The sequence below is a fragment of the Anopheles nili genome, chromosome 2 (genome assembly GCF_943737925.1).
Source record: "Anopheles nili chromosome 2, idAnoNiliSN_F5_01, whole genome shotgun sequence".
NCBI lineage: Eukaryota > Metazoa > Arthropoda > Insecta > Diptera > Culicidae > Anopheles > Anopheles nili.
Genome location: NC_071291.1, coordinates 56,178,990 through 56,319,161, shown reverse-complemented (window position 1 = coordinate 56,319,161; position 140,172 = coordinate 56,178,990). Strand labels below are relative to the sequence as shown.

The 140,172-nt window shown below is 43.8% G+C and overlaps 14 protein-coding genes across 14 annotated transcripts; 4 read left to right on the top strand and 10 right to left on the bottom strand.

Annotated features, from left to right (window-relative positions):
* Nucleotides 1-1,941: 1,941 nt before the first annotated feature.
* Nucleotides 1,942-4,222, bottom strand: LOC128726590 (membrane-associated transporter protein-like). The gene is made up of 5 exons (XM_053820407.1): nt 4,201-4,222; nt 3,880-4,126; nt 3,246-3,808; nt 2,247-3,166; nt 1,942-2,172 (listed from the first exon to the last, which is right to left on the bottom strand). The coding sequence occupies exons 1-5, from the start codon at nt 4,220-4,222 to the stop codon at nt 1,942-1,944; spliced, it is 1,983 nt and encodes a 660-aa protein (XP_053676382.1).
* An 18,178-nt stretch (nt 4,223-22,400) lies between these two features.
* LOC128726578 (proton-associated sugar transporter A-like) lies at nt 22,401-24,255 on the bottom strand. The gene is made up of 5 exons (XM_053820396.1): nt 24,146-24,255; nt 23,157-24,066; nt 22,773-23,078; nt 22,602-22,697; nt 22,401-22,532 (listed from the first exon to the last, which is right to left on the bottom strand). The coding sequence occupies exons 1-5, from the start codon at nt 24,253-24,255 to the stop codon at nt 22,401-22,403; spliced, it is 1,554 nt and encodes a 517-aa protein (XP_053676371.1).
* Nucleotides 24,256-26,868: 2,613 nt separating this feature from the next.
* LOC128730833 (substance-K receptor-like) lies at nt 26,869-29,735 on the top strand. Its single transcript, XM_053823914.1, has 7 exons — nt 26,869-26,953; nt 27,034-27,385; nt 27,457-27,578; nt 27,649-27,881; nt 28,063-28,163; nt 28,543-28,633; nt 28,800-29,735. Exons 1-7 carry the CDS (start codon nt 26,869-26,871, stop codon nt 29,571-29,573), a joined length of 1,758 nt encoding a protein of 585 aa, XP_053679889.1. The 3' UTR covers nt 29,574-29,735.
* Nucleotides 29,736-31,030: 1,295 nt separating this feature from the next.
* On the bottom strand, nt 31,031-34,787 carry LOC128726567 (fatty acyl-CoA reductase wat-like). The gene is made up of 7 exons (XM_053820385.1): nt 34,563-34,787; nt 34,092-34,454; nt 33,873-34,029; nt 33,437-33,797; nt 31,599-31,718; nt 31,232-31,501; nt 31,031-31,142 (listed from the first exon to the last, which is right to left on the bottom strand). Exons 1-7 carry the CDS (start codon nt 34,785-34,787, stop codon nt 31,031-31,033), a joined length of 1,608 nt encoding a protein of 535 aa, XP_053676360.1.
* Nucleotides 34,788-36,874: 2,087 nt separating this feature from the next.
* On the bottom strand, nt 36,875-40,274 carry LOC128730615 (prisilkin-39-like). Its single transcript, XM_053823689.1, has 4 exons — nt 40,026-40,274; nt 37,768-37,978; nt 37,555-37,685; nt 36,875-37,458 (listed from the first exon to the last, which is right to left on the bottom strand). The coding sequence occupies exons 1-4, from the start codon at nt 40,050-40,052 to the stop codon at nt 37,195-37,197; spliced, it is 633 nt and encodes a 210-aa protein (XP_053679664.1). The 5' UTR covers nt 40,053-40,274; the 3' UTR covers nt 36,875-37,194.
* Nucleotides 40,275-46,359: 6,085 nt separating this feature from the next.
* LOC128721098 (mucin-7-like) lies at nt 46,360-51,111 on the bottom strand. The gene is made up of 4 exons (XM_053814816.1): nt 51,091-51,111; nt 48,627-48,958; nt 46,733-47,331; nt 46,360-46,643 (listed from the first exon to the last, which is right to left on the bottom strand). The coding sequence occupies exons 1-4, from the start codon at nt 51,109-51,111 to the stop codon at nt 46,360-46,362; spliced, it is 1,236 nt and encodes a 411-aa protein (XP_053670791.1).
* An 8,104-nt stretch (nt 51,112-59,215) lies between these two features.
* On the bottom strand, nt 59,216-61,193 carry LOC128720813 (uncharacterized). The gene is made up of 3 exons (XM_053814509.1): nt 61,173-61,193; nt 59,845-60,179; nt 59,216-59,753 (listed from the first exon to the last, which is right to left on the bottom strand). The coding sequence occupies exons 1-3, from the start codon at nt 61,191-61,193 to the stop codon at nt 59,216-59,218; spliced, it is 894 nt and encodes a 297-aa protein (XP_053670484.1).
* A 10,741-nt stretch (nt 61,194-71,934) lies between these two features.
* On the bottom strand, nt 71,935-77,905 carry LOC128726556 (transcriptional regulator ATRX-like). Its single transcript, XM_053820374.1, has 4 exons — nt 77,885-77,905; nt 76,693-76,753; nt 76,410-76,620; nt 71,935-76,333 (listed from the first exon to the last, which is right to left on the bottom strand). Exons 1-4 carry the CDS (start codon nt 77,903-77,905, stop codon nt 71,935-71,937), a joined length of 4,692 nt encoding a protein of 1,563 aa, XP_053676349.1.
* Nucleotides 77,906-82,187: 4,282 nt separating this feature from the next.
* LOC128726545 (hornerin-like) lies at nt 82,188-110,113 on the bottom strand. The gene is made up of 10 exons (XM_053820363.1): nt 110,069-110,113; nt 87,199-87,301; nt 86,916-87,129; nt 86,696-86,841; nt 86,521-86,562; nt 84,960-86,452; nt 84,505-84,898; nt 84,120-84,191; nt 83,520-83,999; nt 82,188-83,314 (listed from the first exon to the last, which is right to left on the bottom strand). The coding sequence occupies exons 1-10, from the start codon at nt 110,111-110,113 to the stop codon at nt 82,749-82,751; spliced, it is 3,555 nt and encodes a 1,184-aa protein (XP_053676338.1). The 3' UTR covers nt 82,188-82,748.
* A 108-nt stretch (nt 110,114-110,221) lies between these two features.
* LOC128726534 (carbonic anhydrase-like) lies at nt 110,222-111,241 on the top strand. The gene has a single exon (XM_053820352.1). It carries the CDS (start codon nt 110,222-110,224, stop codon nt 111,239-111,241), a length of 1,020 nt encoding a protein of 339 aa, XP_053676327.1.
* Nucleotides 111,242-119,795: 8,554 nt separating this feature from the next.
* LOC128730851 (CDK5 and ABL1 enzyme substrate 2) lies at nt 119,796-125,856 on the top strand. Its single transcript, XM_053823933.1, has 5 exons — nt 119,796-120,271; nt 121,368-122,208; nt 122,299-122,489; nt 124,521-124,725; nt 124,810-125,856. The coding sequence occupies exons 1-5, from the start codon at nt 119,796-119,798 to the stop codon at nt 124,948-124,950; spliced, it is 1,854 nt and encodes a 617-aa protein (XP_053679908.1). The 3' UTR covers nt 124,951-125,856.
* A 37-nt stretch (nt 125,857-125,893) lies between these two features.
* On the bottom strand, nt 125,894-126,931 carry LOC128726523 (arginine-hydroxylase NDUFAF5, mitochondrial). Its single transcript, XM_053820341.1, has 2 exons — nt 126,804-126,931; nt 125,894-126,737 (listed from the first exon to the last, which is right to left on the bottom strand). Exons 1-2 carry the CDS (start codon nt 126,929-126,931, stop codon nt 125,894-125,896), a joined length of 972 nt encoding a protein of 323 aa, XP_053676316.1.
* A 551-nt stretch (nt 126,932-127,482) lies between these two features.
* On the top strand, nt 127,483-128,154 carry LOC128731872 (succinate dehydrogenase assembly factor 2, mitochondrial). Its single transcript, XM_053825023.1, has 3 exons — nt 127,483-127,503; nt 127,570-127,757; nt 127,822-128,154. Exons 1-3 carry the CDS (start codon nt 127,483-127,485, stop codon nt 128,105-128,107), a joined length of 495 nt encoding a protein of 164 aa, XP_053680998.1. The 3' UTR covers nt 128,108-128,154.
* Nucleotides 128,155-128,199: 45 nt separating this feature from the next.
* Nucleotides 128,200-130,278, bottom strand: LOC128732191 (DNA mismatch repair protein Mlh1). Its single transcript, XM_053825361.1, has 2 exons — nt 128,987-130,278; nt 128,200-128,926 (listed from the first exon to the last, which is right to left on the bottom strand). Exons 1-2 carry the CDS (start codon nt 130,270-130,272, stop codon nt 128,200-128,202), a joined length of 2,013 nt encoding a protein of 670 aa, XP_053681336.1. The 5' UTR covers nt 130,273-130,278.
* Between the last annotated feature and the right edge of the window lie 9,894 nt (nt 130,279-140,172).

The following is a 140,172-nucleotide window of genomic DNA, read 5'->3' as shown; positions in this document are numbered from 1 at the left end:
GGCGCTACCCGAACGAAACGTGCAGTGTGCACGATTCGCCTGTTGGCGTGAAGGGAGCCGGTGTTAGTTGCGGTGGCGGTCACTCGGGTTGGTGAGAACATCTAAATCACGGCCGGGCGAAATCTGTGCCCGCGTGCGAGCTGATCGATCGGGCGTCAATGCGTGGACTGAAGCTCTGGCCAGGTGGTGCACCGAACGTCGATTGTACATTGAATCATACGCCGCCATGTGTCTGGGAACGGTGACGTTGTGTGCCGAAAAATGACACTAATCCACGGGTGGCTTGGGTGGTTCGTGTTTACCACACTCTGTGGAGGTGGTACTGGTCTATAATCGCAGTTTTTGATTTGCGCTTATCGGCAAGGATCAGTGTAACCACGCGAGCAGATGGAAGCTAGTTGCGAGAGAAGAGCAAACAGGCCAACTATTTCATGTGACGTGGAGCATGGACAGCGCTCGTTGGACCAATTGTGGCAGCGAATCTAGCTCTCTTCCCCGTACAGAGTGACTGGATTAATAATAAGACATGAACATCATCCGCGTTAGTACTATTGACATTATCAATTTAATTATCCTCTTTTGATTTTGCCGCGCATTGAGTTCTTAGAGTGTGACTCATGTGTGATATTAACACTACTACCCTGCTTCGTTTAATCGCAGGGTAGCCGAAATCTCAATTGATGTTTTGATAATAGGTCATATGCCCTTATGGTAAGCATGTTGATGTAGAAGTATTAAAGGATACCTACCATTAATATTATTGTTTCAATGATTAAAGTTTTAGTAAAAAAGAAGCTGGAGATTTAAAACGTAAATTCGCTTGAAGTATGCAGAATAATTCTCATAAATTTAATTATTAGAGAAAAAGAGATGATGGATGATTTATTTGCAAGTATTCGTCTGGAAGCTTCTAACATCAAAGTGAAGGTCAGGATCGTTTTCTATTTGGAACATCCGGGATATTAAGATAAGCAAGATCACGTACGGCATTATTTGCTTTATGATTTTGTAATACTACTTTTGTGATAAGATGCTATCGTTGTTGATGCTTACTTTCTTCCTGTTTGAGACAGCGCGGCTATCTCGGATTTTTGTAGGGATAATTACACTATAGCTCAAAAGCCGACACACGTCTCGTGGTATCCATTATAAATTGTGTCGAAACTATGTATTTTTACTCTGAACGCGATTTACCAGAGCGTATCGTTACAATTTTAATGATTTTCATTAATGATGCTTTGCACGATGCCTACATTTTGGCGTTTCTCTTTCAATCCATAGCGTCAAGCAACGAGATCAATGACCTACAAAAAGACTACGCACTGTGATGAATTCAAATCAAAATATTCCGAATTGAGAAAAGCTTGTTCGATGTTTTCAGAGAAATTCAATATCTAGGATTCATGAGTTTTAATATCAATAAATAAAATATCTTTAATAAATCAATATCTTTAGTAGTATTTTCCTAACCAATAAAAATCTTTCAGTGAAGCAATTAATTTTTAAATTTCTTTGAACATATTAACCATGCTCAATGAAAGCTAAAAAATCTTGTTTTCCTTCAATTTTTTTTACAACAAAAGATTGCAGTTAACTTTACTTTTATTTTCCGTAACAACGATTGCTCAATTGGCGTACATGTCTAATTTAACGTAGTTTATTACTAAACTCAAGGCGTGTTAATAAATACCGAACTATAAATAGCTCATCTCGATCAGGAACAAGGAGCGAATGAATTAAGAATGTTTATTATGTAGAGTTAGGCACTAAAACAAACAGGTAACGCGTACACCCAACAGGAATACGATTTTAAATATGTGCTGGTCGTTCATCTTCGGTAAAAGCACTGCAAGCTGGCTCGCTGAATGCTATCACAATCGGTTTCGTCGAATGCGGTTAAGCCTCGTACCGATCTGGCTGAGAATCCTTAACTATTGCAGCTCAAAGATCCATGTAAACGACCTGAGAAGCGCTTACCGAGGCAAGTAGGCTGCAAATGCTGGCACTGTACACGACGACAGCGGTTGTGCCAAAATACGTGATAAGTGAGCCCATTCCAACAGCAACGATAATTTGGGCGATAAAAATCATCCCCCCAACGACGGCAATATCCGTGGCCAGGCCGCGTTTCCGTTCTTGCTTAGCTTCAGCTCCAGGTTTGGTAACTTTAAACTGCGACAAAAACGAAAGAATATATTCGTATGAGTTGGCTTCAATTGATCAAAAGGTGCCAAAGTGTGTCTTACCGTTCCCTTTGCGTGATACTGTCCGATCAGCAAGAATGGCATCGTGAAGAGAAGCGCATATACGATTCCTCCCGTGGCACTGAGCACGTATACGGTCACCTTGTTCGGGAAAAACGCCATACAGGCCATGCCGATCGCGTCAATTATGAGACCGCCGCAGTATACAGTGCGAGCACGCAGTACCTTGATGAGCTTCTCGATCGTGAAGGAGCAGGTGGAGCAAGAAATAGAATAGATCGCCATGCCAAAGCACGCGTACCTTACGCCCTCCAGGAACAGCTTGTACTCATCCGAGTATGTCGGTGCCGCCGGATCACCTCGGAACACCTCCTCACCGACGAAATCCGTAAAGTACAGCGAGTAGCTCAGGTGACTCATCCAACAGAGCAGATTCGTAAGGCACAGAATAGCGATGGACTTTGGCATCATGACAATGCTTTTGATGAAGTCCTTCGGTCCCATTTCGAAGTGTTCCTCCTCTTCTTCTTCCTCTTCAGTGCCATCCTTCGGACGTGGAGCTCTCTCGACGTCGACCAGCGCGTTGTTGATCTTTTGTGTCGCACCATCCTCGGGCGTTTGGATTGACTGGAGCTGCGCGGTCAACGCCTTACTGACACCCTTCACGACAAAAATCTGATTTTGACGGCGAGCTTTTTCCTTCTTGATAATCGTTTCTGTCAATGGCCGCAACAGGTCGTCCTGTTCGAGCAACGGGAGAGGTATTTCCCGGAAGCTTGTCAAACTGATAGTGAGACAGATGGCAAATATGACCGACACCATTGTGAAGACGGTCCTTATGCTTCCACCAAGCAGCTCACCGAACGATGTTTCGTCCCAGTTGATTCCACCCATTGCGTATCCTATCGAACCACCCATGCCAGCTAAAATAGAGAACGTGCTGCATGCACGGCCATGATCCTCTGCACAAAAAAAAAACAAAATTAAACATACATTAGCAACTCAATCTTTCTCCCATATCATCCATCTAGTTTTTCCTACCTGGCAAGGAAATGTCCAACAGAAAAGCTCTCGACGGTGTCATGCAGTTGTCGGCATTGAAGTCGGTCATAATGGTACCGATGATCGTGATCACGATTGCCCACCGATAGTCCGGCCTATGCTCGGCTATTTCACTTTCGATTTTGTAGAAATTATACGCGTGGAAAGCGTCGCTTGAGATCGTACCATTGAGATCAATCAGCAGTGCGGTTGCCGGTTCTATCACCGTGCCAGGAATGGTTTCTCCCAGATCACCGAACCATGAACCGATTTCTTTCCCATTCGGCACCAGCAAACAACCAGTTATGAGACCCAAACCAAGCACCAGCAGTACCGGCCGACGACGGCCAAACCGCGATCGACACCGATCACTAATAGATCCAATAACGGGTGACATGAAGAAGCCGATCAGAGGCGAAATGCCCCAAACCATCGTCATCAGATGATGCTCGATGCCGATCCCAAGCAGGATCGGTGATACGAATGCCGTCTCGGCGGAGTAGACGAACTCCATGCCCATTATGACCGCTGAGATTCGAATGAAATCAAATCGTGATTTATTCCTACACAAAAATATCAGAAATAATGCAATTTAATGAAGCCATACTTTGGGGCGAAGTGTTACGGATCTTACCTGAACACATGCGAATAATCGTGCTTCTGACGGCGAGCATTTTCCTCGCGCAGTTGCCGCATTTCCTTTACCACCGGATCGTTGCGGAACTCCGAGTGGAAGTTGGTAACTCCACCTGCGACCATCGTGAGGCTGTTCTGTCCCTGGGTCTTGAGGTAAGATCCCTTTGATGAACTATTGCTTGTCCCCGGCTGCGGATGTCTTGCCGGTCCTCCACTCTTGGCTTGAGTCGCGTTTTGGTCTGTCTCTGTAATACCGGCAAAAGAAAACCATTAAGCAGGTTGATTAGACCAAAGATATGCAATATAGTAGCCTGCCCACCAAACGACCCATAGCTGCTCATGCTTGCGAAACCCAATTATTACTAGATTCCACTTTAAGATCTTCACTATAGTAATACACGGTTGAATTCTAGTTGAAGTATATTTCGCTTCGGCCTATGATTGCTAACTAAACGTGACATTCGGATGCGATGACCCGATCATCATGAACAAACCACGACGGAGGAAAGAACTGTCTAATCGGAATCAACCCACTCTCTTTTTTGTTTACCAACGGAACATTCCACGCGGTGTGGCTTTGCTCAAAAAAAGAGCATCTTGTTTGATACGTTATCATGCGAGTTTTGAAGTGACTTTGGAGGCGTTGTTTCCATCGAGCCACTTCATTAAAGCCGCAGTGAGCCGTGATATACGAGAGAACGCTCCCTTCATGTCAACCAGAACGGTCGATTTTCGGGCACGGTGACAAACACTGGAATTGATTTCATAGTTCTGTGTCCAAACTGTGACACATACCAGCTACTCACTTTTCATTACAATTCATTGATTGTCGCGCAATTTAATCTAGCGTGTGAGGCACATTTCGAAAATAAAACAATACTTCAACGTTGCTCCACCACACGTCACGGGCACATGGACAATAAAGCCTACTTTGTAATGAAGCTCTACCGAGATGGTAATGATATGTCAACAAACAAAACCCGCTGGGTATGAGAAGAAAATTACTTTGTGTCGTTATTACAATTCCTTTCTGTGCTAAGCCATTGAAAGTGCTCGAGGAGAAGCATGTTGAAATCATATTGATCCATAGTACATTATTCTCAAACTCTTCAAAGCTTTCCTACATAATCTATTACGACAAAGTTGTCATTTCCCATATGCACTAAAGCAAGCGTCAGGCGACTTTTCCTCAAATGTACAAGCTGCTTGTTTCCATGGATACGATCAAAGTTGATTCGCTTGTGGACTGCTCACGGAAATTCTCTATCAATGTCATCATTTTTCATCATCCTGGTGGGTTTTTATGGTCGATTATTCCCCGGACGTCTATTTTGCTGATATTTGAGCTTCCGCTGATATTTGAGCTTGTGGAGGCGATAACGGGCTTTGGAAGCAATGAACAGCATATTTCACCACACAAATATAAGCCATAAGGAGGTTTTTTTTACGTTCTTCGGAATATTAATATGTTTTGCGATTTTGTTGAATAATTTCGTCATATGTCATTGCATCACATGTTGTTGGATATTGATCGTCTCTCTAATGAAAATTCCTATTAAACAGTCGTTTCAACTTCCTCTATGATAGGGTGCATCAATTAATATATCCTATTCCGAATAACCGAAACAGTTTATTAAATGTTATTTCCAAAGAATTTAAATATGAGTAAAGCGTTATTCAACAAAATTCCTTGAATATGCAATTTCATCTAAGCTCGAAAACTGCAACCGAAGTCAACGTTAAGGAGTATAGCTTTTGGAATGCTGTTACAACGTGCACGGAAACTCACAACAAACTTTTTAACACGGCAGGCCTTGAGCATAAAGTGAAAAAAATAACATAATTCTCGTAATAATCGTCATGTTATCCGTGAAACACGTGCTAGATTGCAACATTTGCTATGCGCAGCAGCTGAGAAACGATACATTGTCTGTTCCAGTGTGATCCATGAAACCCCGAACAAGAAAATCAATTTTGTAGCTACAATTTCAGCTATGCGTCCTATTCTTTTGGCCTTTCCGCTGGTTGGAAATACTCAGACGCATGAAAGCATAGCTCATAGCTAGCGCATTTTCACGAGTATGAATACGTGGAGAAAAATCTCCCCAGCAAACGCAAGCGAGCTGATTCGGAATGCCAAGGACTCTCGTTTATCAATGATGTTACGTTAGGTCAGGGCACCCGTACTCTTAATGCTGTATCATTTTCGCTCTAATTGATTAGTGGAAACGAAACGCGAAAAAGTACTCATGTTAAGCGTATTATGTCATCGTTAACATGCTGGATTATCTGCTTGCAGTCGAAATCGGGGAAATAAACAACTACGTACAACTTTTCTAATTAAGCGAAGCATTAGCGAAAAGTACGAACACCCTTCCAAAATGTGCCAATTATTTCGAAACGATCCAGCAGTTCGGGAAGATCAAATTTATGACGATTGCGTTTTGTGGTCTAATTCACTGTAAAAAAAATAATCCGGCAATGGAAAAAAGTTCCTTAATCAACAGTGTCGCTGCCCCGGCACTGATAAGGGCTCTTATGCTCAGAACTAACAAAAAGCTAGCTCCTTTCGGCGAGCAATCAAACAAAACAAACGAACAATCGCTTCTTTCTGCAAGCGATCCAATCTAATTGGTACTAGACTGCAACTGAGCTAAATCCGAAGTTCTACAAACAACGCTGAAGAGGTGCTATCGTTGTTGAGCGGAAAAATGGTGTTCGATTGTAAGGGAAAGTCTCGCCGTTTGCCAGTCAGTTTCAAGTGGTCTCTTGATGTTCTAAATAATGCAAGCCCTGTTTGCTCAGCACATTTAAAAGGGAAACACCAACGGTTACCATTGACATCCGTACTCGTTTGTGCCTGATGCTTGAGAAAATCATACGGAGATCGATGGCGTTAATAGCGAGTGAAACGTTATCAACGCGCGATTCCGAGGATGAGCATGATTCCCGAGAATCACGCAACAAACGTGGCTTTCGCACAATTCAAGTTCATTGAAATGCACTTCGCACGTTTACGCGCCAGAAGCATAAGCTCCAGACCATTAATTAGCAGATCAACCGAGCAGCATTCAGGGGAAAATTGTGTCAATGTCAATGCACTCCCCCTACGTCACGCGCTCGCGTATTGTTCCAGCCATATTGAATAATTTCCAGCTTGGGCTGGGTTGAAACAAGAGAATTATTCCATAAGCTATAATGAATGCAGCTTATCAGTTGCTCTTTTCGGTCAGTTTGACTTGTGAACTTCATGAAATGGTTTAAAATTGAATTGTTTATATTTCCGCGTTTATTCGCGGGACAAATTGCTCTTCGGTTACCTAGCATTATGGACGCAATTGCGTTTATCGTTTGGGAGCAACTCAACTGTGACAATTTGAAATCATTTGGTTGCGTTCCATGCATTAATCGCTCGTATATGTTAATTCAATATATGTACATTATAGCGAAATAGATTTTTTAATATTAATTTTGAATAAGTTGGGGAAAAAAAACTAAAATAGATAATAAAGAAGCTGTTATAGCAAACCAATTTTCTATTCAAGCGATGCTTTTGTATTTTTATTGCAATGATTTATCTACTTTTATGTATTTTTCAGTTGAAAGTTAAATACTGCGTGAATCTTATGTCACAGTATAACGCTAAGGACTATGAGTCCTAACTTGCATTTCTGTTTAACAAGACAAATTCACTGATTGGTCTAAAGAGGGAATGCATTTGCAACCTTCAAGACAATGGAAAGATTGTGGTATTGTACCAAAAATTATGCCATTGCTAGAAACCAGATTGTTTCTATGCAGTGTTCAATGTCTATTTACACTTCTACTCGGTTATTTTAGAGTTACAAATTCCAACCGACGTCAACACGGCTGCCACCACATACTAACATTCCTAAAGTACTCACCCTTTCAAGGGCCACTTCACAATCGGTTTACCGACGATTCGTGTTCACGGTTCACTAAAACAATGTTTTTCGAGTGTTCTGTTCAGGTGGCGACCTAAAGTCTTTAAGCGACGTGTCTTGTAGCCGACAAACGTGGCCGGTTTGCACATAACTTTCACTCACTACTCCTCGGCACGTGTATGAGGAGACGACGTTGCCCGGAGGCGACCGCTATGTCACGAGTCCTTTCAATGTCCTTTCAATCGCAGTCCCATTTGTGTTGAGAGATTTCGATCACAAGGGGCTTCTACTCCGTTGATCAGCAAGTGAGTTTGTTTTAAACCTTCTCTTTTCCTGTGATTTGAGCTTAAAACGAACGTTCTTCACTAAGACGACCTAGAAGGGTCGATCGCACCGAACAAATTCTAGAGTCCGATCCACACTACCCGGTTATCTGGCGCACACTGAACCGCTGCCTGGTGGCTCAAGATTTATTTATACAAAGCCACTCACTATCTCCAGCAGCTGAAGCGGGAATACGCGCCAATGCCCATCCGCGTTCGGGCTAGCACCTTCACGAAGAGCAATGTAACGAGGCCCCGGGAGATGCAACAGAGTGGTTGGAGGGGTTTCTTAAGTAAAAAAATAGTAGAAATTTGACGGCGATTTCTTTTCCCTATCGATGATAATGCGTATCACTGACGCTGCATCTCGATTGTGTCCAGGGACATGATGCTATTCTGCTTTTGATGTATATTTAGCAATTCCTGGTATCATTGGCGATATTTCCCACAAACGCTGTTACTTTGCTTATCCGCAGTCGCTCGATACCCAGCAGCATTGGTAACAATAGTCAGCTCTGATAGACAGCTGTTGCCTGGCCAGCTTCTTTATCTTGTGAATTTGGGACAAGAGTCAGAGCTAACGATACGAAAATAGCAGATCTCTCTCCAACTGGATCAATCGCGCTAATTTTGTATAAAAGGGCTAGGATTCGGGCGTTTTCAAATAACAAAAGGGGTTACTATCTTTTTTAAATATCGAGAACGTGTTTTAAACAAGATCATAAACTATCTATCACAACGATTTTGCAGATAAATCCACCGAACTGGGATCAAAATCATGCAAAACGATCTAGAAGGTGCAACCATCAAACCATCTGGAACAATCTTTCTCACATGCAGTCGCCTGGTGGCGACGTGAGATAGAGCGCGAGCTGCACAGTGTAAATAGAGGAATTCTACCAACGAACTCACAATCGATCGGTAAATAGCGCCCAAAGCCAACAGAAGTATCGTTCGAAGACCTGCTGTTAACGAGGGTTGTTCATACTCAACGAACGTTGAACTCTCGTTAAATTTCATCTCTCATTTTTACCCATCGTTGGGCTACTTTATGCAGTTTTACAGTGGTAAAAATTCCACCTGTAGCTCAGGTGGATTAGAGTTAGAAGATGCAGACAAAGCCGCTTAGAAACACATCTAACCCACGGAAACAAAATCTGCATCCCAGCGTTTGACAACCGACACGAAACGGGTTTTGGACGGGTGTTATCAGTGTTTCGGAGCATCCGATAATGCAATGATGGAGCATTCATTACGCCGCATTGAGCGAAAAGATCAGACACGCTGCAACGGCTTGGGTTTTGTTAGGCATATTGTCAGCTTTGTGATGGGGAAGTTTTGCCAATCGTAGCTCAAGAGCAGCGTCGATGACAGCAGTCGGTGACGAGCAAGCTTTCTTTGGATTGTCCAACGTGAAGCCAACCGTGTCGGTGTGTGGCGCGTTATCTGTATTGGCGGCTCGTGCCCAATCCCTTTCGCATTGAGATAGGAATTTTCTTTTAGCACACATTCGCCGTCACTGGGAAGACGCTGCGTTTATCAGTACCATCGCTCAGCCGATGTCTTACGGTGTCAACCGGTCGTACCGGTGTTCTGGAAATTGATCAACAGCTTGTGCTACTTGTAGGTGGCAGGTAAATCGTGGTCATACAACTGCCGGGTACTGATAGGCACGTAAACAAGCGTGCTGTGTGTGCATGTAATGCGCTACCAGAGAGGAAGGAAGCGCTCGAGTTTTATTGCATCTTACATCATGTGAGTTGATGATTTCATGTCGAACAACTTTTTTTTTACATCCCTGCATGGTACATGCCGTTGTCGCTGTGTATTTTGTGAACTACATTCGATAACGTTCTTAAAGTATTTGAAGAATGTTGATTCTTTCCGGTAGTAATTGATCTGATTGATCTGAATTAAGTGTAATCACGTGCTTTCATCAAATGGTTTGGTTGGATGTGTTTTCAAAATTCTATTCTTTGAAACACTGATTCAGCTATTCGGCACAGAGCAATGAAATAGTTTCTTTGTACTACGAAATTTCTAGGTAATAAATCAAATAAGTACATGTAGAGTAAAATATGCAAAAAAAGGTGATACAGACAGCTTACTAAATAGTTAACATAATAAACTAAATATTACTTGACTAAATTACAACTGTACTGTGGATTATACATCCTCAGCTATTTATAATCAGGGATCTGTTAAAGAGAAAATGAAATAAAATATTGAGTACGAGAGAAAGAGCGTCATAGATTGCATCCATACAAGAAGTGAAACCTTTACCTGAAACCGTGAAACCTTAGTTAAATAGTCAGATAAATAATCTGTAGACCCTGTCGCAATAAGAAAAAAGAATCAAGAGTATGAACGATATATTCTATGATATACTTGATAAACTTGAGATTTCTCTCCCGGGGCAAAAATCATAATAATAGGAAGAAGTATAAAATGTATACAAAAATTTATTATAACCGTAAACAAGCGGGCCATCTTTGCCGAGTTTATTTTGTGCCTTGTTTACTCTCAGTATGTACAGCATACTTCCTCTTCCTGGAACATTACTAACAACCGATGATTGCTAGTCATCAATTTCGTGATTATTGATTAATTTTGATGCGAAAAGTGAATGTTGATGATACTCGTGAGCATCATGTCTCTAGTTAAATTTATTGTAAACAAAGCTTTGAGTCGAACTCTTCTCTCTACCTCGCATGTTTGGAAAGCAGATTCAGTGGCGAGAGCTATTCTCCAGGACTGGGTGGTTTTCTGGGGAGGGTGGTTTGCACACATTTACTGTCATGTTAATTACTACAGATAACGCACCAACCAGCACGATGAACAATGGGCCTAATAATAATACGACACTGGTTCAGGCAGATAGTGGAAATTTTAGGCATAGCCTCTGGTATACTAAATAATTCTACGCCTGCCAGTATGCAACGTTCATTGGTTTAGTGCTGTGTGCGATAATTTACTTAACAGCCGGTTCATCATACCAGATTCTGCGATTTGTCGAATAATGACTACAAAAGATCATACGTGATACGGTCCAAGGACATTTGATGATTTATCTATTGCTTGCACCGAAATTGAAGAAGAAAGTATTCTAAATTAACCTGTGATTTATTACACTTTTTTGTTCGAAAAGTTTAACCTAACAAGTGCTTGTTCTTTTTAATGTTTAACATTGCTTAAGATCATTAATAATCATGATTATTTAGTAATACAGCTAAAAAGTTAAAAATATCTTTTGTATACTCATTTTATTGCACATCAATTAGTAAGCATCAATGTAGTATTTACAAAAATTTCGGTTAATTTAACTAAAAAAGATGAGATTTTTATGGCTTAACATTATGTTTTGAGTATTTAATCTTGTCAATATTTGAATGAATAGGATTCATCATATTTCATCAATTTCCGTTTGGTCACTAAATACACTGTTTGAGAAGCGAAATCTATCCTCCTCGGGCTGAAATAACGTCCCCCACCCAATGAAAACAATGCCTAATGATGTTTTCTATATTTATGAAGCGTCGCCAACGAACGGGTCCATTTCCTGCACCGACGATGGTGAGTCGTGTCCATCCACACCGTTCCTGGGTTTTCACGGGTTTGAAGCAACGACTCGATTCCAACGAGGGCTGACAGGTTCGTCAATCGATCGAAACGGAACTGGTCGGAGATTTACAGAGCTGCCACCTCATCGTTCCACAGCTAATTGATGGACATTCGAAATACAACGGCCTACGCATCAGCACCGGGTGATCCAGTAAGCTCGGAGGATTATAAATGATATTGAACAAGATAATTCAGTTGCTAATTTAAACAAAAGATAAATTCATTTTAAATTCAGAGATTTTTGTCTCAAATATTGCACCATCGCTTTTACCAGCAAAACATGCACAACCTTTTTACCAGATTGCAGCTAGATCACGTGCCTGTAGTCATGTGTAACATACACACCCTGTGAAATGCTCTCAAAAATTAGTACCAAATAGTACGCACGAGGTGGTCAAGGCAATTTGAAACAAGTGTCCGAATATTTACTTAAACTCGCGTCTTGCTTTCTTCCATGCTTCATCCTTATCTGCGTCACGCGTTTTCCACCCATTGCTTTAAAGAGGCTTTTTTCTTTTGGTTGACTTCGTTGGCCCTCGTAACGAAACACCAAAACTCAATCGAACGGAAAAAAGGGACGACATTTTGTCTATTGGCATGTTCACACGCACCACCTCGAGCACAGGCCGGAAAATGGGTGGTAATGATGTGTGATTTGTGATTTTATTTTTAAGCTCACCCGAACACCGTCACCAGCGAAGCTGCATTGAACTTGACCGACCGTGGTGGCACTGGTGAAGCAGAAATGGGTCATGGAAGTGTGGTTTGAGTTTTTTTCCCAACCCAACGATGCCGTTTTACCATCGATTTTCCCGCACGCTTAAGCTAAACGCACCCGATTAGCTCGACACTGCTGGGTGGTTTATCCGCCTCTTCAATTGACCACATGTTCCCAGTAGGTGGTACTATTTATAACCCTCGGTGCGGTGTTCAAGTGCTGGCTTGTTGCATCTTACCATAGTGCTGCGTTTGGTAAGGCCATAATTCATTCGTTTATCTGCTATCCATTTAGCGTTACTGACGCTACCTGCAAAGAAAAACCACATGTAGGGTAGCTAGTTTTGACGAGCATATTATATTTTTCATTAAACGATGATTATAACTATCATGCACAGAGACGAGGTTGTGCAATAGAAAAAAAAAACATATTATTCTTTTAACATAGTATAAATCATGTCACAGAATGAATGCATAAAATCATGAATAATTCTGACCTACGTTTCGTCAAAAGGTAGCACGTCTGATCGTGTCCAGGCTTTATATATGCAAAAGTGCAGTTTTTCACTACAAAACAAGTATTTCACATGGGAAGAAAATTGTTATCAATTGCCGGTTTTTGCATATGTTAGGTGCCCGTCCATTGCTATCGAATGCCTATCAACAGGAGTATGTAAAATTCCCCCTTCTTGAGGCTTGCATAAACATATGCTAGTCCTGTAGGTCTTTTCAAAAGATATTCTGAATTAAATCAAAATCAAATCTTCTGTCACCCGTAATGTGCCATAACAAAATTTACATCTTTTCATCATGTTTACGGTGATCGATCACAATGAACTCTTCTTACCTAGCAATTTTATGTTATGTTTTTATTTCAGCTGTATTTTAGAAACTGAAGGCAATCTTATGCTGATTTTATAATATATATGAACAATTCCTTCAAAAAAGCAAACCATATAACACACAAGCGTAATTGGAATGTTCGTAAAATCTTGGAATCAACAAATCGTGTAAACTATCACACTTTCCCCGCAGAGCTTACCTACCAGAAGAACTTTCTCAATAAAACCTGTTACACGTTATAAATCGCTACGGCAAAGTACAGCACCAAAAAAATAAAACAACATCCCCTAAAGATGATCATCGTAACAGATTGTAAGCGATGTAATTTGTGACCATCCAGCTTCGTGCTTTTTATCACGTTTTTTTCGGTCCCGTTTTCCGCTTGTTTTATCGCGTCCGGCAGGAGAAGATATCACAACCGTGATATCGTTGTACAGGCGTCGGAGCATCGGTTAGGTCGCACTCTCACGCTCACCAGCCGCTGTACTCATGAATGAACCGCTGGCGAACGCTCCCGATCCAGCCCGTCGGGACATTTGCGAGAGTGTCTTCGGGACGTGCCAAGATAGGTGCTAGGGCGAGAAAATTGCGCGCCAACCGACAGTCGCGTTTCAACCGCCGCCGAGACGTACGATCGGAAAATTCGGTTTGCCCAACCTCGATACAGATTGGGCCGGAAAACCCGTTTGGCCAAGCACGGACGCTGGCGTCTCGGATCGTTTTTGAAAAGTGCTTCAATAGCTCGGTGTGTGGGTTGGCCGCTGCGACCGGTGATACAGGCGAGCTCGCTCGAGGGTGAAATTTGATCGATAGAAATTTATTGGAATTCGCAATCCGGGCACGATCTTTCACGCTAGAGTTGTGGTAGTGCTGGGAAGGAAATCGGTGGAAAGCGTCCGTCGAAATGGCATTTTAATGTGATGCCGTAGGTGAATATTCTTCACGTGGCAGGATCGCAAACACATTCTTAGTAACGGAAATTTATTGCTCCCCCCTCCGAAACCGTGCAGGGCACGAAAGGTTAGAAATTAGCACAAAAGCAAGGAAGTGAAAACAATCGAATGGTGCTTTGTGTTTACCGCTACCAATAAAGCAGTGATCCGTGTACGAATGTTGATGAAGTAAGTGGTGTGCATTGGGAGGGAGGAATTTAATAAAAAGTTTCGCTCAACCTGCAAGAATCACTCCGCTATAACTTTGGCATTACATCCGGTGTGACAGCAAAAAAAAACGGAAAAAACGCTACCCTTGAAAGAAAGTAACCTACAACAGCAAAAATAGATGCCCATCCGCATCCCAATCTGACCTTTTTCCGCGCTGTAACGGCTCCTCAGTCATCGATGTCTGCTGAACCGCGGTGGGATAAATCAACGTGGAACCCTTATTAATCAACGAGCCAGCGAAAATGGTGCGATTGGATAACTAATTATTTCGGCAGTAAGCTGCTACAAAACCGACCATTTCACCCGACGACGACGGCGTCCGAAAGGATCAGGAGGTAGGTTGGCTTAAGTTGCAAGTTGGTACTTTTTCGCTGCCAACCAGCCCATAGATTCCGCTGAAAGAGATCAATCACCGACGGCTCACGGGCGTGAAGTGGATCCATAAGGATCAAGGGACAAAAAACTTCTGCAGGTCAATTACATTATCCGCAACGGATCAATTAGTGTAATCGAAAGTGAGCGGATTGAAGAAATATGTGAAATTAATGGTACGCTAAGCTGGTAGGGAGTATGTGATAAGATTTACCAAATGAAGATGGAAAGTGTACAATCGGCATAGCTGTTTGCGTTAGGCAACTTTCAGGTGAAGATCAAATAATGGTGAATTCTTTGATTCTTGCTTGAATGTTTTAAATGAGTGCTTAAGCCTTTTTTTCACTTTACTTATATATTATAGAAAGGAAAAAGCAAATATTTCGTTTTTAGTATATGAGTGCGATTATTAAAAGCCATCAACCATTATATGATTTTTACTGTTTTTTCATATCTTGCAAAAATAAAAACAAATTCGTTCCAATCCACTTTCAAACATAAATAACACCTCCGATTTGAATTTGTTCAATTAAAAACAAAGGAATCAGTTAAGAATCTGTCAGGTTCAATGTAATACCCATTCTTTCTGCTATTAGAAACATGTGGTTTGATGCAAATTCTTCTTTGCAAATTGCGCTCGTATCTGGTTGTAATTACAATTTCATGAAACCGAAATCATGTTTTCTGACTAAACCAACCACATATTGAAATTATGTAATTCCATGAATTTTCTTAACAGCTTCCTATTTTTGGTCACCCAAAGAAGCACGTATCAACTAATTTTGATTGAAATTAGAAGGCCACTTTCAAGCCACTTAACACGTTTGAGCCAGATTAATATATAAGCGGAGTAAATCACAGCACAGTACGGTTATTAAAATACATGTCTGCAATCCCGTCGCGGTTTATCAGTTTTTGAGCTACGTAAATGTATTATGTTACGTTGTTTTATAGCTTTTTACAAAATAGAACCTAATGAATTGTCGTTGATATACTAAAGCTACGACCAAAATGCTAAAAAATATGGCAATTTTAATTGCATTTTAGCGATACGAAGGCTATGATATGAAGGAAAAATAGTTTGCCCTTTACTTTTATAACTAATTTTCCAACAATCTCGATTAAATTTAATTATCAAGTAACGTCTTGAAACATGTTTAATATAGCGCTCGTAATTAAATTGCTTTCAAATATGTAGGAAAAGTTTTCATTTCAATTACTTTGCAAAGTTTTTCCCGCCCATACAAGTCATTGTTAATTATGATCCTGGCAAATTCAATGGCTTCTTCAACTTCTAACATGACGTAGCGTATTCTTCAAAAAGGTTAATATCACCCTTAAAGAGGAAAAATATCATGCAAAATTCATGGAAAGGAACGTATTATCCATCCGGAACCCTTTCCTTATTATGAATGATGCCCGTTCGTGCTTGTTTTTGGCAACGATGCATGGCCGCAATTTCTTTCCATCTTGCTTGCGACCCATCACGGAATGGTATCGTGCTCTTGTGTATTACTCACGACTGAAAACAATAAGTAATCCTTTTCCCAGCGAATTCTTTCCCGGAAAACAATTATTAATGCTGCGTGTTTCAATTTTTCATGACAAAAGTGAAAGCCGAAGTAGCAAAGCGGAGAGAAAGTACGAAATGGACACCCTCGCATATCTTACTTAACATATTCACCCGGGAGTGAAATGGAATTTATTTTCCAACCTGCTGCCTCGCAGATGTACATTCTGCCACGACAATCATCCTCGAACTCGAATCACAAAAGTTGAAATATTCGTGCATTTATTACCCACTTTTCGTGTTGTGTTTCCGTCTACAGCACGTACGGAAACACACACGAAGGCACGATGCTCGAACAAAAGCGAATATGAGTTTCGATTCCCAGAGGCACACAAAAGGTAGTTTCTCCGAAGATGATCCATTTTGTCGCACTTCCGTAATGTATCGTGCCAGGATGAGTACGTATAAAAATACGGATGAAAACGTTTGTCAACGGCACCATCCGCAAGATGTGTCTTCTCTTCCGAAAAACTCCGATATTGATGGATAGAAAAAGCACGCACAAGCGCACAAACACACACCCACTTCATCTGCTTTTGTTCGGCTCATCTCAGCCTTGGGGCGTTCGTTTGTGTTCCGAAAACTAATTTGCCATTTCCGTTGATTGTATAGTGGTGATAAAAATATGGCTCCTAATTGATTTTTCCCTTCCAAGGGATGACATTCGATAAATCTCAGCCCACCGGGCAGAAGAATCATAATGCATTAGGCGGCCGCTCAGGTTCCTCGCTGGAAAACGCTCGGTCCGGTGACAAAAGTTGGCTGGTAAAAAGTTCGCTGTTAGCCACGACCAGCCGCAGCCTGGCTAGGGAAGCGTTAAAAGACGGCAGAAAAACATCATCGCTATGGCGACGGTATTAGCACAGCCGGAGATTTAATTATGTTCCTCGCATCTTTTCACCGCAGGAAACGGGGCATCCTTTTTTGAACGAATTCACCCCACCTCGTTCGAGGTCGATAAACGACCGACAAACTTGGCCGTTCAAACTCCACCCGGCCTGAGTCGCTGGTCTTCCGGCGGAAAAGCCGTTCACTTGGGATTGATCGGTTTTACGGCCACACGAGCGCTGGTTTGGTTGGCGAAATGAAGTGCAGATTATAACTCACTTGACTCTCGCTTGCCGTTTCTCATAAAACATGCCGATGGGGCCAACGGTAATGGGGCCCACCGAATCGGTACTTACGACAGATGAGCTCGTTAACCGCGCGATCATAAACCACTCCACATTCGCTCCGGTTCAACACGGACACGGGAACGATTTACAAGGCGTTTGCGTATGAAACGCTGGGCTTCCAAGCAACAAGTTGCTGATATTTTTATTGGAAAACCTCTCCCCACGGCTGGCATTCGGGAGCTGTCTAAACAAATCGTAAAATCGCACCAGCCCGACTTCACACCTTTTTCCGGTGCGAGGGCCAGCACGTGCCATTTTTTTTTCTTTAATTCTGTATACCCCCGGATGGGTCGGTGTTTCCTGTCTAGTGAAAATAAATCACCCCCTCGTAATCGCTACGAGCGCTACGAAGCCGGTTAGCCATAAACACCACAACCTGTGCGGCCAAAGGGGGAAGGGAATTTAAAAGATTTCCCTCGCACCAACGCCCGAACACGGAAACATAAACCTTCCCGAGCCGCGTGACGCGAACAGGGCGGAAGAAAGCGAACGAGCGAGTGTGGTGTAAAATGCGCTCAAAATTCACCGCTAAACCGATCGCCCAACATTTGCGGAGCCGAATTAATCCTCAGCACGGTCGCCGTCGCAAGAGCAAACCAGCGGTAAAATGAAAAAAAAAAAACGTTCGCAGCGAAATGTAATATTAATTCCATCCGCGGGGTTTTGTGTACCGACGGCCTCCGTCGACTTTTCCGCGCCCAAGCGATTAACCGCCTCCCTCAGCAAGACTAACTAAACAGTTCGTTTTCTTTTCTTCGCTTCCTTTTCACTCCCTTTGTTGGAACATGAATAAAGGCATTAACGCGAGGGCCATGGAGGCGCGCGATCAAAAAGTGCGCCAGTTGGCGACTCCGATCGGTGACTTTGCGCGTCCGCGTGCTAGCGTCGGTTAACGCGTGTGTCCACGGAACGCGATGGCGCTCCCGCTCTCGCCTGCCACGATTCCGGTCTATTTGCTCGTCCCATTTGCGCTGGCAATTTAATTAGACCAATTAGGCGAAACGGCAGCTGATAAACATTACCATCCCAGCTACGATCGGGCCACCCGGCGATGGCAGTGCGAATAATAATAATGGGCGTTGGGTTGACGCAAACGTGCGCTCGGAAAATATGCGCCCTTGTTGGCATAACCTTTGGCATGGGTCGGGTTGCTTTCGAACGGGAAGATTTCGTTATTTGTTTTGAACGATAAAAATGTCTAATAATAGTAGCTCTTAAAGCTTGTTGGTTTTTAACTGATAATCTCTCATAGCAGGCTATGGTGGCAGCGAAGGGATTATTTGATCAAACCCAAAGCCTAAAGCTTCTACCTTCTACGGTGAGGCACAAAAACCAACGAAAAAAGAGCACGCACTTTTGCGACGACACAAAATTGTTTGAGTCCGCCGATAGACATCGTCTGCTGCGTTTCGAAGGCAACACTGTTCAATTAGCACGTGGAGAGGAATCGCTATCTATGGAAGTGTACAATGCATCCGCTAGAACCGGATAACTCAGTGAATGTGATACGTCTGTACCAACAACAATACAGCACTCGGTAGTCATGGTTGCACTAGTATGGACTTCCAGCAAATGCCTACTCCTTTTTCAATCGCTATTTATTAATAGCTGACCCCAGCGCTGTTACAACGTAGTGCACTACTGCCACCAAAGCTATGTAAAACGTTTCTAATTGGTACTATGCTGTATGAAACCCATTTCAGGTGAAGAGTACTGCTCTTTTGCGTTGAAATCAAATTTGTCGTAAGGATATATCGACCAGATTAAAATTGTCAGAATAAATGTGTGTCAATTCGTGTTAAAAAACCAATTAAGTTGTATTTGCTGAATATTTACATTGCATATTTTGTTTGTGCATTATACAATGCGTAGTTTTTTTTTATAAACATTGAACACGCTGGTTCAATGGAGGCGCCTAATACGTTTCAGCACTAACACGTGCGCATTTCAACTGCTTTACGCAAGAAACCGTAAAATGAATTATGCTTCAAAAATGTCAAAGTATTAAAAAATAAAATCAGGAAGAAGTTATAAAAACCATGTAAGTAGTATCTGTCGTAAAACAGGTAGTAAAAATGATAATATGATAAATTATATTGCCAGCATTGTTTCATTTTATTGCAAAAATGATATTAAACATGCAAATTTCAACAGTTTTGTCTTAAAAACCTAATGCATGGTTGGTATTGTATTTTATTTGTACTGTTACGAATGTTTGACTTGTTAAGGTATGTTGCATGTAACGATAACCATGATAAACGCTTTTTTTTTTCAACTATTGTCACTGGCTAATTCAGTAAACCTAGTAATTTGCCATAATTTTTTTCTTCTTTCAAATTTCTAACCAATAATCACTAAAAACGATATAAATGAGCATTGCAATCATTTCAGAGCGAGCATCACGACATCTACCATTATACGGCCTATAAATAAAATGATTGCTTTACGCATATGATTGTGTACACTGCTTTTAGCTACCTTGAAAAACAATTTATAAGCATTCACTTTGTTTCAATACATATACTTATAGTATCATCAATAATTTAAAAACAAAAAATATTTAACAGTTGATTAAAACTGTGTTCATAATCATAAATTCAAAATGCTTGCGTACAAAGATTTAATCTGTTAAAGATTTAATTAGTAGTAAGTTTCGTCAAAACTTGACTAAACTATACAGATTTCTTTGACAATAATAAAAATAGTGTGTGTATTTGTCTACTCAAACTCTTGAACATGCTGGAATACTGTGTACATGAAACACCAATCGAGTTTTGCTTCAAAGCAAATCAAAATAGCGTGCAATTTCATCTAATGTAGTCAACTTCATGGCAATAAAATTTATTCAACATGATGCAAACAAAAAGAGAAAGCTTTAAATGGAAAACAAAGTATACCGCAAAATAGCATGATTCGAAATATGTGCGTGCCGTTGGTCCCTTCAAGAGGATCACGAAGAACTTAGTTAACTTCTAACCACATGCTCACCGAACAATTCGCCTAGGGTAGCCTTGCTCGAAAATTCAATTCCAAAAGCTGTTTTATGAGCTGCCGACACGAAATGTGGTTCTTTTTTTTTCTCTCTACAAATAAACGAAAAATGTACGAGTACATGAAGTTTCGTTTGTACACAAAAAAAAATATCAAGCATTGAAAATCAATTTCACCATGACATCTGAATGTCAGTGGGGGCTTAACACGGGATGGCGGCAGAAAAGTTCATTTTCATCAAAACAATTTTTTCATCAAGTTTCCGCTAATGCTCACAGACAAAGTTTAGACAGCATTTAAAGTGAGACGTACAGAGAAATGCCAATCACGGAATTCATTCCAATGGCGTACCTTTCCCATTCCATTCGAGTTGGTGTATGATTGTGTTTCATTACATATTCATCACGGCGCTTCTGGAGGAATGTTTATCAGTACTTCAACAAGCGAACAGCTTGATTCCCTCTCATATGGTGGGTTTATGAGTCTGCTAAAAAAACGATGCCACCTCAGTTAACGAATTGGAATAATCCGATCTGAGCTCAATATTTTTATTATTCAGAATCAAGAATATTATTTGAATATTCTCTGTGGCAACCTAAATGATGCACATAATTTGATTACAAAAACATTCATTATGCGTTTCTACATGCTACAGCTCATCGTTTATCTAACTTTTTATTGCCTTTCACTCTTTTGTTAGTTCACAATATCGTTCAAATATAGAGTTTATGGCCGTTCACTATTATTCTGCTAATATACTTCAACTGATATTCATTAGCGGAGCATAATCTGAGTGGCATTGGTGACTTTTGAATAGTTCTTGCAACACATCGTAAGAAACTCACATCAACATTTGCTACATTAAAATAGCGAAACTTAGCTATATCAATCAAAAGTAAATATAATCTCATTTAAGGCAATGTTATTTACTTTTATTCAAATTTATAGCAGTTTTTAATACTTCATTCTACCTCGATTGATCATAACATATTTGATATTCATATATTTATCAAAGCACAAATGATTATATATTTTTTGTACAATGCAACTTGCCAATACGGTCGATCGATATGGTATTGGTAGTCATGGAATTCACTCGGAAGCACTTTCCCACCGATTCAAAATGCATCTCTAGCACACCAGAGCTATTAAGGCAATTAATTCACAGCACGATCTTTCGCGCAGTACGCTGCTGTGCGGAAACTTAGCATTCGTTTACGAAGAGATCAGAATAAATTTTCATCCTTTCAACAGCTAAGTTTCGCACGCTATACCGGCACCTCTTCAGTGCCTCTCGCGCGTACCAGCTGCTAGTAAGCTACCGTAAACCGCTTACTCACTTAATCGCTCGGTAAATGGGAATAAATTCTATATCACAAAATGCGGCCCATCCTACCCGTGGACCCGCGCCGGTCACTCACTTTTATCGGGAAAACTGACCGGGGTGCGCGGTGGGGCAGTTTATCATTTAATTACACCGACCCATCAACTATCAATCTTAAACGGGCCAAAAAGCAGAGGGTGGGAGCCACGCGCCTTGGCTTGATCCCCTAATTGATGTCGCATGTTTCGAACAATGGGGAAATGATGCGCTCGTGTCGTCTGGCGTGGCTTCACTGGGCGAGGATTTATTGCTCGACCGTGCCGACGGCACCCGACCCGTTGCCGTCTAATAAAATCGCCTGCGACGTAAATTGGAATATTCATCGACAATGGAGTGAACGTGGCTTCTTTCGCTCGCGGATCGACTCGCGTTCAATTGTCTCAGCGGCTGAAACGGCAGTCTCTGACTCTCGGCATATGATGGTTCACGCTACTTTGTACTACAGCTTATGTGGCTCACAGATCCATGTAGAGGACAGCCAGCGCAGATACGGCTGCTAGGAGCGTACAGGCGCTGGCAGTGAACGTGATTACGGCCGTAGTCCCGGCCGCGTCGATCAGGGCGCCCATCGCAAGCGATACTATTAGCTGCAAATTGTGTTGAAATTCGTAATGAGAAACTGAGGTGCTGCTAGTATCGACGAGGTTGAAGCATACCTGAGCGAGACATAGGACGCTACTCATCATCGATACATCGGCACCGAATCCGCGTGGTTCTTCCGCTTCCACGCATTTGCCAGCTTCCATGTGGAACTGGAAAAGGGTGGAAATTAAGTCGATAAATACACCCTCAACGATGAACGCCTTTAACACCATGTTACTACTTACGGAGTTTTTCGAGTGATAGTGCGAAATTAACAAGAACGGGATGGAGTAGATGGTGCTGTACATGACGCCGGCGAGCGAACAGGACACGAGCACCATGGTACGCGTTCGCAGCATCCCCATCATTAGCATACCAATACAGTGAGCCATCAACCCGAACACGTAAACGGGTCGTGCCCCAAACCGACCGATCATCCTTTCAATTACGAGTGAGTAAAGTGAGGCACAACCGGCAAATAATGCCATCCCCCAGCACGCAAAACGTAGTCCTTGCTCGTACAGCACGAATTCAACCGTATTTTCTGGAGCCTAATGAAGGGAGAGAGAGAGAGAGAAAGAGTAAGACAGCCAATGTTGTGTAGAAGTACTCTACCTATATCCTCGTACCTGAACGTCACCATAGAACACCTCCGAGCCTACAAAGTCCGTGAAATACAGGCAGTATGGGAGGTAGCCCATGTGCGACAGGAACTGTGTGAGACAGAGAATCTTCATCGATCTTGGCATTCGAACGGTGTTGCGGATGAACTGCCGAAAACCGATCGCCTCAGCAAGATCCGTCTGTGCTGGTCCCGCCTGTTCACCATTCTGCTGGCGTTTCACTTCATTCTGCAGCATCCGGTGCGTTACCGGACGAAGCAACTCGTCCTTTTCCTGCACCGGTAGCGGGATCTCCGAGAAGCTCGTAAGAGTGCTGATCAACCCAATGAGCAGAACGATCCAGTTCGCCGCGAAAACCGCTGCCTCGTTGCTTGAGAAGTACTGCCCAATCGGAAGCTCACTCCAGTCGATGGCTCCAAACGTGTACCCAAGCATTCCACCCATTCCACCGATCAGCATCATTGTGCTGAGAACGCGCGCCTGATCCTGGATCGTGCACACCTCCATAGCGTACGTCCGGCAGAGTCCGTTCGAGGCTTCCGCCGAAAAATCGGTGGTTGTCAACCCGATGGTGGTGATGGTGGCGATCCACGCTACGCTACGCAAACCGATCGCATGTCCAATCTGAGTACCGTGTGGAAGCAACAGCATCCCGAGTAACATTCCGATGCCAAGCGTAAGCAACACCGGTCTGCGACGACCCCAACTGGAACGGAGTCTATCACTCACCGAGGCCACCACTGGAACGAACAGGACACCGACGATCGGTGGCATCGCCCACATCATCGTCATGATCGTGTGAGGAAGTCCGATGGCCAGCAGGATGGGTGCAACAAACGCCGTCTCCGTCGCGTACGTACACTCGATGCCAACGATCAGCAACGACAGTCGCATCAGCTCCCACCGGCTTTTTGTTCTAAAATTACACCAACACGCACGCACGCGGCACGTGGACGTTAGACTCCCGCACGCATCTCACTATTCGCGAGGCCTACCTGAACGTGTGACGATAGGTGCTGTCACGCTGCACCCGGGCGTAGTGAAATCGCCGACTCAGCATGCCCTGCAACACTTCGTCGTTAGTTGGTTCCTTTTCAGTTGCCATGACGCGGCGCGTGGTTTTTGTTTGGAATGCGTTTAGGAAGTCACTGCTATCGGCTAACCGGAGCACCCGGTAATCGGTGCGTTCGATACCGGACGTTTGCGGTCTTATCTAACCTGTGCGACACTTGACTGTGTACTGCTGCTACCGCTTGGTCGCGATGTACGATTGTGTCTGATCGCGCAGTCGCACTCCGCACGAAGCAAACGCAACCCAACTTGAGCCGGCGAGACATGCGCAATGAAGCCTGGAACCGAGCACGCCGCGGTTCGGTATCGTGTTTGAGATGATGACATGACGCCAGCAACGATGAGTGCGAGCGAGAAACGACACCACAGCATAACCCGCGTCCGTGTACGTCAATGATAAAACCATAATCGAGTGTGGCTGGCTGAAAGGGATGGGAAAATGGGTTTGAACAAAAAGCCCCCCAACTGGCACTGAAATGCCACCACCAAATGGATGGATATCAACTGTCGTGAGTGCGAAAAGGGGCCTGAGAGTGACCGAGGGACTTCCGACCGTATTTACAAGTGGATGTTTTTTTGCAATGGACGCCATTGTCAACCGTTTTCCCGCGCGGTTCTAGCTGACGCGCCGTGTCCATGGCTACGGAAGCGCTTCCTTCGATTAGATTTGCAAAGTGCCTCAGGCGTAATCTTGGGTAGAACAAAATCGATGAGCTGCCAAATTACTGTGGCTCGATTATTTCTATTCAATAGACGCACTAGTCATGCGCTTTAGCCACGACCAACTCAGTATGTCCTTGAAATTATCAGATAGCATGATAGCAGGCATTTCACGGTTTCCGTTACATGCAATTTGGTGGGTTTTTTTCATAGGCTCGTCGCATTGTCCTAAACGTTGCTTGTTTTTCCTTTGTGATAAATAAAAAGTCTAAATTTTACGTATTTAAACGAAACATACATTAAAAAATGGAGTTAAAAACAACATATGAATTATAGCTTATTTTCTTGCTGATTGAAGCATTGAATAATTTAACTAAATTTTGTTTATATTTCTTGAGGGACAATTTCTTTTCTTACTATTGTTTGGAGCCGTGTCACGGCATAAAACACAAATAAAAACCGTCGTTGTTAAATAGATCAATTTGCACTCGAAAGCAAACAAGCGCTAGTAGAATTGAGAGAATGGGGTGTTTGATGACAAACTTCCATATTGTTTACCATTCATAGATAGTCACACGTTTTGCGCAGAAACATCCATAAAATATTTGTTGTAAAGATCGGAATTTAACAAACCAAGTTTAAACTTTGACCCTGCGTTCGATCTCTTCTGATTCAAACGGTCTTGTGACAAAAGTCCAATCAATTGGAATTGTTTCTAGTAAATCGATCTTAACAAGAAATTAACATACATCAATTTGCGGAATCCTCGTCAGTCGTATTCCCGTCTGCTGCTCTGAAATTAACTCATATGTTTTCAACAAGATTGAGGCTAACTTTCATCGAGAGGTCGAAGAGCATGATGATGTGATGGCTTCCAATTTCCGATACTGCTCTATTGTTGGTGTATTTCTTCTTAAGCAAATTAAGCTATATGTTCAAAATTACATTTGGTTGTACAATTGCATTTATTTCCATTCAGTCGGTGAATTTCCATAAAAATTAGTTGAGTTTAATTTTAAATATAATTTGTATCCAAGTATCTAAGATTTCAAACGTGAAATATCTATTTTAGTAACTTTAAGATATGCAAAAATGTTAGAGACTTGTTGTACTCAATAAAGATTTTTTTTTCTTGTCAAAATCTATACCTTCTTCCCATTTCTGATGTTGCTAGAAAACCGGCACGAGTTTTTCCACCCCAAGCCAACTAAATCAATTTAACGGTATAAATTTATCAGATTTTATGAGATCAAAGCCCGAAAATCGATCCATTTCTTGACACGCAAAGCACAAATGTAATCGATTATTGAACGTTGTTAACGTCAAATAACTCAGCTGCGTGTCATAGTACACCTATAACTCGGGGCTAGCTGAGGGTAATTTTCAATTTCACTGCTTCCGAACCGACGCCACGGTAATATATACAGATTCCACATAAATGGTTATGTTCCCCACGGGCATATGCATCTCCGTCCGACCTTGCTCGATAATGGCCATGATTTTGTCACCAGTGTCTACTACGGGCAGTATAAATTGGGTGGGAAATATGGGTCGATTTTCGCATAGCTGTATAATTTTTGCCGAAAAAGACTTTGTTCCCCATGACATTGGCCCCCAAAAAAGTGAAAGGAAGCAGCAGATCATTGGCCATGAGTTGGTACTAATTTAAGCTGGGCCGCTACGTTTGTTTAAAATTCTTTTCCGGCTGTTATCATGTCATGGAAAAAGTTGCAAATTTAATTACCGTTCTATACCTGCAGCTTGTGATAAACCTCTTCGTGAAACCCGATAAGAAATTAATGAACGTCATATTAATTTCTATTAGAACTTTCCCCTCAATATAGTGAGAAAAAATTTTTTCGATCTTAAATACAACTGTAATAGAACCTACAACGATACGTTCAATACAGAAGTACTTCAAAGACTTTTTACGACAATACCTTCGTTATTTAAATTGTTTTGTATTTTTTTCATTACCCCAGCAAACATGCAAGCAACGGACATAGTGGCATATCACAACGCCAACAACTACACACTCAACCAGACAGATGTTAAAATAGTACTGGAAGATGGTAGGCTGCACCCGGGCTGCACTATGCATTTTTCTTTCCCATACTCGTACAGTATTATTCTCGTTTTCCTCTCCAAATAGAAAACCTATACAAGGTCCCGATCGGGTTGCTGGTGTTGCTATCGATTTTCTACGGCACCATCAGTATCTTGGCCGTGATCGGAAACTCTCTCGTAATCTGGATCGTCATCACGACCAAGCAGATGCAGACGATCACGAACATGTTCATCGCGAACCTGGCGCTTGCCGATGTCACGATCGGTGTGTTTGCCATCCCGTTCCAGTTCCAGGCGGCTCTGCTTCAGCGCTGGAACCTGCCAGAATTCATGTGTCCGTTCTGCCCGTTCGTCCAGCTCATCAGTGTCAATGTGTCCGTTTTTACGCTCACCGCCATTGCCGTTGATCGACATCGGGCTATTATCAACCCACTGAGGTTCGTGAGGCGTTTTCAAAATCCTTTACAATGGGCTTGATCCTGAAGGGCTCTTCTTTTCTTGTTTCTAGAGCACGCACGTCCAAAAACATCTCCAAGTTCGTCATCAGCGCCATCTGGATGATGTCGTTCGCGTTAGCAGCCCCGATCCTTTTTGCGCTGCGTGTACAACCCGTGTCGTACTTTACGCTCGGTGAGTAGCTAGAAATCTCTTCGGAGTAGCACTCATCTTGGAAGCTCGACTCAACTGAATCCTTTTACAGGCGGCATGAACGACACGTACACCAACGTCACGGTACCATTCTGCAAAGTTGTCAACTTCGAGCAGGGAGAAATACTGCTGTACCGCTACGTGCTTGTGCTGGTGCAGTATTTTGTGCCGCTGTTCGTAATCAGCTTCGTTTACATACAGATGGCCTTCCGGTTGTGGGGATCGAAGACACCGGGCAATGCACAGGACTCGCGGGACATCACCATGCTAAGGAACAAGAAGAAGGTAGGTCGTTGGACGCATAAGTACTTTTCATCCGCCTGCACTGCTCATTAATAATGCAACAGTAGCAATAAATATATACGCAAAGTGCTTGTCAACCAACGACACTTTTACACAGAGTGTTTTAAAGTAAATAACGAAGCATTTAACGCCTAATGCTCGTTTTTGCCTCTCGTTGACACAGGTTATTAAAATGCTGATCATTGTCGTAGCGTTGTTCGCCGTTTGTTGGTTTCCTTTGCAGCTATACAATATCCTGCACGTGACGTGGCCAGAAATCAATGAGTAAGTAATGGGTATACTTACTATTACCTTTATACGAAGTTATTTACGGTTTTATACAATTTTCTCAATGTTCAATTTTCCATGCCGTTACAATTGCATACTTTTGGGCGTTTATGGCCTAGCACACGGATAATCGAGAAAAAATTCTGTGCTGAATTTCTGATCACTACTTTTCTATTTGGCATGATTTGATTTGATTAAAATGGTCATCAAAAAATCTTCATTGAATTAATACCAATATTCAAGTATCAGCGAGAGCTCGGCTTTCCGCTGGGAGCAATAACGTATCATCAACATGCATTTCGTAGATAGGTCAACTCGATGTATGAAAAACCCCCGTCTCGGTCATGTCTCTGTATGTTCCGATTATCTTTCACAGATATCGCTTTATCAACATCATTTGGTTCGTGTGCGATTGGCTGGCAATGAGCAACAGCTGTTACAATCCGTTTATCTATGGCATTTATAACGTAAGCAAACCCTATCCATATGAAATCACAGAAGAGAGAGAAAGAGTGGTTGCATCGTTTGATGTTCCGACTGGCTAATTAAATATTCCACTTCCTTTACTTTCCCTCATCGATCTCTTTTTGTTTTACGACGCATAAACACTGTCACCCCACAACCCATATGCAGGAGAAGTTCAAGCGCGAGTTTCGCAAGCGTTATCCGTTTAAGCGCGACCAAACGTACCATCACCACCACGAGTCGGACAAAACGTCATCCATTTTCACACGTGTCAGCTCAATCCGGTCCACCTACGCCACCTCGTCGATCCGGAACAAGCTAAGCACCAACCGTTACTCAACCAACAACAAGCAGCTGCAGCAACAGTTCAAGTTTCCGACGCCTAACCACCATTTTATGCAGCATAACCAGCACCATCAGCTGCATCATCAACCCGGCCATTTGCAAGAGCTAGCGATTGGAACACGAAAGGGTGCTGCTCCTTCGAACGTACCTGGAACCGCTACAACTACCTTTGGGCAGCAACAGGTGCTTGGCTGGGAACAGAAGCTCGAGCCCCGATTTGAGGATCACGATACGCTAAGGTTGTCTTCTGTCTGCTCGAATCATCGCCAGCAGGAGCTCGCCAGTTCCACCACTGAGGACGACGAGGACCAACAACTGCGTGGAAGCGAGCAAGTTCCTTTGCGTTCAGATCTGCCGGAACGGGACACTGACACCGTCATCAATCGTGTTGCAAACCAACGGATCAATTCGGGATGCGAATTGCTCACGACTACCGAACAAATTGAGCGTATGGCCCTGAAACATCCACATCCGGATAGTGGTGGTGAAAGTGGTGACGGTGACGCCAAACCGAGTGACCAATCTTCAGAAGATGGACACGCCGGACGACATTTATATTGCAACAGTTTAGACGATCTCGGACCGTACTTCAACTAAACTCGCTTTGAATCCTGAAAGGAATTTGGTAAACGTTTAAATAGGAGGTGCACATCTAAGCAGGCGCTGGAATGTAACGTCAGCTTTTTTTTATTTTATCGAGTACAAAATGAGCAATGTGTATTTACTGTGGCTCTTTGCATTTATCGTGTTTGAAATAAAGCTTTGCTCTTTAATATGGTTAACAAAACAGTTTTATTTCTTTCTTTCCGGGAATAAAATTAAATATGATCATAAAACTACGTCGTGATATCACAGTTGATATTTTGAAATAGGACGTTCGTATCATGAGCTTTTACAGGATTCATTTATTTTTTTACAATTAATCATGGTATCAGCTTTAGATTTGAAAACTCAAACCACATTAACTAGAAATATAGCATTACTACAAATAGTATAGTTACTAGAAATATAGTATTTAGAAAAAATCATTACTGTCTAGTGAAAGTTCGATCTTTGATATTAAATATTTTATATTATTATTATTTCATAAAGAGTTCAAAACAGTTTAAATAACGTTTCTTTTTTAGATCATTTGTTACTCGATTATCCACATTAAATTCATCAACATAAAAAACCATTATAAGCTTAAACCAGAACATTCAGTTCTAAAATATATTGCCTATTATATCAGGTACCTTTTCAGTGTAATGCAGACTCAACAAGGACTATATAACAGTGGCGAAAAGTTGACTTCAGCCTTTTGCACTGTATTGAATGAATGTCGAAATTCATAAATTAGAAATGAAACATTTTCTATCTCATTTCAACCATGAATTGAAATAAATTTATTCATTCTTGTCGTGCCAAATTTATCACACTATGTCAATTCTCCACAGAACAGCAACATTACGAGAGTAGAGAAAAACAGATCATATTTGAAATTCATGACCACGCTGATTTATGGCAGAACATCATCCAAGTTGTCTTGAGTTCATTTTTTAAAAATTGGGGTCAATCTAACGTTGGCCACCCCAAACCAACCTTTTTTTTATCGATAAGCTCTATCATTAGCTTCGATGTTCTGGCATCGATATTCGGTCACGGTACATGAACTAAATCACATTTTCAACCAATCAATCGCAAGCAGAAATCATCGGTCATTTTGATTACACTTCTCGTGGTGCAGCTTGATAGAATTGTATTAAATTTTAGTTCAATATCACTCAAACCGTTCACGTTTAGTATATTCTTAAATATACTAAAAAAAGAACATCTTTATTTATTTGTGCAGGTACATACGTTTTGTTTAATTTGGTACGAAATAAATATAAAAATCATTACAATGGCAATGGTAAAAATGACAAACTTTATACAACATTCTTTCTATTGCATGACTTTTTGTGATATTTCTGATTACGATATATCTGAGACGTTGTTACGATGGTCCTTTGCATGGTGTATCAATATCACTGGCTCTTTTTCATCCCTGGCTTCTCCGAATTTGTCCGGTATCTTCACGAAATTAGGATTCGAAACAAGTTCCGTGCCACGTACAACCGGTGACCGAGCTTCAGACAGATAAACACCCACATAAACTTGTGAAGCAGTTGGCACATGAAAAGTAACCTATCCAAAAAACCCGTAAACATGTGTCATTATATTATGTGAAAGACCAATGATAGCGAACCCGTGAAGGTCCATTTCTTGCGTTTCACCTTCGATGCCACGCCGCACATTTCGGTCGTGCAGACCGAGAACGAGTGTGCGTTTCGGTGAGGAAATAGCGCTTGATTCCCGGGATGTATTCCTCAAAATACTCGTCCCAATCGACGGTGGACAAATCGAACTCTAGCATCGTTGCTTCGGCGGCAGTCAGCAGCGTCCGCAGACGGACCACGTTTCGATTGGCAATATGCCACTCGCGCAGTCCAAAGAAGGACATAGTTTCCAGGAAACGGTTCGTCTTCGCTGCCATCCGCCTATACCTAAAGAAATGTGAATTGGAAAATATGGTCAGAATCAAAAAGCTCTGAACCGACTACTTTTTTATGGGAAATAAAGAGCTCGTTAAGACTTACTTACAGTGGGGGTTTTCCACGAATTCGGCGGACGACGTCCAACAGGCAGGCAGGAAACGTGTGGCAAATCAGGGATAGAGCTCGAAAAAGTGCTCTGTTTGATACAATTGTGTATGAATTATACCTGTACAGAAAACCAGAATGTACACGAAAAATAGAGAAACATCGTGAATGTACGGGAACAGAGAACGATTGGAAAAGTTCGACAACAAATGGCTCGAAGCAATACGAAAACTAATATTATTTGATTTTCCTATTTCCAAAAACGGCCTATCAACGGTAAGAAAATTAAATTACGCACTGCGTCTTTAGTTATTGTACGTACGCATTAAATTTTATACGTATTCTATGTTTCAAGTCCATCATGAAATTGATATCATTATTTTAATACAAAACGAAACGCGTTCAAGTTATTGAAAAGAATTCAAAACTCTACATTTTACAAAACTCCATAAAAGACAATGAAGCATCACAATTACACTGTGATTGTGATGCTTTAAATACTTCTCAAGAAAACATCTGTATCTAAACAAAATGTATTTGAAAAAAAAATGGAAAAAAAGCGTGAAAAAATTTGCGAATAAACAAAAGTTTGAAGAACGGTTCACAAGAATTATTGGAATATTCCACTCTTTCTAAAGCTTTAACACTTTGAATATAATCCGCTTTTTAAACAACAGAAATTCTATACTAGAAAATATTTCGATCGGTATAACACGGTAACAGGTAAATAGTGTAATGGATGCTTGCTCAAAACAAACTAAATCCATCATAAAATTGTTATTATTATTTTAAATTAAACCAAACGCATCCTAGCCATTGAAAAAAATTGAAAACATCAAAATTTTAAACTTCAAAAGGTTGAAAGTGTCGCAGAAATCTAAAAAAGGCAATATTCATACTGTATTTGCTATATTTCAAAGCTTTATCGAGGTAGCATTTGTATGCAGAAAAATCTCTTTGAATGAAGAAGTCACTTGAAAAAGTGTCTAATAAATAAAAGCGTGAGCAACGGTTAACAAGAGTTAATGGAATGTTTCCACTCATCCCGAAGCTTTAACACTTCGGATATAATCCACTTATCAAATAGCTGGAATTATTGACAGGTAATAATTGCGATTGTTATTACCCGCTACCAGCTAAAGAGTGTAATGGACGTTTGCTTTCAACATAGCTAATTGCATGGGTGTATGTTTTTTTTTTAAATAGGTATATTCATGGGTGCTTTTAATTTTTGAATGAAAACCGTACTTATAATCACACATTTTTGAACGTAACAGTACATCATAAAATCACACAATCCGTCACTCATTCTCATAAAAATAAGTACTTGAAATATTATAAGATAGGTAGATTGTCGAGCCGTATTTGAGCTTATTACCAAAATAAATTAAAAGCTTGAAAAAAGTATAATTTAAATAAGTACTCTGAATGTACTTAATACATTCACGTTGTACTTAATATCATACACTGAATGTTACTCGTCAAAATAAATATACGTTTAATTAGCGTACTGTAAAACGAAATTGGTTTTTGAAAAGTATGCTGTTTGTAGTAAAAAATACACTCCACATTTATGGTATCAAGCCATGGGCAAGTTCATCACATGCATTATTATGTCATGGTTTTTTTTTCACCCGCATGAGTTTAAAACAAATATAATTTTGACAAAACCAATATAACATAACCCCATATTATCCTCAACACCAAGCCGAAATTGACCCCGAGGCCAATCATCCACTTTGGATGGGAGTATACGCCTTTCCCTCCCGGGTTTCGTACAGCAACCCGATGCGTGTGGTGTATCGATTCCTTTGCACCATTCAGCCTTCGTTAACTCACCAGCAAAATCGTCGCCACCAACCATCGAGCCCCAACGCCACCGAGCTCATATAACGACCCCAGGTAAGGCTCGGTTGGGCAGATGTATAGTTGTACACCGGCACCGATTGCCCCAGTTCCCAGGCGTCAGCCATGCCACATCCCACGTGTGTCTGCCGGTGATGAATCGATCGCTCAGCCACGTCGAATCCCGCCACAAGCAGCGCGTTCACGCAGTAATCCACCGGCACCAGGTTAGCCCTCTTACGTCCGTCGCCGAATATCACGCGTACGTATCCTTTCACCGTCCACAAGCACAACCCAGACGGACCGTTAAGATTGTCCGTCCAGCCCGCGCACGGTTCCCGGTACGTCGAAAGCACTGCAAAATCGAACCTCGTATGAAACAAAAACCGCCCGCAGTCACCAGTCATTCGCATTCGAGCGGAAAACTCACCTATCGGTGGGCGGAAAATTCCAACCGGGAGGTCAGCGAAGTCCTGCTGGATGAGCGACTCGGCGCACTTCTTGCTGAACGTGTACGTGTTGGGTAGCGCCCCGAGCAGACACGCCTGGAAGCCACCCATTTGTTCCGTTGAAAGCAACTTTGAAAGCTAATCACATGAAAGAATTCCTTGTAGTGCTGGGTTCCCGACGACCAGGCGTCAAACCGTACCTGTAGCACCGTGTTGGGGTTGACCGGCAGGTCCTGATAGATGCGTTCTTCAATGTCCGTTCGGTCGCAGTTCGAGTACAACGTGGACACGTGCACGACGGCCCGGAGTCGAGGCATACGGCGAGCTAGCAGAAGCACTCGACGCGTTCCACCCACGTTGGTGGCCGTGGCATTCTTGACGCTTTCGTTGAACTTTACCGACGCGAGCACGTTGAACACGAGCTCGGTATCCTGCAGCAGTCGAGCCTCGGTGGTGTCGTCCACAACCAATCCAACCCCGTCGGCTTCGAGGGAAATCTCCACCGGTTCGATCCGCTCGAGCAGCTGCTCGATCGAGCACTTCTCGCGCACTTTCTCGAACAGCTTGTCAAACGGAAGGGATTTTTGTTTTCCGCAAATTAGCTGCACCGTACCACATCAAAGCGGAGATGCTTCAAATGATTGTTCCCCGAATCCACATCCCGTACGTACCGCGTCCTGCAGCAACAGGCGTAGGCGTTCCTCAGGTTTGTGGCCATCCTTTGTGCGCACGGCAAGATACACCTTTCGAACGGCGAGACAGCGAAGAATCTTCTCCAGCAGCACCTTACCGAGAAAGCCAGTCCCTCCCGTTAGCAGAATGGTGGCGTTGCGGTAAAATCCCAACACTCGATCTGGCGGTTTTGATGAATCACCGTCCGTTCCTTTGGCGGCCATTTTCACGGTTTCACACTCACGGAACCACCGTCCACTAGGAGCTTCCGTTCGTTACTGACGCCGCGGGAACGTAATTTACTCACCGGATTATTAAGACACGCCGCACGGCGATGTGCGTAAAATACACATTGTGGCTGAGGACGGCGAGGAACATCGAAAGGAACTCATGCAATATTGATAATGACGGATGGGAACGTACAACAGCTGTTCGCGCCGTCCCAGGATCCACTTGGAATGAGCAGGACTCGTGGGGTCAAAGGACCGAAATGGGCCAACCGACGATGCTGTACACGTGTAGCGAAAAGGCCGCCCTCATTTTCACGCGGAAAATCGGTAAATCGTTCAATGGAAATTTTGCGCTCTCCTGTTGAATCGGCACCACAAAGCGCGTGTTGGAAACGCCATCATCCCGTTGCGGTGAACGGAAAATTGTGCGTGAAGGCAGTGGAAAAAGCGTGCATCAATACGCGTCCGACTGATTGCGGTCATTACCAGTGCCCGCACGATAATCGAATGATAATAATGTGCAAATAATGTACTGTCGCAAGGTTGCACTATTAAAAACTGCAAACACTTTACCGAGCAGCGCATGGAAAATGCGTTATTTGAAGAAAATTTAAATGGCCTGATGAGGGCAGCTGATTGTCATGTAATGATAGCATGCCATTCCGTTCGTTTGTTTCTGTGGCGAATAAACTCGGGAACGGAACAAAAGGGCGTAGTAAATGATGGTTGTTGAATTCAGTTCGTGATAACGACAGTAATGAGTCAGTTTTCTGAATCCAGAGTGATGTATGCGGATGGCGAATCCTTTGATTACAATTAGCAAAATTATGTTTAAGCCCCGCTGTTAAATACCAATCCAGGCTATAACTGATGCATTTGTACGCTTGCGTTTCGTTTGTGATTTAAAACCGTTGTAATTAAATTCCCAGAATATTTGTTGTTTAATGCATAATGTTTATTCAGCAAGATCTAACTTGTCGTAACTGTATTAAAAAATAACTTCAGCACAGCACGATGAACAATGAAAACCGGAGATGAATCAAAATGGCCGCCTGTTGGGAAAAAAAACTGCTAGCTATCTATGCTATGTATTTAAAAGACTGGTGCTGCAGTACGAAGAAAAGAGCAATATACCGGGGAAGAAAAGAAAAAAGAACAACGTTAATGTGCATGTAAGAAACTTTTAAATTTTGGCATAAATTCGATGAGCGTAGCGGTAGAACGAACACAATTTTCACGAGCAAACACATTTCCAGCAAACATATGCCATTGCCCTACCACCAATGACGAACCACGACGATGCAGCAGCTATGCAAGACAAAACAGGACAACAAGCCGACGAATTCGTCGTGTGCGAACCGAGCCCACCTAACGATATAATTTGCCATTTAAATTCAGCGATGCAAGTACAATAAAGCAGCAGAAAAAAAAAACTATCATCGCGTCTTCACAAGAACGGAACGAGCGCCGCCAAAGCAACGCAACAATGGCTTTAAAATCGGCTCCACCATGGAAAAAATGCCGTGGAAAAAGACGGAAGTAACGCTTGATGTGTTTTGTCTCGGAGAAGATCGGTTCCAAGCGAAAGCACCCAGATGCAGAAGTGCATTCTGCAGGCGACGGTGCGTCCAGTTAGCGCTTGTCCGCGTGAAGTAAAACGATTACGGCCACCCTGGGCGGTGTTGGGTGCGTCAACAATGGCTGGGAAATTCGCGGCACTAATTGCACGCTCGTGCACGCTTCTGCTAAAGGGCAGCGTAGTTTTCCGAACCATAAACAGCCGGTTCAAACAGCTCCATCCCGTCGGCGGCGCATCTTCGGGCGCGTTCACGAAGGAAAGCACGTCATCCTTTCGTCCACTGGCTTACGTAAGTTGCTGGGCTTATGGACAAAGTTTAGCATCATCGGAGGCGCAAAATGAGCGCGATGCATCATCCGGGAGTAAGCTGAAAGCGTAACATCGAACATAAAGCGAACAGGCGAAATTAGAACGAAGCGATAAACGACACAGTTAGCGATGGCGAAAGCGGACCAGCATTTTCTCGTGCGACTCGACGTCTCTTCACAGTGGGTGGTAAGATCTTCGATCGACATCTTTATTTACTCGAGCAAGTAAACCCTCCCGTAAAGGAGGGTACCGTTCTTGCGTATGGCTAGAGCTGGTGCTATGGTAACACACATTGCATCAGCGAGCGAAGATGTAAGATGCTGACGAATGTCTGGAGTTAACAACTAGAAAGTAATCAGAAAAGTTTTGGACATTTTTTGGTCTACACTTTTGGGCCCTCGGTACATTCCCACTTTACAGGGCGGGGGCCCTCCACAAATAAGCACAATAATTGCGAGACACAAACACGCAACAGGAAGCGAGCACATGCACAAGCGCAGCCGATGACAGCTGTCAGTTGTAACCACGGAAACCGCTGACGAGCGTCGAGCCTACATAGCCGGATGGCGAAGTGCCACCGTAGTAGCCGTAGCCCAGGTTACGGTTGCCGTAGTAATTGTCGTTGTTGTAGCCGAAGTACGACTGTAGTCCTCCATTACCTCCGAAGCCGCCATATCCGCCATATCCGCCGTAGACACCGCCACCGTACGAGGAACCTCCGAAACCGAGTGTGTTCGTGCCAGGGTAGTAGCCCGAACTCGGATATCCGCCAGACTGCTGGAGGTTGGGAAGAAGTTCAAAGACGTACGTCCATTATATTCTGGAAGAACTGCGCATCGAAGCGATTCATGGGCGAAAATGACATTTACTTACCGGATAGTAACCGCCCTGTGGGTAGTAGCCACCCTGTGGGTAGTAGCCACCCTGAGGGTAGTAGCCACCAGACGGGTAGTATCCACGATTGCCCGTATAGTACGGTTTGCTCAGCAGCCCTAGATCGAACACTGTTTGCGTGGGATGGAAGACATGATAAGTACATGAGCGATAACAAACTCTCGTGGCGCTTAAACTTGGCTAAAAACATACATCGTTCACTCGAACCACCTCCATAGTAGCTGCGTTGTGTCCTCTCCGAAGCCGCCGTACGCAACACCTCACCGGCCGGTTTGGTCTCCTCCGATGCCTCGATGCCGGCTGCTGCCGGATCCGTCAACAATGGTTTCGAAGCTTCGCGGCGCACCCGTGCCGACCTCTGACAGTAGACCGCTTGCGACAAAAACGAGGTCAGCAGCAGCATCTGAATGGAGCAATGAATGGTACCGAATCAAGGGTGAGAGAATTGCGTGGCAGAGGCCCACCATTTCGACCAACCGTCCATAATGCGCTGGGACGCTGTGCTGACAGGACGCAGCTTTTCCGATTAATTTACATCGGTTTGCACTTACGGAACGCGCGCGCTCGCGATTGTACGCTTTAGAGCCGTTTAGTGAACACGACATTGCACGCAATTACGGGCGAGTCCGCACGTCTTTCTCGGCGCAGTGTCATCGTGGATGACGTGCAATCAGTTTCACGGTTCATTAACATCGAATCACGTGCTCCGAGGACAGCTGGAAGCCTTTGGAGCTTCCACCACTTGTTGAATGTTAATTGGTATAATTGGGTACATAAAATCCACCCAAAAAGAGCCTTTTTCATTCTCATTAGCATAATGGAAAATTACTTGAAAGGATAATTTATTGATTTCCACAAATTCTACGCATTTTAGGGTCTATGATAATTCTAGAAGCTTCAGAAGAAATGTGGCCAATATGTCTAATACAATTCACATATCTGTTGCATTGCATTTTGTGCTAAACAGATCCTGAATATAAAAAATGAATTCCTGATCAAAAATATCACACATATCTCAATTAGCGATTATTTCGCAAATTGCCTTATCTCCATTATCATGGTAGCTAAGAGAAAAATATGCAAGCAAAAATAACAAATTAAGATACGTGCAATGAAATGAAATAAATATTGCTGCACCTTATTTAGCTTTAAACACAAAATATCATTAGTAGGTTCATATACTAGAATGTGAAATAAAATTTCCATCAAAAACAGTGGATTGAGCCCCTTTTTTGCAACTGATTACAGGTTTGTGATCAGAACATCTATATTTTTGAAATAAGAAAAAAACTTTTTTCGTGAACATTTCAGACGCAATCTAGCCAATTTTAAAATACGGTTATAAAAGTAGTCAGCTAGTCGTTATTCTCTGTAAAATAGCTGGCGAATTCATAGAACGATGTGGGCGGGCGTGGATGTCAATTTTCAGTGAAATACACTCATTTTATGACATGAAAAAGCCTCTAAAACCTAAATCGCTTTATCATATACATTATAATCAATTTTCCGATCTATCGGAGAAAAAAGGGGCTTCACAGATTACGTCAAGCACAAAGCTACCGTTGGATATGGCTTTTATTGTAAAGCTTTTGTGTTGTCATGATATTGTGATGTTGAAGGTATTAGAAAATCAACATGAGTATATCGAACGAAGGATTTTTATCTCGCATCCTCCTTTCTCTAGGGCTCTCTACAGTCAACGCATAGAAAAAAATGCTTTCAATCTACATTCATAGCAGTGTTTTTTACAAGTTTCAATTTGATTGGCTTTAATGGAAAAAATCCGAATCCATTATTTTAGAAAAAAACGCTTCAACTTATGTGTTAGCTTTGCCGGATACGATTGTTGTATGGAACATGCAGCGTGTGGCTTTCATGATCAAATTGATATGAATTGAATTTTCAACCATATACAATTCGTGACATATTAAATATTTTTATCTGACAATGGTTTTAGTTTATTAGATGTTAACACAACTTTATTCAAATTAACCTTGCATTACTCTACTATTGACCGCTCAACACAAATAAAACAATGAATAAGGAGCTAGCTTTAATCCGATCCTTTTAACATGTTTACATTTACAGTTTCTAACATCCTGTGCACAAGCGAATTAATCAAACTGGAATCGTTTGATTGAGAAACATCCTTTTCCTAATTTACCGCATTTTTTTTATTGTACCCAACAATCAAATATCTCAGTAACTCAGACAAATCTGCAAATTTATCTCGTGTTTCAGCGAATGCAACACAAATGCACCCTGACTAGCTCCACATTTTAATTTGATTTATTTTCCCTATGACGGAAAGGGGTTATAACCCTCATCGTCTTAAGCATGCCAGAACTTCTCCATGAACATCGCAAAATCCTCCAGCTCTCTGGTGAACTTTCACAAATTAACCCCGAAAAAGGCGTACGCCCACGCTCACACCCACACAGTTTACCTACCTTAAACAGCACGCTTATGGTAAGCATTTTGTAGCACCGCTCGGGGTCTTATCTCCGCCGGATGAAACTTCTTTCGCAAAGCAAAACGCTAAACTCACAACCGAACCGCTCGCTCGTTTCCGCGCCGCTTGCGGTGCGTATGATTAATTGCCGGAAAATGTCGACCCCGAAAAACTTTTCACTTTACAGCCGCCGCTGGTCGAAGCTTCGCTCGGGATGTTTGGGACTGCGTTTGGGACTGCTTCGGTCGGCTTTGGGTTGCCGAACGTTTTTTTTTTTTGGGTGAATGCAGCCACGTTCACCGGAAAAGAAAGACGAGGAACAAACGGGATGCAAGGAGGAAGGAAAGCGGGAAGAGAAAAACCAAAACAATACAATCGATGCTATCCTATCTGACTAGCTGTAGTTGGAATGTAACGGGAGGCGCTAGGGGCATTTCCTTTCACTATTTCCCACTTGCGTCGGGTAGCTTTCGTTTGAACCACGGTATTTGGCACGAGCCGACCCCGAAAAAGCGTTCCGTGCTGTTTATCAGCCAGAAACGTGCGTTTGCTTGCCCCGCATTTGCATACGATCACTGGCTCGGAGGCTGTTGCCTCCCACAAGATGGTGCAATCTTTGTTTTTGGTTCTTTTTTTTAATCCAAAGAAAAACCACCTCCCCCGAAACGCACATCAAAATCGCACCCCCACAATCATTCTGTTTTCCGTCGAGTTTTTGCTTACTTTTCCGACGGTATCACACGCACCTTTAAAATAAACTGGCTGGAACAGAACCGGCACCACACTGAAGCTGTTGTTGCTCGCTGTAGCGATCGGTTGGAAGTAATGGGTTTTCCCACCGGCGGCTTGGTTTTATAGGCCCACCGTGGGGGTGGTTTTCGGTGCGTCACCAAAACGCCACGATCCACCGGAACGCACCCAAAGAAGCATTGCAGTCTCAACCATGCGATCTGTACTCGCGTTGCTTAGAAGAGGACGGCATGAGGGCGAAAAATAAAAAGCCCCCAATCGCGCTCAAGCATGGCTCCGCGGGTGTGTACGATTAGGTTCACCATTTTCCACGCGGCTCCAACGAGCTGGGCATGGAACGGAGCACCATCACCGCCCGGCCTCGAAAGAAGCTTCGTCGAGGTTCGCCCGATCGCAACGTGGATCGCTTGCGACAGCCCTATTTGCGTACACGCGCCCGATAAAGGGGACGAAGATCGCACCCTATCGGGTTTTTCTCTGCGTAGCTGCGCAAGGAGTGGTCTACGGGGTTGAACTTGAACGGGGTTTTAGTGTGTATGTGTTCGTACCCACACCCGCGTGGTTGAACTCTTTCCGGATGACCTCTGAAATGTTTCTGCACGATCGCTTAGAGTTGCAAAAGCGCCCGTTTCGGCCGGTGAGAACTGTTACACGGGACAGTCCTTTATTTACCATCCGCAGCAAACACTACTGCTGCGTGAGGTACCAGTGTTAAGGTCACAGGAGTAGAAAGACGGTCACTAATTGCAAACGCCTTCAGGCTTTTGGACGCCACGAGAGGCATAGAGTTGACGTTGGGATTGCATAACGGTGTTGTAAGTGCTTGTTTTCAAAAAGTGACAAAATACAGAAAAAAAGCCATGTTAGCTGTATGAAGGGAATCATTCTGACACTAATTTTTATCGTAAATAACATTTCCCAAAAAGAGTACCTTCAAGTGGGTCTGCTAACAGCATCAAGTGGGTCAGCAGGTCTAGTAGCCATTGGAGTGAAGGTGTGGCCGGATAATGAAAACTGACAAACTCAATATACATCTTGAAAAACGTCTTATTTTTGTTTTTCCTTGAGTCATTGTCCAGCGGATCTTTACTTGGTAAAGCCAAAGCCCGGTTAACCGCGGTTAGACAAGGCTATAATTAATCCCAGCGGCAAGCTGTAATTCATCTTAATTTCTCTCGAACAGATTGCTTTACCGTGGCATCCTTTTACTTGCTACCGCGGGCTTCAGAACCATGAGATAGAAGCGTAACGCTGCGGGAAAGAAACATCTACAGCATACCGAACAGGACCCTCTGGCGGGGTGAATTGCAATTTTCTTGTTTTCGAAAACAACTTCGAAGCCCCTAGTTTGCAACCCGTGAAACCTTACCTGTAGAGTTTCCACCGTCAAGATCGACCTGGAGCGGATAAACCCGCCACGACGGCTGGGACAAGTCATTACGCGACCGCGGTACGTGGGTTCATTGTGCGAGCAATGGTGTTTGATTCTGAAATTACCCTCCTAAATGGACGCAGCGAAACATTTCCGAGCGGGTTGTGTAATTAGTGGGTGGTGACGGATAATTTCGGGTGTATATTTAGTTGAGCAAATAACCGCAACCAATAGCCTTCTGACGACGGGCTGCGAAGACGTGCAAAACCCGGAAAGACGACCCAGAACAGTGAATCACGCTCGCCTAGCCTCTATTTTCGGTGTTTACCATGCGTTATCGCTCCATCGCTGGTGTGGACGGCTGAAAGGTGCACCCTGTGCCTTCGGACCGTGTTCTATTACGCTTAACAGCGATTTGAGCAACACTTTAGGCTCCGTCAAGGCCGATGGCGGGTATTTTGAGCTAAAAAGCGATACCGCAACTATTGATTTGAAGCCCTTTTTCGTGGGAGTGCAGGATGATGGGACAGCTAGCGAAGTGGAAATTTTTGTATGATAGTAGTTTGAAACATGGCTTAATTATAAGTAACATGAACTGAGCTGAATGGTATCGTGTGCAAATCATGCCAAGCCCTTCTTGTTACACGCTGCTCAGCCAAGCAAATAATTTCAATCAAATTTTACACAAATCCAACGTTTCTTCTTTCATTGGAATTAGTTTCATTTTGTGCTTAACATCCTTGCTGCTACCGCCTGACGATAAACTACGCTGGCAAGGAAGAAAACTATTCCCACCTATGTGGCGGGTTCCATCATTCTCTCGAACCACACCAAAGAGATTGTAATTGAATCGTGATTAATTTTTCACATGACGTACTTTGAACGATGTCAGTGATTATTTCATTACTTTAATCGTGGCTCTGCAGCTGCTATCGATTTTAAAGGCGCATTAAAGTTGCAGCAAAATCGGTGCGCCATAATACAATACATTATTAATCGTGTAAAGCAGTGCACTTGCTGGCTGAAGTGTATTGATTGCTATTACTAAGCCGTATTTGACTTCATGGGAGCAAACAAATTTATTCAATTCAACAAACAAATATTCAAAATCGTTTAATCGAATGTTGTATCAGAAAATGTGTGCGAAATTTTACTTACTTTACATTTCCTTTATTTCGTTGGCTTTGTAGTAACAGACACTCTCTTTTGATCATACTATGGGTTGCGATTGTCATTTCTGCTTAACAACGCTCTCAAGTACGCCACCGCCATTCCTTGAACTCAAAACACCTCAACAAGATGGCGATTGTTGAAAGTCTTTCGTACACCCATCAAGTGCCCTGCGGTGATGTTTATCGCTCATCTTTTTCTTCCGCGGGCTTGGTCTTTCTAATGCACTCTTGCATTCGCTCGGTTCACACCCTTGGACGAGTCCATGCACCTGCAAGCCGACGGGCGCGCTCGTGAAAGAAACTCTAACGCCATTATGCTCTCCGCCCCCGGGTGGGAACTAACCTCGTTTGCTTTGTGTGCAAAAGGGCCAGCGTTCTGGTGGTCACATATTAGCATGGTTAGAGCTGTACCAGAGCTCTGTCATAAGTAGCCGAGCGGTGCAAAATTAACCACACGACAGCCATTGTGCAGCGAGCGAGCTCTTTCGGCGGCGAGAAGGAAGTCGTTATGTCATGCAAGCGTTTGAAACTTTTAGTAAACCCTCACCCGAGAGGGGATTGTGGTTAAACCCCGATACGAAAACATCAAAAAGCCCTTTTTTAACGGTGCTCTTCTACTGCCATCGATGGTGTATTCAGTCAAGATTTTTATTTTTTTAAATACTTCTCCCTTCGAAAAGTTTTCCTTCTGGAAAAGCTAATGTTGCAAAGTAACTTTAGAATAAAGAGAACAATTTTAACGCTGTTACATTCGAATGAAGAAAAGCTAAAAAGGGGAATTCTTTCTACGCTTCCACCCACACATCAGTGCTCTTAAGAGGCAAATTTGCAATGCAAAGCCTCACGGATTTCCCGCAAAAGCAGCTCTTTTGTCAGCATCACTCCGTAAATGAACTCACAAAGCAACATCGTGACATTGTTCCGCAAATGAGCTCACGTGCGACGAGCGCGAAGGACGAGCTTTCTCGATGGAATGCTGCCCGGCGCATGACACATGTCCGGTCCATCGTGCGCTATCATCTCGATACACAAAGCGTCAAAAGTTATGTAATAACACTAATCCCCACGTACCCACAAATTCCCGCATGCGCCCGTTGGTGACGTTAACGATCACGGCGACGGCTGATAGACACTGATAGGCGGACGACGACGAAATATGGCCGATGCTGTGTTTTGCCCCGGCACCGCAAATGGGAACGCTGGTGGGTGGATGAAGTACTGCCCTATTGCCACCCGCTATGATCAAACGGTTGAGCTGAATCGCCCAATGTCAGGGTTTTCCTCGATTGGTGCCATTGTGTGTTCGTTTTTATGGCACTGCCGCTGAGGTCACTCCAAGACGCGGCAAATGTATGACCGTTCCCTTGGCCGGGCTGGAGGGTTTCAAAAATAGGGCCGATATGGCTTTAAAACCGGCAACAATGACACAGTTTTGAGGTTGCGGGAAGCACTACACAACTCGTTCTGGTTGTCCACCCGTGGTGTAATAGTGGAGCACCTCGACGAGCGACCGCAAACATTGACCGGTATTAAAGCGGCCATTTGCAAGGAATATGCGTAACAGCGGCTTTAATTTGCCCGCAGCTGTTGGATCTCTGTTACATGATGCTGTACCATGATGATAGAATCGAATCGGGATGATATAGCTCATGTTGTGCATTATTGACATTCACATTAGCAATTATTTAAATCAATATTTAGGCAGCTTTCCGACGCGTAATATCATGATATTGTTTACATACGTAAGTGGTTGTTAAATGCATACCTAATTCGGTTCAAGTTACTCCAGCACACACTCTGTAATGATACTCACGAATCACTCGGAGCAGATTACCCGTGTTTCGATGTTATTTACTCTGGCTAATTTTGTGTGCAAACGGAGATATCTCCATCTTGTTGGCCATCTCCATTTCACCGATTCACTAGAACTTTGCAGACGACCTACCGGAACCGGAACCGCTTGGAATGGTTTACTTCGCAACGTAGCAAACTACTCGAGGTAGACTGCGTGTTATTCTTGTAATGCGTATGGCAAACAGTATTTTCATGCACCTAGATAAACTCGTCATGCATGTCGGCGGAAGATTCTTGAAGAGTTAATTTTCTTCACGCATTAAATCAAATTGAACTGTAACTAAAGAAATGATAACGTTTTTGTGCGAAATAGCAACCCTTTTTGTCTCCTTTAGATTAGGCAATAAATAAATAGATGCAATTAGATAAATATAATGAGATGTATGTAACTTATAATAAGAGTTTTAAAATATTATGCAAATCCTCATAAAGATTAACAAAGGTCGTTATTGTATATTGTAAAGAAAATTCTTTTTCTCTTAAATCATTGTACGGTTAAGAGCTGCCTTCTTAAGCCTTTCAAAATGATTTGTTTGTTCTATAACATTTATAGCAAAAATTTTAGGGTATTAGTTAAATGATCTCAAAAAAATAGCTTAATTAGAAATCATTCCTTACCATGCAGTAAGTAAGCATTCAGTGTTTTAACATTTATTGATTAGGTATTTATTAGAGAGCACTTACAGCAAATTAATAGGTTCATTGTGCATCACTTAAGATATCATGCTGCTAATACTTTAGCAACGACAACATACAAAAGCTTATCAACAGCTTCAACTATCCTCCACGAAAATAATGCATTCCAAATATTAGAATCGAATAAACTCAACTGCATGAAATACCAATAGGTGAAAGGAGATGCAAATCCCAGTACGATTTTGCAAGTCAACAGATCTCATAATTCACATACTAACCAGTTTCGCAGTGCAAACGAATAAGCTAACATTACCCAACGAGACCTTTCCTCTGGGCACTGGCTTCTTGTCCAAACCTCGGATTAGCCTGATCCAGCCAATCCGCCTCGCTAGCTAGCGGGATTCCTTCTACAAACACGCTACATTCCCTCAACCACGCCAAAGAAGAACAACTCTCGTGCACTTGTGTAAATTTATTCACCTCAGCACTATGAGCACTTAAAACTAGCATCGACAGCTCTCGGTATTCGCCTCTCCAGCCGGGTGGCTCTAACCGCAGGTGTTACACCGCGACGCACCATAACCCACCGACGGAATAGCAAACTGGCTGCCAGGAGGCACTCCGGCAGCACCACTCGAACCTCCCTTAGCACCGGGCAACGCGTCCACGATGACCAACGGCAGGAACACCTGCTTGGCGTTGGGATTGACCGCTCCGAGACCGCCATCATCGCAATCCGGACCCGCCTTCGGGGAGTTGTTGAGCGACTTCAGCAACATCTGCAACAGCTGCTTCAGCTCCGAGATGTCCTGCCCGACCGCTTGCAGATCCTCTGTCAAAAAAGGCGAGAGAGAAAAAGAATCGAATTTGTGAAACGTTCACGTAAGGCCACTCGATTTTCGCCACAAAGAAACTACTAACGGGGTGGCTTTAGAGTTTCGGCCGCATTCGTTGCCGGCGCTCCAACGAAGTTATCCCGATTCGGTCCAAATTTGTTGCCGCTCGGTTTTGAGACCGGCGTTTGTGGCTTGAACGTGTCCTTCGGCACGGTCCTTGTTGGTGCGGCAGGACGTGTGGCTGCCGGTGTGGGTCGTGGAGGGTTCGTTGCTCGCGGAGTAGCTGGTGTCTGGCGTGGAGTAGCCTTAGGTGTTGGTGCAGGACGAGTAGCTTGAGGTGTCGGAGGAGCAGTCCTTGCGGCCGTTGGTCGTTGGGTGACCGGTTGTGGAGTCACACGTCGCGTGGGAGCTGCTGTACGGGCTGGTGTAGGTCGTGGAGCTGCTGTCACAGGTGGCGTGGGACGTTGGGTGACGGGTGGGAGTGGAGGGGCCGTTGGTGGTGGTGCGGTGGGCTTCGGTTTCTGTGTCGTTTGCGTCACGGAACCGTCATCATTCACCTGGTAGCCCTTCGGGATGGATAGCTCGTTGCGTTCTTCCTTGCTTTTCTGCAGCACGCGGCACACGTCCGGGAAGTAGAGCTTTTCCCAGTCGTACGTTTCACCGACGGAATCGTAGATGTTGGCGCTGTGGAAATCGCGAGAGGGATCGCATTATCTACAAAGTTGTCAGTCCTTCTTGTCCTTCGCTACCCAACCCATCGGTAGAGCCCCCAAGGGACTACTCCGGCTTCGCATTCCAAAGCAAGAAGCTACCGCCTCGTCAAAACAATTTGTGAAAGTTGTTTGTGACGCGCTGGAGCATTTATGGAAAAGTAAATCCTTTTGAAGAAAATGCGCTAAGTTGCTTTTAGTTTCGCGGAATGTGCCTTTGCGGGTCTCATTTGGGGGGGGGGGGTTATCATCTGCATTGGCACATTTCCAACCTTCCAAGGAAGAAGAAGCTGAGCTCAATGAACAGAGGAAACGCTTCGTTAAAAATTTCCTCACTTTTATACAAATATAATCTCGCCCTGTTAACAATCCAGCGCCTGGGGTTTCAAGGAAGTGGTAAAATGTAACCAAACATTGACTTACAACCTCGCTAAGGCTAATCTGATAGGCCAAAGAATATTTACAAAAATGCGACATTTATCGGACCCGAGATACGCAGAATTATGTGGCTTCCAAAATACTTTTTACGCAAAAAAAAAAAAATATCGCCTCGATCGAAATCGAGCTAAAGCGTTTCATCCTTGAATTCTGCGGATTCCACGCAAACCTTATCATGGCTGCCATGCTTTGAGTGTGTGATGGTAACCATGTCTACGAGAACTTCTACACTAAAAGAAGTCGACAATGAATAAAAAAGAAAAAGGTAGTGGAATTTGATGGACCTCATTCGGGTTCCAGATGCGACGAGCTATATGACTTGCCAAATACTTTATTAAACATGTCGGAGAGGAAATCGAGTTGGGACGTTTTATCCTTAAATTCTGCGGATTCCGCTCAATCTTCATCGCGTCTGTCACGCACTTAGTGTGTCATGGTAACCATGACAACAAGAAGTTATGCCCAAAAGTTGATTATGTTGAAATATTGGTATCATCATACGTTTTGAACAGCTTCGCCATAGAAAGATTGAAACTTTGAGAAGATTCTAAAACTTGTTAGGGATTTAGGAAAACTGAGCGTAGACCGTGTGCAGCCTTTCCACAACTAAAATCATATTTGACGTAAACGATTCTGCGAATGATGAAGCAACATTCGCTACCCATCTCGGCCCTTGGATGCTCTTATTCGTCACATATCGCAAAATCGTATAACGGCCAATTTTTAACGATCCATCGTCCCTTCGAGCGACCGTTCGGAAAATACAAAATCAACCCCCCGAATCTGATTCGATATTCCTCGCACGGAAATTGGATCGGGTTCGCTACTTACACGCTGTTGGCCACCCGCTCGGTGAACACCTTCGTCGGATGATTGGGAGGCACCACCCGGTATCCCTTCAGGTCCGAAACATAGTGATAGAGATGCGTCCCGTTCGTCGGATCGACGAACCCGTAACATCCGTACGTCACACCATCCGGGCCCTTCACCTTGTGCTGGTACTGGTTGTAGTTCCGCCGGGGCACATTGTAGCCGTAGTTGAACGAGCCCTCGACCGTCTTACCCTGATGATACAGCTTCGAATCCGAATCGACCTTGATGTCAATGTCGATGTTGTCGTTCAGTGCAGCTCCCAACGCGCTGCACACCACGCAAAGGGCGACCTACCATTTGTTGCGCACGAGCATCCCGAAAAGGACGTCCAACCCAAGAACGGAGCGGCAAAAGCGTAAAAGAAACGGAGAAGAAAAAAAATAAATTAGAAATAAATCGAAACGAGATAATGTTTCGCCCGCCCGCGGATGAGCTAAGCGCGGAAGCACGCCCGGCTAGTTGATTTCAATTTATTGATAACCCACGAGTAAGGGAGGAGTCATTCCGTGCGAACGGGCAGGCTACAAATTGGCGTGATTTCGTTACAAAAACCGTCTGTCCAGGCGGTCCGGCTGGCCCCAAGCCTAATCCCACGCACTCGGGTCGCTTCCTACGCGACCGAGACACCGTTTAAATATGCGTTGTATACGGAAAATGCCATGGTTATGATCCAATATTGGCCGGGTGCGAAGAACCACCGCTCGGTGGCTATGCATATTCGATGGCGGTGGAATTTTTAATACCCGCGATGACACCTGGTGACATCAGTTCGTGGCCACGACCGGTTCCGTGCGCTCCCCGGGACGGAGCGAGAGCAAAACGCAATCCGTCACCAAGGCCGCAATGTAAGGCAATGCGAACGGATTTCGGAACCAGCTCGATAACCAGCTGCACGCCTGGCCCCAATGCCCATTAAAGTAAAGGCCCCGTTGAGGTATCGGAGGTATCGGTCGAGAAAACATGCTAATTCTGAGCTGGTGGGCCCATCGTAAACCTACGGCATCTTCCGAATAACACATGTCCGAATAACGCACCACGCCGCTAGATCGCCGTTGCTATCAAATGCGGAAGCGAGCCGACCGTGGAATGGAATCCTTGCGTTACGATCGAAACATCGAACATCTTCACACATGGTTGCATAAATTTAGCTCAGTTACAGGCCCCGTGCGTCGCTGTAAACGAGGTGGCGATGAGGCACTTTAATCCGATCGTTCTTGAATGCCATCCCTCGGAGGTGGAGCATTTTTTGTTTTTTTTTTACTTTGCTATCAAAGGTAGAGATTTTCTTCGCGTTTGTAGCACCTGCCGTTTTGTAGCACGATAATTCGGCAACAAAGGGTTCGAGCCCTTGGCTTGATTAGGTTCGATCGATCCACGGAAGGATGCTTCCGGGTGGAGCTGATTTGGGACGGTATGTATCGATGGAAATATTCAAGGGCAAGTTCGGCTACATTTGCATGCGATTAAGGTAACTCGAATTTTCCAGCAGAATTCGCATTTTCCTCATATTTAGCATTTCCACCACGCTTACAATCGTATTTCCCTGTTTTTTGTACCAGTACGTGGAAAATATAAACCACTACCATCCGAAAACCCATTTTATTGTCCATTAACTGAGAAAATATTTGCACACCGTTGCTAACGGCAACGTCATGCAAATTAATTTCAAAAGGGGTTTCCAAACAAATGCATCAAAAAATCCTTTTTTCTCACATTGCTCGTTAAAACAAATGTAATGTTCGAGCATTCGAACAGTGCGTTTTATAGCTCTCCTGATCCTGGCAGCAAACACATTTTACCGGCATGGGTAATAGCAGGTGTTCTGGAACCGCGAAACCAATTCGATAAAAGCAATTCACTCGAAATAAAAAATCACTTGCTTCCGTGCTAGCTGCAGCATGCATAGCATAAAAAGGATTTTTAACGAGAATTTTAACGTGCATAAAACGTCTTCTATAAAAAAAGCACTCCGTTTCCATCCGAAAGTGAATATTTCATGCATGTTCATGCCTGAAAAACCTCACAAGTAATTCGAATCGTACTAAAATACTTGGAAATGCTCACATTTCCCGCATATAGCTTCTCCCAGCGCATGGAACGGTAGAGTTAAACTGAATGCGTTTTTTCGAGCGTCAGAAGGTGTGAGCTACCTCATGGTGCTTTTAAAATTTTGTGAAAAAAATATTTCACTGAAATAGCGCGCGAGTTTATCGAAAAATACTCCACATATGTGTTAATTTGGGGATAATTTCATTCGCCTTGCTCCCAGCCAGATACGCCGTTCCCTTTCCAACACGTTCCACGCACGCAAACACTCACACACGCACACACGCAGGCACGCACCGCAGCCAGGGATTATTTACGGCCTCGCGATCATTAGCTGTGTTAGCAGTCCAGAATATATTAGCGCTTCATCACTTACCACCGCACGCAGGCTCCACATAGTCACTGGCTTATGGCAGATAAATTGGCTGCTTCACTTCAAATCGCCCGATCCCGTCGACAATGGCGTGAAAAGGGGGCAAGAAATATGGCCCAACCCTGCCCCGAGCCGAGTATCTTCGCACGCCAAACGGCACCGAATTTTCCGCAACCGCGTTATTAATGCCGAACGATTTGCGTTTGGCAGCACAACAAACGAAAACGATCGCTAATGTCGCACAACGGCAGGTCTCGTAACGATTTGCCACCTTTCGGGCTCCCCCAAAAGCAAAAAAAAACAACCTCCGGCCACAGTGATGGAGAGTATTATTTATCGCGACCACACGGTGCCTGCCCAGCCAGTTAGTTGGGAAGGATCTGCTCTGGAAACGTGGTTTTTAGCTCCACTCAAGGCGTTCTCGATGCCACACCAGCCGGCGTCCGACTAAAGCTCGGACCAAAGTTTGGAGCACTTTTAAGCAGGTGACAAAAAAGAACAACCACGGCCGCCCTCCCCGAATTAAGAAACCCCCTGCGAAAAGCGAAAAGAACAACAACAGTAAAAAGCAGCATCAAACTGTCGCGCGGAGATCCTTAGACGCTACCGACCGAGAGCGGTTTCGGAAGAAAACTCCACCATGGCTCCAGCGAATTCAAAAAAAAAAAAAGAGCACACGGTGTGATAAAGGAGAGAAATAAATAAAATACCTCCACACAACTGCACACACACGGTCTCGCGCTCACCACGTCGTCGTCGTGACCGTTTTATATCGTCGTTTTTGCATTTTTGATGAGCCCAGGGCGCCCCGAAAACCCGCGACTTATGGTCGATCCCGCAGCTTACGATCGCGTTCGAGCAGAATAAAAACCAGATCTCAAGCATGCGTGGAACCAGTGGGCGGCTGGGCACGTGGTGGTGCGGTTTTGGGGTGATACGAGAGGGTAGGTGCCCAAGCTGGCACTGATGGGGTTGGGGATGAACGATGATTTCCAATTATTTTCGAAGCTCATCTGCTAATAGAACTGTCTTCCGTCATCTTCTGTCAGCTGGGAAGTCAGCCGCCGTCGATCAACAGCGGAACATGGCGCTCGTCGTTTTGCTCGGCATTTACTAATTTACAACAGACAAATTGCGGCCTTCCTGAGCGGAAAGAACGGCCCACGTGTGCTGGTGCGGCTGCCGAGAAGTATACCCGAGAAGCGCACAACCGGCCTCTGCCAGCCATCGAAGGAGCTTTTAATTCGCCGACCCACCCCGAGCGCCGAGTTGCGAGTGCTGGTGCGTGCAAATTGGAAATGAAGAATATTTTACGATTCTAATCCGGACGCATATTGTAAACAGTTTTGCAGCGGGCGAGAAAAACGGCCAGATACAAACGATTTGCATAAACTGATGCAAAACAATGCTGCCGCTGTCGCGATGGGTCGCTCTTTTTCGAGAGCCGTTTTTATTTTTTTCCCTGAATTGGAAATGGGGACGTATATGCTTGTGGTTATGATAAAGAATTTTAGCCCCTAACCGCGAGGTTCCTTCAGTTGCCTTTGAGAACGCAAATGGTTAGACGAGCTTCCAAAGTCATTAAAAATGATTTTCTTTGCTGAACACCATGCGCCATGCTTTCCGAGACTTTATCGCTGTAAATCAGTCCTTTACGATCTATAAACTGTCTAATTGATTGTAAAACCACGGTTACATCGATTATGCTGGGTGGCCGGTATTATTTACAGCGCGAGCTGCTTCATACAAATACGTTAGAACGCAAGTTTGTCATGTTACAAATTATTACCAAAATGACTCTGCGAGGAGACAGACCCTCAGCGTTACGAAACATTCCTCCATAAATTAAACGTATGCTAAACAATACAAACATTGGAACAAAATAATTTAAAATAGCAAAAAAAAGGAGCAGCAGCATATTAACTTGTCTCCTGTTTGATCACCTCATGAACCGAACATGCATTATTTATCAGTCATATGTTAAATTTTAACCCCTCCACCGAAAGCGCTCGATCGCAAATTAGTCCTTGAATTTCAAAGATGCATCGCGATCGATCTTCCCGCGGCAAGCACGGAACAGTTATATCACGTCCACTGTTATACTGTGCAGCTGGCGCAGATTCACCTCATAAAGTTTTATTAGTATTACCCCTCGCGAGATAATACACTCACGCACACTTCACTCGACCGATCGATCGAGATTGTGAATCGATCGTTTGGCTAATATCGACTTGTTAAAGGCTACCCTCGCTCGCATACCCTATCACTGATAAACGACCCAGCATGGTTTTAACCTCCTCGAAATTAAAGTCCATTGTTCTACTTCTTGATACGCGGTGGAATTTATGTGCCTCCCTCGCCATGCCAATATGCTAATATGCTAATAGTTGGCTGCTGCGAAACATCCTCAGCCAACCGGCTCGATCATCGTTCCATCATTCCACCCGATCAGGTCAGATCGGGCCACAGACTGATGCTGTTTTTTGTTGTGCTTCCTGATGTCTCATTTTTTTTTTGTTGTTTTGTTTTGTAGTTCTTTTTCCAACCATACCCTCACCGACCGAGAACGTCATCTATCGCGAGCCGAACTGATGACATTTAGCCATCAGCGGTTCAGGTAGAGATCGCACCGGGCAACCTACGATCTTTTCGACCTCCCTGGCAAGCGCTTGCAAGCGTTTTGATAATGATTAAAAGAAGATGAGCTGGCTTCAGCACACGCCCGCTCGCGCGCATAACGAACAGGCTGAGTCAGCCGCGTGCGTTATTAACCGCCAAACACTCCATAAATTTAAAGCGTAGTCATTTGCGGCCGTGGGAAAATCATTCTTTTTGAATATAAAATATTGCGACATTCGTGAAGATGGGTTGTTCCGCATCGTGCCACGGTGTGGCTGAGGAATATTTCATCTAGATTTATAGGATAGTGATATATAGCGATTCTTAAAAATAGACCACACACACAGAAACGCACTATGGTTGTCAACAGTGCAATTTATCTTATTTCAATTCTGGGTACATTTTGTTTTAGCTGAAATTGGAATTATTTTTTTCCGTTGATTTCGTTTCTAATCAGATCATTTTATTAGATTAATTCGATTGCAAATTTAATGTTACAATTTCCAATAAATGGTTGAAATATGTAGCTGATGAAACACCTTTTTAGCTGCTTGATCAATGGTCTTATTTCATGTGATACGATGGAAAATCAAGTTCAATGACAAATGAAATTTTTCATGGACCAGATATTTTTCACAAAGACACATATTATGATGCCCTGTTTGCATTTAACAGTCTGAGTAAAATATGTATGGATTAATAGACGTTTTCAATCAGAACTTTATGTAAAACAAAGATTGATTTAATGCAATTATTTACCCGATTTTATAGAAATCAACTCGTATTATTCACGGATATTCAATACCGTATACTTTTCACAATGACAGCGGACAATTAAATCATTCCAAAAAGTCCCTCCACAAACCGCTGCAATTCCTGAATACGATTTCTAAGCGCACACCTGGCCTTGGTTGCTGGGGCCACGTTTGCTCCAATAAAATAAAACCCATATACATCGCGTCTTAATTCGTAACGTAAATCTCACCGGCCTTCCCGCGCGTTATCGGGCGCGCTTGGTGATTTCTTACCCTGCGAAAAACAAAGATCTCCCATTAGCACCACCAAACCGGGCTACCAGCCTTTACGCACGGTCGCGTCACAGCGCTAGAAACTAGCACTATCACTAAATTAGTGCCATCGATTTAGACCACAAAGACAGCGCATCGCAAAACCCAGCGCGGCGAGCTGGCAAGGGACATGTCCTCCTCAGCTCAGAGAAGGCTCTCCGGTTTGCTTGCGTGGGATGAAGCTGTTGCCGCGACCGATTGACTCATCGAACCGCTTTCGGTGGAACAGGACCGCGAGCGGGCAGAACATTGAACCGGATCTACTTATGCAGGCCCCGGAGGCGCGGGTTTCCAGTTCTGATCCGATTCGCGAAATAACTCTTCGTCGCCCGAGCGGAACCCTGCATCTTTGTGCGCTTTATTGGCCCCAGCATAAGCGGGTTGACGCGCGCGAAAGGGACGTGGTACGGGTGTGCGGCACCAGGGACCGAAATCTCATCCAACACGACGCTAAAGAGCGAGAGAAAATTAAAAAGATACATAAATAAAGCTTCCTCTTGAGGAAAAAAAGGGAGGCTGCTTGGTTTGTTTTGAAGCTGTCTAAATTTTTTTTTTCTTCTGCTGCCTTAGCTGCCTCACATTTTCTCTCTCTCTCTCTGTCTTTCATCCTCCTATATTGAACGCAGGCACGCAAGGAAAACTCATTTGCGAAAAGAATGCGAAACTCTACCCATTCGACCCCGAGGCTGTACATTGGGTTCTTTTTGGGCGTGCAGTGTGTTCATCTCCACTGTCGGGATCTCTCGACGAGCCCGGAAGCCTGCCGTCTAATCGCGATGGAACACGGCCCCAGAGTGGATTGATTTTTGAATGCTCAAATAAAAGTCCGCCAGCCCCAAGCCGGTCGGTGGCTGATAAGATACGCAGGCACGCAGGGTGAAAATCACTCCTAACCCTAACGACGGTCGCTGTAGCAGGAAGGCGCACATTAATTACCGTTCGACCCGCACCGGTATGGGGTCAGATTGGGATCGACGATTTGCAACGTTCGATATCGCGCATCCCTTACGCCGTGGATTGGCGCGCACGAAAAACCGGTTGAACAGCCGAACCATCGGAAAAGCATGCCTTTCGGTCACCCAGCCCAGCGACAAATGGTCGCGTCCATAAAAGTTGCAGTTAAGATGGAATTATCTCAGATATCGCACCGTGGGGAGAGACGTTACAATTAATTTTAGTCATTTTAGCGCGCTCGCTCACGCGGTGACATTTGCTTGTGCTCTTTCGATAACGACGCCGGGCTGGGGGCGCCATAACAATATTTGGCCGTCCCTTTACGGTCCCGGAAATCAATTGCTCCGCCGAACAAGTTTTGATGTTTTACGATGTGTTTAAGGTCACATTGTGAATATTCTAAATTATCTGCTGGTTGGTGCGCGCTCGTCAGAAAAAATGCTAAACAGGATTCCCTGCTCTTGGGTAGCGTTTTCCGATGGGATTCATGTCTCCGTGGCGTACATGTCCTCGCTACCGGTGGAATAGTTTCTTAAAACTAATCAAAATATGCAGATTATCGGATGAAAATATCAAGCATACGAATCGCGCAAAATAAAACACAGCCTCTCGGTTTCACCGGCCTAGCGCTAGCCCAGTATCATTAAGAGAAAATGTATTTTATTGTTATATCATACCCGCGACGCGATTACGATGCCAGTAAATCTTGTTTGTCCCTCAAGGATACCGGCTAATCGGTTGTCAAACATTTACCCCAAACGTCACCGGGGACCACTGGCGATGGTGGATGAAATTAGAATGCGACCGACTTCGTCCAAAGCGGGAGCGTTCGGACGTCAGCATTTCGACAGGGACTAACAATCCGACAAAAACCTACCCCGTGGTTGGTGGAGCTTCCGCTCGCAAGGATCACAAGAACTGCCCCACGACAGCACGGTAGTTCGCGACGGCCCATGTTACACCGAGTTAACCGCAAGCGCAAACTCAACGCCACGCCGTTAGAAATGAATATTAATAAAGCTGCCGTCTTCGCGTTCGCTTTTCGTTTTTCTTCCCTTTTTTCGGTTTAATTTCGAGGAAGCGCTTGCTTCATCGCCTCGTTTTCAACGCTCCGAACACGCTGAAACCTAACACCCGCTTTTTCTGCAATCGAACTAGTTTAAATTGATAACGTATCGTAAAGCGAGTTTCGTTGTTGGAAACACGTTCTCGGTGTCGGGATGAAATGGACGGCAAAAGAACGCCAGGGCTGGGACTCGAAATTCGTGAGCCTGTTTTTATGGGCTCAACGCAAACGAAAATAGCAGCTCGCGGGCGCCCGAGCAGGATAACCCTGTTCTTACGCCAACCAGAATAAAACACCCAAAACCCAAAACATCTCGTCCCGGAACACAAAAAAATAACCCCAGAGAACGCTTTCGGAATTCGCGAAAACTGGTTCAGGATGCGCACCATGTTCGGAGGCGGAAGAACCACAACGACATCTAGAACCGCATAACGAGCACGATTGCACGGGAAAGAGGCATTTTTACTGGCAAGGTTATAAAATCGAACCTGATCACCGGCGTCCGGTGAGCTGATTTTCGATTCTGAAAATGCAAACGAATTCATCATGCTGCTAGTTGTGGTTTATAACCAATCCTTATCTCGGTATAAGCCTGATGGGTTACGCGAGAATTTTTGTTTGGGATGCAGCAGTTCGAGGAAAAAAAATGGAATTATGTAAACAAGCACTCAGCGTACGCTTTCTGTGAAATGTCTTCTGAATCAAATTAATCAAAACACCTTGACCACGATTACCTTTACAATCAAATTTATTCAATCATTGTGGTTTTTTTTTGGTCATTTGTATTTGAAAATATAAAAGTACTCCTCTACTTCAACTGGCATATAAATCTGATGGTTTTATTCTCAATGAAGGTGCAACACTAATTACTCTTTTTATTTTATTTATTTCATACCTTGTATTTTAATCGGTGATCTGTGGATATTTATGATTATCAATGTTGACGATGATTAATGTTTGATATATAGGATAAAATGCCTCGCAGATTCAACTAAAAATCCTTGCTGTAGAGCGATACATTCAACAAAGGTGTACCGTTTCAGAGTTTTGTAAAATTGTATGCGCCTAACAGTATGCAATTTGTTCTTTATGTTTTGTTTCGGAATAAAGCTATATTCTTCGGATTCTTTGAGCCAATTTAAATGTTGAGAGACGTCTTTGGGTATATTATGAATTTTTCTCATCCTCTATTTATGCTTCTTTATGGCGATGTATTTTCATTTTGCGATGTTTTGAATCGTACGATCTTAAACTTGTAAAATTCATGCAACGTTCTCATTATACTTAACAAAGCGTATGCTAGTGAAAAGCACTGATGAAAGGTTGTTATCAACAGATGCATATATTATGTATAGTTATTCTACCATACTTGCTATCTATTATTTTTAAGTTATGTCTCTGGCACCTTGAACACATGCTACATGAAAATTACTTCACACTACGCCATTTTAAGAATCCATCACACATCCAAACCCCATCAGCGGAAACATAAGAATAATGAAAGAGCGATGTTATGCTCAGTTGTTCCCTCACCTTCTTAACGATAACAAGTTTACCCAAAAAAAATGAAATGACACAAAATTGATTTAGCTGTGATAAAACAATGCAATTCAATAAATAAAATACTGTTTCACAATAAGTGAAAATCAATGTACTCCACGAATTTGTGATGGACGTATGTACGTAATGATTGACTTTTAAATACCCTTAGTATTTAGGAGGAGTAGGAATTAGGAGTTAAGGAATTAGGAATTAGGTTAAAAATGAAACCATTAGTAGTAAGATTTAAGAACCATACACAGAATATTACCTGAAAAGGTAATAATGGGCACAAAGGCGAAAAATGTATTATATATTTATTAGAATTCACTTATCAGTTGAAAACCATTACATTTGTATGAATTGTAACTTTTAAAGCTTGTTAGTCTAAGATTAAGATATAAATATGCTCAAAAAAATCCTTAGTATGGAAAAACACAAGATTATAGGTATATTTCTTAAATGTATATTAAAGGTATATTTCTTAAAAGCCATCTATAGAATATTCAAAAGAGCAAAAGCGATATCAACCTTATTAAAGGATCTAGTTATTTAAATTTGTAATATATCAATTTTATCAATTGCTTTGTTCAACATTTATTTCCTTTCTTTCTTGCGATTCTTTCATATTCCAAGCTTCTAAATTATTGCTCGTTTGACAAATAAATACGGTTGTTGTTTATTGGAAAATAAAACGATCATTTATTTCACTTCACTTACGACTACAGTATCTTACAGAGTTTAGAGTTCGACGCGCGTGTCCCTCCCCCTTACAGCTAAGCTCTCTAACATAAAGGATTGACTCGATTGACACACAAACACACGATAACATCGGATAACTTACACCCTCCGGGTGCCCTACAGGGACACATTTCCCACAGCCCTACTGGCGGCCGCACTGCTGCGGGACAGCCGGAAAAGCGAACTTGGCCGAACTCGCATCAACGCCCTGCGGCAGGCCGTCACTCAACATCACCGGGAAGTAGGCGAACGTGGCGCCCTTTGGTCCAGCCGCACCCTTCGGTTTCTCCGCCAGCGTGTCCAGCAGCTGCTTCAGCTTCGCCTTAATGTCCTTCAGCTCGTCCTTCAGCTCATCGCACACCTTCGAGCAGCCGGGTTGCGGGACGAGATCAGCCGGCGGGGCTTGCACCACCGACGGGCACAGGTTGCTGGATGCGGTGAACTCCGGTTCCGGGGCAGCCGGTGGTGGTGGTGGTGGAGGTGGAGCTGGTACCACGCGGCGAGGCGTAGGTGTGGGTGCCGGACGACGTGGAGTCGGGCTAGGTCGGGGTGGTGTCGGTCGTGGAGTGGCCGGTGGAGCAGCCCGCTTTGTCTCCGTGTACAGCTGCTTGCAGGCAGGTGGGAAGAACAGATCCTTCCACTGGACGTCCTTTTCCTGTGAGGCCTGGTACACGTTGTTTCTGCGCCATCAGAAAGGAGTTGAAAATCGAAAAAAAAAATCAATTAATACACAGGTGTTGAACTGAGTCAGCATTCAAGCAGAACACTTACATGCTACGTTCGAGCCGTGAAATGTAAATCTTGGTGGCGGAGTCTGGCGGCACGATGCGATATCCTTTGAGATCCGATACGTAATGCACGAGATGGGGCTTGCCGTCTGGGTCAACGAACCCGTAGCACCCGTACGTGACGTCATCCGGTCCCTTCACCTTGTGCTGGAAATGGTTGTCCTTCTGCTTCACGACGTCCAGCCCGTACTCGAACGAGCCCTGTGGCAGACGACCGGACAGGTACGAGTTCGAGTTTTTCTCCACATTGATCTTCACGTCGATGCCCTCGTCACCGTAGTGAAGCGCCTGCCCACCGAGGCTTGCCACGGCTGCGACCTGCGAAACGAGGCGATAACAAACGAGAAGCCATGAAATCGAGCGTCTTTGATGGAAAACGTCCTGGATTTTCCTCCTGGGCAGAAGCTCGGTTCCCTGCGGTGGCCTTGATCTTATTCTAACGACGTCTACGGGGCCATGCACCACACGACCGGCCGAAATCCTTGACACGCGACGATCGAGCGATAGCTTATCTTGTTCACCGGACCGGTTCGAACCGACCCACACGAGTTTATAGCCAGCTCGAGCGCCCAACCATCTGGTGGTTGTGCTGGAGAAAATGCCATTCGAGGCACGCGAACGAAACGACGACTCATCGCACCCGGTTCGTGGGAAGTGCGAAAGAGAGAGAGAGCCACATCTCGTTCTCCATCTTAGACGACCTACACGCTGTCGATTCATTGAATTGTGGGGGGAATTGATTTTACGGTGGTCGCTCTGCTCGTTGGAAAATTATTCTGGGCGTAATGCATTGTACGATTTGCATTTAAATGGGAATCATTGACCGAATTCGCTCATTGCGTACTTGCGCAAGCACGTGTTGCGACATAGTAGGCGATGGAGGTGCCTGGTGCCTGGTAGCTAGGCAACGTTTTAATTCAAATTCAATTCCACACGCATTTATTCAATATAAATTAGAGTAAATCTAATGGATAAATTAGGGGCCATTTCTGGTGTAATATTATTAAGCTTCTTTTATCCAGTGTTATTACACTTTTCCTATCAGTAATCTAATCAATTTTTTAATAATAAACCTTATCAATTTTTTATCTATCTTTTCTAGTAAATCGTGTTTATACAAGAAAAACTACCAAGAAAGCGTTCAAAAGAAATTGCTATTTGATTTGATTGCTAGCGTTCAAGCTGTTATATTTGATGTAAAAGAACTAACACATCGTTGAACATAAATATATTTTTTTTAATTTTTTGTCATATTACAATACCCAAGAAAACATGCACTACCACGAACAGAGACACTTATTGCTTACTTACCAATAAAAAATATTTCATCATTTTCGTCAGGTTCTCTCTCAACAGCTAATGTTCGTTCACCAGCTTACACCGCTTTTAAGCACAAAAAAACCGAATCACCAAAATAGACCTCACTATCGCGCCCAATATCTGTGCCTTTCGTTTCGTTCGTTCACTTCGTTCTAGGGAATTTGGAACTCGATCTTCGAGTCACACGCGCTATGCGATTCGATATTGCGCTTCAGACGCTTGCAAACTGGACCACTCGTTCGCTGTGTTCAATCAAAACGACGCCCGGTACGGATTTTCGTATGAACTGCGCGTTTTGACTTTAACTGCGTTTCTTGGCTTCTGCCGCTCGACTGACACTGATCGAGACCGGGCGCGATGGTCTTATTTAAACGGCTCCACTTCCCAGCCGCATCCGGTATGCGTCGGGGTGAATTTTCGGACCCCCAAAATCACATGCAACATCCCACCCATCTCCACGCGGCTCATCCTTTTCCACCTCGGCGTGGCGTTATCAACCGCGGGGCGAAATGTGCGCGACAAACAAGAGAAAAAAAGCAAACAACCCACCGCCCGTTTCGTTGCGTGCGAGAGGAAGAAAGAAAATCGAAGCAAAACGATCACCGAAAATGCCCGAAACCGGAGCGATCGAATCCGAAAGCGAAAACCAGTTCTCCGAAAACCGTCAAAACCCATATGCCGGGCGTTTCGGTGCCAGGAGAGGCAGCCCGAGGAGAGCTTTCTGCGGAAAGCGTTTGCTTTCGTGGTTTGTTTTTGTTTACATCTTTCCCTTCGCATAGGCCTTTTTTTTTGTTGTTGTTGTGTGCCTGTTGCTCTGTTTTCGCCGTTTCGTTTCCACGATCTTTTGCTTATTTTATTCCCGCTCATCTGGCGTTGCCGGCCGTTTTGGTGGGTTCTGCGGATTCTTCTGATTTGAGTCGCGATTTGCATTCGCTACGTCACCGGCGTCGATCTGTCGCGCGATCCCATGCCATGAGGCGGCGTTTTCCTTTTTTGGCTATTTTCATCCTCAACGGCGGTACCAAAACAATCTGTACAGGGATGCTGTATCCCGGGCCAGTTTAGTGCAAAGCTGCGGGAAGACACCTCAAGACATAGCACCCGACAAACAAATGGCGAAAGAAAACTCTGGAAAGTCCGGGCGACCGGTTGGTGCCGCACCGGATGTTTCCAATTTCGCACCGATAAACGGTGGACCTTGTACCTCCGCTCCGTGTCCTACCCGAACGGAGGGGCTGATTTGGGGTGGTTAAATAAAACCGGTGGGAGATTTGGTGTTTGTGCTTTTTTGTTTCGCTTCTGCCATTATCGGCCCGGATCGGATCGTTCTTCCGCAGGCGGTTGATTTTGTTTGGCAAACGCAAATCCTAGTAAACAAAATTCCTAAAGCTTACGTAGCAAATTCTTCGAAACACCGGGTGGTAAAAGGGATGATTGTATTTTCATACAAAATGAATTGTTGAGGGGGGACACGGTAAAATAAATGTCAGAAGCGGATTAACCATAGATGAACTCCGTCGCTAAAAATAAAACATGTTTTTGCTATGTGACAAAACCAAAAATTCAAGTGAAGTCTATCCTTGTGATAACATAGGAGTCATCTTTAATATGGTTATACGAACAATATTGTTTTTAATTATTTCTGCAATTTGTTGTATTCAATAACAGTAAACTACACCTTGGAATCTCATCCATTTATCAATGTGCTGCCAGGTTTTGTGCAAATTTTACCAAATTTATATGAATTTAAATAGAATTTTGGAAATGGAAAACAAAACGTTAGAACTTTCCACAGGGTCTTTGACGACATTGAACTCCTAGAACGACATTTAAAGACAAATTAATTCAAAACACAGGCATACAATTATCTGGCAAAAGTCATCCAACACACTGTTTATGACTATGAATATTATATTATATCAATAATCACGTCTAATGGCCGCCTGGATGGAACATAGGCATAGCGTTAACCATGCACCCATGTGGCCGAAAAAGGCGCCTTAATGTGAACCAATAAAATACATTATCATTATGAACCCGACTAGCTTGCCGAAGGTCGAGTTTGCGAGCCGATGTTGTCGGCCCAGTTTGTGTAGCGTTTCGCTCAAGTACCTCGACGCCTTGACACTTGGCGCAAGGACGAAGTTGTGTTTTATGGTGAAAATTACGGCCAAATTCCTGGCCAAATTCTCGCGCTCCGCTCTGACATTTGCCAATCTGACCTAGCTCGTCTTGTTCCAAGGCGCAAAGTCTTCCTAGTGGCTCAGAGCACTCCTGAATTGGCAGTTGGTGGCCTTAGAAGATGCGACCGAATGGAATCCGCGCGAAAAAGATCGGAAGACAGCTAATGCGTGCGTTGACAACGCCATGTCCGAATCGCAAACGACGGAGCGATAAACGCTTCAAACCGGGCTTCATTTTTGGAGGTTCAGCAAATTATTTTCTGCCTCAAATCGGTCGATAGCCAAAACTCCGACACCCTCGGTTGTCGCGGATGTTTGTTCGCTTCCAATTACTGCTCCGGCTGGACAACATCGCTGCTTCCCGGCCAAAGATGGCACTCGGATGGCAAAGTTGTCGTCGAGCAAGAGCACATTCACAATCGCTCCGGTGACTCAATCGGCGCGCCATAAATTGGCGAGATTTTGTTCCTTCTATTTTTTTTTCTTTTTTCCTCAAACAGCGTCCGTGCACACCTGCGTTCATTCTGGATTACTCACCAGCGGGGATGCGCGCGGTTCTAAAAGGATTACGGCCAATTTGGCATTTAAGATAACTCCCGGGACCCGTTTATGCTTCGCTTTTGCAACTCTATCAAACGGCACGGCCACAAATGTCAATCTCGCAGCCCGATCGCCATCCTAAAACGGCTCTGCCAGCTTTGGATGGAACGCCGATTTTACGACCATAATATTTTACAACCTCGTGTCGAAAGTGCACCGATGGACGAACGGTTAAATCATGCGTGGCGTTTTCTCGTTTGAACGCGACCGAAGAATATTTTATCGCGCTGCAGCTCGACGGAGCTCGTTGAAATCGTATCCCGCAGGGTTTTTTGAAAATGTCGGCACATTAATCTCACGTCTTCATTGGCAATCCGTCTTGCAGGCCCCAGGAAGTCATTGCAACTAATGTCCATCTTGATTGCAAATAATAAAACGCTCGAGTCGTCTGCCTGCTCGCTCTGTTCGCCACGAAATGATCATCGGGGCTATTCTTGAAGATCGATGGTGATGGGAAATGTTTGGACACCATCGAAATTGGCATTTTTCTTTTTCCTGCTGATCGCTTTCGATTATTTTTTGGCGCCACGCTACAATCGATCGTTTAGCTACCTTCCTTTCGGGCGAACGATTTTGGCGTCACGGGAGCCATAAACCGGCGTCAGGCCCGAATTCCGCTCAACGGCGAGAGTTTTAATTGGCAGGAGGTGAACAGCGATCGTTTATGGGCACTTTAGAAACCGCTCAAGACGGAACTAACTGATTCGTGGCGCCCGAGGCGACACGAATGATACCAGGATGATAACCGCGCGCGGGAACAGCCGCTTTTAGCATACTGATGATCATGCTCATGCCCCGCGGAGCCACCATTAAGGAAGCATTATAGAAATATAACGTTCTTCCTTGATGATGCGCTGGTCGGGAGTGTTTTTTAGAATAACCATCCCGTTGTTACGTCATGGCGTGATCCGTTTGAACCGGATTAAGCGCTGATGATCGCGCTTAAGTGCAAGGTTTCCTGTCTGTTCAATCGTTGAAGTCACCCAAACGCACCTGGACGTTGAGCAACGGAGCCCTACACCTATCGATCGTCTTCCGTTGCACCACTTGACGAAAATCTGTGAAGAAAATAACAAACCCTCTCACGACGTCGTAGGCCAGCTGAAGGGTCACTGGATGCAGTTGCATAATCCTGGTGACATCCAGCGCGCCAAGGGCAACCGCATTAGCATAAGCTCTTCCTACGGATCGTTCGTGTGCGTTGCCTGCTGCGCCTTCAACACCTCGCAGGTTCCACCATGACGTGGCTGGTTCGCATCTCATTAGTTGGTGCCGACGATCGGCCGACGCGATCGTAAGAAAGTGGAAGCACCGATGATGCTCCCGATCGAGGAGATGCTGACCTTGGGGCGTCATTTCTCGGTCAATATTCGCTCATCCGGGCAAAGCTAGCGTGAGCTCAGCTGACGAAAGCTGCTTTCATCGTGGGATAAGTCTACACTCGTAGCGCTAGGTGATTAGGAAGACTTTTTTTTTGTTTATTAATCGTAGATTTTTCATCATTTAAAATAAAGCAATCATTTTTGCTACAACGACAGGAAAAATCAGTAATACTTCGAAAAACAAAAACTGTTGCACAATTTAGTGCAAATCGTTTTGACAAAATAAGAACAAATTGCACACAAACATTCGAATTTTAACTTCTTAAAATTCCTAAATTCTTAAGTGAAAACTGTAAATCTTGAAAAAAAAACAAACATTCAACAAAAAAATCTCATTCATGTTCATGAGGTTTCGAGGCGTTCCAAGGCACCGTAGCAATTCTAGTGTATTCAAATTACAAAACATTTTTTTTTATATTTTAATAACTATTGTCTCTGAATATGATTAGTCCTTCAAGCGTTTTGTAAGGCAAGTAACATTTAAAATTTGCCGTACAGCCACAAACTGCTAGAAGCATCTCAAAAATTTAGTTTTTAATGGCACACACCATAAATGGTACCCTTGAAGGTAAGTTCTCTCGCGCGTAGAACTGGTTTCACGATATTAGATTAAAATTTTATTGTCCGTTGATTAGCTCAAGTGTTGAGGTGTATTTCATTGCGGGTTGCCCTAAAACCTTTAAATTATTGATGCCACGCGAGGTGTGAATCTACGGAAAACAAAACCGACGCCACCGAGGGTCTCGTTTGGGAGCCATGAACGCTGAATCGTCGCGTCGACGCCACCGACGCCATACCATAAGCCCGCGCCATATTGACCGCCGTTTGTCAGCGATGCCCGAGAGCATGGCCCAAAAAAATAAACCTCCCCCAAAGCTCCACAAACGAAACGTGCCAGTAGCAAATGTGCAATAACAAATTCCAATGCAAATTCGATAGCCGACAACATTATCTTAGCCGCGCGCAACATCGCGCCCGGGCTCAAACGCATTGATTGACCTCAGCGTGTATATTCGATCGGAGATGCCCGGGATGCTTTAAAGCGCTTGCACCCACATCCATCCGGCGTGTTCAAGCGGTCGCCAGCTGGGAGGAAATATTAGACAACACGCTCGTGGTATCTTGTCGCTTTCCCACACACACACACATACAGATAGATGGGGCACAAAAAAAAACATCCCAAAACAAGCACTTTCCCACCGCGACAAGTTCGAGGACCGCATTGACCGCGAAAGTGCACGGTCGCGCAAGGACGCGCGACCATCGATTCCAATCCAATGGCGAACCAGCTCCGGCGAGGTCGATAGCAGAATAATTTAACCGATCATCGCTCGACCGGAAGATTCCTTAGGGGAAGCAGCACTCAACGCAGCATCGCCACCCGCGCATAAGTTTGCCGATTTTGTGGCGTGACGCCGCCGCGCGTTTAGCGCCATGGCGTTTATGGCAACGGCCGAGAAAACAATGGCAATGCCAAATGCATTAAAATCGTTAATTTATCAGTGGAGCGCTTTTTCGGCAAACTGGCGAGCCGGTAGCCGCAATGGCGAGGCTAAATACCGATGGGCGAATTTATGAGATTGTGGCTCTGTTAAACGTTGTATTTGGGGGGATGTTTTGCTAGATAAGTGGCCGACGGTGGCGGGCCTAGTATCTTGGAGCTCAACGAAAACGATCACTATTTGCGATACGGAGCGTGCTTTGCAAAATCGGTGCACTAGCCTTCATGATTAGGTTGTGGATTTTGCATCTGTGTTGCGCAAGAAGTTGGTAGAAGCTTAAAACCGATGATGCTTTTTCGCGAACCGAGAAACGGGAGCTTTATTTGGCAAAAACTTTTAACTTAATCTAGACACCTCATGGTGCAATGTTAGACAGCCATCAAACTTACTACCATATGCTCAAAATTGGTCCGAGAGAGTCACAAACAAACACGGAAAGAAAACTCACAAATGTGAATTATGCAAAATATTATTTTACTAGTATATTCGAACACTTCATATAATTTTTCAGACTACGTTTTCAAAATTCTGAGCCCAATTGCTGATAGAACAGCCTAGCTTTAGTTTTTTATCGTACATTAATTTTGATGCATTATGTCATTTTTATTATTATATATTCATAAATTATGAAGAGCAGTTTGTTAACAAACAGTAAAATTTTTATCGCTAAAGTACATACTACACAAAACTTTAGTACATACATAGTACTGCTCTTGTTGCTGAACAACGAGTAATAATTCTACGAAATGTTTTTTTGTGATATTCGAAGCATAATGTTCGTCCGTTCCCAATCCGCCTGTTCGCAAGTGAAAGGTGTTTTCAACGGCTTTTTGCGTTTCAGTCAAGAAAACCATTCGAAAGCCCGTACATGTGCGCAGTTATTTTTGGCCAGACGGTTCTCGAATTTCTCGCCTCGGCGAAAAAGAAACTCCCATTTTTGCTGCCAAGAAGCAAGCAGAACGTTAGTAAGGCATTGACCAGCCGAGAGCGCTTCAACTGCCGTTGGGGATCTCTTAATGGCATCTGACGTTATTTTTAGCGCGACAAACCAATGCAAAACCGGAACAGCAATTCTACTTTCTTTGCCAAAATGGAAAACCCATGCTTGCATCGTTATTTATTTCGCAGTTCTAGGGCTTGCCATCCGGAGCTTGACGCTAATAAAAATTCCTTTTCGCCACGTTTGCTCGTCGCCTGTTGAGCTTATCATTTTCGAAAGTATTCCTTCAAATGCAACACTGAAATACGGGTAAAAAAGAACGTTGAAAATGAATCATTTCAAGAGCAAAAAAGCTCAGCATATTTGCAATACCTGAATCGGAATTAAATTGCCCATTGTTTCAAATTCTCATGTAATTCAAACGCTTGTCACTAAAATGGTATGTAATTGCTGCGTTCTTTGGGATGCTTTGTTTGTCCCTCAGCTGCAATGGCTCTGACTATCTATTGTAATTTCATAACGGGAATTATTCGTTTCATGTACTATAACAATTTATATACATTTCGAAATAGTAATTGAATATGTATTTCGGTTTATTTATCTTCATCAATTGTTTACTTTGCTCTACATGTATAATAAGAGTTAGTTAATTAAATTAGACAAATATGTAGTTATTCTTATCTTCTTTCTTTTCTTATCTTTTCATTCTAATTACAGTTTCCTGTACATAGTTGAAGTATTAACTATGAGATGTATATGTTTTATCTAATTTTCTCCTAAAAACCGTAAGCTTCACACAAAATTTTTCTATTCATTTTATACTGATAACACATTTCACATAAAAGGCAAAACGTTTTAAAAATAGCTATTAATTAAACGTTTAACTCCTGTGTTCAATGATGACAGATTTGTCTAGCTTAGATGACATTTCCTAATTGCTTGGTTTGCTAAGCATCTTAAATCTTTATTAAGCTCATCAAACTAATTAATTATTCACCAACGCTATGAAAAGCACACTTCACGCTGTAATCCTGCCATAAAACCACCCTAAGACGCTGCAAACTTCGCACCGGGAACTTCTCTTGTGAATTTAATAACGCTGCTCTGCCCAACACCGCAGTGTCTTCGTTTTACCGAATGTTCAGATCAGATAACAAGCTGCAACCTAAGCAGACCGACCTAAACGCTCATCAACTGATAGCTCAATTTTTCCATCAGCCTTAAACGTAGCCACACGAAGCAAATCACAAGCCATTAATCATTTAAAACGATCGCCAGCGTGCTTTGGGTTAGTGTCACTTTTCTTCATCAATCAGAAGTCATTAGGTTGCCGGCGAGCCGCCAGGATTGGTCGCGAATCAAATCCCGCCCAAAGCTTTACGTCGAATCATATGCAAATGGCAGATAAACGCCGACTACTCGTGTTTCAGCTCGATATATCAAACCCACGTAATGGCGGAAGGCGTTAATCTACCGAGCTGATCGTGCCGTTTTGAGTGTCGATTTGCGTGAAAAGGCACACCAACAAAAGGGTCCCTGCGAGGAAATAGTTTACTGTTTGCATCCATCGAAATCCTGTACCAATTGAATACTGCAACTCCCAAGAAAAGGATACTCGTGTGCATCTGAATGGTCCAAGTTGAACGTACTGAACGCAAAGCGCGTTCGATATCCGATAGCCTTTCGATCGGATACGTACGTGGGAGGACATCGAAGAATGCACCAAACATCACGCGATCAGCGCATGCTGGCGCCGGGAAGCTCTGATCGGGATCCGGGATCCACGCGAACGCTGATGTCACCTCGATTTCAAGCGCGCCGTTCTTAATGTGAGCATATCCACAAAGCCGACTACAAATCGAGCAAGCTGGCGCCGGATCAGGCACCAGAAGCTCACGCAATAAAAGCGTTGCCTCGATTCTCGCGACTTGCGCAATTCGCACGCGGAGGGATCCTTTTTGCATACGTCGGGTCGAGGGTGCCCGTTTGAAGCACCGATCGGTTCGTTCATGGCCTGATTAAGGCCCAAAACCACCAACAGACCCAACCAAACGTCGGTGTCGCAACGCCTTGCCGGTGGGGGACATCACGTCATAAAAATATTCATAGGACCGCTGCGATCGCGCGTTACGGCTTTTTCTGACCTCCCGCGTGACTTTGGGTAATTAAAAGTTAATTTGAAAATTTAAACCATCTCCCCTCACATGAGCATTTGGCGACCCGAAGCGGCGGCAGATGCGCCATCACACGGTTGTGTCCCTGGTGCGAAGGCAAAAAGGACGCCCGTTCCTTCAGCCGGGACCTGAAAAGAGGAACTGCGATGGAGCGCAAAATGTCGAGGTCACTTTTGCGGTCACCCGCGGTGTGCCATTGCGGTGGCCACGAAACTGGTTCACTTTGCGCACCACCGTGCCCAGCGCCGGGTATCGCATCTTCGGACGTGGGTGCCCAAAAACGGAACCCGCTCGCATGGTTTGGCGTTTTTCGGCAAAACCGGAGTGACCACGGTCGCGGTGCCGGAGCAAAAGTTAAATAAATAAAGCAACATTTACATAGAATGGAAAAACGGAACCCCAGCAACGGCTGCCCCGGGGAGGGCGAGCAGGATAGGTGTTCGTTACGATTAATCTATCGCGCTCCAGCCTCGGCGGAACCAGTCGGCAAGGTGATGATTTAGTGGCGCTTATTGTATGCAAAACCGCCGGTGCCTAATGATGTGTGTTTATCGTTTCCATCGCGGGGTCCCTTCGGTCGGTTCGCGAGTTATCGGTGCATTTTTTGGGGCTTTTGTTTCGCTGCCTCGAAGCCGCAGATTAGGACTACACTGTAAGCCACTTCCATGCTGATTAATGTAGTGCCCGGGATTAGCGGAACCAGTTGATTCGATAGCGTCAAATCGAACACCACGATCATTTATGGTTGATATACGTGTTTATAAATCGGTTTTTAAAAGACGAAACTATCCGATCTTATCACCTATTCATTAGAAGGTCCATCCAAAACGTTGAGTCGTCTTTATGTTGTAATGCTTTATAAACCAAATTGCTGAGTTAGTATCCACAATTTTACACAGAAAACATAACATATACAACGGAATTAAAATAGTTGACGGAATTATCTCACATACTAGTATCTGATCAAACTACAAAATAAATAATGTTAGTGTTCAAAGCAGTCTATTTTGAATATGTTTTTCCAAAGGTCCAAGTGCTGCGAATACTTATTTCCTAAATTTTTTTTTACGTAACATACTTTGAAAGTAACAAAAAATGGCCTACTTAATGCTTCTAAGCTTATTTTTTTATAAGTTCGAGTCAAATGCATTTGTACTGAAACATTGCTACCAATGCCATCCATGTATTCACTACTGTAAATATAAAAATTTCAAATTATGCGTGCCAGAAATAACAAAGATAATAAATAACAAAGATTTTGATTTCTCATCAGATTTCCCAGACCATTGATACTTTCAACATTTTTGTGTTATGTCGCAGATCAACTTTCTAGATAATTTAATTCAATAATAGTTGCGTGTTCTTTCAAATCGATAATATAACGGGCTTTCGTTCTATGCCCAAATGTAAGCTACTTCAATTTATACCCCTAAAAGTATACTTCTAGGATGCAACAGCACTGAAACTGATCGTACGACACAAATGCAGGGTTAGTGTCGAGCAAAACTCTCGTATTCCCTTTTTTCGCGGATATTGGTTGCCGAAGTTGTTGAAATAAGACATAAAATCGGTGTGATCCTAAAAATTTTACATCAATTTCATGACCAATTCGCTTATCGATATGACCAAACTACTATATTACTATGACCAAACTAAATATTTCAAAATGCGGCAATACTTCAATGCATCTGATTATCATAAATCGTAGGAAGTGTTTTATATATTTTTTTAAAATATAAATAGTTAACGTTTTTTGAATTCAAAACCTATATCCAGTTGTTATGAATATCTCCAGTTGAAGTTATACAAGAAGTATCAAGTAAGAATAAAATTTAGACCCCAACGATATATGTAAATGAATACTTCGAAATGAAGCATTAGATCAGATTTTATTTTACTTTATCATGAGAGCACAAATTGTTGCACAATTTTGTAGGATACATCAGTCATACAAATTCCACAGTCTTTTGTTTTATCCTCGTCGTCCCATAGCTAAGAACCGATCCGGAATACGCCTCTGGTTCGATGACGCAGCTTTATTCTGTGCTGTTTGTTCTACTGGGTCATCGATTTTAGGTAGATACGCATTGACACTGTCTTCAGGGACACGTTTTTTAAACATGGAATCTTTCAATTTCGGCATCAATTCATCATAGTTGAACGATTTACCAAGATTATTTGGAGCTTCAGTTTGCGGCTCCGAGGTGGGTTTGTCGTATTTTTCAAACACTACCTTGTCAAATTTAACCAATTGTACGTCATACACGCCTGGTGCTATCTTGTTAACCAAGTCGTTCAATGAGGTGCCATCCTGGGATTTGAACTTCGGATTTTCAGTTCGCACAATTACGTGCCTAGCATCTGCAGGCACCTTCAGGATGATTTCAATACAACTTCCAGATTCCGGTGACTGTGGAGATTCTGGATTCGATGTTTCGGATTCATTTGGCTGCTGTTTATCAGATATAGCTGCATCAACCGCATCGGTGTCCTCTTCGTCATCCACTTCATCATACACATCACCATTGGCAGATGTGACAGAAGCTTTAGAAGGGCTCATTGGTTTGTTCGAACTACCGAGAGGTTGCGTATCTGCTGAATCACGAATTACTGGAAGTACTCTACTGATTGTCCCCAGAACGTCATTTGAGTCGCTAGGCTTCGCCTGATTCGAGGACAATGGAGATTCATCTTCAAAAGGTGGTGCAGGATATACATCAGGAACCGACGACGTCTTGGGTTTCGTTTGAGGAGTAGCACCTGATGGATCCAACATTGAGTTTTTATCGGACATTTTCTTAACAGGACTAAATCGCTGTGTAGCCGGTTTTGAAAAATCCTTTCTTGGATGCAGATCAGTGTTTTCAGCATCGGTTCGCGACCCAAGCTTGATTAAACTGAGTACATCTTGAGATTCAAGATCATCTTGATCTGACTTATTTGAGATTTTGGGAGATTTGTTTGAATCCTTAGGATCCTCATTCAATCCACTTTCATCCTGCTCTGATTCCTGGTTGTCTGGATGATCTTCGGTTTTATCGTCGTCTTCAGACGGTTTATCCGATGATTTTGGATCCTTCTTGGATTGACCAGACGGCTTATCATTCTTGCTCGAACCTTTCTTGGGTTGCGCTTTTGATGATCCACGATCATCTTGACCTGTTTTGTCCGATGATTTGGGAGATTGCTTCGAATCCTTGGGATCCTGATTCAATTCATCCTCACTCTGCTCAGGTTTTTGGTCGTCTTGTTGATCATCGGTTTCATCGTCGACTTCAGACGGTTTTCTCGATGATTTTGGATCATTCTTGGATTGGCCAAACGGTTTACTGTCTGTATCAGAATCTTTCTTGGGTTGTGCTTTTGGCGATCCACGACCATTTTGTTCTGGTTTCTTCGATGATTTGGGAGATTCCTTCGAATCCTTGGGATCCTCGTTCAATCCAGCTTCCTCCTGATCTGGTTCGTGGTCATCTTGCTGATCATCGTTTGCATCTTCGTCTTCAGATGGTTTATCCGATGATTCCGGATCCTTCTTGGATTGACCAGATGGCTTATCATTCTTGTCGGAAGCTTTCTTGGGTTGTGCTTTAGGCGATCCACGATCACCTTGCGATGGTTTCTTCGATGATTTGGGAGATTGCTTCGAATCCTTGAGATCCTCATTCAATTTATCTTCGTCCTGCTCTGGTTCCTGGTCGTCTTGCTGATCATCGGTTTCATCGTCATCTTCAGATGGTTTTCCCGATGATTTTGGATCATTCTTGGATTGGCCAAACGGTTTATTGTCTGTATCAGAACCTTTCTTGGGTTGTGCTTTTGGTGATCCACGACCATTTTGTTCTTGTTTCTTCGATGATTTGGGAGATTCCTTCAAATCCTTGGGATCCACGTTCAATCCAGCTTCCTCCTGATCTGGTTCGTGGTCATCTTGCTGATCATCGTTTACATCTTCGTCTTCAGATGGTTTATCCGATGACTTCGGATCCTTCCTTGATTGACCAGATGGCTTATCATTCTTGTCCGAAGCTTTCTTGGGTTGTGTTTTAGGCGATCCACGATCACCTTGCGATGGTTTCTTCGATGATTTAGGAGATTGCTTCGAATCCTTGGTACCCCCATTCAATTTATCTTCGTCCTGCTCTGGTTCCTGGTCGTCTTGCTGATCCCCGGTTTCATCTTCGTCTTCAGACGATTTGTCTGATGTCTTCGGATCTTTCTTAAATTGACCAGACGGCCTATCATTCTTGTCGGAACCTTTCTTGGGTTGTGTTTTTGATGATCCACGATCATCTTGCCCAGATTTGTTCAACAGTTTGGGAGATTGCTTCGAATCCTTGGGATCCTCATTCAAACCATCTTTATCCTGCTCTGATTCCTGGTCGTCTTGCTGATCATCGGTTTCATCGTCGTCTTCAGACGGTTTATCCGATGATTTTTTATCTTTCTTGGATTGACCAGACGGCTTATCATCTTGCCCAGGTTTGTTCGACGATTTGCGGGATTGCATCGAATCCTTGGGATCCTCATTCAATTCATCCTTACCCTGCTCAGGTTTCTGGTCGCCTTGCTGATCATCGGTTTCATCGTCGTCTTCAGACGGTTTATCCGATGATTTTGGATCTTTCTTGGATTGACCAGATGGTTTACTACCTTTATCAGAACCTTTCTTGGATTGTGACTTTGGTGATCCACGATCACCTTGCGATGATTTCTTCGATGATTTGGGAGATTGCTTCGAATTGATGGTATCCTCATCCAATTCATCCTCATCCTGCTTTTGTTCCTGGTCGTCTTGCTGCTCATCGGTTTCATCGTCATCTTCAGACGGTTTGTCTGATGATTTTGGATCTTTCTTCGATTGACCAGACGGCTTATCATTTTTGTCGGAAGCTTTCTTGGGTTGTGCTTCTGGCGTTCCACGATGATCTTGTTCTGGGTTCTTCGATGATTTGGGAGATTCCTTCGAATCCTTGGGATCCTCATTCAAACCATCTTTATTCTGCTCCGAATCCTGGTCGTCTTGCTGATCGTCGTTTGCATCTTCGTCTTCAGATGGTTTATCCGATGACTTCGGATCCTTCTTGGATTGATCATACGGCTTATCATTCTTGTCGGAACCTCTCTTGGGTTGTGCTTTTGGTGATTCGCGACCATATTGAACTGGTTTCTTCGATGACTTGGGGGATTGCTTCGAACCTTTGGGATCCTCATTCAATCCATCCCCGGATTGCTGATCGTTTTGCTGATCATCGGTTTCTTCTGCATCTTTAGACGGTTTATCCGATGCCTTCGGATCCTTCTTAGATTGAACAGACGACTTATCACTGTTCTCAGAACCTTTCTTGGGTAGTGCATTTGGTCCATTCTTGGACTGTGCGTTAAGAGGTTCGTTATTTCCACGACTTGGCTCAGGATCTTCACTCAAACTTTGCGTCTCTTGTTCTGGGATCTGATCGCTTAGCTCATCTCCAGGTACGTCCTCAACTATTATCGGTCGTTCAGACAATTTTGGATCCTTCTTTGAGAGATCCGATGGGCTAAGGCTTTCATTTGTTTCGCTCTTAGGTGGTGTTTTCGGAGAACTTTTTTGATCTGAATTGGTAGTCATCGATTCTTTAGGTTCCTTGAAATCTTCACTCAAGTCTTGCTTGACATCCTGATAAGCTTTTTTAGTGTTTGGTGAATTTTCGTCTTCAGACGGTTTTTTAGATTCCTTCGGTCTATTCTTGAACTGAGTTGGTTTTTCCGAATCATTGCTAGGTTGTGTGCTAAGAGAATCCGGTTCAACCTTATTCGATAACCTCGATGGTTTGAATTCATTTACTTTAACACTTGATTTCATATCAACTGGAGAGTTTTTGTTTGATTCGGAGTTGAATGGAGATTGTTTCCCATTTTCTGGATTAGATTCATGTCCTGACTTTGATGATGTTGGTGCTTCCGAAACCTTTTTGGGCTCGGATGATACATCCTTTGACCCTTTAGGTGACAATTTTTTATCAGAAGACGGTTTTTTCACATCTCCTGATCCTCTTAAAGGCTTTCTAAATGAATCAGGGTCCCGAATATTTATCAATCGTACATTCTGTTTCTTGTTTTGAGCCACAGCCGCGTCTGGGCTCGAAGATCCGGTTTTCAAAGCAGAATCCTGATCCGCAGGATTATTACTAGGTTTGTTTTTCAAAGGTTTGCTTTCTCCCTCCTTATTATCGTAAGAGGGTGAATTTCTAGCAGGTGTCGCGGTATCATCGTTGTTACTTTCAAAATCTTTTTTTATTTTCTCAGCCATTCGTTGCAGTTTGCCTACGTCGCCCTCTTCTGTACAATCGACGGGAAACAGATCCGCAACAGGTCCTTCCTCACCATTCCTATAAAAGCACTTATGTTAGTAAAGCGCACGTACTAAAAGTTGTTTAATTTGTCAACAATTTTAGCTCGATTTACCTCAACAATTTTGCACGATCTTGTGTAAGTTTATCCGGAGCGGATAAACTAACACTCCGATAGCCAGATTGATCTGCCATGTAATGCGTAACGAACATTTTTCCTTGACCATCCACATATCCAAAGCATCCCAGCACAGCCCCATCGATTGTCTTCTGATGTTGAAACTGTGTTTCTCCCTTTCGATCAGCTTTCCGATATTCTGCCTTGCCTAGTGGTAAAGCAAAATTGACAATTCAGTACTACCCCCAAAACAAAATGGGTTATCATCTCGTTTGCTTACCTCCTCGATATGCTCGTTCATCTCTCGCATCTACGATGAGAGCCAGCATCGCCAGAATTACCTATGAAACACAAAGCATAACAAAACTTTACTAGAAATCTATAGAGTAGCTGTGTGATAAAATAAAATAAACAAAATATTTTAAAATAGTTGCATTTTCAGCTAACGTTAATAAATACATGATTCTGAAAATGTCCGAAATACGACAAAACGATTACCCAATTCACATCACTTTTGCTAAGAATGAATGAATTATACAGAATTAAAACTATATTTTGTCAGTCCAAATTCAATATGCTTTTTAAGATAAAGTACTACAAAAAGGTGCCTTTGAAAGTTTGAAAAATAGTACCTCTTCATCAGCTTGCTTTATTTATTTCAGCTAGCTATTTTATAATGCGCAAATAACTCCCCACTCTCATAATAGCGACAAGAACGTGTTTTACATGCGTTTTATAATATCTCATTGATATGAAAATCTTTAAACTCTAGTCAAAATTATTTCATACCATTGAACAATATATTCCATACCATTTCAACCATCATTAAGTGAAAATCCCGTCAATTCAACACTTCTAAGACACAAAAAAAATGTTGAAATGTTGTCGTCATGCTATTACATTAGAACATGGTAGATCTGATCCGGACATCCTTTTCTAACAAAGATCACGATGATTAATATTGCGCTTAACGTCACGCACCACAAAATTTATTGAAGCTATTAGTTTGAACGCCAGTAATTTGTTTCTAACGTTATTAAATTGCTTCCTATACACAGCTTCTAAGGAAGCACTCATGCTTTTATGTGTTTTGACACAACCTTTTGACTTTCAAAAACAACACACAAATATCTTTTAATCAATCACTTAAAGCATCTGATATACTATTTCAATATGTATAATTCTACCAACAACACTTTTTTGTTCATGTACCAAATATTACACCAACACGGGTGTCCTACAAACATACATTTGTTCGTACAAAAAGGCCATCCGAAGCTAAAGTTCACCCGCGTTGGCGTTCCAGCATCGATATTCGCCACTCCAACAAAACTCCATGTGAATCCACCCATATATCACTACCACGTTGCACAATCCACACACTCTCGATCACGGGTTTATCCTAGATTTCACAGCGTCATCTCCAAAATTATCGCACCGCCTAAGTCAGCGCCCGGCGTTGTCCAACTTACCCATCTCAGATCCAGTCGCATCTTGATTCGTCGCTGCGCCGAGACTATCGGTTACCGATCGAATGGTGCAAAAAAGCTTGTCTTCAACGTGCTGCTACCACTGGGAATATAGCGTCGGATTAGTCGAAACCGCTTGACCCGGCTCTGAAAATGGAGCTACAAACACCTTCACGGCTCTGCCCACTCCTAAGTCACTCCTAACTGCCCCGAAACCGAGAGCAACACGGCTTCCTTATCGTTCGAGCGCCTCTGCCGAACTAACAACCGGCCGGCAGGATCAGCGTCATTTTGATAAATCCAGATTGCGCATGCAGTTCTCCCCACCACCCGAACTGTTGGTGTGATCGTCGTTTTCCTGCCTGTCTTGCTTTGCTGTCTCGTTCACAAAATAGCATAATTTAGCGGCCAACAAAGTGGCCGGCAAGAACGCGAACGCGGGATTTTCCATTTTATGTATCCTTTTTCCTGCCTGCCATTTATTCTAATGACCTCGCGATCCTGCCAATCTGTGGCCCTGAACTCTCGCCACAGAACGGCCGCTGCCGTTCTAAGTCTCCAGGCCATGGCCACCCGAACAGGCGGGTAAAGCAGAATTCTCCAAAATTCCCAACACCGATAATGCGGACCATGTACAGCATTCACGCCACGGTGTAGCTTCGCGCGATGCGATCAGAACACGCGCGTCCCCGTGAACGGCCGATCGCCGATGGACCAGTTTTTCCGCTACTTTTCTCCCACTCACCGGCCTCCGCGGGTCCGTGGCCACCCATCTTGCACTTTTGCCACGGTGGAGGATCTTCTTCACCCGCACGAAAGCGACCTGTGTCTCGGTCGGGGCGTATTTTATGGTACAGTAATTTATGAACGGTCATTTACCGCGGTTTGGTTCGCGTCCGCCGAAATCGAGAGGATAGCGTACCAGCTTGGACCCCAAACCCGCTCGTTTTCCTCCCGGTTATCGATCAATATTCGCCCGCGTGCGGATTGCTACATGCGAATACTATGCTAGACATATTTATGACCCCCGCTAATGCTATTAGGCGGTAGAAAAATTTAATACAATTAACTTTTCAACGCAGATCACAATCACAATAGCTCTACCCCACGGACATTTCGCCATTCCGTCCCTTAAGCACCTGTTGGAGGAGTGTCCTGTTACGCGGCGCCATACACTGTGGTTTATTATGCTGTGCTTTTGTTCTGCCAAACCATTCGCTTGCGATCGTTGCATCAGCTGGTCCTGGTGCCCATTTCATGGTGTCCTGCGATGAGCGCGTTTTTGGCTCATCTGCTCCGCACAAGGTGATTCGCGAACCAACGTTGGAGGTTATGCAGTGATATGCCCTATGCAGTGATTCCCGATACAGTGTTTAGTGGAAATGAATATATTAAAACGGATGCATTTTATTGCAGTTTTATAGTAATGGCTGTTTGATGTTGATGATTTTGTTGCGATTGATTATCGATTTTTTCAATTAATTAATTTTCTCTAGAGGGTATATCTTCCACAAATGATACTTACAGATAACCTTGAACATTGTTTTATTGGAGTATTGAATTAAACTTACTGATGTTGGTATTTCTATAAGCACACATAATAAATGCGGAAGGTGCAATGCAAAATAGTAAATATTGTTAAGACCACAAAAAGCTTGTATAATTTTATGATAGTCATAATTAATTTAAAAAGTTCATCATAATAATCATAAATTGTTTAAGAGTAAAAGTAAACATATTTTATTTAAATAAATAAAGAATGTTGATATAAAATTACACTAAAATAAAAGATAAATCATGCATTAACTCACAAACAAATTATTGCATTCAAGTGTTCCAAGCTATCCAAGCTCTTTTGTTCAGTTGCTTCAAGAATTCTGTAACGCTTATGCTACTAGTTATGAATTACTTTGCAAACAAACTTTTTCGATGCAGTGTTTCTTTCTACTTATGACTGACTTGAACTTTATTCATAACTCAAAAAACTATTTTTGCTTTCACACCCAACTAGACACCCTATGCCAGCGATGGAGCATCTTTTACCGTATCACGTTGCTGCGTTTTTTATTTTCACTGTATTCTTTTCGCTTTTCACATTTCGCTTTCTGCTCATTATGCATTCATCTATTCTTCCTCCAAACTTTGATTTCGAGAAATACTCGCTCTGGATAAGTTTTTGTGTTTGTGTGCGGTGGTGCGTGTTTGGTGTGTTTTGAGAAAGAACGAAACAACTTTTCTCGGCATCTCTCCCGCTGCATTAGCATATTACCCTCATTTGTTTATGTTGGTCCACAGCATTTCGTTGCCTGTGCGTGTAAGAATTTTCTAAACCCATCTTGCGGTGCCGTTCTTCATTTTATTCGCGGTCGGTTTAAGTGCCATGCATCGAAACACTATACACTTTACAGGTTCGAGCGATGATCCGAACGAACCTTCTCGGGGTCGCTATAAATTTTCTACCAACTAAACTGATCCTTTGACATTTTCACTGCGACACTTATTCAAATTAGTCAGTAAAAGGTTTCCCTGTTATCAAACAATCAAACAAAATATACGTCCCAAATCACCAGGGGGGAGGATTTGTCAGCAACAGAATGAATTGATAAACACAAAAGATGCATCGCGATACGATACGAACGGGAGCAGAAACCTGTTCTAATAACAACATAATATAACAAATAAAAATATAACACAAAACATCTCTGAAAACATCGATCTCTTATGCGTTGTATCCTTTTCGTTTCGGGTTCTTTAACGACAGAAACATAAGGATAATATTTTGTTACAGCTCTGACTACAAAAAAAACCAGTACTCAAAGAATTATTCAAATTGGCATATTTCTCAGCTTTGCAATATGTGTCGATTCAGAAATGTCACATCAAGATTGAAACATCTCACGGTTTGTAAACGATCTTCTCGAAGGTCGTCTTCTAGCCTTTGAGATACTTAAACAGCCATCATACATGTTGGTTGTTCGGTTATTACTAATCTTATCTTCTCCTCCCGGATGAAATCAGCATGAAGATTTATTGTGCAGAAGATGTTTCGACGTTTTGAAATAGCTAATTTGATGTCCGAAATTTTTTAGCTTGCGGATTCTTACGCGTGCAATGTTATAACGCACTTTTTTTTTGTTGAAATCACGTTTTATTTGTTTGAGATTTGTTTGAGAAAATTGAGATTTCTTGTTATTGTTTCTATTATATCTGATTCAGTGATACGTTCTAGAATGCATGGCTGGATGCAGCTAAACTATTTAATTTGAAATTTAAATTAATAACACACACTGAAGAAAACGAATTTCCCAGTTGCATTTGCAATAATTTATGTACGTTATGTAAAGAATAATAATTCCTGTGTGCATTTTTTTAAATTAAAATCAACTATTGATGCAAAATATTGATAAGCCATAGTTTTTAGGTAATCAATACAAATATAACACGGCTCACTTATGCAGCTTCTCAGTTATAACTAGCACATCTCTCTTTACTCTAAAACTCAAACGCTTTAATTAACCCATTTAAACAAGCAACTAAAGTAACAAAATCTAAGATATATTAAGTTTAAAGTGATTACATCGTATGATTTGTTGCAGTTACGTCTTGCGGATATTTCTAAAATCATATCCGAATCTGACAATAATTATCAACCATGGCCTGATCACAACAAGATCTACAGAACCCTCACCGCATGCCATCAATTTCCCATTTCCGTCTGTAATAGATTATATCCAGTTTCTTGGTGACGTCAACAAATATACTTATTCAATGTAACTAAGGAAACAAAAAACTTCTTCCAAATGTTCGTATAGCAAATTTTACTTACTTACTTAATTAAACTTACTTACTTACTTAATTCAAATTACTTACTTTGTCCTTCAATCTTCTAAATGTATACAAGAGATAAAAGAATTGCCTTTTTAGCCGAAATTTGCCTGAATATTTTTAATATGACATCTATAAATGATATATGATAGATGATATACTGATGATATGGATCTACGATAGTTTTGATCCAAGAAGCCTTTACCACAAACCATGTCATTTCATCCTGCTTTTTATTTTTCGGGAAATTTCAAATCTTTTTTTTACACGATCTATTAGTTGAAAAAATCTTAAGTAGTTTGACACACCTGCACGTGAGACAAGCATGAAATCGCCTAAAGGTAGACTACTCACACGACACCCAGAAAATTACAAAGCTGCATTTTACACGATGATGCGACAAATGCAATTAAATAAAAATAGCATACAAAAACAAAAGAAAAACACATATACGACACTTTTTGTCTCGATTGTAATTTATTTTATGCTTGATTATGCCTCATAATACTTAAATAAGTTATAATATCCTGCAATAGGGAAACGTATCGTACACTACGTGTGTTGAACACTAGTTCCCTGTAGCACAAATGTCTTACGAATTTTTATACCTTCTATCACGAACGTGGGCAAGAATTCAATCTACCTGCTTTATTTTGTTATCATTGCGTTCAAAAAGCACCCTCTGTCGAATTCATTTAAACCATTGCCTTTGCGCTTTCCTTCTCGTGTTTGTTTTGATGAATTAATCTAATCACAGTGGCAAGAGGAAAAACGAATGCATCTTACGAACGGTTCCATAAATATCTTCCCTACCGGAAGACGGTGCCCTGCAGTGTCTGCCCTGTTATCAAACGAGCAACACTACCACGTGAACCGTGCTCCTAGGCATGCCTCGGATGGTTATTTGTGTTGCGCTTTTCTCGTTGTAACCAGCATCCTGTTTAAATGAAGTGAATTAAGTTTACTAAAAAAAAAAGTAGATGGGCTTATAATAAAATGAGTATTCTTTCATGCATCCCACTCTGGAGCTGACGGGTGAGCTCTACTTCTTCCCAGGCACACCCTCGCCGAGAAGTCGCTGGGCAACTGGCCGTCGACCACGAAGACGCCGAGAGCGGTTACGAGCGCGCTGCAACACCCAGCTACCGTCGGGTTTCTGGAACAACCTCTGAGCAGGCAGGTCTTCCAGCGGCTGGCCGAACCCTTCCGGTGGAGCCGGTGCAGGCCAGTTGAAGTTCGCCGGCAATCCACTCTTCTGGGCGTGGCAGTTGGGAACGTAGAGCACCGGAATGAAGCCCAGATAGCCGGCCGGTTGATGCTGCTGGCCCTGCTGTTGGCCTTGTTGGTCCGCTGGACAGTTACACGGTGCTTGGGGCACGTTCGGTGGTGGGAATGGGTACGGCAAGAAGAAGTATGGGTACTGTGACACGGCTATCTGGTAGTTTGGAGGTGTTCCATCACCTCCAGATGGTGGTGACGAGGACGATGCCGGTGGTGAGCTGGTATCGATCGGTTTCGTTGGTGGATACACTCCAATGGCGGTACCCGGAGATCCTGGCACTGGCGTGCTTGAAGTGGACTCCGGTGGCCTCTCAGTTGTAGTTGGTCCTACCGGGAAACCTGTGAAAACAGAACACCCATCAGTAAGGTTTCGATTAAAGCACACTTCAAGCACCAATGTATGAATAATCATGCACTAAAGTCCCACTACGCGAGCTGAGCGTCTTCTCAGCAAAAGGACCTCAAGCTCCCAACACCAGCAACGGTTTCGGATGCGTCGTCAGCGAGTTAGACGTTTGGTGAGACATACTACCTGGTCCGACGGTTGGAATCGAAATACTGCCAGTGTGCGTTAGCTGTGCGCCCAGCCCGATCGACGTGTGATTGGCCTCGATTCCTGCGCCCACCGTCGTGGCGCTACTTACGTCGACACCACCGACCGAAACGTGCCCGGTATGATTGAGAGCGGTACCTAGCAAACCTGCTTCGACGCCAACCGCCACACCGACGGTTCCGGCGACGGTCACCTGCGGGCCATCGATCGCGTTGTGTCCACCGTGTGACAGCTCAACCCCATCGGGCGTTATCGAGACGCTGGAACCGTGCATGTGCTCAACGGACGCTCCCAGGACACTGGCGGATGCATTAGCGCCAGCACTCACGTGAACTCCTGCCGAAGTATCCACGGTGGCACCGATTCCACCGGCCACACTGTGGTTCGGGCCTGTATGCGTGGTGTTGGCCGATGCGCCAATACCAGCCGTCGACACAGTCGCTCCCAGCGATACGCCACCTGCCATTTTGTCGATGATCGTGCACCGATCAACCGACGGAGGATCGTTCATTAGTATGTGGTCAGTTGCGAGTAGTGGTTTGCCGGCGTGATGCGGTATACTTAGCGGCAGGTATTTACCGTGCGATCCACCCAGGCCCAACATTGCCTGCAGGCCCCCATTTCCCGGCTTAAACCCGATCCCGAATTGTACTGGCGAGTGTTTGCGTGTTTGTTGATGTGTGTGTGTGTGTGCGCGTGTGCGCGTGTGTGTCAGCATGTCAGCGGATGTGCGTGTACGTGCGATGGCGGTTGGGTGGAATAGAAACATGTGTGAAATGTTTGTGTTCGATTAGTCAACAACGTTTGTTAGAGTCAGGCAGCGAATCGATTATTCACACGTGTTAGGTAGTTTGTCCACTACAACTTGCACCAAACGTTAAACTGCATGTAACGAGGTAGATCATTGATCGAAAACGTGTGGTTATGATTGGATGCTTGCGCACCCGGTGGCAGCATACTTTACCTCCTTGTGGGGGACGTTGACCCTGTCCTTGGGACTGACCCTGCGATTGTCCTTGTCCTTGAGACTGTCCCTGGTTCTGACCCTGTCCTTGGGACTGTCCTTGATTTTGTCCCTGTCCTTGAGACTGACCCTGGTTCTGACCCTGGGACTGTCCTTGGTTCTGTCCTTGAGTCTGTCCTTGTTGTCCTTGGCCTTCCTGACCTTGGCCTTGCTGTCCCCAAGACACTTGAACTTGCAGGTTGTGTTCCTCCTTGTTTCCACTGATCGGCTTCTGATGCTGCCCTTGATGTTGTCCCTGGAACTCGCCTTGTGATAACCCTTGATGGCTACCTTGATGGCTGCCCTGATGTTGACCACTGGTGATCGGTCCTTGATGTTGATGCTGATGTTCTCCCTGCGTCAAATGATCGCGTCAGTATGTGACTTTCACCCGCTGGCAGAAGAGCTTCAACTACCTGACTTTGACCGCTACCAATTCCTTGATGGCTTCCCTGGTGTTGTCCCTGATGTGAGTTCGATCCAGTCAAGCCTTGATGAAAACCCTGATGCTGTCCCTGATGCTGGCCGCTGCTAATTCCTTGATGACTACCCTGATGCTGTGACTGGTGTTCACCGGAGCTGATCGGTCCCTGATGCGAACCTTGATGTTGGCCTTGGTGCTCACCGCTCGATCCTTGGTGGCTACCTTGATGCTGGCCCTGATGCTGTCCCGAGCTGATAGGTCCCTGGTGTGAACCTTGGTGTTGACCTTGATGCTCTCCGTTGGCACCTTGATGACTTCCCTGATGTTGCCCTTGATGTTGTCCGGAGCTGATCGGTCCCTGGTGTGATCCTTGATGTTGTCCTTGATGTTGACCGCCATGCACACCTTGGTGGCTGCCCTGGTTTTGTCCTTGATGATTAATAGACCCTAGCGAACCCTGATGTTGCCCCTGGTGTTCACCTTGATGTTGACCTTGCCCCTGGTTTTGACCAGACTGTTGACCCTGACCTTGCCCTTGTGTTTGTCCTTGGCCTGGTCGCTGCCCTTGCCCTTGCAGCTGGCCCTGTCCTTGGCCTTGATTTTGCCCAGGACGTTGACCTTGCCCCTGTGCCTGTCCCTGGCTCTGTCCCTGTACTTGACCCTGCCCTTGTCCAGGTTTCTGCCCTTGGCCTTGCCATTGACCTTGGCCTTGTGTTGGACCTTGACCTGGCCGTTGGACTTGTCCTTGACCTTGTCCTTGAGTCTGGCCTTGACTTGGTCCAGAACCCTGTTCCTGCCCTTGGCCTTGTCCTTGCAATTGCGTTTGGCCTTGGCCTTGTCCAGGCTTTTGGGTTTGTCCTTGCCCTTGGCCTTGTACCTGTCCTTGTCCTTGCCCTGGCCTATTACCTTGACCTTGTCCTTGTCCTTGCCATTGTCCTTGTCCCTGACCCTGCCCCTGTCCTTGCCCTTGGCCTTGTCCTTGCCCTTGCCATTGTCCTTGACCTTGGCCTTGACCCTGGTTTTGTCCCTGCCCTTGCCCTTGCCATTGTCCTTGACCCTGACCCTGACCCTGACCCTGCCCTTGTCCTTGTCCTTGTCCCTGTCCTTGACCCTGACCCTGACCCTGCCCTTGCCATTGTCCCTGTCCTTGCCCTTGTCCTTGCCCTTGTCCTTGCCCTTGTCCTTGCCCTTGTCCCTGTCCTTGGTTTTGCCCCTGCCCTTGCCATTGTCCCTGCCCTTGCCCTTGTCCCTGTCCTTGGTTTTGTCCTTGTCCTTGATTTTGTCCCTGTCCTTGATTTTGTCCCTGTCCTTGGTTTTGTCCCTGTCCTTGTCCTTGTCCTTGCCACTGCCCCTGTCCTTGTCCTTGCCCTTGGCCTTGCCATTGTCCTTGCCCTTGTCCCTGCCCTTGTCCCTGCCCTTGTCCCTGCCCTTGCCCTTGTCCCTGCCCTTGACCTTGCCCGTGTCCTTGATTGGGAGGTTTACTTCCTATAAAATATTGAACTTGCGTTAAAACCTAAAATAAAAAATTATTAATACAGATTTCCAGTCTCTACCTTGTGAGCCGCCACTTCCACCGGTGCTGGGATTTGTTGGTGCTACAGAAATGTGTGCAAAACAAGAGTAAACATCGTGCTGTGACTAAGTGCTCGCTACGTCTGGTGTGTCTAAGCCTGCCGCAGTGTTTTGCCACACCAAAAAAACCGAAAGCAAACCCACTCCCGTACTTACCCGGTGGTGGGTTACCACCTGACTGAGGCCCATCCGGGCGCATTCCTCCAGGGAACATCCCGCATCCCTTCGGCAGATAAAGCTCCGTCCAGGGTCGTAGCTCTCCACGGCGTCTTTCTCGCGCTGGCTCATCCTCCGATATGGAACTGGGGACGATCGTTTCAGGCGTTATTATCCTGCGCTATTTGCCACATTTCATGCTCATCCACTACACACTTACTTGCTGTACTGGGTAGGAGCGTCGACGAAAATTTCAACGGGACGGTTCGGTTCCACCACCCGATAGCCATGGGTATCGGCCACGTAATGCGTCACTCGGAGCTGTCCATTAGGATCTATGTAACCGTAACATCCGTAAGTGACACCGTCAGGTCCGCGGGTTTCATGATGGAACTGACCATTTGGTCCCACTTCATAGCCGTACTGGTACGAGCCTGTCGATTAAGGACAATGTTTTCAAATGTTAATGCGCACAGCTAGATCGTGCATTTCGCTAGGCTTACTTGTGTTGAAATTCGCTTCATGGTACTGGGTTTTTCCTGGTTCGTCAATCGCTACTATCACTTCCTGTTCCGCGCGCATAGTGCTGGCAACCAACACCAGGACCTGTTAATACGGTAATATTTAATTTTAATGCAAATCTGTTGGTGATATCTAAAACAAATGATAATATAAACATGGCAAGAAGGAAATACGGGAACTGCATACAAAACAAAACACAATTCTCTGTAATTACGGATTCCGAAAGCTGTTTTTACGACCCTCGAGGCATCCTGTATTAATACGAAGCGCAAAAATGTAAACATAACAACGTAAAGCATTTTGCGTGTAGTTATTTTTCCGAATTCTCCGAATTTTATGCATTCGTTCATGAAGTTCAATAGCGTGCCATGTGTTCAATAGCACGCGGCAGCTAAAGCACTCCAATAAATTCCCCATGCTTCCCAGCTCACTGTTTCGCACTTTAAGCTCGTTAAACACTTTAAGTTCATATATTTGCACGATGCCAGATAGTTCCAAGTACTGAAATAAACCATGTGTATCAAACCACACCCTCCGGGCAAACGGCATGCCACTTTATGACATTTTCACACGCTTTAACAATGCCTTCAGGTTCATTGATAAAACGAAAGCGGATGCACTTATACGGCATCGGTGGAAAACACATGTTGATAGTAGATCTTTAAATCGATGGCACAGTGATAGTGAATTTATTCAGATTGCGGATTATTGCTGAAATTTTATTGCTGTGCTCCTGGATAAACGGTATCACTAAATGGTGCGCATTTGAAATAGCTTTTCTTTTACATGTGCCATCGTAGCTTGTTTATTTTGTTTGTTTTAATGCGTTTTAGAAAGCTTCTAAAGCTTTATAAGACTATTTGATGCATTAATGAAGGATTCAATAATCTTAAACTAGTTGTAATTATCTAGACATATTTTTTGATCCCATTTTTGAAACAGACTTTTTGTAATTTCTGACAATTTCTAAAAACTATGAATATTCGGAACCCATTAATAAACCCATAAAAAAATCCATTAAAAACATAATTTTAACTTCTCGAGTATACAGTCGAGTATTAAAACACATAATTATAGCTTCTTATAAGCTTATGTATTATTAAGGTTATGCATTTAAGCACTAAAACACGATCGTTCAAGAAAATCAACTCTTCTTAAACGAGATAAATATTCATTTCGATATTGCCACAATTGATTCCAATTACCGGTGCCAATATTCAAGCAGCAACTGATATATTTACGCTTAACCAATAAAAACAAGCCAAACTGAACCATTATTCGCTTGAAAAGAGCCAAGACGCCGTTCCAATTTGTTTTCGCTGAAGCCGGCAAGGCGCTTCACTCGGCAATGATAAACGTTTAATAAATTTATTGCAGATCAAGCATCCCATGAGTAAAGGATGTCCTCCAGAAAGCGCGCCATCCCATTCGATACAATCACCGCATTCCGGCTTCGTAACTCCCCATCGTAACGATGGAAACCCTCACCTCTCGCCGGGCGCCAACAACCTGACATTTTCCGTTCTCTTTTTCCCTCCGTTAGTTTTTTTCTTATTTGTTTCGGAAGTGACAGTTGCTGGAAACGAAATCCCGCCGTTGTTGACATACAATTGTGTGTGTCTTTTTTTTTGTTTCAGCGATCAAATCGCGCCGCGTTGACGTTGATTGTCCTCGGATCGTTAGATGCCGGCGTTTGTTGAGACGCGCGTTCTGAGAGCCGGTATAACCAGCGTGGATAAACGCAATCGACTTGGGCCATTGTTTCGCTTTGTGGAGGTGCCTCGGCAGCTCCGCAAATCCACGTAAGAACTGTGATTTCAACCTCCCCTTGATGGAGCATTCGAGTTCGAGAGTCGTTTATCTGTGCGTTGCAAGAAAAACGAAGCACAAACGACACCATATGGCCCTAATTTCATTTCAAATATCTTCCATCAAATGCATTTGGCACGCCGAGTGGGACATGAAGGGTTGGCTCGGGTTTGATGATCGATAATCTACTGACAAGGGTCAGAGGCGAAGTTATTTTTAAAGCTGCTATTGCAAAAATAATTCTTGCAAAAAGCTCAAAATATGAAGCTGAATCCATACGAAGGTGAATGCATCAAGTGGAAAGTTTGTTGGAAGTTGCTTTTATAGCCGCAATGAAAGACCAAAAATAGCGCAAAGTCTCCGTAGGAATCCTTAAATGCCATTACGATGTTCTTCCACCGTTATTGTTCTGATAAACCCTTTCAACGTAAATCATTTAAATCCGTCACCATCCAGTTTGGTGCCCTTTTTCATCACGCAACTGACAGCCCTCAATGGCAGACTTGGTTCGAAATAAGTCAAAGTGTTCGCACACACTCGTCACCGAGCGATGTATGCTTCCGTGGTGTTGCAAATCAAAAACCTGTCTGGTTCTAAGCCGGCGCGATAACCCTTGAAACAGCAAAATCTTCACAGGAGCCGCGAACCGGGGGTACTTCAGCATAAGGATTCTTTCTAGCTCGTTGCTCTCTGAGGGAACGAGCCAGCGAAGTCCATTTCCCCACAGGGTTTGCTTTTTTTTCTCTTCGCATTCGAGTGCTGTTTGCATACGATTTCAGAAAACCTCCAAGATGTTGTCGACTCAATTTAGACCCGTTTCAAAGTTTTCACTCCAACCCACATCAAAAGTGGGAAAAGGAAAATGGAAATCTAATGCACATACTGAGCGCTCGACACAGCGATAAAAACAGGGGAAAAAATCTAGCGAGGGAAAGAACTGGAGCATCTAAAAACAAAAACATCGCTTACTTTGGTTGGTGTTTCAACCGAAGTGGTGATAGCCTAATCCACCGGTTGAATCTAGCGCTCACGTATATCCTTTGCCGGATTCGAAAACCCCCAGACAACCGTTTCATAAGCAACAACAGCTATCAAGGATGTGACTTCATTTGGTATGTTTTGCCGGTCTAGTTTCGAGGAGGGATAAGTGCGTTATGCCGACGGATGAGAACGGATCGGCATGTATAGCGAATCCCGCATAAAAAGGTTTGTAAGATAATCTGGTCTAAAAATGCGATAGTCTGGCGAGCGGCATTGTTGCGTTGAAATATCTGCTAATAATAATTTCCATGGAGATTTTGCTTACTCCTTACAAGGACACCTAAAAATGTTCTCTTCTGCGGGTAATCATGATATCAGTTTCAAAAAATATGATATATTCATCCACACACTTATTTCATGCTTGTATTATTCGTCTATCAAGCTTTCAAACAATGCCCGATAAGACACTTAGTCTAAGGATCGAAATACATTCAGGGAGAAGCATGTAGTGTCTGCATTAAAAAAAACAGTAGAATTTTCACTATCACATTAACGATTACAAGAAAATGACATTGATTACATTTGATATAACAACTTCTTCCATGAATGAAATTATTTATAAAAGGAACCAAGATCTTTTCCAAGCTCATTTCCATTACGCGTATTAATTCCAACTCACAAAGCATCGAATTAAATGATTTTATGAAGAGCTTTAAATAATTTGTGTATCAATAGTGGTCAGCAGGTTTAAGAATCATGAGAAAATCACAAAACACATCAATACCATATTAAATTACATTCTCTACGTGGAAAGTATGGTTGATCGTCTTCCGAAAAGTTGCTAATTGCACGTCATGCTCTTCAACTTCTAGCCGATACCAATCAATTTATAATGCTGAAATAATTTCATTCCAAGTATTTTCTGTCCAATGAATTAGATAAATTAGGTGCTTCATAACATCTTTTGCTGAACGCAAATAATTCTTCGATCGAGACTGAGCAGCACGTGGACCAAATATATCACTTGCGCCAATTGATAAGCATGAAAGGTAATCAAAGAAGGTTATTCTGAAGCATTCGTAAAAAAGGACAATCCTCAATAGTGCTTCCACAATCGTTGTATTTATTGTAGTTGACCATAAAAATAGTAAGATCTACTTAATTAAATTTAATGAAATTTTTTTTATTATTATTTACTAATATGATTGCTCTATGCGTACTTAATATATGCTTAGCAAATCGTATATTTTAGTTAAGTTCTTGCACATGTGCAAATGACAAAGGAGTTGAATATTTCTTGAACAAGTTTTTTGATTCATATATATAAACTTTTTATATTTAACTATTATATCACTTTCAATAACCTATAAAGTATGACCTAAAACACATAGATCAAAGTTATTAAAAAAAGACTCATCATTATGTATTTTATGTAGCATACTTCTCATCATTTCATTATTTCAATACAGACCTTACATACACTATTCCGTACCACAACAGATAAAATTTAACCTGCCAAGATAAATAAAGCCCATTTACTTTATTGAAATTCCACCACCCACTCAAACCAAACACATGATCAACACTCATTCCCCATCGCTCCGATAAGTTTACCCTTTTGCACAAAGTATGCATCAACATTACCGGCCAGCTTGTGGCGATGTCCTTTGGTTGCATTTAATTAACACAATGCTATGGAAAAAAATAAACCGGTGTCCTGTGAGCATCATATCCGACGACAGATACGTAGTACATTTTAATTCAATTAAAATCTCGCACCTTTGTAGCCGTACTTCTATCCGGGGGCCCATCCAAATGGACGTAACTTCGTCGAAGACAAGCACAGAAAAAAGGCACTAAGTGGCTTTGGAAAACGCTACTTCGTACTGCTGGTGTGTTGTGAATTCCATACACGGTACCAAAAGAGAAGAACCGAAAGGAAACACAAAGCTCAAGTTTATGCCGTGTGTAGTAACACGATTATGCTGCTATTCCATTCGGACGAAAGATAGAAAAATCGATTAACTTTCGAGTGCCGTCGCACTGAACCGGAAGGATGGACTCTCGGATGGGATGGACTCGTTGGCTGAGCATTATTCCGAACGGCACGTTCTTAATAGCTGCATTCGAACGGCAAACAAGCAGCACGGCCGTGTTCTATTTGATCACCATGTTTGCTCGCACAAGGTTCTGGTCAGCGTGTGATTACCACGCGCTTGTTTCCCGATGATTTTTTTCGTTCGCCCCCAACCGAACTGCAGTGTTGCTTAATTTGCTGCATTTTTCCTTCGAACGGTTCGCTGCGAGCGCTTCGTTTGGCCCTAAAGGCTCACTGCTTTCGACAGTACTTAACCACGAGTCGTACCACGTACGGAGACCACCGTAAAAATAGACGATATATTCTCGACACTACACCGAACGATGGTCAACGCCATCCGTTTCGACGACCAACTGGTCAGCATCCAGCCAGCGAAAAGTAATTGGCTTGTGCGGCTCTTTTTCGGAGCGCGATACGCCTCTAGGAAGCGCTTGCTGTCGCTTCATTGTCCGTATGATCGTTTTTTTTTCGCTGCCACACCACTCAAAAGGGACGATTGTGGTGTGTTTACCGCTACCGAAGCTCGACATTCCGGGAATGCTTTTTAAATTCCCTCCCAAGTTTATGAAAGGAGCAGCAAAAACAAACAAAGGGCACACACTTTCATGTCGTTTGCTAAAATATATCATGGGTCGGTGGCTTCAGAGCAACGATGCAAAGCTTCTACGAAATACAGCGTTGAAAAAATAGTACTGAAGGAGTATGTAACATATTATAGTACTTCTTGCATTTTTTATTCACAAATAAGCAAACAAGCAAACGAACTGGTAGTAATTTGTATAATTCCTACTCGATATTAATAATCCTCGGAATTATAATCGCATTTATCCTCTCATTAAAAGGTGTTTTATAATGTAAATAGATATATTATACTATATATTATCATTACTTATTTTATCGTTAGAAGATATCTTGCGTATATTACCCAGAAAAATTCGTTGACAGTTTGAATAATTTGAAATTAATATGGAACAATGTCATGATATTATTAGACTATATAAATGATAAACATACTATTAATAAAACGGCCATGTAATCAGCTGTATGTGAAAAAAACGCCAACAACCAACATAAACAGAATGGCCTACTTTGGCTAAAGCTCACGCTAAAGTAATGTTCCTCAATTATAGGTCAGCATGCTGTGTGAGCACAATTAAATGGCCAATTAGATTCCCCAGTTTTCGTGGTTGATTTTTTGTTTTGTTTCAGGGTGATAAAAAGATGAAACACTAAACGAAAGTCCTAGCACAACGAGTTTTTTGCTTTGCTTTTGTTTTTGCATAATCATTTTGCTTTCAACAGCTCAGTAAAAGCTTTATTATGCCATTTGCCCCATATTCTGTAATCCAACTTCACTGTTTTGCTTAGTCCCCTGAACAAACATTGCACCCGCTTGTACCTAAACCAAGCGGCCGTTAAAGCTGTTGACAAGAAAGTGTCCCCAAAATTGCTGCTAGTATGAATTTTATCGCCCCCAGGGTCGATCCGGGATGGCACAACCAACGGGATCGATGGTGAAATATTTGATATACAAAAATATCAAACCAAATACCCCTCGCTTCGCTAATCCGTCAGGCCTTGGAAGCTAAACGTTTCCGTTTTGGTGCTGCTTTTAAGGGATGCGGGATTTACGTGACGTAATGTCCAGCTCCAAACTAAACGGCCTATCGTTGTGCTTTGGAGAGCTTAACGAAATGGCGATGGCTGCTCAATGAATCATTCGGACCATCGCGAACGGGGTGGTGCGTAATTTATTCCATTCCACGGCTGTGGATTGTTCTGTATGAATAACATTGAGCTGGAAGCGTCAGAACCCAATTGCAAAACGTTAGCAACTTTTAGGCACGTATGTTTCTAAAATTTTAACATCAATCCAATCCAAGGCAGAATTATCTGTATGTTCCCTGCGTGGGAAGTTGTTGACCGTGATGAGTACTCGACAGAATTGTTAACCTGAATTTATTTGGAAACCCTTTTTGCTTTTTTTTTTGCTACCCTTGAATGGTGAAAAAGCTATATCGAAATGAAGCAAAATCATACACAAATAACTAAACCTAGTTTGATATAAAATTGGTCAAATGTAAGGACATGTGAGAGTCATTTTATTTATCGATCATTTAATGATGTTTTTTTGATCATGTTCATTTACTGTTTCTAATCATAGAAACCAATATGAACCAACGACTAGTCTTTTACATTTTTTGTCTGTTCTCATCTTTCTTTTTCTCTTTGTGTTTTTTTTCTTTTTCTTTACTTTAAATTGTGGTATAATACTCGAATAATCTACTTTAAATTGTGATATAATACAATCTATTCGAACAACTTTTTATAATTAGATAATTGCTGTACAGTAAACTTGTTTTTGTCAGCATTAAGCTTTAGGATGCTTGAAACAATAAGATAACTTCATATTTCGGAGTGAGATTTATTAGCAATAAAATGTTTCGTACTGTTTCAAGATAAATCCGTACAGATCACCGTACAGAAATAGCGGTGATTTCTCTACCGCATTAAAGGAATACCATCCTTCAATGAACTTTGCTATCATCCTTGCCGAAGTTTCCTCCCACTAAACACGCTGACAAAGCATGGTTCTTTATCATGGAGAAAGATAAGACCTTGCCTGAGATCGAAATAAGTCTGGCGTCGCACGATACTATTACCCCTGCATAATAAATGTCTCAGATGGCGATATCGAAGGCGACAGTTTCCTCCTAACCGAATTATCCAATATTACCGGTTAGCTTTCTGTTCTACCGTTCGTACTGTAACGGTGTCCACGCAAAAGTTTGAATCATTTGGCACGTAAATCAATTACAGTTCTCTCGTTCTGTACCGTCCCCGTTTGGCAAGGTAACCGAATAGGGCGCTATCGACCAAGAGTGTTTGGCTTCATCGCGTCACAGGATTAACTTGCCGTAATGCCACGCTTAAAGGAGGTAAAGGCCGAAGGGAATTTTCCGAAGCTGAAGCTTTTGCTGTGCTTAGGGGAAGCGTTCCGGTGTACTTGATATGTCTGGCTGCCTTTTGGAGATGAGTGAGTGGTAAGTAGAAAACTTTTTTGTGCGGATGCGTCTGCTCAGGTGCGTCACGGATTGCCGAAAAGAGATTTGATTTGTTTTTTTTTTGAAGAAAACCCCGCAGAGAAATATTCATTCATTCGTGAGCAGAGAAATATTCATTTTTATCAATGAATTTATTTCGTGGACCAAAAAAAGCAGATTATAAAAATATAAAATAAATCTTTAATAACACTGTTTAATGAACTATTTCAAGGCCGAAAAAACACGACAATTTAGTCTAAAAAGGTACAAAACATTGAAACCAATTTACACGTCCAAATGCTCACCGAGTCCAACCATGCAAAATCAAACAACCAAAAAGTGTTTGGCAAAAGTGTTGTTATTGAAACAAATAATTGCCCAATTGTGGATCCGTTTGTCCGGTTTTTGTCCACCCCATCTACCCGTGTGGCGGCATTCAGGCAGCGTTATATTCACCTCCCTCGCGAGGCAAACTCGCGGCAGCAACATAACGCAACACACACGGCACTGCCGTTCGCCAGCCGGTTTATCCTTCACATTTATCTATATCACCGCGTCTCTATCGGCACGCGGCACGTTGAATTGGTCCGCTCGGGGACGACACGGCGCCTTCCATCGCCATTGTCAAATACCCACGAGTCCTGAGTGTGACTAACCATCCACGGCCACACGGTGGTCCGTGCATTCTCTCGCGGGCCGCCTGCGAAAGAAGCCTCGCAGGCAAAAGCAAACAAACTTCACGCCGATGCGCCGTTCCCAAATCGTCACATTTCGCGTTCGTAATTCGCACAAACACTCTCCTAATATGGCCGTTCCGGCCGATCGGTATCACCCGTTGGGATAAGTGCCTCCCGATCCACCGGCAACCGTTTGTTTGCTGACACTTCAAAGTGTAGTTTTATCATTTCGCGTGAAACCACCTCGATCAACAGCTCCCAGAGGCCAAGCGACACTACGCAACCTTGAATCATCCCGCGAAGCACTGAGCGGGTGCTTGATCACCCTCCCAAAAACGCGACAAACGCGCGATGACGCGTGCGGATGCTGCCTGTCGGAATGGCATTTTCGGTGGAGTTGGAAATGAAAAATGAAGCAAACCCATCCATCGACACCTCACGCACGAAGCCGATTGACGTGATGATGGCACAAACGGCTGTAAATCGGTGAACCGGTACCGGTCGGTAACGATCTTGATTAAGCGCCGTATACGTTTGAGTAATTTGTCGTAAAGGTGAGCCCATGGTCTTCTCAAAATTTGAAACGAAAATGAACAAACACACCTTCGCTGGCTGGAGGGCAATTCGTTGTTGAGCGACAATTACAGCCCCAGGCGAGCTTTATTCTGGCTCCGACCCCGGAGCCATCTCGAGAGCTTTCTTGATTGTGGAGGCCCATTTCCCAGGGTTCCCAGGGAACGCTAGACGTCATAACCATCTCGCGATTGCTCGATTTCGCACTTTTTTTACGAACAAACTGGATTATCCCCACCCAACCGGTGCACCTTTTAATTGGGAGCACCTCGAGGTTTTTGTGGCACAATTGGATAAGCTTTTGCTAATCTCTTTAGGCGATGATACAACGCATACTGAGCCACCCTCAGGCGAAATTAGGGAAGCGAATAAAGCACGCGCAAAGAAACCCATAACCATGTCGCCCTCGAAAGAGCCTCGGTGGTGGTTTCCCCCGATAGCATAGCGGAAGCGCGCGACCCTTCTCGACAACCGGCACACGCAAGCAAACAATGCGTGAAACGTGCGTAAAGGCATTCGACAACCACCCAACGCACGCCGGTGGCTGGACGATGAGAATTTGACACCCGTTCGCCCGGGCAGCGAGAGATAATGACAAACGTGCCAACCCCAGCGCAGTCGATCATTTAAATAATTTTCAATAACACCGACAGGTCGTTTGTAAACCATTTAACAAAAGCTACCACGGGTAACTGACCCCACTGATCTGTTGGATATGTTTCGCACTAGCCGAACGACCGGAGGGGGTGTAGTAATTTTTTTGCTTTCCTGCCAATTTTCACAAGCAGCTGATTCCCAGCGAACTTCGTCTCGGTGCCGGCACAATCAGCTGATGCTCACGGGCAGTCAATGGCGCATGTTGTGCGTACCGGTGTTTCACGGGTGCCAATGTCAATAGGCCGCCAGCGGGGTTTAATGGCGCAAAATTAGTAGATAATTCCACTGCCGTGAAGGTTGCACAAAACGCCACACACCCTTTAGGAAGCGGTATGAGCTTGGTGAGAGAGAAAAACAAATTGCCCTCACAAATCCCGCCTGCTTTGTGATAACCTCGAAAAGACGCGTTGAAGCATATGTCAACTGTTTCTTTCCATCGTTGGCCTTTTTGTGTGCCCCTGCTGCTCAATGCATGCTCGCACTAAAGGCCACTAAATCGTGTCGACTATCCAGTTACAAGGCACGTATGGGATGCCAACGATGGTCTTTTGTGAAATGCTAACGCGATCGTTACTGTGTTCCGGGTTCTATCAAATGTCTGTTCGCGCTGGGACGGATTCGTTTCCTGCCTGCGGGGGTGTATTGCTTGGGGCTGTTTCGCTGTTAAGAGTGTATCAACTAGCTTTTAGGTTAGGTGTTCATTTATACTTGGAAAATATTTTATTCCGTTATTACTTCAAGGCGATCAAGCAATGCAGATAAGATTAAATTAATTTGAGAAATAATTTAAATTGATTTAGAAATTGGTTAAAATTTTCATAAAACATAAAATAATTTGAATCATAAACATTTTTTTGGAAAAGAAAATGTTAAAACCAATTATATAAAAATTACATTGTGAATATTTACATTGTGAATATAATACATCGATTGATATTTCTTGCAAAATAAAACTTAATAGTAATAGCAAATAGTAAAAAAAAAACGTAATTAAAATCACAAAAAAAAATTTTAAATCCTATCATATATTTTGAAATTTTAAACATATTTTTTACTATATCATTCGTCTCCTTGAAAAGCTTAAATCATGTTGATTATCCTATATTATCCTATTATTAAGCAAAATAGTTTAATCTTATATTAAGCAAAATGGTTTTATGGCTTCATAAAAACAGTGGATAGTAAGGAATCGTGTTCGCTTGAATAAGAAAACATGTGATTTAAAAAATTATCTTCAACGTTTTGTACATGCAAGTTGACGAAGTGTGTTCATTAAAAATGTTAAAAATGAAATCAATTAACTTTTTTATACAGTTATTGTTATTTTTTATCGGAAATTATAGATCATTGCTCCTTTCATAATTCCAACGGATTATCAGTTAAATAGCTTTAGTCTGATTTTAAGCCATCAACCATCCGTTAAGTAATGCTCAATATCGTAGCGTTCAAAACAATCAACTTTTTTGGAAACTGATGAATTATCCATTTTAGTGTATGTCACACATGTGAATGTGCCGATTCCAATGAAAATTAAAAAAAAGCTTCCATCGGTTCATGTAAAACAAATGACAACCATAACTGCTCACAACAAAATTTCATAATGCACTCACCTACGTATTCCATTTGCAATCGAAATGCAACATCAATTCACTGCAGTAAGCGTCACAATTAGACAGAGATAAACCGCTAATTAGATCAACGGCGAAAAACAACCGTCAATATCAACACCATTCCCACGACAGCCGACCGTACCGCAGCAATCGGCAATCAGCAATCCTCCCCAACTGCAATCCTTTCTAAAATATTAGCTCGACGCATTAGGACGTGTGCAGCGTGGCGCAAAAAATAACGAACCACTGCAACGAGACGGGGCCCTTTCGCTTGCCCTTCGACAAACGAACAACCAACGTCCTCGGTGCATCTCCGGTGGTACGCATCGCCCAAACGTGAAGTGCGCTAAAAATTCAAACCCCAAAGCCAATCCCAACCGATCGGCACCCCACGAGTCACCCTTAGCGAGCGTTCGAGGCGCGTTTGTTCGATTGCATAATTGATTGTCGCTCGTCCGGGGAGATGCTTAGGCGGTGGATGGAGCAAAACAAAAAAAACGCACACACACCGGGCTGTAAACGGTGGGGGGGATGAAAAAGCCAAATCGCTCTCGGCGACTCCTCCACGGCAGGAGTCTCTCGCCCGGTGGCTCGTGCGTTTTTGTTTATCGCCATAGCGTGGAGCCCGAATTTGAATCTGACCTCGGACCATCGGCGAGTGTCATCGCCGTAAAGCCTGTAAGCTGTTGAAACCGAGCCCACCGAACCACCGGCTAACAAAATGTCGCACCCCACGTGTGTGTGTGTGCAGGCCCGTGCGCATGTTTTTTTTTTCGGCCATTTCGTTCGCGCCTCTTAACGCGGTGGCGTAACATGGCACACACGCGGGACCCGCTTATCGCATCCCTCACACTTCCGAGCTGTGTGTTGGTGGAGTGGCCATCCCCACTGGGGGATGGGGTGGTTTTTGTTGTTGTTTCACTTCACCCTTGCGTCCCCGGTAATATCTTGACCTTTTACCTCCGAATCGCGGAAACACGCTCTTTACACTAAGCAACCCCACACGTGGTGCAGGTCGCGTCAACGGTGGCGCTTTATTCACGCTCATCACACGGTACGATCACTTACCAGCGCCGACGCTAAGTACCCACACGGTGACATATTGACAGCGATCAATCAGCTCGGATGATGCTCGGGAACCGTCAGCACCCGTTGTGTGGCTTCACAATTACCTATCGGTGCAATCGGTTTTGCGAATCGCACTTGCGTGCACCGACGCTACCGGATCTAGCGTTGCTTTCCGCGAATTGATGCCGCTCGTACGCCTCCCCTAAGGGGGATGAAGTTCTACCGGCAAAGCACACACAACCGACACACTATTTCGCTGGGCGGTTTTGGTTCCGTATCTGAGGTATGCCCACGGTTTGCGTTCGCAGCCCAAACTAGGTGAGGTTCCAACGGATCGCAGCCCACGGATACACCTAGGAAGATTCGCACATTCCGCGCACAAAACACTACACGACACGGTAAACGTTCGAGGTTCGGCACATCATGCACCACCCGTAGCTGAAGTAGCGCACCTTTTGTTTCCTTTTTCTCTCCCCCGTTCGAGAATGCACCAGAACAGCGCGCTATTCCTGCGTTCTGACGATCTGACGGCCTTTGATCGCGGGAAACGACTGCATCCCATGCACCCGGTAGCCGATCTTTTTATATCCTGCAGGAAGAACCCCCCCTGAAGGTGGCTGGAAAGCTGAACGAGGGATGGCACAGAGTGTCCTGTTCTGAGGTCCAGAACCCAAAGCTGGACCACTCACAAGGCGCGTGCGCGCAGGAAAACTCGGTGCGCGCGATCACGAGCTCACGAAAGCACTCTCGCAGACCGATCCGCACGATACGACCGTTACGCCGTTACTGGCGGGAAGATTGGCAACATTTCCATTTTCTACGGTCCCACCGACGCTGCCCACGGGCTGTTACGATGATCATGCGCCCGGTTTGGACGTACCTGCGTGTAACGCTAACCTCGTGGAACTCGCACAGGCGCAGGCTTATGCGCGCGCTTGCGATCGCACGAGCGCTCACGCATTGGCACGAGATCGTTGAAGCGTTTTTTGTCCCTCCACAGATTTAACTCATGGGGGGGGGGGTGGTGGGTGATGTAGGAAGGTGAAGCGTTTTTCGTCGAGTGGGGGACGTGATTTTTTTGGCGGTGGATCGCCAGCACTCACGAGGGTTTTATGCTCTGGGTTGAAGGTGGGGGGGATCGATTTCGAGGATCAACTTTGTGGGATTTGAAACTACTGTTCGGAATGGGAATGGATTTCGGAGGTGGCTCTGATGCTCTGGTGAGGTGGTAATTATAGATTAGGGCAAGAATGTTTTGACAGATGGAACTATTAGTTCAGCAGATTAACAATAAGTAACAAGGTTATTGAAAAAGTTTTAAAAAGTTACTACAAGAAATAGATCTTGCAAAAGCAGGAAAATAGGTAAAGTGAACAGAATATATAATTTATTTTTTTATGTATGTATAGAAGAATTAAATAACAGAATTATAGAAGAATTCTGGAAAGCGTTTATTTTCAAATTATTTAGAATGCTGTTCTTTTTTTCTTTTACTCAAGATCAGCAAATAGTTATTCTGGCTTCATTGAATATTGTTTTATATTTTTCAATTTAATTTGTTCAACACTATTTATAAACTGGATTTATAAGCTGCGTTAGGTTTTGAATAAAACGTTATGTAGAGAACCCTCTCATGAAATTGTTTTATAGTTTATATTTAAAGCTTAATAAAAAAAGCTTCAAGTTTGAAATTTTAACAAATCCAGTTTGTTGAAAGAATAAATAAAGAAATAAATAAACTTTTTGCAATTTAAAAAAAAGTATCTAAAATAATGAAATAATTGATTTATAAGACTAGAATTAATCAGAAGAAAGATGGATAAGAAGAAATTTTCGAATTATCTTCAAATTACATATAGTTTTATGATTCATGTTCGACATGTGCAATTAGACCCAACCCCCGTGAATTATTCCAAAACAGTTTCCAATGAGCTTAGTCATTGCAGCATCAGAACAACTTCAAGCACTTATGTGTCGGAGCTCATGACGGCTTGTCTTCATCCGTAACTCAGCTAAACGCCGCCTGGAGCATCACAGAGACCTAGTGTTTCCTTTTACGGACTACCGGCCTACGAGCTCATCATACTGTGAAGCTAAACATTTCAGCTCAATCGCAGACACAATTTGATGAGCAGCTGCCATTTAGTGTCCAAATTACCGCCCATCCGTGCTCCGGCTCAAGCCTAACCACGCGTGCCCTGAACCGAGCGTCTGGGTGGCAAAAAGCACGGCTTATTTTCGTATTAGTAAACGATCGCAACTGCTTAGCGCCGCGGTGGGAGCAGCTTTCGCTCAGCCGGGCTGCACACACTTCTTTTTATTTTATTACGGATTTTTGTTTTATTTTTCGGAGCATTTCGGACGCATGTGGGAGTCGACGATAAGGTCATCGGACAAATAAAATCCGCGCCGATCGTCCGGACTCGAAGTGCTCCCAGCGGAATGTCTTCCACTGCGACCGGAGGTGCACAAACTCTGGCTGGGCTTAGTGGCGAATTTCATAACGCACCCGTCTATTGCCGCCTGGAACGGCTGTAAAATTTGGCTGTGTGTGTGTCTTTAATCGAACAATAAAAACGATAGCGGTATAAAGCGTTTGAGTACGTTTACATTATGAAACTTTGCCTTAAAAGCATCATCAACAAATTAAAATATGTTGTATGACCTTTTGACGATGAAAAAGTGTCAACGTACGGTATGATATTTCAACATTAAGATAAGATTTCATATTGTAGAACATTTTATCTTATTTATTTGTTTATCATAAATTTTTCAATGACCCAATAAAATTGTTTTGAGATAAGCATTATTTCACTGTTATTCTACAAATAATTATTTTAAAATCATTTGTGAAAATTGGGAAAGATTAATTAAGTGAAATATACAATTTAAAATAATTGATCTGCTAAGAAAACCTCCAGCCTTATCGAAATGCGCCTTTTTGCAACCACCATAGTCATCTTCGGTCGACTCAGCTCCAGCTTGGTGTGAAAAATTAGCTAAAAGCTGCTTTGAACGCACTTTACAAACCCCATTCAAACACGTTTCGCTAATTGAACACCACTAAAAAATCGACAGGCAGAATTTTGGGGGTCTAATTTTTCATCGCGTCCAATGCCTCGGTTACGTTTCGTTGACCCGACCAGGTGTAGGTGGTCGACCACTGGGGTGGGAAAAACCCATCATCGGCCAGAAAAATCCAACCAGCTTCAGCGTGATGTAACCGGCCTCGGGAAGATTCGGAGTTCTTACATAAATGGCAATCATTTGACGCTTCTACCTGTGCATTAATTCTCGCACGAAGGATGCTCGCCCACGGAAAACGCGTTCGCGAAATGCGCGTTGGCGTCCCGTCCGAGTCGTCATTAAGAAACTCTTTTCCAACGATCCGTTCTAGGGATCGTCGACGCCACTCCACCAGAACTACAACTACGGACGTTGTCGTTCAATCGCACGCTAACTATGCAATCTACGTCAATTAATATGGCCACGAGACGGATGGTGAACGTTCGCACGCACGGGGCCTTTGCTTATCGCTTCTTACAGCTTCCCGCAGGATGCGGGGATTAAAATGTAGACTCTGGTAAAATCCACAGCCCCGAGGATGTGCAATTATTCCTCTAAATTACCCCATTTAAAATCATATCGTCTTCAACCGCAGGTGCACACGGTGTGTGGCGTAGTGCTGCCCTTCTAAAGGCCTGAAAGACATCCTGATGTCTTGCGAAGGGAGAACCTTCGAATGAGCTGGGCGATAAGTCGAGTAGCTTCGCAACTCGGTGGGTTCCGGTGCGTCATGGACCACGCGACAACAGGCATTAATTAAATAATATCTACGGCCCTTTGGGCGGCTGCCACGCAAAGTGAACCAGAGCCGGGAGATAACTCGCGCACGCACTCTCGAGCGAGTTTGCTGTTTTGTGTTATTTTTAATTCACTCACTATTTTCGCGACGACACGCACCCCTATAGTGCTGCTGCCGAAGGGACACCGCCCTTTACGATCGGTGCGATCGTGGCGATCCCATAAATCAAGTCACCTGGCGTTGACACCGGACCCGACCGTCGGTTTATTCGCTCAATTAAACCCGCCCCAAGCTCAAGCCCGTATATCGCACTGTCCCGGCAGAACGTTCCCGAATCTCCGTACGCTAATCAGGCGACTTGGAAGCGAGCAAAAACTGGACTTCCCTGGTTGAAGCAAACTGCCTCTTCTGGTCGGAAAAGGGCTACCAGATCGTTTGGTCCAGATAAGCGGGCATCTGATTGACACTACGTTGGTAGAGCAATGGGCGTACAAAACGTGAGGATCAGGATCCGCAGAATGCATGCCAATCAAACTGCACCATGGCCGGTGAATCTTCGCGACTGACTGCGAGAGGCTGCTACCAGACCGGGTACTTCCGTTTGACGTTACCACAAACGGGCACCTCAAAAGCCGACAGTTTTGGAGCGGACCTTCACCAACCATTCAGTCTCGGCCTGTGTCAGGGACGTCTGTGAGTTTTGTGGAGTTTGAGTGTACGACCTCCGTGATTGATGTGCACTCCTAAAGCCAGCGTCCTTTGCCGATGTTCCAGCGCGGGTGATCGGTTTCTAAACGCTCACATTTCGTGTGCGAGTGTGGCCCTTTCCCTAGCTATCGATGGCCATGGTCGTGCGTGTGCCCAAGGATCGATTAGGTGATTGGCAAACGAACGGATCACGTCGCCAGTTTGTGAACCGTTTCAGATCGAGTGTCAGAGATTTGCACCGGTACGCAGCAGATCTAATCTGAGTTCCATTTGTGCTTAATATCGCAAAGAGAACATGCTTTCTAATGTGGATGTAGCTTCTGGTCGCCTGATGACTAATGCGAACCTCTAATCTTAAGATGGCACACAACACAGACGGCCTGTTAAGAAACGAAACCCATCCTTTTCAGTCAGAAGATCGCATCTGATCAGCAATTCCAAGAGCATGCAGTTAGATGTATTAGGCTGCATTTTCACATTTATATTTATTGGTTGTTACCTTTTTTAAATTAAAAACCAATATAAGAAGAAAAACTATTAGTAATACAAATTAATATTAGAAATTATTATTAGAGGTACTTTACAAATAGCAACGGAAAACTAGAGTAAAATAATGAGTATGATCTTATCATCCTTTACTGAAGTCTATTTAAAAAGATATGGTTTTAGAACACCTATTCAAATTTAATTTACCATATTCTTTTCATAAACTACGTGTTGCCATTTTGGCACAATATGCCACGTTAACATTTCGTTGCATTTGATGAAGCCATCTCGAAGTCATTAGAATTATTTTATTCGTAAACGTGTAGTTAACTCAAGTGCTCTCCCAGTCCACTCCAAAGTGTCCATCGTGTAAACCAATTACCTCACCGTTAATTACCTGTACAGACAAAACTCGAGCAAAGCTGCTGAAAAGTTCCACATCTCTTATCAACATCACAGACCCGTTACAGGGAATTCAGTTGCATTTAGCACTCGGGGAAAACGGCTTACATTTCAACGTCGCCCGGACGACTGCATCCGCAATGCAGCGCGAAACTTTAATGACCTCTCATTACAAAGGAAGAGGTGCATTTCGCGTTCGGCAGCGGAACTTCTCTGCATACTGAAGCATTTGATCCTGTGGAGCTGCCAATCGGCATCACACGGACACGGTTGTAGCACTCGCAAAAATAAAGACGAACAAAAACACAACAACCGTATGCAGGTGGGACAATCGCACAGAAGCAACGAGAAATAAAAGCTCAAACTTAGCACGTCATTCTCATGTTCACGTTGCCAGCACGGATTCTGAATGGTGGACCGCGGACCCCGAATGCCCTGAAAGGGCTCATCCAAAACCAATCAATAATGATGTGTTTACACTGCCTGGACAGTGATCTCGGTGCCCTGTGCCCCTGGAAACGGCATTCCATTTCCTCTGGCCTTCGAAGTTGTTTTGGCCCGAAAATTGAAAGAACTCCAGCAGCTTCAGTTCGGTCCGCGGGGCAACCGCATCGATGAATCGAAGAATGACTTCGAAGTTGTCCGCAACGCCGCGTTTGGCTGTTCGGTTTCTCGTCCTGCAACACGGGGTTGATTGTTCTTCGCAGAAATCCCACACAACCTCTTGACTGCACGCTATCAATCCGACGTGGGGCAACTGTACAGTTACGATAATAGACCGAGACGGTAATCGATGGCAGTCGCAAAAATTACACATAATGAATATTTATGGTCCGCCCGTTACGCTACGTCTTGGGCGCGCGCGCACACACATTCGGATGCCGGATGGGGTCGAAATAGTTTTCGGGATGTCCATTTTCGGGCACACCGAAACCCGGTGGCATTCTTGGGTAGCTTTCCGCTGCCAGTGGGATAAATATGGGCAGAAGAATGAAGATTTGCTTCACGCCGTTGGGGGGAACCTTATCACGGTTCATATACGTTTGCGTAACGCTATGCATGAAGATCTCGCGGACTTTTCGTGTCAGGGGATGGAACATGGTGGAGTTATTCGCGTTTTTATTGTGCCGCTGTTCTATGCAATTAATCAGTTACATGTTAACTGCAATAAAAATAGCCCATATTGATATGTTTTTTTTTGTACTGGAGAAATTTTTACTTCATGGAAAATAGGAAGCTCTTTTGGGATATATTTTCATCCAAAAATCAGTGTTATTGTTATTTTGAATTACATATTTATTGAAGTATTTTGTTTAGGCTATTAAATTGCTCAATCCTCTTTTTGGTTTCTACTGTTTAATTGCTAAGTAAAGAAATTTTATCACATAAACATAACACACAATTTGATGAGAATATAAATGACATGTTTCAAATTTCAATAAAAGAACATATTTGTACGGCGACATAGCCAAATTATTTCAATTCATGGTATTCAAATGTGAAAGAGAGTCGAAAGCACTATTTCCCTTGAAGCTCTACAAAAGCAGTCCGGCAATTTATAAAATATAACATGCTTCCTGCCTATGCCTATTCAGTAGTCAATTTCTCGTAATTTATTAAACTTTGTCCTTTTGGAAGCGGCTAATTCTGAAATGTTTCATGATTTGTGCACCTTATTCGGCTTTACTCGTATGAAGCAGAGCTAATTAATTCGCAGAATTGCACGATGCTATTTCACATAGCCATGGATCTGCTTTCAACCGAAGCAGTCCAGCAGATTCAACCGTAAAATCACCGATTATACGCATCATATGCATCACGAGATGCCACCGCGCTGCCACTCATGCTCTAGTTCTCTGTTAGATTCCCAGGTTCCTAGCTCGTACGCGGGAAACATAAATCCAACCCAACAACGTGATCGCCGTCCCGGAAGGTTCGAATGACCTTCAGCAGAATCCCGACGAGTGTCAGAGTAACCCAACCCGATTCGCATGCGGTTGAGGGCACGTTGGCTCGCACACTGCAGCCGACCATAATTAAAGAGCCCTTCCGTGCACCTTGACGGGTTGCGCCTGGGGCAAGCTTTTCGGAGGGATTAATTTGAATCCCTGCCATCCAACTGTGGCACCGGCACGTGCAGTAATGGCGGAATGATCAAACCACACGGTAATCCGAACGGAGGTGCGAATAAAGGTGGAAACTTTGATCCAGCAAAAGTCAGCTTCCAGGGCCAGAATAGAAGTTCTTCCTACCCAACCCATCGTCGAGGCGTGTCTTCACGGCGCAAATGAATACATTCTAGATTAATGGGAATTTCATCACGTCATATTTTCTGCACGTACCCAGGTGGCGTGTGATGCATGCACGCCAAACTATGACGGAGCTGTGGTGCTGCCGAGTTGCGTTTGAAATTATGAGCCGGCTTCGAGCGGCTCTTATGGTACTAGAGACGTATTTCCCGAAGCCCGGGGAAGATTAATGCTCACAATTCCAACATTCGCATGACATTGTACGACTGAGCACGGGAATTGACCCCCGTGGTCCGTAATTTCTTGCCGGTGCGCTCGGTGCATCCGCGTGATACCGAGTGGGATTATTCGAGCGGAAGCAGCTCTAAGAGCAACCCCACAAAGTAAACACGTAGCGGCATGATTGCATCGTGCCGGAGGCTTGCTCCATCAACCCGGCGTTACTCGTACGATGAACTGCCGCCGAGGGTACATATTACGATGTAATACAGCATGATGAAGCCCACAAACGTCGTTACGAATATCAGAACACTAGCCAGTGCATTGTTGGCGAAAAAAAAACCGAACCTAAAACTGTCCTCCTTTTTTTCCATCCATCTGAAGCAAAAAGCTTCTCTCAAAGGTACGAATTAAAAAATTAACCCAAATACATCAGCTCCATTTCCTCGCGCATGGGCGGAGCACAGAACTTCTGGAGTCGTAACCGCGATGCTCCTCCAGGGTTCTACTTTCACCACCAATTGCACTAAAACTCTCCCCTAACAGATCCGCTCGTCGGTGTCGCTGCAAGACGCCCGTTCAACCATGACCACGAGAACGTCATCACTTCGTCCTCTGGCCGCCCGGAGCTGGCAATGCAAGGATTTGCTCAAATTGCCCATAAATTACTGGCAATCATTTCTGCACGTAGCCCAGCGGTCGGTTGCGGTCGCTTTTTATTTCGGCTCGTTATTATGAGTTCCTCGCAAAAGGACGAAATTATGTTCGCCAGCAAATTGGATCGCTCGGCGTGCATGGCGTAGGTTTGCTTTATGTGTGTGTTTTTTTGTCACGATAAACTGCGAGCCCCCAACCCGGGAAGTAAATGAATCACATTAGTTTCCCCGGGATTGACCCAATTTTGGGGGCAAATGAAAATGAGCCAATGCATGTTTGGTTCGCAGGTCAAAAAGACCCATCTCACCACCGATCCAATCTGCGTTTAATTATGAGAACCAACCCGACGAAGACGGAAATCTTCACTGCCATCTGTCGACATAAAATGCACATTCCCTTTTTCAGCAGATCGAAAACCATCGGCACAGTGCATCAGGCATGTGCTAGCAAATTAATCACATGGCACCGGCTGCTTAACTTCGCATCACCGTGACTCTTCGGGGAGGGTCCGCTGCAACCGGTAACGAGCCGGAATGCAATTACGTGCCGGAGAAATTGAAATATTCGAATCCATCCCCGTGCACGTGGATGCATCGTGAGGTCGCTCAAAAATACGCGCCCAAACCGGCAACGTGAGTGCGCTCTGAATATTTCGATTTCGGTGTTTCTGAAAAAGGCCACTAGCTGGGGGAAAGCATCCAGCCTGATGCCGCAATGTCATCACGAACGAATATGAGGCTGAAGAGCATTCGAGTGGAAATGGAATGCAGTCGACACGGTTAACTCATACTTCTGACTGCGGAGACCTCCATGATAAGCTCAACACACGTGAATATGGGATGATGATTTCATTCCTGTTTAGTTCAATTACTTGCACCCAGGTTCTAAATGATATTTGATAAAATTCTTTGATCTCAATAGACACGCTTATGCAAACAATGGAAGTGGTATCATTATATGAATATGTTTTAAGTGCATATTAAATAAAACCCAATTTTCAAGTTAATGTTTGATTTTTTGTTGTTTGATCATTTTTTTTCCAAAAGCTATGCTATCGCTTTTCGTTTTTCTATATCATAAATATTCATTTGGTAATTCAAAAATATATGTAAACATAAAGCATCGAAATAATAGCAGACAAATCAAATTAAATTGATGATATTGACTTATAAGACAATTCATTGTGCGCATAGACAAACAGATAAATATAATGCGTCTAGAGCAATCATTTGAATGCGATTTTTATCTAAACCAGCTCTTCAATCTCAATATACAACATCACGAATAACTCAGATTCCAGAAAACATCCTCCACGACGTTCAGAGGCCGTGGGTTGTTGGACGACACCAAAGCGCCTGGGAACTGCTTATCCCACGAGAATGAAGGATCAAAAGACACACTAACCGGAAAGCTAATGAACCAGAAAAGTGCTTACGCTGCAACATTTGTGAGCGAACCGAACGGTGGGGAATTTCTGGCCCTGGGACGTGACAAATGGGCGGAAAATGTTGGCAGACAAGTTTTAATGAATTTGCTACACTTTTCTTAAGGCCAGATGACGTTGGAATGCCATTTTTCGTGAAAAGCTAACATTAAATACAATCGCTAACACCAAACATAGCTCTTACTGGTGATTCTTGAGCCAATGAGCAGAATTGTAATCATTTTGATCATCTCAATTGTTGATAGACGAAGGCATGATTATTATAACTTGAGAAGTTATTTTTTTGTTAACTTATCATTTTGAGTAAATTCATCAAATTCTTATATTTTCAACTAAAACGAAACGTTCAACGAAAGGGACTTACCTTGAAACGTCTCACAAAACAGCTGCTCGCATCCAAGCAACCCATGATCACACCAGACACCTGTCAGTTGATGTGCACAATCAAAGCAGTCCGTTCTTCTCCTCAACTGTGAAGGGTCCGTGAGTAGACTACCGCCAGAAATTCGCAGGAAAAATGTCTCAAACATCAGTAACCAGCCGAGAAGCATCCCGTCAGTCAGAGTCAGTTATTTCGCTCGAGAACGAAGCCCTGGTAAGGTCCTTATGTGCCACCGAAGCCTTCCTACCAGCACCAATCGACATCAACGTGAGTCGAGCGGAACAAATCACGTTGCCCGAGCTTCGCTGGAATAACTACGATTCTATACCGGCCAGCATAAAGCTTACCAACACCGGTGATACGGTTATTTTAAGTGCACGCTGGGATGGTGAAGGACCATCGCTCGAGGGTGGTGCCCTCGACGGACGCTACCGGTTCTCGCAGCTTCACTTCCACTGGGGCTCATCCGCGCTGGACGGTAGTGACCACACGATCGACGGTTACCGGTTGCCACTCGAGATGCACTTGATACACTTTTCGGAGCGTTTCGGCGACCAGGACGAGGCTCGACCCAACCCAGGCGGTTTACTGTGTGTGGTGTATTTCTTCAACCTAAAATTGAACCCCAACCGGTTCCTGGCACCCCTAGTTGACGCACTGGCGAATGTCCGACTGCCGGAAGCGCACGTTAAGCTCGAACCATTCCCGCTGGTCGACCTGTTCCATGCGTTCACGGATGAGTACTTCCTGTACTGGGGATGTACCCGGGATCGAACGCAGGTGGCACCGATGTTGTGGATGTTGTCGCGAACACAAGAACCACTCGATTTCCGCCAACTAAAGCAGTTCAATCAGCTACTCGACCGACGGATGCGTCCTCGCAGCACAATTGAACCAACTGAGCTTCGTCCGGATAAGGGCAGGCGCTTGTTTCACGTGAACCCGCGAAACCCGATGGCGGTTAGTACGCTCATGATCGAGCCCCCGGAGAAGTTCTCGCAAACGCGCTGGTTCGCTGACCGGCAACCTGTTGATTGGGCTTCGTCGGATGCCTGCCGAAATTATGTGCGAATGGTGCGGCAGTTGTTGGCTAAACGGGGTGAGCAAGGTGATGAGGAGGAACTCTGTCCGGACGTAATCCTCTCGAAGCTCTAAAATACACAACCACCTGGGTGTAGTGCTGTTGAAATTTCACGTGGAAAATAAATTAGCATAAATTGATAGGGCATATGTAGGGGTTTATCCTGTATGATGGTAGGTCATATACACCTTACAATCTATTTCAGTTGTTTCTCTTTTAGCAAAGATATATGCTTTATATTATGAACACATTTTGTCGCATTTCTTTGAAAAGAAGGAAATTTGATGTAAAATCAAAAATAAACAATTGTTCAAAATAATTCAGGTTTTTCTTCATGCCACACAATTTGCATATAGTATCACAATTCAAATGAAATAATAAAATAATCTTATTTATTATGAAATATTTCTAGATATATAAGCAATGTTAAATCAGCGTAAAACTTTCACTCTTCCATTGTTCAATTATAAATCAACCGTTTTATTTAACTTTTTTCATTTGCATCATAAATAAACTTGTGACATTTTTGGTTTTAATCCAGAAAAATCACGCAAAGGTTACTTTTTTGAATACGATGTCTAGCTCTACTTATGTCTTCTACGATCACCCGATCGACATAAATTGCATCCAGCGATGCCCAAACCGTCCACCGGTCAATGGGAACTCGTGAAATTGACGAATCAGCGAACGTTCACTCCACGTGATGGTTTCGTTTTTCCGCTCAATCATAACCTTGTCCCTTTCCGCGGAATCGGCGCTTAATCCGCACCCGAATCACGAACCCGTAAGGGATTTTTCTCCAACCCCGCACGCGAACCTTCCCAATCGCGAACAGAACTTTTCCTCGCACAATCCCAACTAATCCCTCGCCCGAATCCCCGGGCGCCCTTGACGAGTACCAAACCCTTCGCCATCGATCCTCGAACCACCGGACCCTGGTGTTATCCGTGGTGTAGTGAGCAGTTTTCTCACTGAGAACCGAATGGGGAAGGTACGCTAAAAGGTGAAATAAATTCCAAATCTGACATTTCGGCTTTACTTCATCGAGGTGGTGCGATGAGCTTGATTAAGAAAATGCTCTAGCTCTCGTACTCGCTTTAGCCTGCAGGGCACGACCGAGAGATGCCCGGTTTCTTTCGTCACCCGTAGGGCGAGATTAGGGCCGGCAAACGAAAGGATTGCAACCGGCACCAGCGTTGTACGGTGAAGTTCAAGGTAATGGATTAAGATATCGCTACATGGCACTGCAGCGCCGTCGGTTACGGTGTCGGTGCATCGGGAGCGAACCGGCTGCAGCTCGTTCGCCCGGCAAAATGCGAGCTGTCGGTTCGAATGAATGGCAGATGTTTGGACTGGGCTTGAATGGAGCCCGGGTGCGTCGTTGCACGTCCCACACGGGAGACCCGCAAAGTGCATCCCGGCGTCCGGGTGCATCAATCTTCCGAGCTGGACGGGGAAATCCACCCTGGACCTGCCCGAAGCCTGCAGTCGGTGCAGCAAAACGATTAAAAACCCACAAAAACCTCGAGCGGTCTTGGGCGTCGTCATCCGTGCCGACAAAGTTCAGTGCTCCTCGTTTCAGCGGTGCATTCGAACCGGACCGATGCAATCGATTCCTTTCGTAAGCTTCTGCATTGATTTTAATGAAAAGCTGGACTAACAACCGAAAATCAATCAGACTGCCAATAGGGGCTATTGAAATCTAATCGAGCGGGAATTAAAGCGCATCATAACATCGAAATGCGCTCACACGGTTTTGGCAGGGTGCGTTTTTTGAGTGTTCTTTCATTCCATTGCCAAATTGGGGAGTCATTTGCATTAACAAGTGCATTTCCAAAACTGGCAATAGCGGCTGTTTTCCTATACACGCTTTCGTTTTGGTTTGGAAAATATTTTTAAAACGATTTATCATTCAAGTGTGAAATTTAAATATGGGATAAAAGTCCATTACTAAATATTCGTCATCATTGCTTTATTTAAAAGATTACCAGATTCATGTATTCTCTATTTTACCTTAAACTACAGCCAAGATGTAAAATGATGCTCTTATTTCATAAAGATTATTTAAATAAAATTGATATACATTGCTATTAAATGTTGTTTTATGCATTTCTTCTTCTAGCTAACAAGATAAACTAATTTTTACACAGGTTAATATTTAATTCAGTACAAATTTATGTGATTATAATCTTTTTTGATTGCTCTATCATTTTTTATCCTTCATTTAAACCTTTTATGAGCTGTAATTATGACTATAATTTTTTTACAAATATTAAAAGGTTTTAAAGACTTCTTAATGACTAAACATAAACAAAAGAACAATAAATTTTCAAGAAACAATACATTTAAATATCTTAAAAATTACATTAACTTATTTATTCATCATTATCAATCGAGCATCATGAATATGACAAACCGTGTTTATCAATGAAGGCATGACTAATATTTTATGCATGTAATTTGCTGAACTATATTTTTTTTTCATCCATCATCCGAGCAGTCGTGATTTTTCAAATAGTTTTCCAATAAGTAAATAAATGTCCTCTCGGCTGATTTAACTCCAGTCAGAACGCTACCATGCGAGGATTAAACTGGCAAATTATACTCATGCGTGGTAACCGGAAATACATCCAACAATAAGCTGCTCTGGTAAGCTGGCAGAGCACACAAAGAACTAAAAGCCATTGTTCTTTTCGAAGTCAGAAGCACGAAAATTGCACACAATGAGCATTTCAGCATATCGACCGTTGAATATAGAAATAAAAACGGTGCCATTTTGAAGCAGTACGTCAATCGGATGGAACAAATTTCGGGCAGGACATCCGTGCAAACTTCACCTTAATTTTCATCAACAGGAACGTCGTTACAAGGTCCCTTTTCAACCTCCCACGCGGTCCATCCCACAAACTCGGTCAACCCGGAAGTGCTCTTTCATCTTTTCCCAGCGGTTTGGACAACTGATGACACACTTCCAGCTCGAACTGTTTGTGACGCACACTTCCGGTGAAATGTCGTCCCCGACAGAGAGCATGCGGCATCAGGACAACAGCATCCCGATGCGATGGGAGAACCGCACAAGCGAAATGGACGCAATGGTGAAGTGAACTTCACCGTAGCTAATAAGTCCGGCTCTCCGACAACTCCGCCTGCTGGATTGGAGATAATTGTTTGGCTTTCGTCGTATGGATTTATCTTTCTTGGCTTAACTTTTCTGACGCAAATAAGTGCCCATTTTTCGTGCCCATCCTTGCATATATGAGTCCATCCTTGGCACGAAACAACCCTATTTCAGCTACACCGACCCCCAAACATGATACCCCATTAGCGTTCCGAGCGCTCACAGCCCGAAAGGATTTTCGAGACCGTTTGTTAATTTGTTCGGATTTCCGGGAATATCAAGCGTATGCGTTTTCATGTTTCTTAGCACCGGAACGGCGCTTCCGGAGCTCAAAACTTATAATCTTATTTGGAGCTCCGGGAACGACTTTGTCCTACGCTGTGAGCTATCGGCATCCAAACTTTCCTGTGGCTGCTAAGGATCTGTTAAGGAGCTGGTGTGAAGGAAGCTTTGTATGGTGTTGGACTTTAAAGGCGATTTAAAGCTTATAGTGTGGCGCAAGTAGTTCCCTTTCTGCAAGGATGCTTCCAGCAGGTTCGAGTTATAACTGCACCAAGCGCAAAAACAACATTCAGGAATGCTTCCCTGCAGCTTCTCGTTCACCGGCCGTTGAGTAATGCGTCGATCTATCGGCCATTATTTACGCACAGTGTCTTATCAGATGGTCTGCCACAGCCAGGGTCGCCTGCCAATGTACAGTTGATCCTAACGGATTGCAAAAAGGCGCCCACGGATCTTATCGGGACCGGAAAAGGCACACGCCTTCGGGACCGGGCATCGAAGCGTGCCACTAATTATTGGTATTAAATTTCACGGAAAGTAGTGGCATAATAGTTAAATATAGCCCACGGAACCAGCCCATCCGCACGGGCACGAGCACTCTTCCAGCGGGTAATGGGCAAATCTGGCGTCAAAAGAAAGGCACCGGGCCTAGATCAGGCCCCGGTGCTTGGTTCCACGTCCGTCCTAGAACAAACAAGCCAATTAGTAGCCCGATAATGGTGCCACCATAAAGAAGATGCGCGCTCACCCCCATCCCACCGGTACGAGTTCCGGCGGGACGTAACCTCCTTGAGACCGCAAAACCGCTGATTAATAATTTCAGCCCAATGGTATCAATTCAATCATGTCAATAGTGATTATCAGCACCGTGGCGTCGATTGGGCCATTAAAAATTAAATGCACCTACAAATATATTACCACTGGTGCTGCTCTTCTTTGCAGACATTATTTTTTTTCGCTCCTTCTGTCGTATTCCAGGGTTGTTTTGCAACAGGTTTTAAGCCTTCTGGAAGGCGCACATGGACTGCACGCTCGTTTCCGCCCGTTTTCTTGGACGAAGGCATCGCAAATGAAGACAGTGCCAATCGGGCAAAGGATACCCGCGCTTCAATCGATGTTAACGATCGTTCGATTGGATGATGATTTAATTTGCGTGCCAGCGGTACGGATGGTGAACGTACTACACTCGCTTATCTTCAGCAACCCCGCTTGCTTCGGAGCACGAACAAAGAAGGAAAGGTGACACGATGAGAAACGCAACTTCCTTCCCGATGGGTGTAATTGTTCTAGCGCTGGGAATCGATCGATTGAGCCATTGATGTAATTATGATTGCGCCACAAATCAAACCACTCTCTGCGCTTTCGCTCGGGCGTGCTATCAGGCCCATTAATCAATCGTTTGATCCTGGCACGATTACAGTGCGACGGTGCGATTTGACGCGCATCCCTCGGTCATCTTGGTTGGCCACAACCCAAGGTCACGCCAAGGACAGTTGGAATTTGAAACGATAGCCACCACCGATGGTAACGGCAGCATATGGAGTAATAACCATATAACGAGATGATTGTTTGGCTGTCGATGAATGTGTTATTGCATTTTAATGATATATCGCCCATCAACCGGAGAAGGGATGATCCACGCGCCGCTCAGTTGCATTCGCTACAGCAGTAGCAAAGCTCGAGATCGCCATTCGCCTAGTCGGCACAACGAAATAAGCCCAGAATCAAAAGATAATAGTACCACCGAGCAGCAGGCGACCCGTGCGGATTGATTCAGAATCCGTATCGACACTTCACCGAGGGGCTTTTGCGCGGCATAATGTCAAGGAAACGGCAACGGAACTGATCGGGCGCCCCGTGGACGGCAGAACGGGAGAATATATCGCCCCAGCGAAAGGTGAAACCCTGGCAAACCATCTTTTAGCTTCGCATCAATCACAGCCACCGCTCGGTGCTCGGTTTTTTTTTTTTCGTATGTTAGGAATTTGCCTATTACTCGTCCGACCATGTGGCAGGCAGTAAATACGTTTAATTTTTTTTTATTTATGATTTGCATCTTGCCCCTCGCTTCACGTCGTAATGAGGGCTATTCTATGGGGTAAAACATTTTTCATGTTTGTCTCCTGATTAGATGTTTCACGATCGCCAATTTCTGTACAACTGTGTTGCATGAGCCATTTTGAGGTTAATAAATAGTTCAGTATTTATCGGTATTCTTAATCGTTTTGACATTGTACATACTCCGCAGAAAACCATGATGTTCAATTATCGTCCACGGAAAGAGCAGGAGATGTATAAAGTTCAAATGCACACTTATTAATTTAGATGTTTATTCTAGTTTAGGAGGATTTGTGTGTATCGAGTATTAACTCTAGTTTAAAAAACCCGTGTAAAAGGTGTAGAGTTAATAAGAGATGAAGAGAGTTAGAAGTATATAAACGTTCTGCAAGCTTTCCGCTTCATCCACTTCTAGTTTTATGGAGCTTAATAGTTGATTAACCGTTTGATTGAACCGTGATAAAATATCAGTAAATAATTTACAATCATAGCTTCTAACCCGTCGTACATGATGCTTTAGATACTTTTACAGCTTCTGCTGATTCAATTTAATTTTATAGTTTTTTTGTTCCGAACTTTGAAAATGAACAAATTATTGCTTATAAATTATATTTATTTAACATATTATTTACTTGAAAAAACTTCTTTTCTTAGACTTTGTATCACATTTAGCTGTAATTTGTAATGTAAACTATACCTATAATAAAATATGAGCAATCTAGAAAGACTTTTGTTAATTTGGAATTATGTCTCAAAATGTTGCAAAATAATATAAATTGGGCATAACAAATTTCTACAAAATCATGTAATAAACTTATGTTTCGAATAACATAAGAATATTGCCGTTCATAAAAGGTAGCGATTGTCAAATCAACGTATTTCAGGATACAGCAGACTGCCAACATGATGCAAATGGCCTTACCGCTCGATCATCATATGCTTAGGCCATGCTCAATGCTTTACTGATTTTATTATCTCAAATTATCGACACTTTATCTTAATTAGAAAGAATGGATCATATAAAGAGAAACAAACGTAACTGTTGCTAAAGGGTCTTAACAGATTGTTCAAAATCATTAGTTAATAAATCAAGTTTAAAAAAAAATTAGCTCTACTCATTCAAATGGACAAAATCCAGATTTTTTTTACTTTTCCAGTGCGTTTGATATTTCTTCACCATTGTTGTTCTATAAACGACTGTTGATCAATCTTAATCAATCCAATCTTGATGAACAGTACTACAACTGAAGACTGAAAACTATACAGTATAACTGCCAAACTAATTTATAACTGCCCTCAGCATTAGATTTTCAAATTCACATGTTAGACCAATCAACCAAGCAACTCATTATTAAATGATTGTGTAATACAAATACAATGACGAAAACTTTCATATGTGACCAGCCTTGCAACGTAATTAACTTCGTACAACAGGCCCAGAATGCTTCAGTCAAAGAGAAATTGAATTTGAAAACATGGGTACATTACTTTACATTTTTATATCATTTAATCAAATAAAACTAATAAAATTCTTATAATGACTTTATTTATCTAATTTTCTTGTTTTAAGTAAGAAATTACCTTTGAGAAACAAATTAGAAATGCGCTTAAAATCACGTGTACCGGAAATAAGTTATGAATGCTGTCAGTTCACGGCTGTCAGTTCAAATGCGAGGCTTCGAACTATTTTTAAACATTTTGAACTTGTGTATTTTATCTCGCACTTGAGGAAAACTTTAGCCCCGAATAAAACAACATTTTTCTATATTTATTACAAATGAAAAAGATGCAGCAAATGCAATTCTACCTCTACATGTCAAAATGCCAGTTTCACGAAGTGCTCGAATATTAATGACACCATCTGACAGCAATTGACAGCTCGAATTTTGCTCAAACGAGCGAGACATAACATTTTCAGAGAGAAACAGAGAGAGAGACCTTACAAAAGGACAACCTTCCACGAAAGGTACGGCATATTGCAGAAGAACATCTGTGCGGCAATCTGTTGTCTGCGGTGGTACCGTTCCCGTGCTCCTTCATTTTACGCTATTTAATGCCACGGACTAGTGATCGACGCCTCGTTCATCGCGCTCGTAAAAAACATATCTTGCAAGTAACCTAAACCTCGTCCACCCTATAGTGTGATGGTGTGCCAATAGTGAAGCCTAGAGTCGCGTATCTCCGAAAGATTCGGTGCATTTAGCTGAGTGGTGTTATTGTTCCTCCCCAACCATTGTGTAAATCGGGTGCGGTTTCCAGCCGCCTGTGCGTAGTTTATCGCGTGGTGTGGTGTGTTTTAATTGTGAGCCCCTTCATCGGTTCCAACTCCAACTTCCCGGTGTGCTGACTAAAGAAACCTCAAAGAAAGCCCTCCTACACGTTCCAATCCCTACGGCAACGCAGTCGCCGTGCGACGGCCGCCATTCTTATCGAATCGAAATCGCACGCAAGAACGTCTTTCCATCGCGTTCGCATGTTACGTTTCTGACCATCGTCACTGCAAGGCGCGAGAGCGAGAGAGCGCTTGCCTCATCACGCGAACGGCGAGAGAGAAAGAGAGAGAGCGTGAGCAGTCGCGAACGCAAGGTCCACCACAAAAGGTGCAGCACATTGCCGCAGAAGGCTTCTTGTTTAAATCGCCGAAAACGCAGCAGGCACCGGAAAAAATTGCGACGTGAAATATTTAGGCACGGTTGAGGGAAACGCAAGCCAGCAGGCAGGCGCGGGGCGCACAAACAAACGAAAAACAACAACATAACGAACCGCCAGTCCAGCAGCGAAAAATACGGGCACGCATACACACTCATCCACCGCTTCAAAATGATTCCCAGTAAAACGAACTGATATACGGCTGCTTGCAGCTCGTGGTTTGGGTAGCGCAGTTGGTAGGGTGGTGGCAGTAGTGTGCCGGGTGGTTTGGTGAGAAGTGGGGCGGGTGTTTCGTTCGCGGCAGTTGGGAGTTGCGGGACGTGACGCCGGGAGTGTTTTGTTTTGGTTGTTCGCTTCTTCATTTTCTTCGCCCTGCTCGTAGCGTCTAGCGTGAGGCGCGCACACCGGCACGTTCCAGTTTGAATATTTGCATCACCCGGAAGCAGCCGGATACCAGAATCGGGAGCACAGCACCAGAAGGACCGCAAAAGGACACGCTTCCGGCATCCGGCACCCGATACATGGCTAGTTCTATGAACAGCAAGAACCGCATTCGTCGTCGACTGGCAGCGATATCGTTTCTGTCCAACATCTCGCTGGACGGTACCCACCGGGACACGAAGCTCGGCCCGCTGCACGGAGGCGGAGGAGGCGCGTCACTCGGTAGAGCAACGGGAGGCCTCACCAGTGCGGCACTCGCACTGAACAACAATGATCCGGACGGCGTGGCCGGCACCGGTAGCGATGAGACGGGCGATGACGGTCTCGATGGTTCCGGTTGGCAACCGGACGGAAGGACCGCGCCTTGCGAGGGTGCGGCCAGCTTGAGTGGGCCGGGTAACGCGCTGCTGGCCACGGACGGGCACCAGCGGGCGCGGGCCAGAACCGGAACATTCAGCAAAAGCCCCGAGCGGCACGCCGGAAAGCGCATCGACAGCGAGGGCAACATGCTACCGAGTAACGGCTCCTCGGTCAAGGGCACTCCCCTGAAGGATCGGTACGTATAAGGGTTGATACCGGAGACTGGAAAATTCATGTTCCGTCACGACGCCCTGTGGCACTAGCTCACCATTCATGAATTCACCAGACATGCGTTTTCCACCTTTCTCATTTTTTGCATTACATGACGCGTAAGTTATCTCCGTTCGATGGAATTGGGAAGCGTGTTCTTGCGCGCTTCTAATAATAACCGACGCGCGATCGGCTGACCTTGCGGGCTATTTATAGTGCGATGGAAAAGTGGCCAAACTGTGGGCCCTTCGTGCGGCAAAGCGTGGATCTGATGCTGCTTTTTTTTGCTCCCTTTTAGCTACGAATCATCGAACGACGACAAGTTTGTCGCACAAAGAAGGAGAAGCCTCCCTTATTAGATTAATATCCGCTCGGTCGGTCGATTGGTGGGGGGAGCAGTACCTTCAACTAATCTACCGGCCTTACGATGGCGAAGACTCACGGCACGAAAAGGGAAAAAAGGGCAAAAACAACCAAACATCTGTCGTAGTGCCTTTTGTTTTGCGGCCCTATTCGCAGCTCAAGCAAGAAAAGGAATCCCACTCTAAGAGCTCGCCGTGGAATGTTGTTTTCGACGTGCTTCTTATGTTGGCATACATTTTCTTCAACCCTTCTTTATGGTGGTTTTTCGATGCACACCTCGGAGGAAAAGAAGAACGATTTTTGCGTTAGTTCTCCTTCCCTTCTTTTTGTGGCTGTTTCCGATGCACTAAAAGCCGGTTTTTTTCTTTTCGAAATATTCACTCGAACGCACATGGCTTACGTAACGAAAGTATGTTTATAATTATGTAACGAAAATGATTACTCGTTCGCGTTATCAAGAAAGATTTGTGTATATTCAAACTTGATAGAAATGTTTGGAATTCAAGCCTGTAAGGCTTTATATAAAAGGCGTCTACGATTTTTTGAAATGGCTGATATTTTACGACCAAAACAAAGCATAATTTCACCTAATTCCTCAATGACCTATTCCACAGCTAACACCACAAAAAAATCGACTACGTGACTTCCCGCACACTCATTTCAGAATTCTCCTAATCCTGCGTCTCTTTCTTTCTCTCTCTCTCATTCTCCGTGTGCAGTGAAAATTGGAATCCAAACGACGGCCGGTTGAACCATACGGCGGACAAACGCCTGCGTGCGAACTCCGCCACACAGCGGCCAACCGGTGCGAAGCGATCGCTGTTGATGAACACAAGCGCCGGAGCGATCACCACCGGAAATGGTGCTACCGGAACGGAGGATCACCGTGGCAGTGCTGGTGTGGGTTGGCAAACGAACAGCAGCACCGAAAGTCTCATTCATGGCCGCACCAGCAAGAGTGTCGTCATCAACGAGCACGGAGCAGGTGGGACTGGTGTTCGTTACTACAATCACATGGACAGCAGGATGCAGCATCCGACCGGGTTCCAGGAGGACCGGATTGTGCTGGTCTCGAAGAAGGCACCATGCCACATTTTCTCCGTGCTGCCGTACTGCAAGGGCAAAGCGTCCCGATCGGAACAACGCCGTGAACGCCGACGTCATCCGTCCGGAGCACGGCCACTGTCGTCGATAAATGACGCACCGTTTGATGCATTCCGGCTGCTTGGGATCGAGCGTGCCGGTGAGATTGGCCAAGAGGTGTCGTATGGCTACCTGTTGATACCGTCACGCAGCTACCACCGGGAGAAGAAGCACGCCAGTGCCGAGAAAACCATCAAGAGTGCGTTTGAGATACCGAACTTTGCATCACTTGAGAACCACGCGGCGGCGCGCTACTACGACACGCTGAACCGTAATAGTGCGGCTAGTCCTTCGCAGGGAGCCGGGACCGTAAGTGGTACAGGTGGGCAGACTGGAGGTGGTGCTGGCAGTGGCCCTTCGTCAGGGTTGCTTGATCTTTCGAAGGAATTCGACGATGGGTTTACGTCCATCTCTGGGGTAAGTAGAACGATATGCTTCTCCGAACGCAAAAATGTTTAACCGGTCGTTTCTGATATGCTATAAAATGTCCAAAATCGCCTCTTTTAGATACAATATTCGGCCAACATACTGGACGATCCGGAGCTCATCGCAGGCAAGCATCGCACGCTGCTGACCTTCACGTCGTACGTGACCTCCGTCATCGATTACGTTCGCCCATCCGAGCTGAAGAAGGAATTAAACGATCAGTTCCGGGAAAAGTTCCCACAGATCCAGCTGACGCTCAGCAAGCTGAGAAGGTAAGCGAACACGCGGTGTAGGATCCCTTCTTTCACGAGGGAAGTTTGTCATAACGGGGGTGCATTAGCTATAGCCGTTATCGCGCCAGCCGAACGCCAGCCTGGAACATAAACAACCACCCAGCGTAACGAGCCACAGCGCTCACATTGGGTGATAAGGCGGACTTCTGCCGGAAAGCGTCCACATCCATCCCATGGCCCCATTTCCTCCTTTGCCAAGCGTGCGCTTGTTGCAATGAGCCTGCCGGGCGGGGACACTTGTGTTTGCCAGCATTAGAGTAGCGTTTGTTTGTCTGTCATGTGAACCCAAAGCAAACTTGACCACCTCATCCCTTCCGTAGGTGACATTCAGACGTGTAGTGTCTGATTGCACGATCGCCTTCCACGGAAGCAACAGGTCTTTTTTGTTACGATAATCAAGGAATCGGATTTATTTTTATGCTACGAAATCGTGCCCACCATCAGCGCATTTTTCTATTGTGGTGTGGTTTTTTAAATGCCTCCGCTAGCTCTCAGATATCGGCTCAGCTGAAAGCTGATATGGTCGCGTTGTCGATACGTCGTATCATTCCCTAGCTCTGGGGGCAGAAAAGTATTTTCATTCCCTTCTCGTTGCTTCATCACGTGTACACGAGCTGAAGTGGATGGGCTATAGAGGGTTGCTTTAAATCGTGATTTACCTTTTTGATGGCGGTGTTTAACGGTCCCTTCGGATGGTCGTCGTCATTACACGCTTATCGTCCATATCAGGATGCAGTTCTACACATCCTTCGCTTACAATGGGTTCATGATGATGATTTAATCGCTACTGACCGCCGCTGTTGTCTGTGCGTTGCCTCATTACACCTCGGTATTAAACTTCTTATCATTTCGGTAAACACGCTGTCTCGTAGGAACAAGGGCGCATCATAAGTGTTTCTTGTTTATTCGCACTCCAGCGGGTACGAATGTTGATGGTAAATCATTCGATAATCCAGTTCTCTTGTTCCTGTCTGTAAATAGTACGAAGACGTATTGCATGGGGACACTTTTGTTGTCGTATTGCTAACGGCCTGTCGCTTGAGGAGTATACATTGGACTTTTTCATGAGTAGCAGTACATTATTTGACTTCAAATGTATGGTATTTTTCCGTACATTTCTTGCTTCTACTGCGTTCACTTTGACTGAACACATTTTAGGGTTTGAAAGCTCCTTTTCATAATTAGGAATAATGAAGCATTGTGTACATTGTATATATATGGATTTCTTCCTTATCAATCCCGGAACCTCAATTATCAACGTCCAGCAGTGTTGAAAAGTATCATACTCTTTTTCAAGGGCAAAAAGTTTTTTTTATTCTATTTAAAGCATCCCCATATTAACCTCCCGGTTGGGATGCCGTTCAGTAAACCGGTTCAGAGGAAGAGAGAGAGAGATAACTAACGCAAGAAATTTGCAAATTTCTCGATCGAAGGCACCGACCGTCCTTGGGTCAGTTTGTTACATATGCTGGCATTTTGGAATATCATTTTGCTCAATGTCGGTCAACGACGCACAAACGTTACATGCTAGAAAATTCAATCGTTTGTTTGTTCACAGAGGAAAGGTGAATGGTTGATAATGCATAGGATTAAGCCAACCGTGAGGAGGCTAGAAACTTAACGATTGCATTATACTAGACGTACTTTACTAGGCTTTTTTTTAACTTTATTTAGGAGTTTTGAAATCATTTATATGAATTCATATAACAATATTTCTTGATTACAAAGTAAATTATACCGTCGGGCTAATATAATAATATTGAAAGCCTATATTTAGCAATAGGGGCATTATGAGAATCAGCATTATAAACATGAATATTGATGAAGTTGTAATTAAGTCAAGTAATAATAATTCATGAGAACCTTTACAGATTTGTCCAATTTTAAAATTTCCTGGCGGTGTATAAGTGTTAAACATCTTGCACCCTTGTTATTTTTCTCTATTCTACAAAGTAATGTCATATTTGAATATTTATTGATGCATATTATTATGTTTTTACTTACTTTTAGCATTAAGCGGGAGATGAAGCGTATCAACAAGCTGGACAATCGCATCGATTTTCTGACCATATCCCAGGCATACGTGTACTTCGAAAAGCTGATCCTGTCGAAGCTCGTCAACAAGGAGAATCGGAAACTGTGCGCTGGTGCCTGTCTTCTGCTGAGTGCCAAGCTAAACGACATCAAGGGCGAAGCGCTGAAGAGCTTGATTGAGGTAAGCTTTGCGTTCCGTAACAAGGCTGCCGCCTTTTTCGTATGTATTCGATCACACCCTAACCGTTCCGCTTCATACCCACAGAAAACGGAAAGCGTCTTTCGTCTGAATCGCAAGGAACTGATCGCTTCGGAGTTTGCCGTGCTGGTTGCACTGGAGTTCAGTCTACACGTGTCAACCCAGGAAATCCATCCGCACTATCAACGCTTGATCTATGAATCCTAGGCCCAATGCAGGCGCTAGCGATAATCTGGGATAGCTAGCGATTTCACAATTTAAAGCTTAAAGCTACTTCTTCATCAGTGTCATATGCTGCAAGAGGCATTTATCGGGGTTTTTTTAGGTGCTGGGTATTATGTAACTAAACTGCAACGAAAATTGACGATGAAAATGAGCAGGGACGTAATTTATTTTTTTTTGTCCTGTAGCGTAGGGATAGCAGATGGAATATTTATGAAGAAGAGAAAATATACAGCACCTCATTCTGCAGTTTACATATAACTTAATCAAGATACACCTGCTACGAGCATTACCAAATCCTTCAGAAGGGAATTCATATTTGGATCGAATCTTTTACTCCGTCAGATCTAATAGAGGAGCTAGGAGGTATAAATGGTAGATGAGGCGACCGTGCTCAAAAAGAGGTCGTATCGATTCCAGTATCGATAGAAAGACAACCCTGGGAGAGTGATGTACTTAAGGATTGTTAACCGACGTACTGTATCTCATTCAAGATGGTGAGTGAATCGTTTAATTTTGATTAGTTTTCTATTGTTTCGCGTTAATGATTCATTTGTTTACTCGTCGTATAAACTTTTATGAAAAATCGCATGCTTATCCGGCAAACGGTGACATGCCAGAGCGAGAGAAAAAAAAGAACAAAAGAAGAATCAGTTTATGAAACTGAAATTATCGTTTAAACGCTCAAGTACTTTACGGAATCGTAGTTTTTTTGTGTCGATTTTATTATCCTTGATTCGTTACATATTACGTTAATTCGCGGTCTGTTGGGTGTCGTCTTAAAGCGCGTTTATTTTTTTATCTTATTAACCTTTATAAAACAGTTACTACCTACGGTAAAGTACAGTTTTGAACCAATTTTTTTACAACCGCATAATAAACATGGTAAAAACTGATTAAACCGATCCCATCTTATTTGTCTCGGTTTTTAACTGTTTCCCTTCGGCGTCATGACTTTTCCGATATCCTTCAGCGACACAGTGGCTGAACCACGTTCGGCCGGTACCGGTTGGCTGGCACAAGGCTTCCAACCGACGAAGAAAATTATCTGAAACGTTGCCGAGACGCCCTCCTCCTTCCGGGCGTACATGTCCTTGTAGATGGCTGCGGCAGCCATCAGCGTGTCACGTCCCATGTGCAACGGTCGGTTAAAAGCCGCATTATTTTCGGCCATTCCTTGCAGGTCGAACATTAGCTCGAACATCGACGGGTACCCGATGACTAATTCGTCCGTGTCGATCGTCAGCATTGTGAAGCCACCCCGGTTTAGCAGCATTCCCACGTCCCGAATTTGTACGAACGGGGAAATGTGTGGAGCCAAACCGCCCTTTCGCTCCTGCTCAGCCAACTGCAACGCGGATCGCAGCTCGTACAGCGTGTCACCACCGAACATGGCACCGATGAAAACACCGTCTGGTTTAAGTGCTCGATTTACCGCCCGAAAGCAGGCCGGTAGATCGTTCACCCAGTGCAGACTCATGCTGGATACGACCAAATCGAGCGAGTCGGCCTCGAATTGGAGCTGTTCTTCGTCCATTTCCTGCACACTGAAATCTAGCCCTGGCGATCCTTTAATCTGCGACAGCATCGTTGGGCTGAGGTCAATCGCCGTCAGCTTTTGAACCGTTTCACCAAGCACGTGGTTTGTAACATAGCCCCGCCCGGCACCGAGATCAACTGCATTCGTAAATTGGCGCTTGATGTCGAAAATTCGATCCGCTAACCGGTAGCCGACTTCGTCTTTGATGTAGTCGTAAAGCTCTACATCTTCCCTGGAGAGGGTAGAACGGTGTTAGCTAATATCGTTTACTTGTGGAATTCATAACCAAAACACAAACCTTTTTGCTGCACGTTCTCGTTGTAACCGTTTCGCATTGCGATCAAATATATTTACAATCGGCGTGCAGTAGTGTCGGTGTAGCACCGCAGACCCGAACGATACGGACTTTCTCAACATTGGTAGCATTTTACATAACCAACTAGGCATTCAAACAGGACCGATAAAATATAGCTCTTGAAGCAATCTAATCGTGCGTCAGTAGTCATTCACCATTGATACTTTATTTGGCATAATTTTCGGGAAAAAATATAAGCTACTGCCTTTTTTCGAAGTTCTTCAATTGCACAACTGCCGGAACATGTACGAAACAAAACAATACATATTTTGACATCGATTTGTGTACAAATCAAACGAAAGGAAAAGTGCTCGACATTTGAAAACCGGTTATTGCATGTTTAAAACGTTTTACTCTCAAACTGTTATTCGAAAATAAGCTTGATAATTTGAATAACGTTCCTGACATTATAATGCCCAATTTAAATTGTGTTTCTGTATATAAAATCGCAAGCATTTACATACTACACAAACTTTTTGCAGGCACTGTAGTCATATGACAATTTCGTGCAGCTACTCGAATTCAATAGGCTGTTAGCTATTGTCAAATTGTTTGCCGATTGTTTTCGTACGTTTATATAATTCACGCAGTACGTTGTAAATAAATCACTCGCTATTTCGCAATGTTTCGAATTCCAGCCCTGGTAAATAATTTGCCTGTGGGCACAAAATAATCGGTGCATCGAAATTAATCATTTCTTGGATTTTAGCGTTTCGTGAACCAAACGGTGTTTTGCAATGGGCAAACGGTGCGTCTTATTTCCACCGGTGCACCATCATGCAACTCCAGTGACGATCGCCGTCCTCCATTACCGATGATCGATTTGGAAGACAAATCGCTTCCAATTCCCGAATATAAGGAAAAGAAAAATGAGCCCCTACAGTTGAAAAAATCCAGGTCAGTCCATATACTGGTGTTGTACTTGAACGATCCTCCTAACCTACACACAACCGATTCGCAGATTGCTTTACCAATCCCGCAAGCGTGGAATGCTGGAAAACGGACTTCTGCTTAGCACGTTTGCCGCAAAGCATCTATCGGGAATGGATGCAGCACAGACGAAACTATACGATCGTTTGATAAATCTCCCAACAAACGATTGGGACATTTTCTACTGGGCAACTGGTGTAAAGCCGACTCCTTCCGAGTACGACAACGAGGTGATGAACATGCTCAAGGAACATGTGAAAAACACCAATCGAGAGCAAAGATTCATTCAGCCTGATCTTTACGCCAACGCCAACTAATAACACCCGATTGTAGATTGAATTATTTATTAAACTTAATATAAACATACGTAGCTTTAAAGTGACCGGTGTCTTATGATACATTGCAAGCACTAACATCGTTCGAAAACACGATACAATTCGGGCAGACTGGCTAGCTGCAATAGGCAACCGTTTTTTGAGTGTTCCTTCGGCGGTATAAGGTAGTTTCGTATCGCCGGATAAATGACGTGTTCCAGCTCCCACCGGTACTCTTTCTCCGGTTTCGTGAGGGCAACTCTCGCGAAAAATGTCGCAGTCTCCCGACTGAACGTCCGGAAACAATCCTCTTCCTCATCCCACTCCACCTCAGTGGCAAGCCGGAGGATGTACATGGGCAAAAACACCACCGATGGGATGTAGTTGTCGAGCAACCTCGGTAACGACTCGAGGAACCCATCCGGACGGATCGATAGGCTGAAATACTCCCGCAGTAGCGGTGCTTTTTTGACGAGAATGTTTACGATGCAGTTTGTCAGCTCCTCAACCGTGCCGTCTTCCTCGGTATATCCGCTTTCAGGATCGGTCAGTGCGAGCTGCGCCAACCGTTTCAGCTCTAACGGCTCCGAAAGCGTAAACCGCTCAAAGTTACCAAAGTTAAACAGCAGCAGCTGATAAAACAGCTCTATCACCAACGGTTGCGTCTGGGTGAGAAACATCTTCGTGTCGTACTGTATTAGCACCTGATTGCGATCGATCGTGCCAATGAACGTTAGCTCGCGGAATATTTTACGTAAATTCTCGTCACCATTTGATTCAACCTGTTGCCGTAAATTGTGAATGCTCGTAAGCCGCGTCTCCCTATAATTATGGTGACATTCACTAAATTTGAAAACCTCAAAAAACCATATTTTTACGTACCTTTTAACTGCCTTCTTTTTCCTCACAGGCGAAGGCTGTGTGATTTTGGGTTCTGTGACTTCTGCGGCTGGGTTATCCAAGGAACTACTCGCCGGTTGATTACTGCTCCCGCTAATGTTGAAAAACTTATCCAGCTTTTGCTCGCTGTGGCTAGTGCGCACAAACTTGTAATCCAAACGTGGCTTCTCATCGCCACCAGCCATCGATTCGTTCGATTTCGTGGTGTCTAGAGGATTGCCCGCCCCCGGTAATAAAGCTTGCGTGTAGCTACGAGCCGCATTTCCACCCAATAAGGCCCGTTCAACGGCTAGCTTGACTTTCTCGACTATTTGCTCTTCATGCAGAAAGTGCACCTCGTGCTTGGTGGGATGCACGTTCACGTCCACGTTGTTTGGGTTCAGTCCGATCGATAGGTAAATGAACGGAGAGCTCCCTTTGGGAAGGTAGATCGAGTAGATCTCATCAATGGCCTTCTTCAGCGTGTTGCATTCCACCGCCCGATGGTTGATAAACATAAGCGAGATGCCTTTTTTAAGCGAAAAATTCACATTCGTCACGAAACCATCGACGGTGAGCTGCAGTATGTTATCCTTTACTTCGACCGGTACAAGTGCCTTGCTGATGGTGGATCCGTAGATTATCCCAATGTTGTTCGCCACCGTCGTGTTCGGTTGCGTTCGAATGGAGGCTGCCGTTTCACCGAACTTTTTCAACACGAAACAAGCGTGCGGATTATGCACGGCGTACTTCCCCACCACGTCCGAAATCCGCTGGAACTCCTCGTTTGGCGTCTTGAGTGCTTGCTTACGCATCGGCACGTTGTGGAACAGTTCTTCCACGATAATTTGCGTGCCCTGGTTTCCTGCGATCGGCTTAACGTCTCCCTTCAGCTTACCATCAGCATAGCACGCTTTATACGCACATTTTTCGCTTTTCGTCTTCGTCACGATCGTAAGATGTGCCACATGACTGATACTGGCCAGGGCTTCTCCACGGAATCCGTACGTGCTGATTGAGGACAGATCATCAAAGGACTGCAATTTGGATGTGGTGAACCGCTCGCAAACGATCTCCAGATCACTCCGGCGAATGCCGGTTCCATTATCCTGGATTTGGAGTGTACGCAATCCGCCTCCCTTCACTGTGATCTGGATGCTGGTAGCCTTCGCGTCCAGACTGTTTTCTATCATTTCTTTCAGTGCATTTGCTGGGCGTTGGATAATTTCCCCTGCGGCAATGCGATTTACTACCACTTGGTCTAGTTTACGAATTACTCCCGGTTCCATGGCGGTGCTAACATTAATGAACAAATTTGGAGAGAAGACAAACAAGCGCTATACCCCGGTGAATTTGTTTGTAAACAGAAATGTGTTTTCCCGCGTTAAGTCCACGATTCGAGCAGTTTTGGCAGAAGTATCTCTTGAAAATCGTTTGGCGCAAATTCCTCTACAACAGGTCCAATATCAACAATTTACCACGTGTATAAGAATTCTTTTTATTTCTGTTACATAGCAAAACATGTTAAGAGGCTATTTTCTTAGTCGCACGCGAAAAAAAAATTGTTTGGCACAAATCTATCGTATTCTCCATAGCTTTCTATAACAAACAAGCACAAAACCATCTTCAAAATATCAAAAATACATTTCAATTACTCGGAGATTGTTTCCCCATTAGAGGACAAAGCATATCATTAATATCATATCATTAATTAGTTATATACCAGGTATATTACAGCTAACCGTGCTAATTCATATCCTTTTGAAATTATTACAAACCATAGATGAAATGTACATTGCGTATTTTAAGAAAGACAAATGAAGTGACGTTCCGTTTGATGAACTTTCTGAATTATGCTCCCAAAAGTATTTGAAAACCTAGAATATGATGAACACTACAGTTATTCGACAGGCCCTTTAAGATTCGATGATCTGATAACGACAGGAAGCAACATCAGGCTAAAAGACCTAAACGACCTTGTCTGCAAAGATCATTTTTTTCTTAGGCACATGAACAGCGGAGTTAACCCCAGATAAAGAATAGATGGAAGGACAAAGATAAAGTTGTGACCAGTTCTCAACTTTTTTTTTGCAATTATCAAAATTTAGTTCTAAAACATCTTGCAATTTCTTAAAACCACAAAACGGTTGTAACGCCTATTAAGAACTTACGTAAATGTTTCTATTATACCTATAAAAAGTAGCAAGGCTCTTTTAAATAAACTATAACTTGTATGTCACAAATTTTGTAACACGAGAATAAGTTATCAAGAATTGGATGAAATCAGGTGTACCACCGAACCTAAAACAATTCTACTCAGCTGTGAAAGAATGAAACGTCGAATTCCATCTCTAAAGCTATTATTCCACAGTTTTAAAATCTATTGTTTTTGCTAAAACCAAAGAATGAAGGTGCAAAGTCTCACCTAGACCGCACGCTCTTGGAGAACTTATCCGGCAACGAAAACGCACCAAAGCCTCTATCGTTGGTGCAAAAAAAAATTGTTTTAAAACATAGCTTCAAAACATCTGCGTGGTAAAAACGGTAACACGAGCGAGCTACGAGAGATGACGCATTATTTTACTCTCTGGTATTGCTCACTTTTCCACGCGAGAGCGTCATATTTGTGTAGGAATTGAACAGTGTTCCGATGGATATTTAAAACGACCAAAATCATTATATTTAAGTCTAAAATGGTTCGTTAGGGCAATAAACTGTTCGCTAAAATAAAGGCTTTAAAATATCGAAAATAAAATCTCCTCAGAGAATGTTTGTTTCAATAATAATCGACTTGTTTTCGTTTGTTGTTGGTATTGCTTTTTTGCGCCGTAAAACCGGTCTCACTATGTTGACAGGTATGCATGTTGCCTTCGCTCACGCAATAGTGCACCGCTACAGAAGCAGCAGCAGGAGAAACTCACTTTCAGCGCTGTCACGCTCAAACCTAATCGCGACGTTGGCCTGGCCGGTTGCGGCTACTCGCGCGCGGCCGTAGTGTACCGCTCCTCGACTATTTATTTTCGCTTCAACACCATTTCGAGAGTATGTAAACCAACGGAACGGCAAACCTGTGTAACGTGCGTGTTGCGTGTCAGTGCGATAGAACGAAAGGGGCAAAGCTTGATAAAAAAAAAAACGCAAGCCATCTAGAACGCATAGAAGGCGAACGTGTACGAACGATACAGAACATTCCACCGCAGCGGTGGAACGGAAGTGACAGTAACAAAAAAAACACTGCTCGAGAGCCAAAATCATAGACAAAGCATCGTTTCCGGTCGCTTCGTTCTCGCCCAGGAGGAAGGTCACAGACGCGTTTTCGCGGGATTCTATCGGAGTGTCAAAAGTGATGCGCGAAAAAAGCGCACGATTCGTGCCTGATTTTGATGGCGCGGGTCTGGTTTTTGGTGTGCTCGTGTGGATATGACGGAAAAGTGCGTGCAGCAGAAGCAGTGGCAGCAGCTGGCAAGCAAAAAAAATAGAAAAAGGAAAAAGAGCAGCTCGTGTCGAAAAAGAACCGTCCACTGAATCGGGCCGTGTCCGTGCCTGACCCGCGCGTTCGAGTGTATTCTCTTTAGCTGCTTCTTTTTTCGTGGGCCGCAGTGTGTAAAAATAAAAACGTGTCAAAGCGCAACTCGAATGGCCGCCTGTATCCCCGGCCCGGCACGCGTGTATATTTTAGTGTGCTAGTTACTTAGGGCGGGCGGCTTCATCGTCATCGCTGCCAGGTTGGGAGGCCAGATGCGAAAATGAAATAATCCAAATGTGGCCGCGTAACAGCGCGCTCTTGTGCGAACGAAAAAAAACCGTTACCGTTACCGGATCGACAGGGAACGTGCCTGTGTTCCCGCCATTATAGAGCCACCCCATTAGGCGGGTGTTACGGAAGGTCCTACATGTACGCAAGGTGGCGGCCATCTTGCCGGGAATCAGCTGATCGTTGTTTGCTTCCAAAAATGCCCACCAAACGGATCAGACGAATCAAAGTGGGCCATGGTGCAATATTACTGCATCCAACGCCTGCAGGCTGAGAAACGAACGATGCAGATTAAACTCTCACCGTCTTTTCCGGCAGGAAAACGCGCGGAATAAGCTCGTCGATCCAAATGGGGTTCACTTAGCTGACTTTTCTCACGTTCTCTTCGCGGTTTCGTAGCTTGCATATATGCCTCCGTGTGTCGTGTTCGTCTTCGACACGGTCGCTGTTGTGGGGATTTTAAAAATATTCTCTATACCTCTTTCAATACGACGAGCGTCTGCTTCGGCGAAAGGAATGCACATATTCGTCTGCGCCGCGCGACACGTTTGTTGGTGTGCGAAATTTTCCCGTCGACACATTTTCAAACCCCATCGTTTTCCATCCCAGACCAGCGGGTGTCGTTTAGGGGTTTTCTTCCATTTTTTGCTGTGAAATTTAACGATTGTGCTTCGGTATTTTAGTGTGATATGATGAGTATTAGTAGTGTAAAATGTGGGAATACACATCACCTATATAATACTTGTATAAGACGGTTTATTTCTTTTCGGGAATTGTTCTTCGAAGTGAAATGAAACGCAAACCCGCGCTTCCATTTTTTGTTTTGCTTCTTGTTAGGAAAATCTTATTGTTATTGGCAAAACGGGCATGTGGGATAAATTCACGCCACTCTCACCACTTACAACGGCCAGATCTAGCTTACCGAAAGGTGCAAAAGGTCTCGAACGAATCCGTGGGCAAGAATCAGGGCGTGGTAGAATCCGGGTCGCGGGGAAGTTGGCGAAGATGACGGAGATGCAACGAAGCGTGCACCTTTTGTGCGGTAAAACAAGAGAGTGCGCATTGTAGAGGAGCCCAACCGTGATGGGAGGTTTAAGCTCAAAACACCCACCATACCTCCTACATCTGTGGGGCGTTACTTCCTATATTTTTTTATTTGCCTTGTTGCCATCGACCTAACCATGATGGCAATAAAAGTTCAGCTAGGGCAAACTTAAACAGCTGAGGATCGTGGAAGATAGGTAACATGCGTAATTGGGTTAGATACAATTGCACCTCATAAAGACGCTACCGAGGGTCGAAAATTGTACAAATCGGCCACAAAAAGTGGTGTTTACTTTCTAAGGGTGTTGTAATTCCAGTGAGTTAAAAGATTTGTAAGAATTGAGTAGTTTCGCAAACGTTTAAAGCATACTGATAAGAACATATTACTTTCTTTATTTCGATTTTAAATCAATTGTGTTACCGAGATTTGCTGTAATTTTAACATAATTATTGCGATTATTATCAATTAATCTTATTTTTTATTAAAAATTAATAATGATCTCTAATTACTCGCAATTAATTACTGCTTACGATGTTTTACAGTGCAAATTATCTAATGTTTGCAACTTTTAATGGTTTAAGGGTCCTCTACTTCTTATAACACACACAGTATGAATCATTCAGATATTGATTATTCAATAATTAATATTTAATTTTTTTTGCTGTTCCTAAAAATTGTGTCTTCTCCTTTTTGCCTTCTCTTGTCGGATGAAGCATACATAAAAAGCTTCTTCTGCTCGTGAGAAATACGATTACTCATGGGTACGAAATGAATGCGCATCTATTTAGATCATCTAATCGCGCTGGCGGTGTTGATTGGAAAATGACGAAATCAGCGATGAGATAATGGAATAGATATTACTTGCACGCCACGAGTGACACCAATACTGGCCGATAAAAAATGTTGAAAACAAAACAAAAAACACACGCCGATACTATCTTCACTTTCGAGCAATAGCTCACGAAACTCATTCAATTTTGTCACAACAAGCAGAAGTGCGGTTTTAAAATCGATCACCCCCTCCAAGGGTGTCCAATATCGCCTTGCGGAAATGATTTTCCTCTATAGAATACCTGCAAAACGTGACAACCGTGCCTCTTTAGCCGTATGCGACAAAAGACCGACTCGTCGGAAATGGTTTCCTTTTTCTGCCTTTCGCGAATAATCCAAAGGGGTGATTGGGGAGACACAGAAAGGAAACAGGACTGTGTGTTACACGAATGCCATAAAATATGTTGCCCATACACGCATACACACATCCACAAAAACATCGACGGAAGTGGGTCACGGGAAATGGCCCTTTTTCCGGTCCCACTGTCGTGCGTAACGAAGCACCACTTCCAGGACATCTGCCCTTACGATGGCACCCGACCTGTCTGGGAATAGGACGTCCTGAAATTTACTGCTGGACAAAATACGGGGTGTGTAACGTGCGGCTTTCAAATTGGCATTTTTTCCGCCAAGAATTCACGCCTCAAACAAGCCACCAATAAACGAGCGCATTAGCCTGGTGGCTTATCGTCCCAAATGTCTCCATTCCGTGACCCGTGGGCGGCTTATCGGCATGCTTGAATCGACGCGTTTGATCTAATGAAATAGTAGGAAGGGTGCAAAAAGACCCGCCAGCCGGCTAGAATCTCATAAAATCGCATAAAAGAAATATATTTCAATATTTCAAAAGCATCCGCCACAAGCGAGCGAACGACGGCGAAGGCCAGCTCTCGGCCCACAACTCGCTTTTGGGGTGCACAAGGTGTTGGAGGGCTAAAAATAGCGACCTGTTACGTTCGTCTGTTCCCTTGCACAGCAGCACCCAGATATAACGTTGATCTTGTGGCGGGGTTGTTTTTTTTTGCACCGGACGGGATGAGCAAACGTTCGCTCGTGGCGAAAAGCGAACCGATCGGACGGTAAAATGTGAGATAATTTTTCACCCTGCCCCATCTGACGGTGTGCGTGTGTGTGTATGTGGTTCTGTTTCATTTTTCATCTTCATGTCTTGGGTGCGGGTTTTTCTTCACATGAAGAAAACTCCACCTACCGCCGCTGGATGAGAGTTTCGTACAAAACCGCAAGTAAATGCGTGCGAGTCATGAAAAGAAGCATGCAGGAAAAGCAAAAAAAAAGAAACCCATCGCCGGCTGGGTGTGGGAGGGAGCCAAAACACAAATAAGGAACCCGCCGAGGCTGGAAAATTAGGCCAAAGCTGTGAGATAGGGTTCCGGGCCACACAATCGATGGAAAGTGTGGGGATTGTTTGTTTACGTTTTTTTTTGCTTGTTCTCATTTCAACCACCTTTTTTATTCCTTTTTTTTACAAACTTCCACCTATTGGCCACTCTTTTTTCCGGTTGCACCGTGGTGGGTATTGCAGAATTCGATCGATGCCGTTTGTATCGGCCTCGAGCTCTGCAGCCTGCTGAAAAGTTTGCCACCCCTGCGACAGGACGATGCTAAGAAGCTTGACCGCGACGATGAAGAAGCGAGGTGAACGCAAAAAAAAAAGAAATATGATAACTTTGTGCCTTGTATTTTCCGTACTACCGCTCGTCAGAGAATAATTAATCGTGTTTAGTTTTGTCTGTACATTAACGCCGGCATCTTTACACACCTTCCGTGTTCGAGAGAAAACACTCCAACTCCGTTTTGTAACTTTGTTTGTCGTTTACAGGTGTTCTCAAATAAACCCCGTGTTGTGTTTGCCCGAGAAAACCCTCGAGCGCGGTTCGATGTGACATTTTTTTCCTTCTTCTTTGGTTTAGAGTGTTGTTACATGTAAATGGGAATGGGGCCCACTTTTTCGAGGTCTAGGTTTTGTTAACAGTGGCATTGTTTGTTGAAAGTTTGAACATTTAATAATACACACCCAGGGAATTTACGGAGCGGAAAGGCGTACGAAACATGCTAATAATATAAATAATCACAGAAATCCATCTTCAATGTTGCCTTTTAAAGCTACCCATCTACCTTTTCTAGTGTGTGTGTGTATTTTTTGTTATCAAGTAAATGGTTTCCATATTATCGTGTTGATTTAATCGCAATATATGTTTTTTTTTGTCTGTTACATCTCGATTTTAATATGAGTTCATATGAGCTCTATGTAAAAAAACACACTTCTGAATAAATTTGCTTAAAACCTTCGAACAATAAATGCAGTACTTCCCTCCCAGGGCTGCAATAAGCATGCATCGAGATCGGCCGGTGACGCAAGAGTGAATGCTTACTCGAGTTGCACATTTGCACCCCTCCCACGTACACGCACACATGCAGCTGCACTGTAGGTCTTCCTTCCTGAGGGTGGGTGCCCTTAGTGCCTAGTTCCCATCGACCATCGATCGCCGGTGCAGTTCGATGACGTTGGCGTTTAAAATAACAAAAAAAATGTAATCATCACCCATAAAGCAGGTCGACAGCAAACTAGCCCATGAGCATCAGCGCCATTGAACCTCGCTAGTTATTATCCGCTCCATCGGCAGCAAGCTCAACGGGGAGAGATAGAGAGATGAAATCATGCCTGTTGCATCCCGATACACCCTCGAAAGGGGTGTGCGTAATCGATGCGCCGCAAAAATAATTGCATATTCGTCCTGACGAAGCGGGAGGATGCACATGGTTGCGCCTCCTTTTTAATGGCCCGTTGGCTATGCTGCACTATGCACAGGGTTTTGTTGTTGTTGTTGTTGTGTGTGTCGTTTCCTGTCTGTAGCGTTTAGATGCTAGATTAACTCATCTTCATCTACTGCTGTTGTTTTAAGCCGCCACGGCTCATTGGGCCGGTAATCGGGCATCCGTCAAATGTGCATTGTCGCATTTTGCTTTTCAGCGTCGGTTAAGTATCGAATTTACTGAACCATTACGCGGAATGTGCACACGCGTTCAAGTGTCGCGTGCATCGGTTTGATAGCGGTGCATTTAGCAACGTCATAAATTGCCGATGCACGCGCAAATGTGAAGGTCAGAAACGTTGCACAATGCATGTTGGGATTTATGAGCCGTTTCAAGTTTAAAACGTTTACCTATTGGAGAGATTTTTCGTATTTCAGTTGTATAATAAAGCAAATATTTTTAGTTTAGTCCGGATTATTGTTCACGTTCAAAACGTTTATTTATTGGCGGGATGATTTTTTCAATTGTCAGTTGTATAAAAAATGCAATCGTTTTTGTTTAGTCCAGATAATGTTTCATGTTTAAAACATTCATATTTTGGAGGGTTGATTTTTTTCAATTTTCAGTTGTTTAAAAAAGCAATCGTTTTTAGTTCAGCCCAGATAACGTTGCAAGTTTGAAACGTTTACTTCGTGAAAGGATGAGTTTTTTTTCGTAATTCAGTTCTATGAAAAAGTTCAGTTCTTTGCCTTTACCATAAAACAAAAAATTATAGAAAAATTCCAAGTGCACCTTTAAGTAATTGAATCAGCAAACACGCTTGTTTTGAAATCCTTCCGAATGCTTTACGCTTGCCCACCAATTCCAATTAGGTGTTGGAGTGCGAGTAGCTTGTTTTAATTAGCTCACAGACGGAAATACTCAGGATATCCGATCGAGATTTCTCTGACCTATTTCATCTGCCCCCGGGCCATTTGTCGTCACGTGTCCGTGCCGGTTGGCTCGTTTAATTCCTTCCGCAATACGCCCTGATGCCGCAAACGTCTTCATTCGCGGATGCAACTGGTTGTTTAAAAAATTGGTAATTTGAAGAAAAAAAAGCGTATCGTTTTGTATCGGGTTTGTTCGAACAACGCAGCACGGATAGCGCATATTTGATGATAAATCGAACCGCTTCGGGAGCATTATGCGAACCATATTCCCACGCATGATCGGTTCGTGATGCGCCTTGATGTGGTTTTTTTTGGGTGGCAAACACACCAACCCATCCAGGCAGAACGCCCTCCGAACGATTTGCGGTGCAGTAAAGCGTCACTTCCCTTCCAATGTCAATGTCGCCACGGTCGATTAAACTTTCAATCATTAGTATAAAGACTCGGGGGTTTTTGTTACCCTACCGCTTTCCGGCTCATGAGAGGTAATCACCCAAATTAATTACCAAACTCTAATTCACCCTTCGGAGAGGCCATCATCAGCCGGACAATGCGCTTCTCAATGGAACGAAAATTAAAAAAAAGATCCGTTCTGTCCTCCGCTGACTTTTAATTAACATCCGGGTGTCGCGGGTTTGATAATGTGCTCCCCCCGGTATTGGTCGTCGGTGCGCCTCACTTATCAGGCTGGCTGTGAAATCATAAATAAAAAGAAATCATCATTTTGAGTAACAAAAAATGCTCCACATTGCTAGCCAGCGTGTGCGTCCTTTGTCGTGGGGTTAGGGATAGAAAGAAAAAAAAAACACACACATGCACACTTACATTGATGGTTCCTGCGGTCGGGAGATTAGCTTTGCGGTTCACGCGAATGTATAAACCACGTACGAATGCAAATCAAAATGCCCCCAAAACCAGGGAAAGCGTGTGGCCATCGCAGTGTAATGGCGATCACACATGTCGGTGGCATTCCCCCTGGGTGTGCGGTTCTGGTGTGTGTCTGGATTTGTAATCTGATGTCATCACTTGAGACCCATCCGAGAGGGCAGTGTGGGATGATCCGAGAGACGCCAACCGCGTTATTAATAGCCGATCGGTGAGGCAGTGTTTCTGGCCTCCACACCACGCTGGCAGCTTCTACACCGGGTGTGAAAGAATCGGCTCCCTGTTTACTCTCACCGCACACATCACACATACATCACACATACACACGCATACCGTGGCCACCACCAAGCGATCGATTCTGCCGCTATCTCACAAAGGTCGGATGCGAACGACGTGTAGTACCGGCACCCGGTGGTATAAACAATTCGCTAATTGACGTTTTGAAATTCACTCTAAAAAACAAAGCCAAAACCACCGCCACCCGTCTGGGAAGCGTGAGTGTGAGTGGAGGGAGAAAGTTCCACCCCACCCCCAGTGGTCTATCAGGGAGGGTGTGGGAAAGGATGAGAAGTCCTGCCGGATGGTGACGCAAGCTCCGTTCTGCGAACGTGGTTTTCCGGGCGGTTTATGCAAACAATGACGACGGAGGGGCAAAAAAAACACGACTAAACAACAAAGGGTGGTGAACGTTTTCCACCCACCGCTTTCATTACTTCATCAAGCAGACAGTTCTTGTGGGTTAGCAGCGGAAAGCAGCCAGGCAGGAGGGGGTGTTTAAAAATTTCACAATTATTATTTACCGCGACCGGGCACGAGGGAATGGTCTGGAAAATATTGGGGGTGCATGTAACGAATGGCGGCCACGAATGATAGCGAAAGCACCAGGCTGGCATGCTTTTTTCGACCATATCACCTAATTGAATCGGTAAATACATACACACATGGGCCTACTTGACTGTTGCCATGG

Coding starts and splice junctions, on each gene's coding strand:
- LOC128726590 (XM_053820407.1), bottom strand. CDS start 4,222: ATGAGCAGCTATGGGTCGTTTG. Junction 4,127..4,200: donor GAGCAGCTATGGGTCGTTTG/GTGGGCAGGCTA, acceptor CCGGTATTACAG/AGACAGACCAAAACGCGACT. Junction 2,173..2,246: donor AGTATCACGCAAAGGGAACG/GTAAGACACACT, acceptor TTTTTGTCGCAG/TTTAAAGTTACCAAACCTGG.
- LOC128726578 (XM_053820396.1), bottom strand. CDS start 24,255: ATGGCAACTGAAAAGGAACCAACTAACGACGAAGTGTTGCAGGGCATG. Junction 23,079..23,156: donor TGTTCTATGGTGACGTTCAG/GTACGAGGATAT, acceptor TCCCTTCATTAG/GCTCCAGAAAATACGGTTGA. Junction 22,533..22,601: donor GCGTCCTATGTCTCGCTCAG/GTATGCTTCAAC, acceptor CACAATTTGCAG/CTAATAGTATCGCTTGCGAT.
- LOC128730833 (XM_053823914.1), top strand. CDS start 26,869: ATGCAAGCAACGGACATAGTGGCATATCACAACGCCAACAACTACACA. Junction 26,954..27,033: donor TAAAATAGTACTGGAAGATG/GTAGGCTGCACC, acceptor CTCTCCAAATAG/AAAACCTATACAAGGTCCCG. Junction 27,386..27,456: donor GCTATTATCAACCCACTGAG/GTTCGTGAGGCG, acceptor TCTTGTTTCTAG/AGCACGCACGTCCAAAAACA.
- LOC128726567 (XM_053820385.1), bottom strand. CDS start 34,787: ATGGCCGCCAAAGGAACGGACGGTGATTCATCAAAACCGCCAGATCGA. Junction 34,455..34,562: donor GCCTGTTGCTGCAGGACGCG/GTACGTACGGGA, acceptor CCGTTTGACAAG/CTGTTCGAGAAAGTGCGCGA. Junction 31,719..33,436: donor TGGTGGCGACGATTTTGCTG/GTGAGTTAACGA, acceptor TTTTCTGTACAG/GTATAATTCATACACAATTG.
- LOC128730615 (XM_053823689.1), bottom strand. CDS start 40,052: ATGCTTACCATAAGCGTGCTGTTTAAG. Junction 37,979..40,025: donor CCATAAGCGTGCTGTTTAAG/GTAGGTAAACTG, acceptor TGCTCCATTCAG/ATGCTGCTGCTGACCTCGTT. Junction 37,686..37,767: donor AGGTGGTTCGAGTGAACGAT/GTATGTTTTTAG, acceptor CCACGCAAACAG/TGTTCGATCTAGGGCTGCTG.
- LOC128721098 (XM_053814816.1), bottom strand. CDS start 51,111: ATGTGGAGCCTGCGTGCGGTG. Junction 48,959..51,090: donor TGTGGAGCCTGCGTGCGGTG/GTAAGTGATGAA, acceptor AACAAATGGTAG/GTCGCCCTTTGCGTGGTGTG. Junction 46,644..46,732: donor CGAAACTCTAAAGCCACCCC/GTTAGTAGTTTC, acceptor CTTTTTTGACAG/AGGATCTGCAAGCGGTCGGG.
- LOC128720813 (XM_053814509.1), bottom strand. CDS start 61,193: ATGATGAAATATTTTTTATTG. Junction 60,180..61,172: donor TGATGAAATATTTTTTATTG/GTAAGTAAGCAA, acceptor CTCGTTTCGCAG/GTCGCAGCCGTGGCAAGCCT. Junction 59,754..59,844: donor TCACGGCTCGAACGTAGCAT/GTAAGTGTTCTG, acceptor CTGATGGCGCAG/AAACAACGTGTACCAGGCCT.
- LOC128726556 (XM_053820374.1), bottom strand. CDS start 77,905: ATGCGACTGGATCTGAGATGG. Junction 76,754..77,884: donor TGCGACTGGATCTGAGATGG/GTAAGTTGGACA, acceptor TGTGTTTCATAG/GTAATTCTGGCGATGCTGGC. Junction 76,621..76,692: donor TGAACGAGCATATCGAGGAG/GTAAGCAAACGA, acceptor CTTTACCACTAG/GCAAGGCAGAATATCGGAAA.
- LOC128726545 (XM_053820363.1), bottom strand. CDS start 110,113: ATGGGTTGCTTGGATGCGAGCAGCTGTTTTGTGAGACGTTTCAAG. Junction 84,899..84,959: donor TTGGTAGCGGTCAAAGTCAG/GTAGTTGAAGCT, acceptor CATTTGACGCAG/GGAGAACATCAGCATCAACA. Junction 84,192..84,504: donor TCAACGTCCCCCACAAGGAG/GTAAAGTATGCT, acceptor AACACTCGCCAG/TACAATTCGGGATCGGGTTT.
- LOC128726534 (XM_053820352.1), top strand. CDS start 110,222: ATGTCTCAAACATCAGTAACCAGCCGAGAAGCATCCCGTCAGTCAGAG.
- LOC128730851 (XM_053823933.1), top strand. CDS start 119,796: ATGGCTAGTTCTATGAACAGCAAGAACCGCATTCGTCGTCGACTGGCA. Junction 122,209..122,298: donor GGTTTACGTCCATCTCTGGG/GTAAGTAGAACG, acceptor CGCCTCTTTTAG/ATACAATATTCGGCCAACAT. Junction 124,726..124,809: donor CGCTGAAGAGCTTGATTGAG/GTAAGCTTTGCG, acceptor TCATACCCACAG/AAAACGGAAAGCGTCTTTCG.
- LOC128726523 (XM_053820341.1), bottom strand. CDS start 126,931: ATGCTACCAATGTTGAGAAAGTCCGTATCGTTCGGGTCTGCGGTGCTA. Junction 126,738..126,803: donor CGAGAACGTGCAGCAAAAAG/GTTTGTGTTTTG, acceptor TACCCTCTCCAG/GGAAGATGTAGAGCTTTACG.
- LOC128731872 (XM_053825023.1), top strand. CDS start 127,483: ATGTTTCGAATTCCAGCCCTG. Junction 127,504..127,569: donor TGTTTCGAATTCCAGCCCTG/GTAAATAATTTG, acceptor CTTGGATTTTAG/CGTTTCGTGAACCAAACGGT. Junction 127,758..127,821: donor CTACAGTTGAAAAAATCCAG/GTCAGTCCATAT, acceptor ACCGATTCGCAG/ATTGCTTTACCAATCCCGCA.
- LOC128732191 (XM_053825361.1), bottom strand. CDS start 130,272: ATGGAACCGGGAGTAATTCGTAAACTAGACCAAGTGGTAGTAAATCGC. Junction 128,927..128,986: donor AAAAAGAAGGCAGTTAAAAG/GTACGTAAAAAT, acceptor CCATAATTATAG/GGAGACGCGGCTTACGAGCA.